The sequence below is a fragment of the Cavia porcellus genome, unplaced genomic scaffold, assembly GCF_034190915.1.
Source record: "Cavia porcellus strain 051 isolate PalLab524CR breed Dunkin Hartley unplaced genomic scaffold, mCavPor4.1 scaffold_3, whole genome shotgun sequence".
Classification (NCBI taxonomy): domain Eukaryota; kingdom Metazoa; phylum Chordata; class Mammalia; order Rodentia; family Caviidae; genus Cavia; species Cavia porcellus.
This window is the reverse complement of record NW_026947486.1, coordinates 90957222-91101400: the sequence shown is the minus strand read 5'-3', so window position 1 is coordinate 91101400 and position 144179 is coordinate 90957222.

Below are 144179 nucleotides of genomic sequence, written 5' to 3'. Positions count from 1 at the left end.
TAGCTTGGTGACTGAGTAAGACACTTCAGAGTACATTAAAACCTGGTAGGAAAAACCCTGGAAGGTTTGGCTTGTTGGTTTTAGGAAAGAAGGAGGTAAATGGGGAGGGGTTACTGAAAGATGAGGCCATGGTGATTTCCCTGTCCGGGTTGGTAGGTCCACAGTGTGGGACTAAGAGTCATCAATGGAGTAGTTGAGAAGCAGAAAGTTTGGCTATGTAAAGACAAGCAGTCTGTGTATGAAGTATACAGAGAAGCAATATTTGATGATGCTGTCCACAAGAGGTGGGGACTGCAAGTGTATTGGTGGGGACCAGCTGTGCATGGAAGTTTTATGTGATCCTGGACAGGAGGTGTCAGATGGGGAAGAAAAGAGTGCTGCCTGAGGGGAACGTCAAAGAAAGCAACCTTGAGGGGGAAATCTGCAAAACACTGAAGCCTGTGCAAGGCAAGGGTTATAAGTTTGGAGGTGTTTAGGGCATCTAAGTAATTGGAAATTGTGCAAGCATTCAATTATGATAGACCCCGCAGAATGTTTTTCACAGAAATGATTTGCATAGTGCTATGTGATTTCCTGAGAAAGGAGGAGATATACAGATTTGAGTGGATAGTTTAAACTCATGTGCAATTAACGAGTAACTCGGTGTGTGTGAGGACTTTAACAGAGGTAGAAGAATCCCTCCAGAGTATTGTGAGGTTGAACAGTGTGTATCAGATAAATGACATTTTGAGTCAAGCCATAGTGGAATCATTGGCGATGCTGCATTGTTTAAACACAAATGAGAAGGTCTCATCTTGATTCAAAAGTGTAAGATTAGGAAATGTTGAGAATTGCATGAGGAGCTATAGCTTCTCCAAGATGGTACAGACAGTGAGTATCATCCAGAGAGCCACAAATTTAGGTCAACACAGTGATACAGAGGAATGCATGGTTAGAGACCCAGATCATGTTCCAGGTTCAGATCTAGTTAGATCCCCTCTAATTGTGGATGTATCACTTGAGAAATACTTAGTGATAGGTACTGGATTTGTTATTCAGTGCTAGAGATGTTCTTTCCATTCACAAGGCCATGGGATTATTATCTGCCCTGAGGATCAGTCCATGGGTCTTGCCTGGAGAGAGAATGGGAATGGGGGGCAGGGCAAGAGGAAAGAGAGAGGAGACAAGATGAGATTCCAATCAAGTCTCATTTATTCAGGAAGTGTACATGGCTTATATAAAGTCCAAGGGAATGTGGCTTTATAGGATAGGTCAGTTTAGATCTCCTCATATGACGTGGACTTAATCAGATTAGTAGGAAACCATGAGTAGGCAACTAGGTTAAGCAGAAGCGAAAGTTTGTGAGCAGGAGAGAATTATGGCTAATGTAGGCAGACATGAGGATCATGGAAAATGTAGGCAGAAACGGCAGAGGCCTAAATGAGGGCGAGATAAGTTGGCAGCAATGAGATATGCCACTCCCTCCTGGATTAATGCACTCCAGAGGCAAAGCAAAAGCAAATTATTGAACACTTTGGGGCTCATTTCCTGTTTTCCATTCAATGATGATATTTTGCATTGGGAGGGTCAGCAGAACTGAACAAAGTTATAAGTGCTGAAGCAGAATATCAGTGCGAAACCTGGGATTTTGTTGCCTAAGCCCCTGCATGGTAGGAAATGAAAACCTTAAGTAAAATCCTGGTTTAAAAATCAGGCATTTGAACAGGAATCTGGATTGTGTCTGAAAGGTAAAAGCTACTTTAGTGACGTTTTGTATTCTGACCTGGGAATGACAGCGATGACATTACAGAGGGTACATCCGTATCTAGGTGATATCAGTTGCTAGCTGCCTATAACCCTAACAATGAAAGCAGGATTTCCTCTGTGTCAATTCAAAGAAGAGTCTGAGTCATGAGGAGGAAACGCCATTTTCTTTGACTATTAAAATTTTAGGACATCTTGGCAGAGCTGGCATGAGGATTAAGATTTTTCCTTGTGAATTTCATTACCACTGTGCCAAATTTTCCTAGTTGCTTTTGATGTGGAGCCTAGATGAAGTGTTTTATCTTGGACAAAGAATACATGCAGATGTTTCTTTTGCCCTGAGACCTTGATTTCCGAGCAGTACGAGCTTTGTGTTTTCTGTTGTTGAACCCAAGAAAGGACTCCTCACAAGCAACTTGGGTCTTTGCCTTTCAAGTCAGAGTTTTGGAAAATTTGTTGGGTGTCTTATGAAGCATGGGAATTGACATGGTGATCCAGACATCTGGGATCATCTGGTAGTTTCAGAAAAATTTGTGTAGATTTTATCATATTCTCGGAAGGAGAGATAATGAATAAAAATCCATGTGATGTCTGGAACGCACCCACACATATTCTCCATATTTTGGAAGAGGTAATGCTAGTTGAATTGCATATTTCTGTGTCCTCCCAACGTGATGGGAAGAAGGATAGCCTTCTCAATTTCCCCAAGATATATTTTCTGTTGAATTTTGTGGGTTGGACACTTGTGTTGGCTTTAATTCAACAGCTGTGCTCTCTGCCATGTTTTGAATTTTGGCTAAAAGGTGGAAATTGTAAAATTGTGAATTCGAAATCAGGATAAATTACTGTTCACGACTTCCATGAAGAATTGGAGTTATGATTCCTTTAAGCAACTATGTCATATCTCCTTTGAATCTGAACATGGAAACATCCCAAAGAGACAACTGAGAGTTGAATATTCTGTACCCCTTGAGAGAGAATTGGCCATAGGACTTCCCTATTATGTTGAGGTAAAAAGCTCAATTCGTTTGGAGGAACTGGAGTGCTGAGAGTCCTATCATTGAGCTATGTGCATAGAGCCTTAGGATGAAGGAACTAGACAAGATTATCTTACAGGATGAAGGGAGGTACCCACAAATCAAGTAGTGCTCTCTTTACTTTTCTGTTGTGCAGCCAGATAGAGAATGGGGAAGAAGTATAAAGGATTAGGGAGCATAGAGCTGAGGGCAGATTATATTTAGCTTGGTGACAGAGTAAGACACTGGAGAGTACATTAAAACCTGGTTGGAAAAAACCTGGAAGGTGTGGCTAGGCGGTTATAGGAAAGAAGGAGGTAAAAGGGGAGGGGTTATTGAAAGTTGAGGCCATGGTGATTTCCCTGTCAGGGTTGGTAATGTCCACAGTGTGGGACCAAGAGTCATCAATGGAGTATTTGAGAAGCAGAAAGTTAGGCTATGAAATGACAAGCAGTCTGTGAATGAAGTATACAGAGAAGCAATATTTGATGATGCTGTCCACAAGAGGTGGGGACTTCAAGTGTATTCCTGGGGAGGAACTGTGCATGGAAGTTTTATGTGATCCTGGAAAGGAGGTGTCCGATGGGGAATAAAAGAGGGCTGCCTGAGGGGAACGTCAAAGAAAGCAACCTTGAGGGGGAAATCTGCAAATCACTGAAGCCTGTGCAAGGCAAAGTTTATAAGTTTGGAGATGTTGAGGGCATCTAAGTAATTGGAAATTGTGCAAGCATTCAGATACCATAGAACCCGCAGAATGTTTTTCACAGAAATAATTTGCATAGTGCTATGTGATTACCTGAGAAAGGAGGAGATATACAGATTTGAGTGGATAGTTGAAACTCATGTGCAATTCACGAGTAACTCAGTGTTAAATATGTGTGTGAGGACTTTAGCAGAGGTAGAAGAATCATTCCAGAGCATTGTTAGGGTGAACATTTTGTATCAGATAAATAACATTGTGAGTCAAGCCATAGTGGAATCATTGCCGATGCTGCATTGTTTAAACACAAATGAGAAGGTCTCATCTTGATTCAAAAGTGTAAGATTAGGAAATGTTGAGAATTGCATGAGGTGCTATAGCTTCTCCAAGATGGATACAGACAGTGAGTATCATCCAGAGAGCCACAAATTTAGGTCAACACAGTGATACAGAGGAATGCATGGTTAGAGACCCAGATCATGTTCCAGGTTCATATCTAGTAAGATCCCCTCTAATTTTGGATGTATCACTTGAGAAATACTTAGTGATAGGTACTGGATTTGTTATTCAGTGCTAGAGATGTTCTTTCCATTCACAAGGACATGGGATTATTATCTGCCCTGGGGATCAGTCCATGGGTCTTGCCTGGAGAGAGAATGGGAATGGGGGGCAGGGCAAGAGGAAAGAGAGAGGAGACAAGATGAGATTCCAATCAAGTCTCATTTATTCAGGAAGTGTACATGGCTTATATAAAGTCCAAGGGAATGTGGCTTTATAGGATAGGTCAATTTAGATCTCCTCATACGACCTGGACTTAATCAGATTAGTAGGAAACCATGAGTAGGCAACTAGGTTAAGCAGAAGCAAAAGTTTGTGAGCAGGAGAGAATTATGGGTAATGTAGGCAGACATGAGGATCATGGAAAATGTAGGCAGACACGACAGAGGCCCACAGGAGGTCGAGATAAGGTGGCAGCAATGAGATATGCTACTCCCTCCAGGATTAATGCCCTCCAGAGGCAAAGGAAAAGCAAATTATTGAACCCTTTGGAGCTCATTTTCTGCTTTCCGTTCAATGATGATATTTTGCTTTGGGAGGGTCAGCAGAACTGAACAAAGTTATAAGTGCTGAAGCATAATATCAGTGCGAAACCTGGGATTTTGTTGCCTAAGCCCCTTCATGGTAGGAAATAAAAACCGTAAGTAAAATCCTGGTTTATAAATCAGGCGATTGAACAGGACTCTGGATTGTGTCTGAAAGGTAAAACCTACTTTTGTGATGCTTTGTATTCTGACCTAGGAATGACAGCGATGACATCACAGAGGGGACATGCATAACTAGGTGATATCAGTTGCTAGCTGTCTGTAACCCTAACAATGAAAGCAGGATTTCCTAAGTGTATCAAGATACTCTGTGTCAATTCAAAGAAGAGTCTGAGTCATGAGGAGGAAATGCAATTTTCTTTGACTATTAAACTTTTAGGACATCTTGGCAGAGCTGGCATGAAGATTAAGATTTTTCCTTGTGAACTTTATTACCACTGTGCCAAATTTTCCTAGTTGCTTTTGATGTGGAGCCTAGATGAAGTGTTTTATCTTGAACAAAGAATACATGCAGATGTTTCTTTTGCCCTGAGGCCTTGATTTCTGAGCAGTACGAGCTTTGTGTTTTCTGTTGTTGAACCCAAGAAAGGACTCCTCACAAGCAACTTGGGTCTTGGCCTTTCAAGTCAGAGTTTTGGAAAACTTGTTGGGTGTCTTATGAAGCATGGGAATTGACATGGTGATGCAGACATCTGGGATCATCTGGTAGTTTCAGAAAAATTTGTGTAGATTTTATCATATTCTCGGAAGGAGAGATAAAGAACAAAAATCCATGTGATGTCTGGAAAGCACCCACACATATTCTCCATATTTTGGAAGAGGTAATGCTAGTTGAATTGCATATTTCTGTGTCCTCCCAACGTGATGGGAGGAAGGATAGCCTTCCCAATTTCCCCAAGATATATTTTCTGTTGAATTTTGTGGGTTAGACACTTTTGTTTGCTTGAAGTCAACAGCTGCCCTCTCTGCCATGTTTTGAATTTTGGCTAAAAGGTGGAAATTGTAAAATTGTAAATCCGAAATCACGATAAATAACTGTTCACGACTTCCATGAAGAATTGGAGCTATGATTCTTTTAAGCAACAATGTAATATCTCCTTTGAATCTGAATATGGAGACATCCCAAAGAGACAACTGAGATTTGAATATTCTGTACCTCTTGAGAGAGAATTGGCCATAGGACTTCCCTATTATATTGAGGTAAAAAGCTCAATTCGTTTGGAGGAACTGGAGTGCTGAGAGTCCTATCACTGAGCTATGTGCATAGAGCCTTAGGATGAAGGAACTAGACAAGAGTATCTTACAGGATGAAGGGAGGTACACACCAATCAAGTAGTGCTTTCTTTAATTTTCTATTGTGCTGCCAGATAGAGAATGGGGAAGAAGTATAAGGGATTAGGGAGCATAGAGCTGAGGGCAGTTTACATTTAGCTTGGTGACTGAGTAAGACACTTCAGAGTACATTAAAACCTGGTAGGAAAAACCCTGGAAGGTTTGGCTTGTTGGTTTTAGGAAAGAAGGAGGTAAATGGGGAGGGGTTACTGAAGGTTGAGGCCATGGTGATTTCCCTGTCCGGGTTGGTAGGTCCACAGTGTGGGACTAAGAGTCATCAATGGAGTAGTTGAGAAGCAGAAAGTTTGGCTATGTAAAGACAAGCAGTCTGTGTATGAAGTATACAGAGAAGCAATATTTGATGATGCTGTCCACAAGAGGTGGGGACTGCAAGTGTATTTGTGGGGACCAGCTGTGCATGGAAGTTTTATGTGATCCTGGACAGGAGGTGTCAGATGGGGAAGAAAAGAGTGCTGCCTGAGGGGAACGTCAAAGAAAGCAACCTTGAGGGGGAAATCTGCAAAACACTGAAGCCTGTGCAACGCAAGGGTTATAAGTTTGGAGGTGTTGAGGGCATCTAAGTAATTGGAAATTGTGCAAGCATTCAATTATGATAGACCCCGCAGAATGTTTTTCACAGAAATGATTTGCATAGTGCTATGTGATTTCCTGAGAAAGGAGGAGATATACAGATTTGAGTGGATAGTTGAAACTCATGTGCAATTCACGAGTAACTCAGTGTGTGTGAGGACTTTAACAGAGGTAGAAGAATCCCTCCAGAGTATTGTGAGGTTGAACAGTGTGTATCAGATAAATGACATTTTGAGTCTAGCCATAGTGGAATCATTGGCGATGCTGCATTGTTTAAACACAAATGAGAAGGTCTCATCTTGATTCAAAAGTGTAAGATTAGGAAATGTTGAGAATTACATGAGGAGCTATAGCTTCTCCAAGATGGTACAGACAGTGAGTATCATCCAGAGAGCCACAAATTTAGGTCAACACAGTGATACAGAGGAATGCATGGTTAGAGACCCAGATCATGTTCCAGGTTCAGATCTAGTTAGATCCCCTCTAATTGTGGATGTATCACTTGAGAAATACTTAGTGATAGGTACCGGATTTGTTATTCAGTGCTAGAGATGTTCTTTCCATTCACAAGGCCATGGGATTATTATCTGCCCTGAGGATCAGTCCATGGGTCTTGCCTGGAGAGAGAATGGGAATGGGGGGCAGGGCAAGAGGAAAGAGAGAGGAGACAAGATGAGATTCCAATCAAGTCTCATTTATTCAGGAAGTGTACATGGCTTATATAAAGTCCAAGGGAATGTGGCTTTATAGGATAGGTCAGTTTAGATCTCCTCATATGACGTGGACTTAATCAGATTAGTAGGAAACCATGAGTAGGCAACTAGGTTAAGCAGAAGCGAAAGTTTGTGAGCAGGAGAGAATTATGGCTAATGTAGGCAGACATGAGGATCATGGAAAATGTAGGCAGAAACGGCAGAGGCCTAAATGAGGGCGAGATAAGTTGGCAGCAATGAGATATGCCACTCCCTCCTGGATTAATGCCCTCCAGAGGCAAAGCAAAAGCAAATTATTGAACACTTTGGGGCTCATTTCCTGTTTTCCATTCAATGATGATATTTTGCATTGGGAGGGTCAGCAGAACTGAACAAAGTTATAAGTGCTGAAGCAGAATATCAGTGCCAAACCTTGGATTTTGTTGCCTAAGCCCCTTCATGGTAGGAAATGAAAACCTTAAGTAAAATCCTGGTTTATAAATCAGGCAATTGAACAGGACTCTGGATTGTGTCTGAAAGGTAAAAGCTACTTTAGTGATGCTTTGTATTCTGACCTGGGAATGACAGCGATGACATTACAGAGGGGACATCCGTATCTAGGTGATATCAGTTGCTAGCTGCCTATAACCCTAACAATGAAAGCAGGATTTCCTCTGTGTCAATTCAAAGAAGAGTCTGAGTCATGAGGAGGAAACGCCATTTTCTTTGACTATTAAACTTTTAGGAAATCTTGGCAGAGCTGGCATGAGGATTAAGATTTTTCCTTGTGAATTTCATTACCACTGTGCCAAATTTTCCTAGTTGCTTTTGATGTGGAGCCTAGATGAAGTGTTTTATCTTGGACAAAGAATACATGCAGATGTTTCTTTTGCCCTGAGACCTTGATTTCCGAGCAGTACGAGCTTTGTGTTTTCTGTTGTTGAACCCAAGAAAGGACTCCTCACAAGCAACTTGGGTCTTTGCCTTTCAAGTCAGAGTTTTGGAAAATTTGTTGGGTGTCTTATGAAGCATGGGAATTGACATGGTGACGCAGACATCTGGGCTCATCTGGTGGTTTCAGAAAAATTTGTGCAGATTTTATCATATTCTCGGAAGGAGAGGTAAAGAACAAAAATCCATGTGATGTCTGGAACGCACCCACACATATTCTCCATATTTTGGAAGAGGTAATGATAGTTGAATTGCATATTTCTGTGTCCTCCCAACGTGATGGGAGAAAGGATAGCCTTCCCAATTTCCCCAAGATATATTTTTTGTTGAATTTTGTGGGTTAGACACTTGTGTTTGCTTGAAGTCAACAGCTGTCCTCTCTGCATTGTTTTGAATTTTGGCTAAAATGTGGAAATTGTAAAATTGTAAACCCGAAATTGTAGGGAGCCAAGTGACATTCATTGCTGCCTCGATGTCTCTCTCTCTCTCTCCTATGGGCACTGCGTCTGCCTATATTAACCATAATCCTCTTCTGCTTACGTCACTTATCTGGATGTGATGGTGACCCTGTTTTATGCATGTGTTTAACCTCTTCCTGTCTCAGCTCCCGCCCTTAGCCTATAAAAGGTGTGATTATTTTCTGAATAAACCGGAAGCTTGATCGGATTATTTCGACTTGCTTTCGTCTCTTTTTGTCTCCCCCATGTCCTTTATTTAATCCCTGTTTCCCCTCCAGGAGTTCTGAACTTGTTGATCTGCAGGCCGGATCAAGTGGCACCCAGAGTGGGTGCTCCTGGCACGGAGATGTTAACGAGGGAGCCATTCGAGAGACAGCCGACTTAAACTGAATGTGAAAGCGAATTGAACCAGAGACCTCGGCCGAGGAATGAGTAAACTGAATCAAGGATTAAAGCTTAAAGCAACAGGACATTAAATTAAGTGCCGAGACCTGCGCAGATGACTACCCGACGTCCTGCCCGAGTCATGGTGAGTGAACGGCAACCCCATTTCCCTTCCCCGACATGGGTCAAGTATTGAGCGAACACGAAGTGTTCATCGGAGGCCTTATAAAGGCATTAAAGACAAGAGAGATAAGGGTTGGAACAAAAGAATTATTACAGTATTTTCAGTTTATTCATAAGGTTTGCCCTTGGTTCCCCCTAGAGGGTTCTATGGATACCAAGAGGTGGAATACAGTAAGAGATGCTTTAAAAGATTATTATAGAGTTTTCGGTCCAAAAACGGTTCCTGTGACCACCTTTACATATTGGAATTTAATCTCTGAGCTCCTTGCCCAGAAGCATGCAGATCCTCAAGTTGAGGAGACAGTTACACTAGGTGAGGCTGCCTTTTGCGACTCCCTTAAATCTACCTCAAAACCATCCTCAGAAAAATCTGAAGCCTCCGATTTCTCAGATGCAGAGAATGATGGCCTGTTAGAGGTCCTTGTACATGGTGATCTGCCACCACTTCCACCTGTTGACATGATCAGCAGGTCCCAGGATGGCAGCCCGCCACTCCCTGTGCCTCCATGACAAATTGGGGATTCATATACGCCTTTAGAAACAACCTTAACTCTGAAAAGCTTGCAGCCGCACAGCAGCTGGTGCAGGACCAGTTAGATGCAGGCCACATTGTTCCTAGTAATTCCCCTTGGAACACACCTATCTTTGTTATCCGGAAAAGGTCAGGGGAGTGGAGGCTGCTACAAGACCTTAGGGTGATAAATAAGACAATGGTCTTAATGGGGCCCCTACAGCCTGGCCTCCCCTCACCCAGTGCCATTCCTTTGGGATTTTTTAAAATTGTCATAGATCTTAAAGATTGCTTTTTCTCTATTCCTTTACACTTCATGACTTCCAAAAACTATTGGGAGACATTAATTGGCTCATACCATTTTTAAAACTAACTAAACATGATTTACAGCCCCTTTATGCACTGCTTCGGGGAGACATAGATCCAACTTCCCCCCCGAGAGCTTGCACCTGATGCTAGGAGAGCGCTCAGTAAAGTAGAAGATGCTATTGCTCAACAAACCGTTTCCTTTATGGACTACAATGAGCCTTTACAGTTTCTCATTTTTAATACAAAGCTTTGCCCTACAGCAGTGTTCTGGCAACAAGCTCCCCTCATGTGGGTCCATTTACCAGTCTCTCCAAAAAGAACACTTTTGCCTTATTTCCAAGCTGTCTCGGACCTAATAATCCAGGGTAGAAAGCAGGGAAAATGTTACTTTGGCAAAGAACCAGACATTATCATTCAACCTTTTACAAAAGACCAAATAGATTGGCTACTTCAGAGTACGGAAGTATGGCCTATTGCCTTAGCTTCCTATTCAGGGACTATTGACAATCATTACCCTCCAAATAAGCTAGTTGACTTTGCTAATTGTCACTCATTTATATTCCCTAAAGTCACAGCTTCACAACCCCTTCCGGGTGCCCTGGTTTTATTCACTGATGGCTCATCCTCCGGAAGGGCTGCTTATGTATCTCAAGACAATGTTTCTACCCTCCAGGAAGATACTTCCTCTGCACAATTAGCAGAGTTAGAAGCTATTCTTGCAGCTTTTGCTGCTTACTCTGACCAACCATTTAATTTGTATACTGACAGTGCTTACCTTGCCCAGTCTGTTCCATTATTAGAGACTGTTGCTACTATATGTCATGCTTCCCCAGCTGCAAATCTGTTCAAACAATTACAATGCTTCATACGGCTTCGCCATCATAAGTTCTTTATCGGTCATCTGCGAGCTCATTCCAACCTCCCAGGGCCTCTTGCCCAAGGAAATCATTTGGCTGATGTTGCTGTACGAGCACAGGTTTTTATGGCTCCGGACTCCAAGGTGTCTGAGGCCCAACAAGCCCATCAGCTTCACCACCTCAATGCTCACACCCTCCGCCTTCTCTACAAAATTACCCATGAGCAAGCCAGACAAATTGTAAAAAAATGTCCATCTTGTGCTATCCACTTACCCGTTCAACACCTAGGAGTCAACCCTAGAGGTTTAATTCCTAATGCCTTATGGCAAATGGATGTTACCCATTTCAATGAGTTTGGCAATCTAAAATATGTACATGTCATTATTGACACTTATAGTGGCTTCATTTTTGCCACTCTCCAGACTGGAGAAGCTGCTAAACACATTATAGCCCATATGCTGTCAGCCTTCTCAGTTCTGGGATGTCCTCAACAGCTCAAGACGGATAATGGCCCTGGCTATACCAGTACCTCCTTTGCTCAATTTTGTAAAAGCCTTAATATCCTCCACACTACAGGTATACCTTATAATCCTCAGGGACAAGGCATTGTTGAACGTGCGCATCGTTCTCTTAAATTCACCATAGATAAAATAAAAAGGGAGACATGGTACCCCACCCAGGGGTCCCCTAGAAATGTCCTCTCACATGCTCTTTTTATTTTAAATTTTCTGACCCTGGATGCTTCAGGATGCACCGCAGCATTTCAGTTTTGGCAAACTCAGACTCAAACACGGTTTGCATCTGTTTTATGGAGAGACCCACTAACCAATGTGTGGAATGGCCCTGATCCAGTCCTTATCTGGGGACGAGGTTCAGTGTGTGTTTACTCTCAACAAGATAGAGAAGCTTGATGGCTACCTGAACGCCTCGTAAAGCAAGTAGACAGTTCTTCAAAAACCCCATGTAACGCCCAGGAATAATGTTATCTCCTGAGGCACAATCCCCTGTGTTCTCTTACAGGTGACACATCTCCCTGGAGCCTTATGCTGCTTACTCAGCCTTCTTGAGCCACACCACACCCATGGTGAATTTCGATCCCTGCCAAACAGACTACAACTGCTGACAGCCATGCACAGAACCCCATGACTGTGGAAGAGGCTCTTCTCGGTCTGGAGGAACATACACGAGTCAAATAGACTGCATCCAGTGTTATGCAAGGCATGCTCCAACACAGGAGAATGACTCCATACAGAGACACCAACAAATGGCTGTCAACCCCTTCTCCTTGATTTGGTGGGGGAGTTTTTCCCTTACCTAATGCCCCCTTTGGGTCCCCTAGCTGACCTATTGTTTATCATTTCTGTGAGTCTTGTATTTTTCAGAGGATTATGATGTTCATTAATAACCGGATAGATGCATTTATGGCAAAGCCCATTCAGATACACTATCATCAGCTGGAGATGGCAGATCAACAAACCTACCGGGAAGGAATTTCCACGAGTGGCCCATATGATGATGCGGCCTGACTGCCCTGGGGCAATGGACAGGCAGTCAGAGATGGGCAACTAGGACATGCATGTTAATTCCAACGGCAACCTAAGACAGGCACAGGACCAACTGCTGTTCTGCAAGCCCATGACGGGTAAGGCCTGGTTGGGTTCATGCAATGAGGTCCTTGACCTAAGACAGACGCTGTCCTCACAGGGCCTGCCATACTCTTAACTAAATAATATAAAAAGGGAGGAGATGTAGGGAGCCAAGTGACAGGCATTGCTGCCTCAATGTCTCTCTCTCTCTCTCTCCTATGGGCACTGCGTCTGCCTACATTAACCATAAGCCTCTTCTGCTCAAGTCACTTATCCGGATGTGATGGTGACCCTGTTGTATGCATCTGTTTAACCTCTTCCTGTCTCAGCTCCCGCCCTTAGCCTATAAAAGGTATGATTATTTTCTGAATAAACTGGAAACTTGATCGGATTATTTCAACTTGCTTTCCTCTCTTTTTGTCTCGCCCATGTCTTTTATTTAATCCCCGTTTCCCCTCCAGGAGTTCTGAACTTGTTGATCTGCAGGCCGGAGCACGAAATCAGGATAAATAACTTTTCACGACTTCCATGAAGAATTGGAGCTATGATTCTATTAAGCAAAAATGTAATATCTCCTTTGAATCTGAATATGGAAACATCCCAAAGAGACAACAGAGAGTTGAATATTCTGTACCTCTTGAGAGAGAATTGGCCATAGGACTTCCCTATTATGTTGAGGTAAAAAGCTCAATTTGTTTGGAGGAACTGGAGTGCTGAGAGTCCTATCATTGACCTATGTGCATAGAGCCTTAGGATGAAGGAACTAGACAAGACTATCTTACAGGATGAAAGGATGTACACACGAATCAAGTAGTGCTTTCTTTATTTTTCTGTTGTGCGGCCAGATAGAGAATGGGGAAGAAGTATAAAGGATTAGGGAGCATAGAGCTGAGGGCAGATTATATTTAGCTTGGTGACAGAGTAAGACACTGGAGAGTACATTAAAACCTGGTAGGAAAAACCCTGGAAGGTGTGGCTTGGTGGTTATAGGAAAGAAGGAGGTAAATGCGGAGGGGATATTGAAAGGTGAGGCCATGGTGTTTTCCCTGTCAGGGTTGGTAAGCTCCACAGTGTGGGACTAAGTGTCATCAATGGAGTAGTTGAGAAGCAGAAAGTTTGCCTATGAAAAGACAAGGAGTATGTGTATGAAGTATACAGAGAAGCAATATTTGATGATGCTGTCCAAAGAGGTGGGGACTAAAAGTGTATTCCTGGGTAGGAACTGTGCATGGAAGTTTTATGTGATCCTGGACAGGAGGTGTCAGATGGGGAAGAAAAGAGGGCTGCCTGAGGGGAACGTCAAAGAAAGCAAACTTGAGGGGGAAATCTGCAAATCACTGAAGCCTGTGCAAGGCAAGGGTTATAAGTTTGGAGGTGTTGAGGGCATCTAAGTAATTGGTAATTGTGCAAGCATTCAGATACGATAGAACCCGCAGAATGTTTTTCACAGAAATGATTTGCATAGTGCTATGTGATTTCCTGAGAAAGGAGGAGATATACAGATTTGAGTGGATAGTTGAAACTCATGTGCAATTCATGAGTAACCCGGTGTTAAATATGTGTGTGAGGACTTTAACAGAGGTAGAAGAATCCCTCCAGAGTATTGTGAGGGTGAACAGTGTGTATCAGATAAATGACATTGTGAGTCAAGCCATAGTGGAATCATTGCCGATGCTGCATTATTTAAAGACAAATGAGAAGGTCTCATCTTGATTCAAAAGTGTAAGATTAGGAAATGTTGAGAATTGCATGAGGAGCTATAGCTTCTCCAAGATGGATACAGACAGTGAGAATCATCCACAGAGCCACAAATTTAGGTCAACACAGTGATACAGAGGAATGAATGGTTAGAGACACAGATCATGTTCCAGGTTCAAATCTAGTTAGATCCCCTCTAATTGTGGATGTATCACTTGAGAAATACTTACTGATAGGTACTGGATTTGTTATTCAGTGCTAGAGATGTTCTTTCCATTCACAAGGCCATGGGATTATGATCTGGCCTGGGGATCAGTCCATGGGTCTTGCCTGGAGAGAGAATGGGAATGGGGTGCCGGGCAAGAGGAAAGAGAGAGGAGACAAGATGAGATTCCAATCAAGTCTCATTTATGCAGGAAGTGTGCATGGCTTATATAAAGTCCAAGGGAATGTGGCTTTGTAGGATAGGTCAGTTTAGATCTCCTCATATGGCGTGGACTTAATCAGATTAGTAGGAAACCATGAGTAGGCAACTAGGTTAAGCAGAAGCAAAAGTTTGTGAGCGGGAGAGAATTATGGGGAATGTAGGCAGACATGAGGATCATGGAAAATGTAGGCAGACACGGCAGAGGCCCACATGAGAGCGAGATAAGGTGGCAGCATTGAGATATGCCACTCCCTCCAGGATTAATGCCCTTAAGAGGCAAAGGAAATGCAAATTATTGAACCCTTTGGAGCTCTTTGCCTGCTTTCCATTCAATGATGATATTTGGCATTGGGAGGGTCAGCAGAACTGAACAAAGTTATAAGTGCTGAAGCAGAATATCAGTGCGAAACCTGGGATTTTGTTGCCTAAGCCCCTGCATGGTAGGAAATAAAAACCTTAAGTAAAATCCTGGTTTATAAATCAGGCGATTGAACAGGACTCTGGATTGTGTCTGAAAGGTAAAACCTACTTCTGTGATGCTTTGTATTCTGACCTAGAAATGACAGCGATGACATCACAGAGGGGATATCCGTATCTAGGTGATATCAGTTGCTGGCTGCCTGTAACCCTAACAATGAAAGCAGGATTTCCTAAGTGTATCAAGAAACCCTGTGTCAATTCAAAGAAGAGTCTGAGTCATGAGGAGGAAACGCCATTTTCTTTGACTATTAAACTTTTAGGACATCTTGGCAGAGCTGGGATGAAGATTAAGATTTTTCCTTATGAACTTCATTACCACTGTGCCAAATTTTCCTGGTTGCTTTTGATGTGGAGCCTAGATGAAGTGTTTTATCTTGGACAAAGAATACATGCGGATGTTTCTTTTGACCTGAGACCTTGATTTCCGAGCAGTACGAGCTTTGTGTTTTCTGTTGTTGAACCCAAGAAAGGACTCCTCACAAGCAACTAGGGTCTTTGGCTTTCAAGTCAGAGTTTTGGAAAAATTTTGGGTGTCTTTTAAGCATGGGAAATGACATGGTGATGCAGACATCTGGGATCATCTAGTAGTTTCAGAAAAATTTGTGTAGATTTTATCATATTCTCGGAAGGAGAGATAAAGAACAAAAATCCATGTGATGTCTGGAACGCACCCTCACATATTTCACCTATTTTGGAAGAGGTAATGCTAGTGGAATTGCATATTTCTGTGTCCTCTCAACGTGATGGGAGGAAGGATAGCCTTCCCGATTTCCCAAGATATATTTTCTGTTGAATTTTGTGGGTTAGACACTTGGGTTGCTTGAAGTCAACAGCTGTCTTCTCTGCCATGTTTTGAATTTTGGGTAAAAGTTGGAAATTGTAAAATTGTAAATCTGAAATCAGGATAAGTTACTGTTCACGACTTCCATGAAGAATTGGAGCTATGATTCTTTTAAGTAACAATGTAATATCTCCTTTGAATCTGTATATGGAAACATCCCAAAGAGACAAATGAGAGTTGAATATTCTGTACGTCTTGAGAGAGAATTGGCCATAGGACTTCCCTATTATGTTGCGGTAAAAAGCTAAATTCGTTTGGAGGAACTGGAGTGCTGAGAGACCTATCATTGAGCTATGTGCATAGAGCCTTAGGATGAAGGAAGTAGACAAGATTATCTTACAGGATGAAGGGAGGTACCCACAAATCAAGTAGTGCTTTCTTTACTTTTCTGTTGTGCGGCCAGATAGAGAATTGGGAAGAAGTATAAAGGATTAGGGAGCATAGAGCTGAGGGCAGATTATATTTAGTTTGGTGACAGAGTAAGACACTGGAGAGTACATTAAAACCTGGTAGGAAAAACCCTGGAAGGTGTGGCTTGGTGGTTATAGGAAAGAAGTAGGTAAATGGGGAGGGCTTATTGAAAGTTGAGGCCATGGTGATTTCCCTGTCAGGGTTGGTAAGGTCCACAGTGTGGGCCTAAGAATCATCAATGGAGTAGTTGAGAAGCAGAAAGTTTGGCTATGAAAAGACAAGCAGTCTGTGTATGAAGTATACAGAGAAGCAATATTTGATGATGCTGTCCACAAGAGGTGGGGAGTGCAAGTGTATTCCTGGTGAGTAACTGTGCATGGAAGTTTTATGTGATCCTGGACAGGAGCTGTCAAATGGGGAAGAAAAGAGGGCTGCCTGAGGGGAACGTCAAAGAAAGCAACCTTGAGGGGGAAATCTGCAAATCACTGAAGCCTGCGCAAGGTAAGGTTTATAAGGTTGGAGGTGTTGAGGGCATCTAAGTAATTGGAAATTGTGCAAGCATTCAGATATGATAGAACCCGCAGAATGTTTTTCACAGAAATGATTGGCATAGTGCTATGTGATTTCCTGAGAAAGGAGGAGATATACAGATTTGAGTGCATAGTTGAAACTCATGTGCAATTCATGAGTAACTCGGTGTTAAATATGTGTGTGAAGACTTTAACAGAGGTAGAAGAATCCCTCCAGAGTATTGTGAGTGTGAACAGTGTGTATCAGATAAATGACATTGTGAGTCAAGCCATAGTGGAATCATTGCCGATGCTGCATTGTTTAAACACAAATGAGAAGGTCTCATCTTGATTCAAAAGTGTAAGATTAGGAAATGTTGAGAATTGCATGAGGAGCTATAGCTTCTCCAAGATGGATACAGACAGTGAGAATCATCCACAGAGCCACAAATTTAGGTCAACCCAGTGATAGAGAGGAATGCATGGTTAGAGACACAGATCATGTTCCAGGTTCAGATCTAGTTAGATCCCCTCTAATTGTGGATGTATCACTTGAGAAATACTTAGTGATAGGTACTGGATTTGTTATTCATTGCTAGAGATGTTCTTTCCATTCACAAGGCCATGGGATTATGATCTGGCCTGGGGATCAGTTCATGGGTCTTGCCTGGAGAGAGAATGGGAATGGGGGGCAGGGCAAGAGGAAAGAGAGAGGAGACAAGATGAGATTCCAATCAAGTCTCATTTATGCAGGAAGTTTACATGGCTTATATAAAGTCCAAGGAAATGTGGCTTTGTAGGATAGGTCAGTTTAGATCTCCTCATATGACGTGGAGTTAATCAGATTAGTAGGAAACCATGAGTAGGCAACTAGGATAAGCAGAAGCGAAAGTTTGTGCGCAGGAGAGAATTATGGGTAATGTAGGCCGACATGAGGATCATGGAAAATGTAGATAGACATGGCAGAGGCCCACAGGAGGGCGAGCTAAGGTGGCAGCAATGAGATATGCCACTCCCTCCAGGATTAATGCCCTCCAGAGGCAAAGGAAAAGCAAATTATTGAACCCTTTGGAGCTCATTGCCTGCTTTCCATTCAATGATGATATTTAGCATTGGGAGGGTCAGCAGAACTGAACAAAGTTATAAGTGCTGAAGCAGAATATCAGTGCGAAACCTGGGATTTTGTTGCCTAAGCCCCTGCATGGTAGGAAATAAAAACCTTAAGTAAAATCCTGGTTTATAAATCAGGCGATTGAACAGGACTCTGGATTGTGTCTGAAAGGTAAAACCTACTTTTGTGATGCTTTGTATTCTGACCTAGGAATGACAGCGATGACATCACAGAGGGGACATCCGTATCTAGGTGATATCAGTTGCTAGCTGCCTGTAACCCTAACAATGAAAGCAGGATTTCCTCAGTGTATCAAGATACTCTGTGTCAATTCAAAGAAGAGTCTGAGTCATGAGGAGGAAACGCCATTTTCTTTGACTATTAAACTTTTAGGACATCTTGGCAGAGCTGGCATGAAGATTAAGATTTTTCCTTGTTAACTTCATTACCACTGTGCCAAATTATCCTAGTTGCTTTTGATGTGGAGCCTAGATGAAGTGTTTTATCTTGGATAAAGAATACATGCGGATGTTTCTTTTTCCCTGAGACCTTGATTTCCGAGCAGTACGAGCTTTGTGTTTTCTGTTAGAACCCACGAAAGGACTCCTCACAAGCAACTTGGGTCTTTGCCGTTCACGTCAGAGTTTTGGAAAATTTGTTGGGTGTCTTATGAAGCATAGGAATTGATATGGTGCTGCAGACATCTGGGATCATCTGGTAGTTTCAGAAAAATTTGTGTAGATTTTATCATATTCTCGGAAGGAGAGATAAAGCACAAAAATCCATGTGATGGCTGGAACGCACCCACACATATTCTACATATTTTGGAAGAGGTAATGCTAGTTGAATTGCATATTTCTGTGTCTTCCCAACGTGATGTGAGGACGGATAGCCTTCCCAATTTCCCCAAGGTATATTTTCTGTTGAATTTTGTGGGTTAGACACTTGTGTTTGCTTGAATTCAACAGCTGTCCTCTCTGCCATGTTTTGAATTTTGGCTAAAAGGTGGAAATTGTAAAACTGTAAATCCAAAATCAGGATAAATTACTGTTCACGACTTCCATGAAGAATTGGAGCTATGATTCTTTTAAGCAACAATGTAATATCTCCTTTGAATCTGAATATGGAAACATCCCAAAGAGACAACTGAGAGTTGAATATTCTGTACCTCTTGAGAGAGAATTTGCCATAGGACTTCCCTATTATGTTGAGGTAAAAAGCTCAATTCGTTTGGAGGAACTGGAGTGCTGAGAGTCCTATCATTGAGCTATGTGCATAGAGCCTTAGGATGAAGGAACTAGACAAGATTATCTTACAGGATGAAGGGAGGTACACACCAATCCAGTAGTGCTTTCTTTACTTTTCTGTTGTGCGGCCAGATAGAGAATGGGGAAGAAGTATAAAGGATTAGGGAGCATAGAGCTGAGGGCAGATTATATTTAGCTTGGTGACAGAGTAAGACACTGGAGAGTACATTAAAACCTGGTAGGAAAAACCCTGGAAGGTGTGGCTTGGTGGTTATAGGAAAGAAGTAGTTAAATGGGGAGGGGTTATTGAAAGTTGAGGCCATGGTGATTTCCCTGTCAGGGTTGGTAAGGTCCACAGTGTGGGACTAAGAATCATCAATGGAGTAGTTGAGAAGCAGAAAGTTTGCCTATGAAAAGACAAGCAGTCTGTGTATGAAGTAAACAGAGAAGCAATATTTGATGATGCTGTCCACAAGAGGTGGGGACTTCAAGTGTATTCCTGGGGAAGAACTGTGCATGGAAGTTTTATATGATCCTGGACAGGAGGTGTCAGATGGGGAAGAAAAGAGGGCTGCCTGAGGGGAACGTCAAAAAAAGCAATCTTGAGGGGGAAATCTGCAAATCACTGAAGCCTGTGCAAGGCAAGGGTTATAAGTTTGGAGGCGTTGAGGGCATCTAAGTAATTGGAAATTGTGCAAGCATTCAGATACGATAGAACCTGCAGAATGTTTTTCACAGAAATGATTGGCATAGTGCTATGTGATTTCCTGAGAAAGGAGGAGATATACAGATTTGAGTGGATAGTTGAAACTCATGTGCAATTCATGAGTAACTCGGTGTTAAATATGTGTGTGAAGACTTTAACAGAGGTAGAAGAATCCCTCCAGAGTATTGTGAGTGTGAACAGTGTGTATCAGATAAATGACATTGTGAGTCAAGCCATAGTGGAATCATTGCCGATGCTGCATTGTTTAAACACAAATGAGAAGGTCTCATCTTGATTCAAAAGTGTAAGATTAGGAAATGTTGAGAATTGCATGAGGAGCTATAGCTTCTCCAAGATGGATACAGACAGTGAGAATCATCCACAGAGCCACAAATTTAGGTCAACCCAGTGATAGAGAGGAATGCATGGTTAGAGACACAGATCATGTTCCAGGTTCAGATCTAGTTAGATCCCCTCTAATTGTGGATGTATCACTTGAGAAATACTTAGTGATAGGTACTGGATTTGTTATTCATTGCTAGAGATGTTCTTTCCATTCACAAGGCCATGGGATTATGATCTGGCCTGGGGATCAGTTCATGGGTCTTGCCTGGAGAGAGAATGGGAATGGGGGGCAGGGCAAGAGGAAAGAGAGAGGAGACAAGATGAGATTCCAATCAAGTCTCATTTATGCAGGAAGTTTACATGGCTTATATAAAGTCCAAGGAAATGTGGCTTTGTAGGATAGGTCAGTTTAGATCTCCTCATATGACGTGGAGTTAATCAGATTAGTAGGAAACCATGAGTAGGCAACTAGGATAAGCAGAAGCGAAAGTTTGTGCGCAGGAGAGAATTATGGGTAATGTAGGCCGACATGAGGATCATGGAAAATGTAGGTAGACACGGCAGAGGCCCACAGGAGGGCAAGCTAAGGTGGCAGCAATGAGATATGCCACTCCCTCCAGGATTAATGCCCTCCAGAGGCAAAGGAAAAGCAAATTATTGAACCCTTTGGAGTTCATTGCCTGCTTTCCATTCAATGATGATATTTAGCATTGGGAGGGTCAGCAGAACTGAACAAAGTTATAAGTGCTGAAGCAGAATATCAGTGCGAAACCTGGGATTTTGTTGCCTAAGCCCCTGCATGGTAGGAAATAAAAACCTTAAGTAAAATCCTGGTTTATAAATCAGGCGATTGAACAGGACTCTGGATTGTGTCTGAAAGGTAAAACCTACTTTTGTGATGCTTTGTATTCTGACCTAGGAATGACAGCGATGACATCACAGAGGGGACATCCGTATCTAGGTGATATCAGTTGCTAGCTGCCTGTAACCCTAACAATGAAAGCAGGATTTCCTCAGTGTATCAAGATACTCTGTGTCAATTCAAAGAAGAGTCTGAGTCATGAGGAGGAAACGCCATTTTCTTTGACTATTAAACTTTTAGGACATCTTGGCAGAGCTGGCATGAAGATTAAGATTTTTCCTTGTTAACTTCATTACCACTGTGCCAAATTATCCTAGTTGCTTTTGATGTGGAGCCTAGATGAAGTGTTTTATCTGGGACAAAGAATACATGCGGATGTTTCTTTTTCCCTGAGACCTTGATTTCCGAGCAGTACGAGCTTTGTGTTTTCTGTTAGAACCCACGAAAGGACTCCTCACAAGCAACTTGGGTCTTTGCCGTTCACGTCAGAGTTTTGGAAAATTTGTTGGGTGTCTTATGAAGCATAGGAATTGATATGGTGCTGCAGACATCTGGGATCATCTGGTAGTTTCAGAAAAATTTGTGTAGATTTTATCATATTCTCGGAAGGAGAGATAAAGCACAAAAATCCATGTGATGGCTGGAACGCACCCACACATATTCTACATATTTTGGAAGAGGTAATGCTAGTTGAATTGCATATTTCTGTGTCTTCCCAACGTGATGTGAGGACGGATAGCCTTCCCAATTTCCCCAAGGTATATTTTCTGTTGAATTTTGTGGGTTAGACACTTGTGTTTGCTTGAATTCAACAGCTGTCCTCTCTGCCATGTTTTGAATTTTGGCTAAAAGGTGGAAATTGTAAAACTGTAAATCCAAAATCAGGATAAATTACTGTTCACGACTTCCATGAAGAATTGGAGCTATGATTCTTTTAAGCAACAATGTAATATCTCCTTTGAATCTGAATATGGAAACATCCCAAAGAGACAACTGAGAGTTGAATATTCTGTACCTCTTGAGAGAGAATTTGCCATAGGACTTCCCTATTATGTTGAGGTAAAAAGCTCAATTCGTTTGGAGGAACTGGAGTGCTGAGAGTCCTATCATTGAGCTATGTGCATAGAGCCTTAGGATGAAGGAACTAGACAAGATTATCTTACAGGATGAAGGGAGGTACACACCAATCCAGTAGTGCTTTCTTTACTTTTCTGTTGTGCGGCCAGATAGAGAATGGGGAAGAAGTATAAAGGATTAGGGAGCATAGAGCTGAGGGCAGATTATATTTAGCTTGGTGACAGAGTAAGACACTGGAGAGTACATTAAAACCTGGTAGGAAAAACCCTGGAAGGTGTGGCTTGGTGGTTATAGGAAAGAAGTAGTTAAATGGGGAGGGGTTATTGAAAGTTGAGGCCATGGTGATTTCCCTGTCAGGGTTGGTAAGGTCCACAGTGTGGGACTAAGAATCATCAATGGAGTAGTTGAGAAGCAGAAAGTTTGCCTATGAAAAGACAAGCAGTCTGTGTATGAAGTAAACAGAGAAGCAATATTTGATGATGCTGTCCACAAGAGGTGGGGACTGCAAGTGTATTCCTGGGGAAGAACTGTGCATGGAAGTTTTATATGATCCTGGACAGGAGGTGTCAGATGGGGAAGAAAAGAGGGCTGCCTGAGGGGAACGTCAAAAAAAGCAATCTTGAGGGGGAAATCTGCAAATCACTGAAGCCTGTGCAAGGCAAGGGTTATAAGTTTGGAGGCGTTGAGGGCATCTAAGTAATTGGAAATTGTGCAAGCATTCAGATACGATAGAACCTGCAGAATGTTTTTCACAGAAATGATTGGCATAGTGCTATGTGATTTCCTGAGAAAGGAGGAGATATACAGATTTGAGTGGATAGTTGAAACTCATGTGCAATTCATGAGTAACTCGGTGTTAAATATGTGTGTGAAGACTTTAACAGAGGTAGAAGAATCCCTCCAGAGTATTGTGAGTGTGAACAGTGTGTATCAGATAAATGACATTGTGAGTCAAGCCATAGTGGAATCATTGCCGATGCTGCATTGTTTAAACACAAATGAGAAGGTCTCATCTTGATTCAAAAGTGTAAGATTAGGAAATGTTGAGAATTGCATGAGGAGCTATAGCTTCTCCAAGATGGATACAGACAGTGAGAATCATCCACAGAGCCACAAATTTAGGTCAACCCAGTGATAGAGAGGAATGCATGGTTAGAGACACAGATCATGTTCCAGGTTCAGATCTAGTTAGATCCCCTCTAATTGTGGATGTATCACTTGAGAAATACTTAGTGATAGGTACTGGATTTGTTATTCATTGCTAGAGATGTTCTTTCCATTCACAAGGCCATGGGATTATGATCTGGCCTGGGGATCAGTTCATGGGTCTTGCCTGGAGAGAGAATGGGAATGGGGGGCAGGGCAAGAGGAAAGAGAGAGGAGACAAGATGAGATTCCAATCAAGTCTCATTTATGCAGGAAGTTTACATGGCTTATATAAAGTCCAAGGAAATGTGGCTTTGTAGGATAGGTCAGTTTAGATCTCCTCATATGACGTGGAGTTAATCAGATTAGTAGGAAACCATGAGTAGGCAACTAGGATAAGCAGAAGCGAAAGTTTGTGCGCAGGAGAGAATTATGGGTAATGTAGGCCGACATGAGGATCATGGAAAATGTAGGTAGACACGGCAGAGGCCCACAGGAGGGCAAGCTAAGGTGGCAGCAATGAGATATGCCACTCCCTCCAGGATTAATGCCCTCCAGAGGCAAAGGAAAAGCAAATTATTGAACCCTTTGGAGTTCATTGCCTGCTTTCCATTCAATGATGATATTTAGCATTGGGAGGGTCAGCAGAACTGAACAAAGTTATAAGTGCTGAAGCAGAATATCAGTGCGAAACCTGGGATTTTGTTGCCTAAGCCCCTGCATGGTAGGAAATAAAAACCTTAAGTAAAATCCTGGTTTATAAATCAGGCGATTGAACAGGACTCTGGATTGTGTCTGAAAGGTAAAACCTACTTTTGTGATGCTTTGTATTCTGACCTAGGAATGACAGCGATGACATCACAGAGGGGACATCCGTATCTAGGTGATATCAGTTGCTAGCTGCCTGTAACCCTAACAATGAAAGCAGGATTTCCTCAGTGTATCAAGATACTCTGTGTCAATTCAAAGAAGAGTCTGAGTCATGAGGAGGAAACGCCATTTTCTTTGACTATTAAACTTTTAGGACATCTTGGCAGAGCTGGCATGAAGATTAAGATTTCTCCTTGTTAACTTCATTACCACTGTGCCAAATTATCCTAGTTGCTTTTGATGTGGAGCCTAGATGAAGTGTTTTATCTTGGATAAAGAATACATGCGGATGTTTCTTTTTCCCTGAGACCTTGATTTCCGAGCAGTACGAGCTTTGTGTTTTCTGTTAGAACCCACGAAAGGACTCCTCACAAGCAACTTGGGTCTTTGCCGTTCACGTCAGAGTTTTGGAAAATTTGTTGGGTGTCTTATGAAGCATAGGAATTGATATGGTGCTGCAGACATCTGGGATCATCTGGTAGTTTCAGAAAAATTTGTGTAGATTTTATCATATTCTCGGAAGGAGAGATAAAGCACAAAAATCCATGTGATGGCTGGAACGCACCCACACATATTCTACATATTTTGGAAGAGGTAATGCTAGTTGAATTGCATATTTCTGTGTCTTCCCAACGTGATGTGAGGACGGATAGCCTTCCCAATTTCCCCAAGGTATATTTTCTGTTGAATTTTGTGGGTTAGACACTTGTGTTTGCTTGAATTCAACAGCTGTCCTCTCTGCCATGTTTTGAATTTTGGCTAAAAGGTGGAAATTGTAAAACTGTAAATCCAAAATCAGGATAAATTACTGTTCACGACTTCCATGAAGAATTGGAGCTATGATTCTTTTAAGCAACAATGTAATATCTCCTTTGAATCTGAATATGGAAACATCCCAAAGAGACAACTGAGAGTTGAATATTCTGTACCTCTTGAGAGAGAATTTGCCATAGGACTTCCCTATTATGTTGAGGTAAAAAGCTCAATTCGTTTGGAGGAACTGGAGTGCTGAGAGTCCTATCATTGAGCTATGTGCATAGAGCCTTAGGATGAAGGAACTAGACAAGATTATCTTACAGGATGAAGGGAGGTACACACCAATCCAGTAGTGCTTTCTTTACTTTTCTGTTGTGCGGCCAGATAGAGAATGGGGAAGAAGTATAAAGGATTAGGGAGCATAGAGCTGAGGGCAGATTATATTTAGCTTGGTGACAGAGTAAGACACTGGAGAGTACATTAAAACCTGGTAGGAAAAACCCTGGAAGGTGTGGCTTGGTGGTTATAGGAAAGAAGTAGTTAAATGGGGAGTGGTTATTGAAAGTTGAGGCCATGGTGATTTCCCTGTCAGGGTTGGTAAGGTCCACAGTGTGGGACTAAGAATCATCAATGGAGTAGTTGAGAAGCAGAAAGTTTGCCTATGAAAAGACAAGCAGTCTGTGTATGAAGTAAACAGAGAAGCAATATTTGATGATGCTGTCCACAAGAGGTGGGGACTTCAAGTGTATTCCTGGGGAAGAACTGTGCATGGAAGTTTTATATGATCCTGGACAGGAGGTGTCAGATGGGGAAGAAAAGAGGGCTGCCTGAGGGGAACGTCAAAAAAAGCAATCTTGAGGGGGAAATCTGCAAATCACTGAAGCCTGTGCAAGGCAAGGGTTATAAGTTTGGAGGCGTTGAGGGCATCTAAGTAATTGGAAATTGTGCAAGCATTCAGATACGATAGAACCCGCAGAATGTTTTTCACAGAAATGATTGGCATAGTGCTATGTGATTTCCTGAGAAAGGAGGAGATATACAGATTTGAGTGGATAGTTGAAACTCATGTGCAATTCATGAGTAACTCGGTGTTAAATATGTGTGTGAAGACTTTAACAGAGGTAGAAGAATCCCTCCAGAGTATTGTGAGTGTGAACAGTGTGTATCAGATAAATGACATTGTGAGTCAAGCCATAGTGGAATCATTGCCGATGCTGCATTGTTTAAACACAAATGAGAAGGTCTCATCTTGATTCAAAAGTGTAAGATTAGGAAATGTTGAGAATTGCATGAGGAGCTATAGCTTCTCCAAGATGGATACAGACAGTGAGAATCATCCACAGAGCCACAAATTTAGGTCAACACAGTGATACAGAGGAATGCATGGTTAGAGACACAGATCATGTTCCAGGTTCAGATCTAGTTAGATCCCCTCTAATTGTGGATGTATCACTTGAGAAATACTTAGTGATAGGTACTGGATTTGTTATTCATTGCTAGAGATGTTCTTTCCATTCACAAGGCCATGGGATTATGATCTGGCCTGGGGATCAGTTCATGGGTCTTGCCTGGAGAGAGAATGGGAATGGGGGGCAGGGCAAGAGGAAAGAGAGAGGAGACAAGATGAGATTCCAATCAAGTCTCATTTATGCAGGAAGTTTACATGGCTTATATAAAGTCCAAGGAAATGTGGCTTTGTAGGATAGGTCAGTTTAGATCTCCTCATATGACGTGGAGTTAATCAGATTAGTAGGAAACCATGAGTAGGCAACTAGGATAAGCAGAAGCGAAAGTTTGTGCGCAGGAGAGAATTATGGGTAATGTAGGCCGACATGAGGATCATGGAAAATGTAGGTAGACACGGCAGAGGCCCACAGGAGGGCGAGCTAAGGTGGCAGCAATGAGATATGCCACTCCCTCCAGGATTAATGCCCTCCAGAGGCAAAGGAAAAGCAAATTATTGAACCCTTTGGAGCTCATTGCCTGCTTTCCATTCAATGATGATATTTAGCATTGGGAGGGTCAGCAGAACTGAACAAAGTTATAAGTGCTGAAGCAGAATATCATTGCAAAACCTGGGATTTTGTTGCCTAAGCCCCTGCATGGTAGGAAATAAAAACCTTAAGTAAAATCCTGGTTTATAAATCAGGCGATTGAACAGGACTCTGGATTGTGTCTGAAAGGTAAAACCTACTTTTGTGATGCTTTGTATTCTGACCTAGGAATGACAGCGATGACATCACAGAGGGGACATCCGTATCTAGGTGATATCAGTTGCTAGCTGCCTGTAACCCTAACAATGAAAGCAGGATTTCCTCAGTGTATCAAGATACTCTGTGTCAATTCAAAGAAGAGTCTGAGTCATGAGGAGGAAACGCCATTTTCTTTGACTATTAAACTTTTAGGACATCTTGGCAGAGCTGGCATGAAGATTAAGATTTTTCCTTGTTAACTTCATTACCACTGTGCCAAATTATCCTAGGTGCTTTTGATGTGGAGCCTAGATGAAGTGTTTTATCTGGGACAAAGAATACATGCCGATGTTTCTTTTTCCCTGAGACCTTGATTTCCGAGCAGTACGAGCTTTGTGTTTTCTGTTAGAACCCACGAAAGGACTCCTCACAAGCAACTTGGGTCTTTGCCGTTCACGTCAGAGTTTTGGAAAATTTGTTGGGTGTCTTATGAAGCATAGGAATTGATATGGTGCTGCAGACATCTGGGATCATCTGGTAGTTTCAGAAAAATTTGTGTAGATTTTATCATATTCTCGGAAGGAGAGATAAAGAACAAAAATCCATGTGATGGCTGGAACGCACCCACACATATTCTACATATTTTGAAAGAGGTAATGCTAGCTAATTGCATATTTCTGTGTCCTCCCAACGTGATGTGAGGACGGATAGCCTTCCCAATTTCCCCAAGGTATATTTTCTGTTGAATTTTGTGGGTTAGACACTTGTGTTTGCTTGAATTCAACAGCTGTCCTCTCTGCCATGTTTTGAATTTTGGCTAAAAGGTGGAAATTGTAAAACTGTAAATCCAAAATCAGGATAAATTACTGTTCACGACTTCCATGAAGAATTGGAGCTATGATTCTTTTAAGCAACAATGTAATATCTCCTTTGAATCTGAATATGGAAACATCCCAAAGAGACAACTGAGAGTTGAATATTCTGTACCTCTTGAGAGAGAATTTGCCATAGGACTTCCCTATTATGTTGAGGTAAAAAGCTCAATTCGTTTGGAGGAACTGGAGTGCTGAGAGTCCTATCATTGAGCTATGTGCATAGAGCCTTAGGATGAAGGAACTAGACAAGATTATCTTACAGGATGAAGGGAGGTACACACCAATCCAGTAGTGCTTTCTTTACTTTTCTGTTGTGCAGCCAGATAGAGAATGGGGAAGAAGTATAAAGGATTAGGGAGCATAGAGCTGAGGGCAGATTATATTTAGCTTGGTGACAGAATAAGACACTGGAGAGTACATTAAAACCTGGTAGGAAAAACCCTGGAAGGTGTGGCTTGGTGGTTATAGGAAAGAAGTAGTTAAATGGGGAGGGGTTATTGAAAGTTGAGGCCATGGTGATTTCCCTGTCAGGGTTGGTAAGGTCCACAGTGTGGGACTAAGAATCATCAATGGAGTAGTTGAGAAGCAGAAAGTTTGCCTATGAAAAGACAAGCAGTCTGTGTATGAAGTAAACAGAGAAGCAATATTTGATGATGCTGTCCACAAGAGGTGGGGACTGCAAGTGTATTCCTGGGGAAGAACTGTGCATGGAAGTTTTATATGATCCTGGACAGGAGGTGTCAGATGGGGAAGAAAAGAGGGCTGCCTGAGGGGAACGTCAAAAAAAGCAATCTTGAGGGGGAAATCTGCAAATCACTGAAGCCTGTGCAAGGCAAGGGTTATAAGTTTGGAGGTGTTGAGGGCATCTAAGTAATTGGAAATTGTGCAAGCATTCAGATACGATAGAACCCGCAGAATGTTTTTCACAGAAATGATTTGCATAGTGCTATGTGATTTCCTGAGAAAGGAGGAGATATACAGATTTGAGTGGATAGTTGAAACTCATGTGCAATTCATGAGTAACTCGGTGTTAAATATGTGTGTGAAGACTTTAACAGAGGTAGAAGAATCCCTCCAGAGTATTGTGAGTGTGAACAGTGTGTATCAGATAAATGACATTGTGAGTCAAGCCATAGTGGAATCAATGCCGATGCTGCATTGTTTAAACACAAATGAGAAGGTCTCATCTTGATTCAAAAGTGTAAGATTAGGAAATGTTGAGAATTGCATGAGGAGCTATAGCTTCTCCAAGATGGATACAGACAGTGAGAATCATCCACAGAGCCACAAATTTAGGTCAACACAGTGATAGAGAGGAATGCATGGTTAGAGACACAGATCATGTTCCAGTTTCAGATCTAGTTAGATCCCCTCTAATTGTGGATGTATCACTTGAGAAATACTTAGTGATAGGTACTGGATTTGTTATTCAGTGCTAGAGATGTTCTTTCCATTCACAAGGCCATGGGATTATGATCTGGCCTGGGGATCAGTTCATGGGTCTTGCCTGGAGAGAGAATGGGAATGGGGGGCAGGGCAAGAGGAAAGAGAGAGGAGACAAGATGAGATTCCAATCAAGTCTCATTTATGCAGGAAGTTTACATGGCTTATATAAAGTCCAAGGAAATGTGGCTTTGTAGGATAGGTCAGTTTAGATCTCCTCATATGACGTGGAGTTAATCAGAATAGTAGGAAACCATGAGTAGGCAACTAGGATAAGCAGAAGCGAAAGTTTCTGCGCAGGAGAGAATTATGGGTAATGTAGGCAGACATGAGGATCATGGAAAATGTAGGTAGACACGGCAGAGGCCCACAGGAGGGCGAGCTAAGGTGGCAGCAATGAGATATGCCACTCCCTCCAGGATTAATGCCCTCCAGAGGCAAAGGAAAAGCAAATTATTGAACCCTTTGGAGCTCATTGCCTGCTTTCCATTCAATGATGATATTTAGCATTGGGAGGGTCAGCAGAACTGAACAAAGTTATAAGTGCTGAAGCAGAATATCATTGCGAAACCTGGGATTTTGTTGCCTAAGCCCCTGCATGGTAGGAAATAAAAACCTTAAGTAAAATCCTGGTTTATAAATCAGGCGATTGAACAGGACTCTGGATTGTGTCTGAAAGGTAAAACCTACTTTTGTGATGCTTTGTATTCTGACCTAGGAATGACAGCGATGACATCACAGAGGGGACATCCGTATCTAGGTGATATCAGTTGCTAGCTGCCTGTAACCCTAACAATGAAAGCAGGATTTCCTCAGTGTATCAAGATACTCTGTGTCAATTCAAAGAAGAGGCTGAGTCATGAGGAGGAAACGCCATTTTCTTTGACTATTAAACTTTTAGGACATCTTGGCAGAGCTGGCATGAAGATTAAGATTTTTCCTTGTTAACTTCATTACCACTGTGCCAAATTATCCTAGTTGCTTTTGATGTGGAGCCTAGATGAAGTGTTTTATCTTGGACAAAGAATACATGCGGATGTTTCTTTTTCCCTGAGACCTTGATTTCCGAGCAGTACGAGCTTTGTGTTTTCTGTTAGAACCCACGAAAGGACTCCTCACAAGCAACTTGGGTCTTTGCCGTTCACGTCAGAGTTTTGGAAAATTTGTTGGGTGTCTTATGAAGCATAGGAATTGATATGGTGCTGCAGACATCTGGGATCATCTGGTAGTTTCAGAAAAATTTGTGTAGATTTTATCATATTCTCGGAAGGAGAGATAAAGCACAAAAATCCATGTGATGGCTGGTACACACCCACACATATTCTACATATTTTGGAAGAGGTAATGCTAGCTAATTGCATATTTCTGTGTCCTCCCAACGTGATGTGAGGACGGATAGCCTTCCCAATTTCCCCAAGGTATATTTTCTGTTGAATTTTGTGGGTTAGACACTTGTGTTTGCTTGAATTCAACAGCTGTCCTCTCTGCCATGTTTTGAATTTTGGCTAAAAGGTGGAAATTGTAAAACTGTAAATCCAAAATCAGGATAAATTACTGTTCACGACTTCCATGAAGAATTGGAGCTATGATTCTTTTAAGCAACAATGTAATATCTCCTTTGAATCTGAATATGGAAACATCCCAAAGCGACAACTGAGAGTTGAATATTCTGTACCTCTTGAGAGAGAATTTGCCATAGGACTTCCCTATTATGTTGAGGTAAAAAGCTCAATTCGTTTGGAGGAACTGGAGTGCTGAGAGTCCTATCATTGAGCTATGTGCATAGAGCCTTAGGATGAAGGAACTAGACAAGATTATCTTACAGGATGAAGGGAGGTACACACCAATCCAGTAGTGCTTTCTTTACTTTTCTGTTGTGCGGCCAGATAGAGAATGGGGAAGAAGTATAAAGGATTAGGGAGCATAGAGCTGAGGGCAGATTATATTTAGCTTGGTGACAGAATAAGACACTGGAGAGTACATTAAAACCTGGTAGGAAAAACCCTGGAAGGTGTGGCTTGGTGGTTATAGGAAAGAAGTAGTTAAATGGGGAGGGGTTATTGAAAGTTGAGGCCATGGTGATTTCCCTGTCAGGGTTGGTAAGGTCCACAGTGTGGGAGTAAGAATCATCAATGGAGTAGTTGAGAAGCAGAAAGTTTGCCTATGAAAAGACAAGCAGTCTGTGTATGAAGTAAACAGAGAAGCAATATTTGATGATGCTGTCCACAAGAGGTGGGGACTGCAAGTGTATTCCTGGGGAAGAACTGTGCATGGAAGTTTTATATGATCCTGGACAGGAGGTGTCAGATGGGGAAGAAAAGAGGGCTGCCTGAGGGGAACGTCAAAAAAAGCAATCTTGAGGGGGAAATCTGCAAATCACTGAAGCCTGTGCAAGGCAAGGATTATAAGTTTGGAGGTGTTGAGGGCATCTAAGTAATTGGAAATTGTGCAAGCATTCAGATACGATAGAACCCGCAGAATGTTTTTCACAGAAATGATTTGCATAGTGCTATGTGATTTCCTGAGAAAGGAGGAGATATACAGATTTGAGTGGATAGTTGAAACTCATGTGCAATTCATGAGTAACTCGGTGTTAAATATGTGTGTGAAGACTTTAACAGAGGTAGAAGAATCCCTCCAGAGTATTGTGAGTGTGAACAGTGTGTATCAGATAAATGACATTGTGAGTCAAGCCATAGTGGAATCAATGCCGATGCTGCATTGTTTAAACACAAATGAGAAGGTCTCATCTTGATTCAAAAGTGTAAGATTAGGAAATGTTGAGAATTGCATGAGGAGCTATAGCTTCTCCAAGATGGATACAGACAGTGAGAATCATCCACAGAGCCACAAATTTAGGTCAACAGAGTGATAGAGAGGAATGCATGGTTAGAGACACAGATCATGTTCCAGTTTCAGATCTAGTTAGATCCCCTCTAATTGTGGATGTATCACTTGAGAAATACTTAGTGATAGGTACTGGATTTGTTATTCAGTGCTAGAGATGTTCTTTCCATTCACAAGGCCATGGGATTATGATCTGGCCTGGGGATCAGTTCATGGGTCTTGCCTGGAGAGAGAATGTGAATGGGGGGCAGGGCAAGAGGAAAGAGAGAGGAGACAAGATGAGATTCCAATCAAGTCTCATTTATGCAGGAAGTTTACATGGCTTATATAAAGTCCAAGGAAATGTGGCTTTGTAGGATAGGTCAGTTTAGATCTCCTCATATGACGTGGAGTTAATCAGAATAGTAGGAAACCATGAGTAGGCAACTAGGATAAGCAGAAGCGAAAGTTTCTGCGCAGGAGAGAATTATGGGTAATGTAGGCAGACATGAGGATCATGGAAAATGTAGGCAGACACGGCAGAGGCCCACAGGAGGGCGAGCTAAGGTGGCAGCAATGAGATATGCCACTCCCTCCAGGATTAATGCCCTCCAGAAGCAAAGGAAAAGCAAATTATTGAACCCTTTGGAGCTCATTGCCTGCTTTCCATTCAATGATGATATTTAGCATTGGGAGGGTCAGCAGAACTGAACAAAGTTATAAGTGCTGAAGCAGAATATCAGTGCGAAACCTGGGATTTTGTTGCCTAAGCCCCTGCATGGTAGGAAATAAAAACCTTAAGTAAAATCCTGGTTTATAAATCAGGCGATTGAACAGGACTCTGGATTGTGTCTGAAAGGTAAAACCTACTTTTGTGATGCTTTGTATTCTGACCTAGGAATGACAGCGATGACATCACAGAGGGGACATCCGTATCTAGGTGATATCAGTTGCTAGCTGCCTGTAACCCTAACAATGAAAGCAGGATTTCCTCAGTGTATCAAGATACTCTGTGTCAATTCAAAGAAGAGGCTGAGTCATGAGGAGGAAACGCCATTTTCTTTGACTATTAAACTTTTAGGACATCTTGGCAGAGCTGGCATGAAGATTAAGATTTTTCCTTGTGAACTTCATTACCTGTGTGCCAAATTTTCCTAATTGCTTTTGATGTGGAGCCTAGATGAAGTGTTTTATCTTGGACAAAGAATACATGCGGATGTTTCTTTTGCCCTGAGACCTTGATTTCCAAGCAGTACGAGCTTTGTGTTTTCTGTTAGAACCCAAGAAAGTACTCCTCAAAAGCAACTTGGGTCTTTCCCGTTCACGTCAGCGTTTTGGAAAATTTGTTGGGTGTCTTATGAAGCATGGGAATTGATATGGTGATGCAGACATCTGGGATCATCTGGTAGTTTCAGAAAAATTTGTGTAGATTTTATCATATTCTCGGAAGGAGAGATAAAGAACAAAAACCCATGTGATGTCTGGAACGCACCCACACATATTCTACATATTTTGGAAGAGGTAATGCTAGTTGAATTGCATATTTCTGTGTCCTCCCAACGTGATGGGAGGAAGGATAGCCTTCCCAATTTCCCCAAGATATATTTTCTGTTGAATTTTGTGTGTTAGACACTTGTGTTTGCTCGAAGTCAACAGCTGTCCTCTCTGCCATGTTTTGAATTTTGGCTAAAAGGTGGAAATTGTAAAATTGTAAATCCGAAGTCAGGATAAATTACTGTTCACGACTTCCATGAAGAATTGGAGCTATGATTCTTTTAAGCAACAATGTAATATCTCCTTTGAATCTGAATATGGAAACATCCCAAAGAGACAACTGAGAGTTGAATATTCTGTACCTCTTGAGAGAGAATTTGCCATAGGACTTCCCTATAATGTTGAGGTAAAAAGCTCAATTCGTTTGTAGGAACTGGAGTGCTGAGAGTCCTATCATTGAGCTATGTGCATAGAGCCTTAGAATGAAGGAACTAGACAAGATTATCTTACAGGATGAAGGGAGGTACACACCAATCAAGTAGTGCTTTCTTTACTTTTCTGTTGTGCGGCCAGACAGAGAATGGGGAAGAAGTATAAAGGATTAGGGAGCATAGAGCTGAGGGCAGATTATATTTAGCTTGGTGACAGAGTAAGACACTGGAGAGTACATTAAAACCTGGTAGGAAAAACCCTGGAAGGTGTGGCTTGGTGGTTATAGGAAAGAAGTAGGTAAATGGGGAGGGCTCATTGAAAGTTGAGGCCATGGTGATTTCCCTGTCAGGGTTGGTAAGGTCCACAGTTTGGGACTAAGAATCATCAATGGAGTAGTTGAGAAGCAGAAAGTTTGCCTATGAAAAGACAAGCAGTCTGTGTATGAAGTAAACAGAGAAGCAATATTTGATGATGCTGTCCACAAGAGGTGGGGACTGCAAGTGTATTCCTGGGGAGGAACTGTGCATGGAAGTTTTATGTGATCCTGGACAGGAGGTGTCAGATGGGGAAGAAAAGAGGGCTGCCTGAGGGGAACGTCAAAGAAAGCAATCTTGAGGGGGAAATCTGCAAATCACTGAAGCCTGTGCAAGGCAAGTGTTATAAGTTTGGAGGCGTTGAGGGCATCTAAGTAATTGGAAATTGTGCAAGCATTCAGATACGATAGTACCCGCAGAATGTTTTTCACAGAAATGATTTGCATAGTGCTATGTGATTTCCTGAAAAAGGAGGGGATATACAGATTTGAGTGGATAGTTGAAACTCATGTGCAATTCATGAGTAACTCGGTGTTAAATATGTGTGTGAAGACTTTAACAGAGGTAGAAGAATCCCTCCAGAGTATTGTGAGGATGAACAGTGTGTATCAGATAAATGACATTGTGAGTCAAGCCATAGTGGAATCATTGCCGATACTGCATTGTTTAAACACAAATGAGAAGGACTCATCTTGATTCAAAAGTATAAGATTAGGAAATGTTGAGAATTGCATGAGGAGCTATAGCTTCTCCAAGATGGATACAGACAGTGAGAATCATCCACAGAGCCACAAATTTAGGTCAACACAGTGATACAGAGGAATGCATGGTTAGAGACACAGATCATGTTCCAGGTTCAGATCTAGTTAGATCCCCTCTAATTGTGGATGTATCACTTGAGAAATACTTAGTGATAGGTACTGGATTTGTTATTCATTGCTAGAGATGTTCTTTCCATTCACAAGGCCATGGGATTATGATCTGGCCTGGGGATCAGTTCATGGGTCTTGCCTGGAGAGAGAATGGGAATGGGGGGCAGGGCAAGAGGAAAGAGAGAGGAGACAAGATGAGATTCCAATCAAGTCTCATTTATGCAGAAAGTGTACATGGCTTATATAAAGTCCAAGGAAATGTGGCTTTGTAGGATAGGTCAGTTTAGATCTCCTCATATGACGTGGAGTTAATCAGATTAGTAGGAAACCATGAGTAGGCAACTAGGATAAGCAGAAGCGAAAGTTTGTGCGCAGGAGAGAATTATGGGTAATGTAGGCAGACATGAGAATCATGGAAAATGTAGGCAGACACGGCAGAGGCCCACAGGAGGGCGAGCTAAGGTTGCAGCAATGAGATATGCCACTCCCTCCAGGATTAATGCCCTCCAGAGGCAAAGGAAAAGCAAATTATTGAACCCTTTGGAGCTCATTGCCTGCTTTCCATTCAATGATGATATTTGGCATTGGGAGGGTCAGCAGAACTGAACAAAGTTATAAGTGCTGAAGCAGAATATCAGTGCGAAACCTGGGATTTTGTTGCCTAAGCCCCTGCATGGTAGGAAATAAAAACCTTAAGTAAAATCCTGGTTTATAAATCAGGCGATTGAACAGGACTCTGAATTGTGTCTGAAAGGTAAAACCTACTTTTGTGATGCTTTGTATTCTGACCTAGGAATGACAGCGATGACATCACAGAGGGGACATCCGTATCTAGGTGATATCAGTTGCTAGCTGCCTGTAACCCTAACAATGAAAGCAGGATTTCCTCAGTGTATCAAGATACTCTGTGTCAATTCAAAGAAGAGTCTGAGTCACGAGGAGGAAACACCATTTTCTTTGACTATTAAACTTTTAGGACATCTTGGCAGAGCTGGCATGAAGATTAAGATTTTTCCTCGTGAACTTCATTACCTGTGTGTCAAATTTTCCTAGTTGCTTTTGATGTGGAGCCTAGATGAAGTGTTTTATCTTGGACAAAGAATGCATGCGGATGTTTCTTTTGCCCTGAGACTTTGATTGCCGAGCAGTACGAGCTTTGTGTTTTCTGTTAGAACCCACGAAAGGAATCCTCACAAGCAACTTGGGTCTTTGCCGTTCACGTCAGAGTTTTGGAAAATTTGTTGGGTGTCTTATGAAGCATAGGAATTGATATGGTGCTGCAGACATCTGGGATCATCTGGTAGTTTCAGAAAAATGTGTGTAGATTTTATCATATTCTCGGAAGGAGAGATAAAGCACAAAAATCCATGTGATGGCTGGAACGCACCCACACATATTCTACATATTTTGGAAGAGGTAATGCTAGTTGAATTGCTTATATCTGTGTCCTCCCAACGTGATGTGAGGACGGATAGCCTTCCCAATTTCCCCAAGATATATTTTCTGTTGAATTTTGTGGGTTAGACACTTGTGTTTGCTTGAATTCAAGAGCTGTCCTCTCTGCCATGTTTTGAATTTTGGCTAAAAGGTGGAAATTGTAAAATTGTAAATCCAAAATCAGGATAAATTACTGTTCACGACTTCCATGAAGAATTGGAGCTATGATTCTTTTAAGCAACAATGTAATATCTCCTTTGAATCTGAATATGGAAACATCCCAAAGAGACAACTGAGAGTTGAATATTCTGTACCTCTTGTGAGAGAATTTGCCATAGGACTTCCGTATTATGTTGAGGTAAAAAGCTTAATTCGTTTGGAGAACTGGAGTGCTGAGAGTCCTATCATTGAGCTAAGTGCATAGAGCCTTAGGATGGAGGAACTAGACAAGATTATCTTACAGGATGAAGGGAGGTACACACCAATCAAGTAGTGCTTTCTTTACTTTTCTGTTGTGTGGCCAGATAGAGAATGGGGAAGAAGTATAAAGGATTAGGGAGCATAGAGCTGAGGGCAGATTATATTTAGCTTGGTGACAGAGTAAGACACTGGAGAGTACATTAAAACCTGGTAGGAAAAACCCTGGAAGGTGTGGCTTGGTGGTTATAGGAAAGAAGTAGGTAAATGGGGAGGGCTTATTGAAAGTTGAGGCCATGGTGATTTCCCTGTCAGGGTTGGTAAGGTCCACATTGTGGGACTAAGAATCATCAATGGAGTAGTTGAGAAGCAGAAAGTTTGGCTATGAAAGACAAGCAGTCTGTGTATGAAGTATAGAGAGAAGCAATATTTGATGATGCTGTCCACAAGAGGTGGGGACTGCAAGTGTATTCCTGGGGAAGAACTGTGCATGGAAGTTTTATATGATCCTGGACAGGAGGTGTCAGATGGGTAAGAAAAGAGGGCTGCCTGAGGGGAACCTCAAAAAAAGCAATCTTGAGGGGGAAATCTGCAAATCACTGAAGCCTGTGCAAGGCAAGGGTTATAAGTTTGGAGGTGTTGAGGGCATCTAAGTAATTGGAAATTGTGCAAGCATTCAGATACGATAGAACCCGCAGAATGTTTTTCACAGAAATGATTGGCATAGTGCTATGTGATTTCCTGAGAAAGGAGGAGATATACAGATTTGAGTGGATAGTTGAAACTCATGTGCAATTCATGAGTAACTCGGTGTTAAATATGTGTGTGAAGACTTTAAAAGAGGTAGAAGAATCCCTCCAGAGTATTGTGAGTGTGAACAGTGTGTATCAGATAAATGACATTGTGAGTCAAGCCATAGTGGAATCATTGCCGATGCTGCATTGTTTAAACACAAATGAGAAGGTCTCATCTTGATTCAAAAGTGTAAGATTAGGAAATGTTGAGAATTGCATGAGGAGCTATAGCTTCTCCAAGATGGATACAGACAGTGAGAATCATCCACAGAGCCACAAATTTAGGTCAACACAGTGATACAGAGGAATGCATGGTTAGAGACACAGATCATGTTCCAGGTTCAGATCTAGTTAGATCCCCTCTAATTGTGGATGTATCACTTGAGAAATACTTAGTGATAGGTACTGGATTTGTTATTCTGTGCTAGAGATGTTCTTTCCATTCACAAGGCCATGGGATTATGATCTGGCCTGGGGATCAGTTCATGGGTCTTGCCTGGAGAGAGAATGGGAATGGGGGGCAGGGCAAGAGGAAAGAGAGAGGAGACAAGATGAGATTCCAATCAAGTCTCATTTATGCAGGAAGTTTACATGGCTTATATAAAGTCCAAGGAAATGTGGCTTTGTAGGATAGGTCAGTTTAGATCTCCTCATATGACGTGGAGTTAATCAGATTCGTAGGAAACCATGAGTAGGCAACTAGGATAAGCAGAAGCGAAAGTTTGTGCGCAGGAGAGAATTATGGGTAATGTAGGCAGACATGAGGATCATGGAAAATGTAGGTAGACACGGCAGAGGCCCACAGGAGTGAGAGATAAGGTGGCAGCAATGAGATATGCCACTCCCTCCAGGATTAATGCCCTCCAGAGGCAAAGGAAAAGCAAATTATTGAACCCTTTGGAGCTCATTGCCTGCTTTCCATTCAATGATGATATTTAGCATTGGGAGGGTCAGCAGAACTGAACAAAGTTATAAGTGCTGAAGCAGAATATCAGTGCGAAACCTGGGATTTTGTTGCCTAAGCCCCTGCATGGTAGGAAATAAAAACCTTAAGTAAAATCCTGGTTTATAAATCAGGCAATTGAACAGGACTCTGGATTGTGTCTGAAAGGTAAAAACTACTTTTGTGATGCTTTGTATTCTGACCTAGGAATGACAGCGATGACATCACAGAGGGGACATCCGTATCTAGGTGATATCAGTTGCTAGCTGCCTGTAACCCTAACAATGAAAGCAGGATTTCCTCAGTGTATCAAGATACTCTGTGTCAATTCAAAGAAGAGTCTGAGTCACGAGGAGGAAACGCCATTTTCTTTGACTATTAAACTTTTAGGACATCTTGGCAGAGCTGGCATGAAGATTAAGATTTTTCCTTGTGAACTTCATTACCTGTGTGCCAAATTTTCCTAGTTGCTTTTGATGTGGAGCCTAGATGAAGTGTTTTATCTTGGACAAAGAATACATGCGGATGTTTCTTTTGCCTTGAGACCTTGATTTCCAAGCAGTACGAGCTTTGTGTTTTCTGTTGGAACCCAAGAAAGGACTCCTCACAAGCAACTTGGGTCTTTCCCGTTCACGTCAGAGTTTTGGAAAATTTGTTGGGTGTCTCATGAAGTATGGGAATTGATATGGTGATGCAGACATCTGGGATCATCTGGTAGTTTCAGAAAAATTTGTGTAGATTTTATCATATTCTCGGAAGGAGAGATAAAGAACAAAAACCCATGTGATGTCTGGAACGCACCCACACATATTCTACATATTTTGGAAGAGGTAATGCTAGTTGAATTGCATATTTCTGTGTCCTCCAAACGTGATGGGGGGAAGGATAGCCTTCCCAATTTCCCCAAGATATATTTTCTGTTGAATTTTGTGGGTTAGACACTTGTGTTTGCTTGAAGTCAACAGCTGTCCTCTCTGCCATGTTTTGAATTTTGGCTAAAAGGTGGAAATTGTAAAATTGTAAATCCGAAGTCAGGATAAATTACTGTTCACGACTTCCATGAAGAATTGGAGCTATGATTCTTTTAAGCAACAATGTAATATCTCCTTTGAATCTGAATATGGAAACATCCCAAAGAGACAACTGAGAGTTGAATATTCTGTACCTCTTGTGAGAGAATTTGCCATAGGACTTCCGTATTATGTTGAGGTAAAAGCTTAATTCGTTTGGAGGAACTGGAGTGCTGAGAGTCCTATCATTGAGCTAAGTGCATAGAGCCTTAGGATGGAGGAACTAGACAGGATTATCTTACAGGATGAAGGGAGGTACACACCAATCAAGTAGTGCTTTCTTTACTTTTCTGTTTTGTGGCCAGATAGAGAATGGGGAAGAAGTATAAAGGATTAAGGAGCATAGAGCTGAGGGCAGATTATATTTAGCTTGGTGACAGAGTAAGACACTGGAGAGTACATTAAAACCTGGTAGGAAAAACCCTGGAAGGTGTGGCTTGGTGGTTATAGGAAAGAAGTAGGTAAATGGGGAGGGCTTATTGAAAGTTGAGGCCATGGTGATTTCCTTGTCAGGGTTGGTAAGGTCCACATTGTGGGACTAAGAATCATCAATGGAGTAGTTGAGAAGCAGAAAGTTTGGCAATGAAAGACAAGCAGTCTGTGTATGAAGTATACAGAGAAGCAATATTTGATGATGCTGTCCACAAGAGGTGGGGACTGCAAGTGTATTCCTGGGGAAGAACTGTGCATGGAAGTTTTATATGATCCTGGACAGGAGGTGTCAGATGGGTAAGAAAAGAGGGCTGCCTGAGGGGAACCTCAAAAAAAGCAATCTTGAGGGGGAAATCTGCAAATCACTGAAGCCTGTGCAAGGCAAGGGTTATAAGTTTGGAGGTGTTGAGGGCATCTAAGTAATTGGAAATTGTGCAAGCATTCAGATACGATAGAACCCGCAGAATGTTTTTCACAGAAATGATTTGCATAGTGCTATGTGATTTCCTGAGAAAGGAGGAGATATACAGATTTGAGTGGATAGTTGAAACTCATGTGCAATTCATGAGTAACTCGGTGTTAAATATGTGTGTGAAGACTTTAACAGAGGTAGAAGAATCCCTCCAGAATATTGTGAGTGTGAACAGTGTGTATCAAATAAATGACATTGTGAGTCAAGCCATAGTGGAATCATTGCCGATGCTGCATTGTTTAAACACAAATGAGAAGGTCTCATCTTGATTCAAAAGTGTAAGATTAGGAAATGTTGAGAATTGCATGAGGAGCTATAGCTTCTCCAAGATGGATACAGACAGTGAGAATCATCCACAGAGCCACAAATTTAGGTCAACGCAGTGATAGAGAGGAATGCATGGTTAGAGACACAGATAATGTTCCAGGTTAAGATCTAGTTAGATCCCCTCTAATTGTGGATGTATCACTTGAGAAATACTTAGTGATAGGTACTGGATTTGTTATTCATTGCTAGAGATGTTCTTTCCATTCACAAGGCCATGGGATTATGATCTGGCCTGGGGATCAGTCCATGGGTCTTGCCTGGAGAGAGAATGGGAATGGGGGGCAGGGCAAGAGGAAAGAGAGAGGAGACAAGATGAGATTCCAATCAAGTCTCATTTATGCAGGAAGTGTACATGGCTTATATAAAGTCCAAGGGAATGTGGCTTTGTAGGATAGGTCAGTTTAGATCTCCTCATATGGCGTGGACTTAATCAGATTAGTAGGAAACCATGAGTAGGCAACTAGGTTAAGCAGAAACGAAAGTTTGTGAGCAGGAGAGAATTATGGGTAATGTAGGCAGACATGAGGATCATGGAAAATGTAGGCAGACACGGCAGAGGCCCACAGGATGGCGAGATAAGGTGGCAGCAATGAGATATGCCACTCCCTCCAGGATTAATGCCCTCCAGAGGCAAAGGAAAAGCAAATTATTGAACCCTTTGGAGCTCATTGCCTGCTTTCCATTCAATGATGATATTTGGCATTGGGAGGGTCAACAGAACTGAACAAAGTTATAAGTGCTGAAGCAGAATATCAGTGCGAAACCTGGGATTTTGTTGCCTAAGCCCCTGCATGGTAGGAAATAAAAACCTTCAGTAAAATCCTGGTTTATAAATCAGGCGATTGAACAGGACTCTGGCTTGTGTCTGAAAGGTAAAACCTACTTTTGTAATGCTTTGTATTCTGACCTAGGAATAACAGCGATGACATCACAGAGGGGACATCCGTATCTAGGTGATATCAGTTGCTAGCTGCCTGTAACCCTAACAATGAAAGCAGGATTTCCTCAGTGTATCAAGATACTCTGTGTCAATTCAAAGAAGAGTCTGAGTCACGAGGCAGAAACGCCATTTTCTTTGACTATTAAACTTTTAGGACATCTTGGCAGAGCTGGCATGAAGATTAAGATTTTTCCTTGTGAATTTCATTACCTGTGTGCCAAATTTTCCTAGTTGCTTTTGATGTGGAGCCTAGATGAAGTGTTTCATCTTGGACAAAGAATACATGCGGATGTTTCTTTTGCCCTGAGGCCTTGATTTCCAAGCAGTACGAGCTTTGTGTTTTCTGTTTTTGAACCCAAGGAAGGACTCCTCACAAGCAACTTGGGTCTTTGCCGTTCACGTCAGAGTTTTGGAAAATTTGTTGGGTGTCTTATGAAGCATGGGAATTGATATGGTGATGCAGACATCTGGGATCATCTGGTAGTTTCAGAAAAATTTGTGTAGATTTTATCATATTCTCGGAAGGAGAGATAAAGAACAAAAATCCATGTGATGTCTGGAACGCACCCACACATATTCTACATATTTTGGAAGAGGTAATGCTAGTTGAATTGCATATTTCTGTGTCCTCCCAACGTGATGGGAGGAAGGATAGCCTTCCCAATTTCCCCAAGATATATTTTCTGTTGAATTTTGTGGGTTAGACACTTGTGTTTGCTTGAAGTCAACAGCTGTCCTCTCTGCCATGTTTTGAATTTTGGCTAAAAGGTGGAAATTGTAAAATTGTAAATCCGAAATCAGGATAAATTACTGTTCACGACTTCCATGAAGATTTGGAGCTATGATTCTTTTAAGCAACAATGTAATATCTCCTTTGAATCTGAATATGGAAACATCCCCAAGAGACAACTGAGAGTTGAATATTCTGTACCTCTTGAGAGAGAATTTGCCATAGGACTTCCCTATTATGTTGAGGTTAAAAGCTCAATTCGTTTGGAGGAACTGGAGTGCTGAGAGTCCTATCATTGTGCTATGTGCATAGAGCCTTAGGATGAAGGAACTAGACAAGATTATCTTACAGCATGAAGGGAGGTACACACCAATCAAGAAGTGCTTTCTTTACTTTTCTGTTGTGCGGCCAGATAGAGAATGGGGAAGAAGTATAAAGGATTAGGGAGCATAGAGCTGAGGGCAGATTATATTTAGCTTGGTGACAGAGTAAGACACTGGAGAGTACATTAAAACCTGGTAGGAAAAACCCTGGAAGGTGTGGCTTGGTGGTTATAGGAAAGAAGTAGGTAAATGGGGAGGGATTATTGAAAGTTGAGGCCATGGTGATTTCCCTGTCAGGGTTGGTAAGGCCCACAGTGTGCGACTAAGAATCATCAATGGAGTAGTTGAGAAGCAGAAAGTTTGGCTATGAAAAGACAAGCAGTCTGTTTATGAAGTATACAGAGAAGCAATATTTGATGATGCTGTCCACAAGAGGTGGGGACTGTAATTGTATTCCTGGGGAGGAACTGTGCATGGAAGTTTTATTTGATCCTGGACAGGAGGTGTCAGATGAGGAAGAAAAGAGGGCTGCCTGAGGGGAACGTCAAAGAAAGCAACCTTGACAGGGAAATCTGCAAATCACTGAAGGCTGTGCAAGGCAAGGGTTATAAGTTTGGAAGCGTTGAGGGCATCTAAGTAATTGGAAATTGTGCAAGCATTCAGATACGATAGAACCCGCAGAATGTTTTTCACAGAAATGATTTGCATAGTGCTATGTGATTTCCTGAGAAAGGAGGGGATATACAGATTTGAGTGGATAGTTGAAACTCATGTGCAATTCATGAGTAACTCGGTGTTAAATATGTGTGTGAAGACTTTAACAGAGGTAGAAGAATCCCTCCAGAGTATTGTGAGGGTGAACAGTGTGTATCAGATAAATGACATTGTGAGTCAAGCCATAGTGGAATTAGCGCCGATGCTGCATTGTTTAAACACAAATGAGAAGGTCTCATCTTGATTCAAAAGTGTAAGATTAGGAAATGTTGAGAATTGCATGAGGAGCTATAGCTTCTCCAAGATGGATACAGACAGTGAGAATCATCCACAGAGCCACAAATTTAGGTCAACACAGTGATACAGAGGAATGCATGGTTAGAGACACAGATCATGTTCCAGGTTCAGATCTAGTTAGATCCCCTCTAATTGTGGATGTATCACTTGAGAAATACTTAGTGATAGGTACTGGATTTGTTATTCAGTGCTAGAGATGTTCTTTCCATTCACAAGGCCATGGGATCATGATCTGGCCTGGGGATCAGTCCATGGGTCTTGCCTGGAGAGAGAATGGGAATGGGGGGCAGGGCAAGAGGAAAGAGAGAGGAGACAAGATGAGATTCCAATCAAGTCTCATTTATGCAGGAAGTGTACATGGCTTATATAAAGTCCAAGGGAATGTGGCTTTGTAGGATAGGTCAGTTTAGATCTCCTCATATGGCGTGGACTTAATCAGATTAGTAGGAAACCATGAGTAGGCAACTAGGTTAAGCAGAAACGAAAGTTTGTGAGCAGGAGAGAATTATGGGTAATGTAGGCAGACATGAGGATCATGGAAAATGTAGGCAGACACGGCAGAGGCCAACAGGATGCCGAGATAAGGTGGCAGCAATGAGATATGCCACTCCCTCCAGGATTAATGCCCTCCAGAGGCAAAGGAAAAGCAAATTATTGAACCCTTTGGAGCTCATTGCCTGCTTTCCATTCAATGATGATATTTGGCATTGGGAGGGTCAGCAGAACTGAACAAAGTTATAAGTGCTGAAGCAGAATATCAGTGCGAAACCTGGGATTTTGTTGCCTAAGCCCCTGCATGGTAGGAAATAAAAACCTTAAGTAAAATCCTGGTTTATAAATCAGGCGATTGAACAGGACTCTGGATTGTGTCTGAAAGGTAAAACCTACTTTTGTGATGCTTTGTATTCTGACCTAGGAATGACAGCGATGACATCACAGAGGGGACTTCCATACCTAGGTGACATCAGTTGCTAGCTGCCTGTAACTCTAACAATGAAAGCAGGATTTCCTAAGTGTATCAAGATACTCTGTGTCAATTCAAAGAAGAGTCTGAGTCATGAGGAGAAAACGCCATTTTCTTTGACTATTAAACTTTTAGGACATCTTGGCAGAGCTGGCATGAAGATCAAGATTTTTCCTTGTGAACTTCATTACCACTGTGCCAAATTTTCCTAGTTGCTTTTGATGTGGAGCCTAGATGAAGTGTTTTATCTTGGACAAAGAATACATGCGGATGTTTCTTTTGCCCTGAGGCCTTGATTTCCGAGCAGTATGAGCTTTGTATTTTCTGTTAGAACCCACGAAAGGACTCCTCACAAGCAACTTGGGTCTTTGCCGTTCACGTCAGATTTTTGGAAAATTTGTTGGATGTCTTATGAAGCATAGGAATTGATATGGTGCTGCAGACATCTGGGATCATCTGGTAGTTTCAGAAAAATTTGTGTAGATTTTATCATATTCTCGGAAGGAGAGATAAAGAACAAAAATCCATGTGATGTCTGGAACGCACCCACACATATTCTACATATTTTGGAAGGGGTAATGCTAGTTGAATTGCATATTTCTGTGTCCTCCCAACGTGATGGGAGGAAGGATAGCCTTCCCAATTTCCCCAAGATATATTTTCTGTTGAATTTTGTGGGTTAGACACTTGTGTTTGCTTGAATTCAACAGCTGTCCTCTCTGCCATGTTTTGAATTTTGGCTAAAAGGTGGAAATTGTAAAATTGGAAATCCGAAATCAGGATAAATTACTGTTCACGACTTCCATGAAGAATTGGCGCTATGATTCTTTTAAGCAACAATGTAATATCTCCTTTGAATCTGAATATGGAAACATCCCAAAGAGACAACTGAGAGTTGAATATTCTGTACGTCTTGAGAGAGAATTGGCCATAGGACTTCCCTATTATGTTGAGGTAAAAAGCTCAATTCGTTTGGAGGAACTGGAGTGCTGAGAGACCTATCATTGAGCTATGTGCATAGAGCCTTAGGATGAAGGAACTAGACAAGATTATCTTACAGGATGAAGGGAGGTACACACCAATCAAGTAGTGCTTTCTTTACTTTTCTGTTGTGCGGCCAGATAGAGAATGGGGAAGAAGTATAAAGGATTAGGGAGCATAGAGCTGAGGGCAGATTATATTTAGCTTGGTGACAGAGTAAGACACTGGAGAGTACATTAAAACCTGGTAGGAAAAAACCTGGAAGGTGTGGCTTGGTGGTTATAGGAAAGAAGTAGGTAAATGGGGAGGGGTTATTGAAAGTTGAGGCCATGGTGATTTCCCTGTCAGGGTTGGTAAGGTCCACATTGTGGGACTAAGAATCATCAATGGAGTACTTGAGAAGCAGAAAGTTTGGCTATGAAAGACAAGCAGTCTGTGTATGAAGTATACAGAGAAGCAATATTTGATGATGCTGTCCACAAGAGGTGGGGACTGCAAGTGTATTCCTGGGGACGAACTGTGCATGGAAGTTTTATGTGATCCTGGACAGGAGGTGTCAGATGGAGAAGAAAAGAGGGCTGCCTGAGGGGAATGTCAAAGAACGCAAACTTGAGGGGAAAATCTGCAAATCACTGAAGCCTGTGCAAGGCAAGGGTTATAAGTTTGGAGGTATTGAGGGTATCTAAGTAATTGGAAATTGTGCAAGCATTCAGATACGATAGAACCCGAAGAATGTTTTTCACAGAAATGATTTGCATAGTGCAATGTGATTTCCTGAGAAAGGAGGAGATATACAGATTTGAGTGGATAGTTGAAACTCATGTGCAATTAATGAGTAACTCGGTGTCAAATATGTGTGTGAAGACTTTAACAGAGGTAGAAGAATCCCTCCAGAGTATTGTGAGGGTGAACAGTGTGTATCAGATAAATGACATTGTGAATCAAGACATAGTGGAATCATTGTCGATGCTGCATTGTTTAAACACAAATGAGAAGATCTCATCTTGATTCAAAAGTGTAAGATTAGGAAATGTTGAGAATTGCATGAGGAGCTATAGCTTCTCCAAGATGGATACAGACAGTGAGAATCATCCACAGAGCCACAAATTTAGGTCAACACAGTGATACAGAGGAATGCATGGTTAGAGACACAGATCATGTTCCAGGTTCAGATCTAGTTACATCCCGTCTAATTGTGGATGTATCACTTGAGAAATACTTAGTGATAGGTACTGGATTTGTTATTCAGTGCTAGAGATGTTCTTTCCATTCACAAGGGATTATGATCTGGCCTGGGGATCAGTCCATGGGTCTTGCCTGGAGAGAGAATGGGAATGGGGGGCAGGGCAAGAGGAAAGAGAGAGGAGACAAGATGATTTTCCAATCAAGTCTCATTTATGGAGGAAGTGTACATGGCTTATATAAAGTCCAAGGGAATGTGGCTTTGTAAGATAGGTCAGTTTAGATCTCCTCATATGGCGTGGACTTAATCAGATTAGTAGGAAACCATGAGTAGGCAACTAGGTTAAGCAGAAGCGAAAGTTTGTGAGCAGGAGAGAATTATGGGTAATGTAGGCAGACATGGGGATCATGGAAAATGTAGGCAGACACACGGCAGAGGCCCACAGGAGGGCGAGATAAGGTGGCAGCAATGAGATATGCCACTCCCTCCAGGATTAATGCCCTCCAGAGGCAAAGGAAAAGCAAATTATTGAACCCTTTGGAGCTCATTGCCTGCTTTCCATTCAATGATGATATTTGGCATTGGGAGGGTCAGCAGAACTGAACAAAGTTATAAGTGCTGAAGCATAATATCAGTGCGAAACCTGGGATTTTGTTGCCTAAGCCCCTGCATGGTAGGAAATAAAAACCTTAAGTAAAATCCTGGTTTATAAATCAGGCGATTGAACAGGACTCTGGGTTGTGTCTGAAAGGTAAAACCTACTTTTTTGATGCTTTGTATTCTAACCTAGGAATGACAGCGATGACATCACAGAGGGGACATGCGTATCTAGGTGATATCAGTTGCTAGCTGCCTGTAACCCTAACAATGAAAGCAGGATTTCCTAAGTGTATCAAGATACTCTGTGTCAATTCAAAAAAGAGTCTGAGTCATGAGGAGAAAATGCCATTTTCTTTGACTATTAAACTTTTAGGATATCTTGGCAGAGCTGTCATGAAGATGAAAATATTTCCTTGTGAACTTCATTTCCACTGTGCCAAATTTTCCTAGTTGCTTTTGATGTGGAGCCTAGATGAAGTGTTTTATCTTGGACAAAGAATACATGCGGATGTTTCTTTTTCCCTGAGGCCTTGATTTCCGAGCAGTACGAGCTTTGTGTTTTCTGTTGTTGAACCCAAGAAAGGACTCCTCACAAGCAACTTGGGTCTTTGCCTTTCAAGTCAGAGTTTTGGAAAATTTGTTGGGTGTCTTATGAAGCATGGGAATTGACATGGTGATGCAGACATCTGGGATCATCTGGTAGTTTCAGAAAAATTTGTGTAGATTTTATCATATTCTCGGAAGGAGAGATAAAGAACAAAAAGCCATGTGATGTCTGGAACGCACCCACACATATTCTCCATATTTTGGAAGAGGTAATGCTAGTTGAATTGCATATTTCTGTGTCCTCCCAACATGATGGGAGGAAGGATAGCCGTCCCAACTTCCCCAAATTATATTTTCTGTTGAATTTTGTGGGTTAGACACTTGTGTTTGCTTGAAGTCAACAGCTGTCCTCTCTGCCATGTTTTGAATTTTGGCTAAAAGGTGAAAATTGTAAAATTGTAAATCCGAAATCAGGATAAATTACTGTTCACGACTTCCATGAAGATTTGGAGCTATGATTCTTTTAAGCAACAATGTAATATCTCCTTTGAATCTGAATATGGAAACATCCCAAAGAGACAACTGAGAGTTGAATATTCTGTACGTCTTGAGAGAGAATTGGCCATAGGACTTCCCTATTATGTTGAGGTAAAAAGCTCAATTCGTTTGGAGGAACTGGAGTGCTGAGAGACCTATCATTGAGCTATGTGCATAGAGCCTTAGGATGAAGGAACTAGACAAGATTATCTTACAGGATGAAGGGAGGTACACACCAATCAAGTAGTGCTTTCTTTACTTTTCTGTTGTGCGGCCAGATAGAGAATGGGGAAGAAGTATAAAGGATTAGGGAGCATAGAGCTGAGGGCAGATTATATTTAGGTGATGACAGAGTAAGACACTGGAGAGTAGATTAAAACCTGGTAGGAAAAACCCTGGAAGGTGTGGCTTGGTGGTTATAGGAAAGAACTAGGTAAATGGGGAGGGGTTATTGAAAGTTGAGGCCATGGTGATTTCCCTGTCAGGGTTGGTAAGGTCCACAGTGTGGGACTAAGAATCATCAATGGAGTAGTTGAGAAACAGAAAGTTTGGCTATGAAAAGACAAGCAGTCTGTGTATGAAGTATACAGAGAATCAATATTTGATGATGCTGTCCACAAGAGGTGGGGACTGCAAGTGTATTCCTGGGGACGAATTGTGCATGGAAGTTTTATGTGATCCTGGACAGGAGGTGTCAGATGGAGAAGAAAAGAGGGCTGCCTGAGGGGAACGTCAAAGAACGCAAACTTGAGGGGAAAATCTGCAAATCACTGAAGCCTGTGCAAGGCAAGGGTTATAAGTTTGGAGGTGTTGAGGGTATCTAAGTAATTGGAAATTGTGCAAGCATTCAGATACGATAGAACCCGCAGAATGTTTTTCACAGAAATGATTTGCATAGTGCAATGTGATTTCCTGAGAAAGGAGGAGATATACAGATTTGAGTGGATAGTTGAAACTCATGTGCAATTAATGAGTAACTCGGTGTCAAATATGTGTGTGAAGACTTTAACAGAGGTAGAAGAATCCCTCCAGAGTATTGTGAGGGTGAACAGTGTGTATCAGATAAATGACATTGTGAATCAAGCCATAGTGGAATCATTGCCGATGCTGCATTGTTTAAACACAAATGAGAAGGTCTCATCTTGATTCAAAAGTGTAAGATTAGGAAATGTTGAGAATTGCATGAGGAGCTATAGCTTCTCCAAGATGGATACAGACAGTGAGAATCATCCACAGAGCCACAAATTTAGGTCAACACAGTGATACAGAGGAATGCATGGTTAGAAACACAGATCATGTTCCAGGTTCAGATCTAGTTAGATCCCGTCTAATTGTGGATGTATCACTTGAGAAATACTTAGTGATAGGTACTGGATTTGTTATTCAGTACTAGAGATGTTCTTTCCATTCACAAGGGATTATGATCTGGCCTGGGGATCAGTCCATGGGTCTTGCGTGGAGAGAGAATGGGAATGGGGGGCAGGGCAAGAGGAAAGAGAGAGGAGACAAGATGAGATTCCAATCAAGTCTCATTTATGGAGGAAGTGTACATGGCTTATATAAAGTCCAAGGGAATGTGGCTTTGTAAGATAGGTCAGTTTAGATCTCCTCATATGGCGTGGACTTAATCAGATTAGTAGGAAACCATGAGTAGGCAACTAGGTTAAGCAGAAGCGAAAGTTTGTGAGCAGGAGAGAATTATGGGTAATGTAGGCAGACATGGGGATCATGGAAAATGTAGGCAGACACACGGCAGAGGCCCACAGGAGGGCGAGATAAGGTGGCAGCAATGAGATATGCCACTCCCTCCAGGATTAATGCCCTCCAGAGGCAAAGGAAAAGCAAATTATTGAACCCTTTGGAGCTCATTGCCTGCTTTCCATTCAATGATGATATTTGGCATTGGGAGGGTCAGCAGAACTGAACAAAGTTATAAGTGCTGAAGCAGAATATCAGTGTGAAACCTGGGATTATGTTGCCTAAGCCCCTGCATGGTAGGAAATAAAAACCTTAAGTAAAATCCTGGTTTATAAATCAGGCGATTGAACAGGACTCTGGATTGTGTCTGAAAGGTAAAACCTACTTTTTTGATGCTTTGTATTCTGACCTAGGAATGACAGTGATGACATCACAGAGGGGACATGCGTATCTAGGTGATATCAGTTGCTAGCTGCCTGTAACCCTAACAATGAAAGCAGGATTTCCTAAGTGTATCAAGATACTCTGTGTCAATTCAAAGAAGAGTCTGAGTCATGAGGAGAAAACGCCATTTTCTTTGACTATTAAACTTTTAGGACATCTTGGCAGAGCTGGCATGAAGATGAAGATTTTTCGTTGTGAACTTCATTTCCACTGTGCCAAATTTTCCTAGTTGCTTTTGATGTGGAGCCTAGATGAAGTGTTTTATCTTGGACAAAGAATACATGTGGATGTTTCTTTTTCCCTGAGGCCTTGATTTCCGAGCAGTACGAGCTTTGTGTTTTCTGTTGTTGAACCCAAGAAAGGACTCCTCACAAGCAACTTGGGTCTTTGCCTTTCAAGTCAGAGTTTTGGAAAATTTGTTGGGTGTCTTATGAAGCATGGGAACTGACATGGTGATGCAGACATCTGGGATCATCTGGTAGTTTCAGAAAAATTTGTGTAGATTTTATCATATTCTCGGAAGGAGAGATAAAGAACAAAAAGCCATGTGATGTCTGGAACGCGCCCACACATATTCTCCATATTTTGGAAGAGGTAATGCTAGTTCAATTGCATATTTCTGTGTCCTCCCAACATGATGGGAGGAAGGATAGCCGTCCCAACTTCCCCAAATTATATTTTCTGTTGAATTTTGTGGGTTAGACACTTGTGTTTGCTTGAAGTCAACAGCTGTCCTCTCTGCCATGTTTTGAATTTTGGCTAAAAGGTGAAAATTGTAAAATTGTAAATCCGAAATCAGGATAAATTACTGTTCACGACTTCCATGAAGAATTGGAGCTATGATTCTTTTAAGCAACAATGTAATATCTCCTTTGAATCTGAATATGGAAACATCCCAAAGAGACAACTGAGAGTTGAATATTCTGTACGTCTTGAGAGAGAATTGGCCATAGGACTTCCCTATTATGTTGAGGTAAAAAGCTCAATTCGTTTGGAGGAACTGGAGTGCTGAGAGACCTATCATTGAGCTATGTGCATAGAGCCTTAGGATGAAGGAACTAGACAAGATTATCTTACAGGATGAAGGGAGGTACACACCAATCAAGTAGTGCTTTCTTTACTTTTCTGTTGTGCGGCCAGATAGAGAATGGGGAAGAAGTATAAAGGATTAGGGAGCATAGAGCTGAGGGCAGATTATATTTAGCTTGGTGACAGAGTAAGACACTGGAGAGTACATTAAAACCTGGTAGGAAAAAACCTGGAAGGTGTGGCTTGGTGGTTATAGGAAAGAAGTAGGTAAATGGGGAGGGGTTATTGAAAGTTGAGGCCATGGTGATTTCCCTGTCAGGGTTGGTAAGGTCCACATTGTGGGACTAAGAATCATCAATGGAGTACTTGAGAAGCAGAAAGTTTGGCTATGAAAGACAAGCAGTCTGTGTATGAAGTATACAGAGAAGCAATATTTGATGATGCTGTCCACAAGAGGTGGGGACTGCAAGTGTATTCCTGGGGACGAACTGTGCATGGAAGTTTTATGTGATCCTGGACAGGAGGTGTCAGATGGAGAAGAAAAGAGGGCTGCCTGAGGGGAATGTCAAAGAACGCAAACTTGAGGGGAAAATCTGCAAATCACTGAAGCCTGTGCAAGGCAAGGGTTATAAGTTTGGAGGTATTGAGGGTATCTAAGTAATTGGAAATTGTGCAAGCATTCAGATACGATAGAACCCGAAGAATGTTTTTCACAGAAATGATTTGCATAGTGCAATGTGATTTCCTGAGAAAGGAGGAGATATACAGATTTGAGTGGATAGTTGAAACTCATGTGCAATTAATGAGTAACTCGGTGTCAAATATGTGTGTGAAGACTTTAACAGAGGTAGAAGAATCCCTCCAGAGTATTGTGAGGGTGAACAGTGTGTATCAGATAAATGACATTGTGAATCAAGACATAGTGGAATCATTGTCGATGCTGCATTGTTTAAACACAAATGAGAAGATCTCATCTTGATTCAAAAGTGTAAGATTAGGAAATGTTGAGAATTGCATGAGGAGCTATAGCTTCTCCAAGATGGATACAGACAGTGAGAATCATCCACAGAGCCACAAATTTAGGTCAACACAGTGATACAGAGGAATGCATGGTTAGAGACACAGATCATGTTCCAGGTTCAGATCTAGTTACATCCCGTCTAATTGTGGATGTATCACTTGAGAAATACTTAGTGATAGGTACTGGATTTGTTATTCAGTGCTAGAGATGTTCTTTCCATTCACAAGGGATTATGATCTGGCCTGGGGATCAGTCCATGGGTCTTGCCTGGAGAGAGAATGGGAATGGGGGGCAGGGCAAGAGGAAAGAGAGAGGAGACAAGATGATTTTCCAATCAAGTCTCATTTATGGAGGAAGTGTACATGGCTTATATAAAGTCCAAGGGAATGTGGCTTTGTAAGATAGGTCAGTTTAGATCTCCTCATATGGCGTGGACTTAATCAGATTAGTAGGAAACCATGAGTAGGCAACTAGGTTAAGCAGAAGCGAAAGTTTGTGAGCAGGAGAGAATTATGGGTAATGTAGGCAGACATGGGGATCATGGAAAATGTAGGCAGACACACGGCAGAGGCCCACAGGAGGGCGAGATAAGGTGGCAGCAATGAGATATGCCACTCCCTCCAGGATTAATGCCCTCCAGAGGCAAAGGAAAAGCAAATTATTGAACCCTTTGGAGCTCATTGCCTGCTTTCCATTCAATGATGATATTTGGCATTGGGAGGGTCAGCAGAACTGAACAAAGTTATAAGTGCTGAAGCATAATATCAGTGCGAAACCTGGGATTTTGTTGCCTAAGCCCCTGCATGGTAGGAAATAAAAACCTTAAGTAAAATCCTGGTTTATAAATCAGGCGATTGAACAGGACTCTGGGTTGTGTCTGAAAGGTAAAACCTACTTTTTTGATGCTTTGTATTCTAACCTAGGAATGACAGCGATGACATCACAGAGGGGACATGCGTATCTAGGTGATATCAGTTGCTAGCTGCCTGTAACCCTAACAATGAAAGCAGGATTTCCTAAGTGTATCAAGATACTCTGTGTCAATTCAAAAAAGAGTCTGAGTCATGAGGAGAAAATGCCATTTTCTTTGACTATTAAACTTTTAGGATATCTTGGCAGAGCTGTCATGAAGATGAAAATATTTCCTTGTGAACTTCATTTCCACTGTGCCAAATTTTCCTAGTTGCTTTTGATGTGGAGCCTAGATGAAGTGTTTTATCTTGGACAAAGAATACATGCGGATGTTTCTTTTTCCCTGAGGCCTTGATTTCCGAGCAGTACGAGCTTTGTGTTTTCTGTTGTTGAACCCAAGAAAGGACTCCTCACAAGCAACTTGGGTCTTTGCCTTTCAAGTCAGAGTTTTGGAAAATTTGTTGGGTGTCTTATGAAGCATGGGAATTGACATGGTGATGCAGACATCTGGGATCATCTGGTAGTTTCAGAAAAATTTGTGTAGATTTTATCATATTCTCGGAAGGAGAGATAAAGAACAAAAAGCCATGTGATGTCTGGAACGCACCCACACATATTCTCCATATTTTGGAAGAGGTAATGCTAGTTGAATTGCATATTTCTGTGTCCTCCCAACATGATGGGAGGAAGGATAGCCGTCCCAACTTCCCCAAATTATATTTTCTGTTGAATTTTGTGGGTTAGACACTTGTGTTTGCTTGAAGTCAACAGCTGTCCTCTCTGCCATGTTTTGAATTTTGGCTAAAAGGTGAAAATTGTAAAATTGTAAATCCGAAATCAGGATAAATTACTGTTCACGACTTCCATGAAGATTTGGAGCTATGATTCTTTTAAGCAACAATGTAATATCTCCTTTGAATCTGAATATGGAAACATCCCAAAGAGACAACTGAGAGTTGAATATTCTGTACGTCTTGAGAGAGAATTGGCCATAGGACTTCCCTATTATGTTGAGGTAAAAAGCTCAATTCGTTTGGAGGAACTGGAGTGCTGAGAGACCTATCATTGAGCTATGTGCATAGAGCCTTAGGATGAAGGAACTAGACAAGATTATCTTACAGGATGAAGGGAGGTACCCACAAATCAAGTAGTGCTTTCTTTACTTTTCTGTTGTGCGGCCAGATAGAGAATGTGGAAGAAGTATAAAGGATTAGGGAGCATAGAGCTGAGGGCAGATTATATTTAGGTGATGACAGAGTAAGACACTGGAGAGTAGATTAAAACCTGGTAGGAAAAACCCTGGAAGGTGTGGCTTGGTGGTTATAGGAAAGAACTAGGTAAATGGGGAGGGGTTATTGAAAGTTGAGGCCATGGTGATTTCCCTGTCAGGGTTGGTAAGGTCCACAGTGTGGGACTAAGAATCATCAATGGAGTAGTTGAGAAACAGAAAGTTTGGCTATGAAAAGACAAGCAGTCTGTGTATGAAGTATACAGAGAATCAATATTTGATGATGCTGTCCACAAGAGGTGGGGACTGCAAGTGTATTCCTGGGGACGAATTGTGCATGGAAGTTTTATGTGATCCTGGACAGGAGGTGTCAGATGGAGAAGAAAAGAGGGCTGCCTGAGGGGAACGTCAAAGAACGCAAACTTGAGGGGAAAATCTGCAAATCACTGAAGCCTGTGCAAGGCAAGGGTTATAAGTTTGGAGGTGTTGAGGGTATCTAAGTAATTGGAAATTGTGCAAGCATTCAGATACGATAGAACCCGCAGAATGTTTTTCACAGAAATGATTTGCATAGTGCAATGTGATTTCCTGAGAAAGGAGGAGATATACAGATTTGAGTGGATAGTTGAAACTCATGTGCAATTAATGAGTAACTCGGTGTCAAATATGTGTGTGAAGACTTTAACAGAGGTAGAAGAATCCCTCCAGAGTATTGTGAGGGTGAACAGTGTGTATCAGATAAATGACATTGTGAATCAAGCCATAGTGGAATCATTGCCGATGCTGCATTGTTTAAACACAAATGAGAAGGTCTCATCTTGATTCAAAAGTGTAAGATTAGGAAATGTTGAGAATTGCATGAGGAGCTATAGCTTCTCCAAGATGGATACAGACAGTGAGAATCATCCACAGAGCCACAAATTTAGGTCAACACAGTGATACAGAGGAATGCATGGTTAGAAACACAGATCATGTTCCAGGTTCAGATCTAGTTAGATCCCGTCTAATTGTGGATGTATCACTTGAGAAATACTTAGTGATAGGTACTGGATTTGTTATTCAGTACTAGAGATGTTCTTTCCATTCACAAGGGATTATGATCTGGCCTGGGGATCAGTCCATGGGTCTTGCGTGGAGAGAGAATGGGAATGGGGGGCAGGGCAAGAGGAAAGAGAGAGGAGACAAGATGAGATTCCAATCAAGTCTCATTTATGGAGGAAGTGTACATGGCTTATATAAAGTCCAAGGGAATGTGGCTTTGTAAGATAGGTCAGTTTAGATCTCCTCATATGGCGTGGACTTAATCAGATTAGTAGGAAACCATGAGTAGGCAACTAGGTTAAGCAGAAGCGAAAGTTTGTGAGCAGGAGAGAATTATGGGTAATGTAGGCAGACATGGGGATCATGGAAAATGTAGGCAGACACACGGCAGAGGCCCACAGGAGGGCGAGATAAGGTGGCAGCAATGAGATATGCCACTCCCTCCAGGATTAATGCCCTCCAGAGGCAAAGGAAAAGCAAATTATTGAACCCTTTGGAGCTCATTGCCTGCTTTCCATTCAATGATGATATTTGGCATTGGGAGGGTCAGCAGAACTGAACAAAGTTATAAGTGCTGAAGCAGAATATCAGTGTGAAACCTGGGATTATGTTGCCTAAGCCCCTGCATGGTAGGAAATAAAAACCTTAAGTAAAATCCTGGTTTATAAATCAGGCGATTGAACAGGACTCTGGATTGTGTCTGAAAGGTAAAACCTACTTTTTTGATGCTTTGTATTCTGACCTAGGAATGACAGTGATGACATCACAGAGGGGACATGCGTATCTAGGTGATATCAGTTGCTAGCTGCCTGTAACCCTAACAATGAAAGCAGGATTTCCTAAGTGTATCAAGATACTCTGTGTCAATTCAAAGAAGAGTCTGAGTCATGAGGAGAAAACGCCATTTTCTTTGACTATTAAACTTTTAGGACATCTTGGCAGAGCTGGCATGAAGATGAAGATTTTTCGTTGTGAACTTCATTTCCACTGTGCCAAATTTTCCTAGTTGCTTTTGATGTGGAGCCTAGATGAAGTGTTTTATCTTGGACAAAGAATACATGTGGATGTTTCTTTTTCCCTGAGGCCTTGATTTCCGAGCAGTACGAGCTTTGTGTTTTCTGTTGTTGAACCCAAGAAAGGACTCCTCACAAGCAACTTGGGTCTTTGCCTTTCAAGTCAGAGTTTTGGAAAATTTGTTGGGTGTCTTATGAAGCATGGGAACTGACATGGTGATGCAGACATCTGGGATCATCTGGTAGTTTCAGAAAAATTTGTGTAGATTTTATCATATTCTCGGAAGGAGAGATAAAGAACAAAAAGCCATGTGATGTCTGGAACGCGCCCACACATATTCTCCATATTTTGGAAGAGGTAATGCTAGTTCAATTGCATATTTCTGTGTCCTCCCAACATGATGGGAGGAAGGATAGCCGTCCCAACTTCCCCAAATTATATTTTCTGTTGAATTTTGTGGGTTAGACACTTGTGTTTGCTTGAAGTCAACAGCTGTCCTCTCTGCCATGTTTTGAATTTTGGCTAAAAGGTGAAAATTGTAAAATTGTAAATCCGAAATCAGGATAAATTACTGTTCACGACTTCCATGAAGAATTGGAGCTATGATTCTTTTAAGCAACAATGTAATATCTCCTTTGAATCTGAATATGGAAACATCCCAAAGAGACAACTGAGAGTTGAATATTCTGTACGTCTTGAGAGAGAATTGGCCATAGGACTTCCCTATTATGTTGAGGTAAAAAGCTCAATTCGTTTGGAGGAACTGGAGTGCTGAGAGACCTATCATTGAGCTATGTGCATAGAGCCTTAGGATGAAGGAACTAGACAAGATTATCTTACAGGATGAAGGGAGGTACACACCAATCAAGTAGTGCTTTCTTTACTTTTCTGTTGTGCGGCCAGATAGAGAATGGGGAAGAAGTATAAAGGATTAGGGAGCATAGAGCTGAGGGCAGATTATATTTAGGTGATGACAGAGTAAGACACTGGAGAGTAGATTAAAACCTGGTAGGAAAAACCCTGGAAGGTGTGGCTTGGTGGTTATAGGAAAGAACTAGGTAAATGGGGAGGGGTTATTGAAAGTTGAGGCCATGGTGATTTCCCTGTCAGGGTTGGTAAGGTCCACAGTGTGGGACTAAGAATCATCAATGGAGTAGTTGAGAAACAGAAAGTTTGGCTATGAAAAGACAAGCAGTCTGTGTATGAAGTATACAGAGAATCAATATTTGATGATGCTGTCCACAAGAGGTGGGGACTGCAAGTGTATTCCTGGGGACGAATTGTGCATGGAAGTTTTATGTGATCCTGGACAGGAGGTGTCAGATGGAGAAGAAAAGAGGGCTGCCTGAGGGGAACGTCAAAGAACGCAAACTTGAGGGGAAAATCTGCAAATCACTGAAGCCTGTGCAAGGCAAGGGTTATAAGTTTGGAGGTGTTGAGGGTATCTAAGTAATTGGAAATTGTGCAAGCATTCAGATACGATAGAACCCGCAGAATGTTTTTCACAGAAATGATTTGCATAGTGCAATGTGATTTCCTGAGAAAGGAGGAGATATACAGATTTGAGTGGATAGTTGAAACTCATGTGCAATTAATGAGTAACTCGGTGTCAAATATGTGTGTGAAGACTTTAACAGAGGTAGAAGAATCCCTCCAGAGTATTGTGAGGGTGAACAGTGTGTATCAGATAAATGACATTGTGAATCAAGCCATAGTGGAATCATTGCCGATGCTGCATTGTTTAAACACAAATGAGAAGGTCTCATCTTGATTCAAAAGTGTAAGATTAGGAAATGTTGAGAATTGCATGAGGAGCTATAGCTTCTCCAAGATGGATACAGACAGTGAGAATCATCCACAGAGCCACAAATTTAGGTCAACACAGTGATACAGAGGAATGCATGGTTAGAAACACAGATCATGTTCCAGGTTCAGATCTAGTTAGATCCCGTCTAATTGTGGATGTATCACTTGAGAAATACTTAGTGATAGGTACTGGATTTGTTATTCAGTACTAGAGATGTTCTTTCCATTCACAAGGGATTATGATCTGGCCTGGGGATCAGTCCATGGGTCTTGCGTGGAGAGAGAATGGGAATGGGGGGCAGGGCAAGAGGAAAGAGAGAGGAGACAAGATGAGATTCCAATCAAGTCTCATTTATGGAGGAAGTGTACATGGCTTATATAAAGTCCAAGGGAATGTGGCTTTGTAAGATAGGTCAGTTTAGATCTCCTCATATGGCGTGGACTTAATCAGATTAGTAGGAAACCATGAGTAGGCAACTAGGTTAAGCAGAAGCGAAAGTTTGTGAGCAGGAGAGAATTATGGGTAATGTAGGCAGACATGGGGATCATGGAAAATGTAGGCAGACACACGGCAGAGGCCCACAGGAGGGCGAGATAAGGTGGCAGCAATGAGATATGCCACTCCCTCCAGGATTAATGCCCTCCAGAGGCAAAGGAAAAGCAAATTATTGAACCCTTTGGAGCTCATTGCCTGCTTTCCATTCAATGATGATATTTGGCATTGGGAGGGTCAGCAGAACTGAACAAAGTTATAAGTGCTGAAGCAGAATATCAGTGTGAAACCTGGGATTATGTTGCCTAAGCCCCTGCATGGTAGGAAATAAAAACCTTAAGTAAAATCCTGGTTTATAAATCAGGCGATTGAACAGGACTCTGGATTGTGTCTGAAAGGTAAAACCTACTTTTTTGATGCTTTGTATTCTGACCTAGGAATGACAGTGATGACATCACAGAGGGGACATGCGTATCTAGGTGATATCAGTTGCTAGCTGCCTGTAACCCTAACAATGAAAGCAGGATTTCCTAAGTGTATCAAGATACTCTGTGTCAATTCAAAGAAGAGTCTGAGTCATGAGGAGAAAACGCCATTTTCTTTGACTATTAAACTTTTAGGACATCTTGGCAGAGCTGGCATGAAGATGAAGATTTTTCGTTGTGAACTTCATTTCCACTGTGCCAAATTTTCCTAGTTGCTTTTGATGTGGAGCCTAGATGAAGTGTTTTATCTTGGACAAAGAATACATGTGGATGTTTCTTTTTCCCTGAGGCCTTGATTTCCGAGCAGTACGAGCTTTGTGTTTTCTGTTGTTGAACCCAAGAAAGGACTCCTCACAAGCAACTTGGGTCTTTGCCTTTCAAGTCAGAGTTTTGGAAAATTTGTTGGGTGTCTTATGAAGCATGGGAACTGACATGGTGATGCAGACATCTGGGATCATCTGGTAGTTTCAGAAAAATTTGTGTAGATTTTATCATATTCTCGGAAGGAGAGATAAAGAACAAAAAGCCATGTGATGTCTGGAACGCGCCCACACATATTCTCCATATTTTGGAAGAGGTAATGCTAGTTCAATTGCATATTTCTGTGTCCTCCCAACATGATGGGAGGAAGGATAGCCGTCCCAACTTCCCCAAATTATATTTTCTGTTGAATTTTGTGGGTTAGACACTTGTGTTTGCTTGAAGTCAACAGCTGTCCTCTCTGCCATGTTTTGAATTTTGGCTAAAAGGTGAAAATTGTAAAATTGTAAATCCGAAATCAGGATAAATTACTGTTCACGACTTCCATGAAGAATTGGAGCTATGATTCTTTTAAGCAACAATGTAATATCTCCTTTGAATCTGAATATGGAAACATCCCAAAGAGACAACTGAGAGTTGAATATTCTGTACGTCTTGAGAGAGAATTGGCCATAGGACTTCCCTATTATGTTGAGGTAAAAAGCTCAATTCGTTTGGAGGAACTGGAGTGCTGAGAGACCTATCATTGAGCTATGTGCATAGAGCCTTAGGATGAAGGAACTAGACAAGATTATCTTACAGGATGAAGGGAGGTACCCACAAATCAAGTAGTGCTTTCTTTACTTTTCTGTTGTGCGGCCAGATAGAGAATGTGGAAGAAGTATAAAGGATTAGGGAGCATAGAGCTGAGGGCAGATTATATTTAGGTGGTGACAGAGTAAGACACTGGAGAGTAGATTAAAACCTGGTAGGAAAAACCCTGGAAGGTGTGGCTTGGTGGTTATAGGAAAGAATTAGGTAAATGGGGAGGGGTTATTGAAAGTTGAGGCCATGGTGATTTCCCTGTCAGGGTTGGTAAGGTCCACAGTGTGGGACTAAGAATCATCAATGGAGTAGTTGAGAAACAGAAAGTTTGGCTATGAAAAGACAAGCAGTCTGTGTATGAAGTATACAGAGAAGCAATATTTGATGATGCTGTCCACAAGAGGTGGGGACTGCAAGTGTATTCCTGGGGACGAATTGTGCATGGAAGTTTTATGTGATCCTGGACAGGAGGTGTCAGATGGAGAAGAAAAGAGGGCTGCCTGAGGGGAACGTCAAAGAACGCAAACTTGAGGGGAAAATCTGCAAATCACTGAAGCCTGTGCAAGGCAAGGGTTATAAGTTTGGAGGTGTTGAGGGTATCTAAGTAATTGGAAATTGTGCAAGCATTCAGATACGATAGAACCCGCAGAATGTTTTTCACAGAAATGATTTGCATATTGCAATGTGATTTCCTGAGAAAGGAGGAGATATACAAATTTGAGTGGATAGTTGAAACTCATGTGCAATTAATGAGTAACTCGGTGTCAAATATGTGTGTGAAGACTTTAACAGAGGTAGAAGAATCCCTCCAGAGTATTGTGAGGGTGAACAGTGTGTATCAGATAAATGACATTGTGAATCAAGCCATAGTGGAATCATTGCCGATGCTGCATTGTTTAAACACAAATGAGAAGGTCTCATCTTGATTCAAAAGTGTAAGATTAGGAAATGTTGAGAATTGCATGAGGAGCTATAGCTTCTCCAAGATGGATACAGACAGTGAGAATCATCCACAGAGCCACAAATTTGGGTCAACACAGTGATAAAGAGGAATGCATGGTTAGAGACACAGATCATGTTCCAGGTTCAGATCTAGTTAGATCCCGTCTAATTGTGGATGTATCACTTGAGAAATACTTAGTGATAGGTACTGGATTTGTTATTCAGTACTAGAGATGTTCTTTCCATTCACAAGGGATTATGATCTGGCCTGGGGATCAGTCCATGGGTCTTGCGTGGAGAGAGAATGGGAATGGGGGGCAGGGCAAGAGGAAAGAGAGAGGAGACAAGATGAGATTCCAATCAAGTCTCATTTATGCAGGAAGTGTACATGGCTTATATAAAGTCCAAGGGAATGTGGCTTTGTAAGATAGGTCAGTTTAGATCTCCTCATATGACGTGTACTTAATCAGATTAGTAGGAAACCATGAGTAGGCAACTAGGTTAAGCAGAAGTGAAAGTTTGTGAGCAGGAGACAATTATGGGTAATGTAGGCAGACATGGGGATCATGGAAAATGTAGGCAGACACGGCAGAGGCCCACAGGAGGGCGAGATAAGGTGGCAGCAATGAGATATGCCACTCCCTCCAGGATTAATGCCCTCCAGAGGCAAAGGAAAAGCAAATTATTGAACCCTTTGGAGCTCATTGCCTGCTTTCCATTCAATGATGATATTTGGCATTGGGAGGGTCAGCAGAACTGAACAAAGTTATAAGTGCTGAAGCAGAATATCAGTGTGAAACCTGGGATTATGTTGCCTAAGCCCCTGCATGGTAGGAAATAAAAACCTTAAGTAAAATCCTGGTTTATAAATCAGGCGATTGAACAGGACTCTGGATTGTGTCTGAAAGGTAAAACCTACTTTTTTGATGCTTTGTATTCTGACCTACTAATGACAGTGATGATATCACAGAGGGGACATGCGTATCTAGGTGATATCAGTTGCTAGCTGCCTGTAACCCTAACAATGAAAGCAGGATTTCCTAAGTGTATCAAGATACTCTGTGTCAATTCAAAGAAGAGTCTGAGTCATGAGGAGAAAATGCAATTTTCTTTGACTATTAAACTTTTAGGACATCTTGGCAGAGCTGGCATGAAGATGAAGATTTTTCCTTGTGAACTTCATTTCCACTGTGCCAAATTTTCCTAGTTGCTTTTGATGTGGAGCCTAGATGAAGTGTTTTATCTTGGACAAAGAATACATGCGGAAGTTTCTTTTTCCCTGAGGCCTTGATTTCCGAGCAGTACGAGCTTTGTGTTTTCTGTTGTTGAACCCAAGAAAGGACTCCTCACAAGCAACTTGGGTCTTTGCCTTTCAAGTCAGACTTTTGGAAAATTTGTTGGGTGTCTTATGAAGCATGGGAATTGACATGGTGATGCAGACATCTGGGATCATCTGGTAGTTTCAGAAAAATTTGTGTAGATTTTATCATATTCTCGGAAGGAGAGATAAAGAACAAAAAGCCATGTGATGTCTGGAACGCACCCACACGTATTCTCCATATTTTGGAAGAGGTAATGCTAGTTGAATTGCATATTTCTGTGTCCTCCCAACATGAAGGGAGGAAGGATAGCCGTCCCAACTTCCCCAAATTATATTTTTTGTTGAATTTTGTGGGTTTGACACTTGTGTTTGCTTGAAGTCAACAGCTGTCCTCTCTGCCATGTTTTGAATTTTGGCTAAAAGGTGAAAATTGTAAAATTGTAAATCCGAAATCAGGATAAATTACTGTTCACGACTTCCATGAAGAATTGGAGCTATGATTCTTTTAAGCAACAATGTAATATCTCCTTTGAATCTGAATATGGAAACATCCCAAAGAGACAACTGAGAGTTGAATATTCTGTACGTCTTGAGAGAGAATTGGCCATAGGACTTCCCTATTATGTTGAGGTAAAAAGCTCAATTCGTTTGGAGGAACTGGAGTGCTGAGAGTCCTATCATTGAGCTATGTGCATAGAGCCTTAGGATGAAGGAACTAGATAAGATTATCTTACAGGATGAAGGGAGGTACCCACAAATCAAGTAGTGCTTTCTTTACTTTTCTGTTGTGAGGCCAGATAGAGAATGGGGAAGAAGTATAAAGGATTAGGGAGCATAGAGCTGAGGGCAGATTATATTTAGCTTGGTGACAGAGTAAGACAGTGGAGAGTACATTAAAACCTGGTAGGGGAAACACTGGAAGGTGTGGCTTGGTGGTTATAGGAAAGAATTAGGTAAATGGGGAGGGGTTATTGAAAGTTGAGGCCATGGTGATTTCCCTGTCAGGGTTGGTAAGGTCCACAGTGTGGGACTAAGAATCATCAATGGAGTAGTTGAGAAGCAGAAAGTTTGGCTATGAAAAGACAAGCAGTCTGTGTATGAAGTATACAGAGAAGCAATATTTGATGATGCTGTCCACAAGAGGTGGAGACTGCAAGTGTATTCCTGGGGAGGAACTGTGCATGGAAGTTTTATGTGATCCTGGACAAGAGGTGTCAGATGGGGAAGAAAAGAGGGCTGCCTGAGGGGAACGTCAAAGAACGCAAACTTGAGGGGAAAATCTGCAAATCACTGAAGCCTGTGCAAGGCAAGGGTTATAAGTTTGGAGGTGTTGAGGGCATCTAAGTAATTGGAAATTGTGCAAGCATTCAGATACGATAGAACCCGCAGAATGTTTTTCACAGAAATGATTTGCATAGTGCAAGGTGATTTCCTGAGAAAGGAGGAGATATACAGATTTGAGTGGATAGTTGAAACTCATGTGCAATTCATGAGTAACTCGGTGTCAAATATGTGTGTGAAGACTTTAACAGAGGTAGAAGAATCCCTCCAGAGTATTGTGAGGGTGAACAGTGTGTATCAGATAAATGACATTGTGAGTCAAGCCATAGTGGAATCATTGCCGATGCTGCATTGTTTAAATACAAATGAGAATGTCTCATCTTGATTCAAAAGTGTAAGATTAGAAAATGTTGAGAATTGCATGAGGAGCTATAGCTTCTCCAAGATGGATACAGACAGTGAGAATCATCCACAGAGCCACAAATATAGGTCAACACAGTGATACAGAGGAATGCATGGTTAGAGACACAGATCATGTTCCAGGTTCAGATCTAGTTAGATCCCCTCTAATTGTGGATGTATCACTTGAGAAATACTTAGTGATAGGTACTGGATTTGTTATTCAGTGCTAGAGATGTTCTTTCCATTCACAAGGGATTATGATCTGTCCTGGGGATCAGTCCATGGGTCTTGCGTGGAGAGAGAATGGGAATGGGGGGCAGGGCAAGAGGAAAGAGAGAGGAGACAAGATGAGATTCCAATCAAGTCTCATTTATGCAGGAAGTGTACATGGCTTATATAAAGTCCAAGGGAATGTAGCTTTGTAGGAAAGGTCAGTTTAGATCTCCTCATATGACGTGGAGTTAATCAGATTAGTAGGAAACCATGAGTAGGCAACTAGGTTAAGCAGAAGCGAAAGTTTGTGAGCAGGAGAGAATTATGGGTAATGTAGGCAGACATGAGGATCATGGAAAATGTAGGCAGACACGGCAGAGGCCCACAGGAGGGCGAGATAAGGTGGCAGCAATGAGATATGACACTCCCTCCAGGATTAATGCCCTCCAGAGGCAAAGGAAAAGCAAATTATTGAACCCTTTGGAGCTCATTGCCTGCTTTCCATTCAATGATGATATTTGGCATTGGGAGGGTCAGCAGAACTGAACAAAGTTATAAGTGCTGAAGCAGAATATCAGTGCGAAACCTGGGATTTTGTTGCCTAAGCCCCTGCATGGTAGGAAATAAAAACCTTAAGTAAAATCCTGGTTTATAAATCAGGCGATTGAACAGGACTCTGGATTGTGTCTGAAAGGTAAAACCTACTTTTGTGATGCTTTGTATTCTGACCTAGGAATGACAGCGATGACATCACAGAGGGGACATGCGTTTCTAGGTGATATCAGTTGCTAGCTGCCTGTAACCCTAACAATGAAAGCAGGATTTCCTAAGTGTATCAAGATACTCTGTGTCAATTCAAAAAAGAGTCTGAGTCATGAGGAGAAAACGCAATTTTCTTTGACTATTAAACTTTTAGGACATCTTGGCAGAGCTGGCATGAAGATTAAGATTTTTCCTTGTGAACTTCATTACCACTGTGCCAAATTTTCCTAGTTGCTTTTGATGTGGAGCCTAGATGAAGTGTTTTATCTTGGACAAAGAATACATGCGGATGTTTCTTTTTCCCTGAGGCCTTGATTTCCGAGCAGTACGAGCTTTGTGTTTTCTGTTGTTGAACCCAAGAAAGGACTCCTCACAAGCAACTTGGGTCTTTGCCTTTCAAGTCAGAGTTTTGGAAAATTTGTTGGGTGTCTTATGAAGCATGGGAATTGACATGGTGATGCAGACATCTGGGATCATCTGGTAGTTTCAGAAAAATTTGTGTAGATTTTATCATATTCTCGGAAGGAGAGATAAAGAACAAAAATCCATGTGATGTCAAATGGGGAAGAAAAGAGGGCTGCCTGAGTGGAACGTCAAAGAAAGCAACCTTGAGGGGGAAATCTCCAAATCACTGAAGCATGTGCAAGGCAAGTGTTATAAGTTTGGAGGTGTTGAGGGCATCTAAGTAATTGGAAATTTTGCAAGCATTCAGATACGATAGAACCCGCAGAATGTTTTTTACAGAAATGATTTGCATAGTGCTATGTTATTTCCTGAGAAAGGAGGAGATATACAGATTTGAGTGGATAGTTGAAACTCGTGTGCAATTCATGAGTAACTCGGTGTTAAATATGTGTGTGAGGACTTTAAAAGAGGTAGAAGAATCCCTCCAGAGTATTGTGAGGGTGAACAGTGTGTATCAGATAAATGACATTGTGAGTCAAGCCATAGTGGAATTATCGCCGATGCTGCATTGTTTAAACACAAATGAGAAGGTCTCATCTTGATTCAAAAGTGTAAGATTAGGAAATGTTGAGAATTGCACGAGGAGCTATAGCTTCTCCAAGATGGATACAGACAGTGAGAATCATCCACAGAGCCACAAATTTAGGTCAACACAGTGATAGAGAGGAATGCATGGTTAGAGACACAGATCATGTTCCAGGTTCAGATCTAGTTAGATCCCCTCTAATTGTGGATGTATCACTTGAGAAATACTTAGTGATAGGTACTGGATTTGTTATTCAGTGCTAGAGATGTTCTTTCCATTCACAAGGGATTATGATCTGGCCTGGGGATCAGTCCATGGGTCTTGCGTGGAGAGAGAATGGGAATGGGGGGCAGGGCAAGAGGAAAGAGAGAGGAGACAAGATGAGATTCCAATCAAGTCTCATTTATGCAGGAAGTGTACATGGCTTATATAAAGTCCAAGGGAATGTGACTTTGTAAGATAGGTCAGTTTAGATCTCCTCATATGACGTGTACTTAATCAGATTAGTAGGAAACCATGAGTAGGCAACTAGGTTAAGCAGAAGCGAAAGTTTGTGAGCAGGAGACAATTATGGGTAATGTAGGCAGACATGGGGATCATGGAAAATGTAGGCAGACACGGCAGAGGCCCACAGGAGGGCGAGATAAGGTGGCAGCAATGAGATATGCCACTCCCTCCAGGATTAATGCCCTCCAGAGGCAAAGGAAAAGCAAATTATTGAACCCTTTGGAGCTCATTGCCTGCTTTCCATTCAATGATGATATTTGGCATTGGGAGGGTCAGCAAAACTGAACAAAGTTATAAGTGCTGAAGCAGAATATCAGTGTGAAACCTGGGATTATGTTGCCTAAGCCCCTGCATGGTAGGAAATAAAAACCTTAAGTAAAATCCTGGTTTATAAATCAGGCGATTGAACAGGACTCTAGGTTGTGTCTGAAAGGTAAAACCTACTTTTTTGATGCTTTGTATTCTGACCTAGGAATGACAGCGATGACATCACAGAGGGGACATGCGTATCTAGGTGATATCAGTTGCTAGCTGCCTGTAACCCTAACAATGAAAGCAGGATTTCCTATGTGTATCAAGATACTCTGTGTCAATTCAAAGAAGAGTCTGAGTCATGAGGAGAAAATGCCATTTTCTTTGACTATTAAACTTTTAGGACATCTTGGCAGAGCTGGCATGAAGATGAATATTTTTCCTTGTGAACTTCATTTTCACTGTGCCAAATTTTCCTAGTTGCTTTTGATGTGGAGCCTAGATGAAGTGTTTTATCTTGGACAAAGAATACATGCGGATGTTTCTTTTTCCCTGAGGCCTTGATTTCCGAGCAGTACGAGCTTTGTGTTTTCTGTTGTTGAACCCAAGAAAGGACTCCTCACAAGCAACTTGGGTCTTTGCCTTTCAAGTCAGAGTTTTGGAAAATTTGTTGGGTGTCTTATGAAGCATGGGAATTGACATGGTGATGCAGACATCTGGGATCATCTGGTAGTTTCAGAAAAATTTGTGTAGATTTTATCATATTCTCGGAAGGAGAGATAAAGAACAAAAAGCCATGTGATGTCTGGAACGCACCCACACATATTCTCCATATTTTGCAAGACGTAATGCTAGTTGAATTGCATATTTCTGTGTCTTCCCAACATGATGGGAGGAAGGATGGCCTTCCCAACTTTCCCAAATTATATTTTCTGTTGAATTTTGTGGGTTAGACACTTGTGTTTGCTTGAAGTCAACAGCTGTCCTGTCTGCCATGTTTTGAATTTTGGCTAAAAGGTGGAAATTGTAAAATTGTAAATCTGAAATCAGTATAAATTACTGTTCATGACTTCCATGAAGAATTGGAGCTATGGTTCTTTTAAGCAACAATGTAATATCTCCTTTGAATCTGAATATGGAAACATCCCAAAGAGACAACTGAGAGTTGAATATTCTGTACGTCTTGAGAGAGAATTGGCCATAGGACTTCCCTATTATGTTGAGGTAAAAAGCTCAATTCGTTTGGAGGAACTGGAGTGCTGAGAGTCCTATCATTGAGCTATGTGCATAGAGCCTTAGGATGAAGGAACTAGATAAGATTATCTTACAGGATGAAGGGAGGTACCCACAAATCAAGTAGTGCTTTCTTTACTTTTCTGTTGTGCGCCCAGATAGAGAATGGGGAAGAAGTATAAAGGATTAGGGAGCATAGAGCTGAGGGCAGATTATATTTAGCTTGGTGACAGAGTAAGACACTGGAAAGTACATTAAAACCTGGTAGCAAAAACCCTGGAAGGTGTGGCTTGGTGGTTATAGAAAGAAGTAGGTAAATGGGGAGGGGTTATTGAAAGTTGAGGCCATGGTGATTTCCCTGTCAGGGTTGGTAAGGTCCACAGTGTGGGACTAAGAATCATCAATGGAGTAGTTGAGAAGCAGAAAGTTTGGCTATGAAAAGACAAGCAGTCTGTGTATGAAGTATACAGAGAAGCAATATTTGATGATGCTGTCCACAAGAGGTGGAGACTGCAAGTGTATTCCTGGGGAGAAACTGTGCATGGAAGTTTTATGTGATCCTGGACAAGAGGTGTCAGATGGGGAAGAAAAGAGGGCTGCCTGAGGGGAACGTCAAAGAACGCAAACTTGAGGGGAAAATCTGCAAATCACTGAAGCCTGTGCAAGGCAAGGGTTATAAGTTTGGAGGTGTTGAGGGCATCTAAGTAATTGGAAATTGTGCAAGCATTCAGATACGATAGAACCCGCAGAATGTTTTTCACAGAAATGATTTGCATAGTGCTATGTGATTTCCTGAGAAAGGAGGAGATATACAGATTTGAGTGGATAGTTGAAACTCATGTGCAATTCATGAGTAACTCGGTGTCAAATATGTGTGTGAAGACTTTAACAGAGGTAGAAGAATCCCTCCAGAGTATTGTGAGGGTGAACAGTGTGTATCAGATAAATGACATTGTGAGTCAAGCCATAGTGGAATCATTGCCGATGCTGCATTGTTTAAACACAAATGAGAATGTCTCATCTTGATTCAAAAGTGTAAGATTAGGAAATGTTGAGAATTGCATGAGGAGCTATAGCTTCTCCAAGATGGATACAGACAGTGAGAATCATCCACAGAGCCACAAATATAGGTCAACACAGTGATACAGAGGAATGCATGGTTAGAGACACAGATCATGTTCCAGGTTCAGATCTAGTTAGATCCCCTCTAATTGTGGATGTATCACTTGAGAAATACTTAGTGATAGGTACTGGATTTGTTATTCAGTGCTAGAGATGTTCTTTCCATTCATAAGGCATTATGATCTGGCCTGGGGATCAGTCCATGGGTCTTGCGTGGAGAGAGAATGGGAATGGGGGGCAGGGCAAGAGGAAAGAGAGAGGAGACAAGATGAGATTCCAATCAAGTCTCATTTATGCAGGAAGTGTACATGGCTTATATAAAGTCCAAGGGAATTTAGCTTTGTAGGATAGGTCAGTTTAGATCTCCTCATATGACGTGGAGTTAATCAGATTAGTAGGAAACCATGAGTAGGCAACTAGGTTAAGCAGAAGCGAAAGTTTGTGAGCAGGAGAGAATTATGGGTAAAGTAGGCAGACATGAGGATCATGGAAAATGTAGGCAGACACGGCAGAGGCCCACAGGAGGGCGAGATAAGGTGGCAGCAATGAGATATGCCACTCCATCCAGGATTAATGCCCTCCAGAGGCAAAGGAAAAGCAAATTATTGAACCCTTTGGAGCTCATTGCCTGCTTTCCATTCAATGATGATATTTGGCATTGGGAGGGTCAGCAGAACTGAACAAAGTTGTAAGTGCTGATGCGGAATATCAGTGCGAAACCTGGGATTTTGTTGCCTAAGCCCTTGCATGGTAGGAAATAAAAACCTTAAGTAAAATCCTGGTTTATAAATCAGGCGATTGAGCAGGACTCTGGACTGTGTCTGAAACGTAAAACCTACTTTTGTGATGCTTTGTATTCTGACCTAGGAATGACAGCGATGACATCACAGAGGGGCATCCGTATCTATGTGATATCAGTTGCTAGCTGCCTATAACCCTAACAATGAAAGCAGGATTTCCTAAGTGTATCAAGATACTCTGTGTCAATTCAAAGAAGAGTCTGAGTCCATGACGAGGAAATGCCATTTTCTTTGACTATTAAACTTTTAGGACATCTTGGCAGAGCTGGCATGAAGATTAACATTTTTCCTTGTGAACTTCATTACCACTGTGCCAAATTTTCCTAGTTGCTTTGATGTGGAGCCTAGATGAAGTGTTTTATCTTGGACAAGGAATACATGCAGATTTTTCTTTTGCCCTGAGACCTTGATTTCCGAGCAGTACGAGCTTTGTATTTTCTGTTGTTGAACCCAAGAAAGGACTCCTCACAAGCAACTTGGGTCTTGGCCTTTCAAGTCAGAGTTTTGGAAATTTTGTTGGGTGTCTTATGAAGCATGGGAATTGACATGGTAATGCAGACATCTGGGATCATCTGGTAGATTCTGAAAAATTTGTGTAGATTTTATCATATTCTCGGAAGGAGAGATAAAGAACAAAAATCCATGTGATGTCTGGAATGCACCCACAGATATTCTACATATTTTGCAAGAGGTAATGCTAGTTGAATTGCATATTTCTGTGTCCTCCCAACGTGATGTGAGGAAGGATAGCCTTCCCAATTTCCCCAAGATATATTTTCTGTTGAATTTTGTGGGTTAGACACTTGTGTTTGCTTGAAGTCAACAGCTGTCCTCTCTGCCATGTTTTGAATTTTGGCTAAAAGGTGGAAATTGTAAAATTGTAAATCTGAAATCAGTATAAATTACTGTTCATGACTTCCATGAAGAATTGGAGCTATGGTTCTTTTAAGCAACAATGTAATATCTCCTTTGAATCTGAATATGGAAACATCCCAAAGAGACAACTGAGAGTTGAATATTCTGTACGTCTTGAGAGAGAATTGGCCATAGGACTTCCCTATTATGTTGAGGTAAAAAGCTCAATTCGTTTGGAGGAACTGGAGTGCTGAGAGTCCTATCATTGAGCTATGTGCATAGAGCCTTAGGATGAAGGAACTAGATAAGATTATCTTACAGGATTTAGGGAGGTACCCACAAATCAAGTAGTGCTTTCTTTACTTTTCTGTTGTGCGGCCAGATAGAAAATGGGGAAGAAGTATAAAGGATTAGGGAGCATAGAGCTGAGGGCAGATTATATTTAGCTTGGTGACAGAGTAAGACACTGGAGAGTACATTAAAACCTGGTAGCAAAAACCCTGGAAGGTGTGGCTTGGTGGTTATAGGAAAGAAGTAGGTAAATGGGGAGGGGTTATTGAAAGTTGAGGCCATGGTGATTTCCCTGTCAGGGTTGGTAAGGTCCACAGTGTGGGACTAAGAATCATCAATGGAGTAGTTGAGAAGCAGAAAGTTTGGCTATGAAAAGACAAGCAGTCTGTGTATGAAGTATACAGAGAAGCAATATTTGATGATGCTGTCCACAAGAGGTGGAGACTGCAAGTGTATTCCTGGGGAGAAACTGTGCATGGAAGTTTTATGTGATCCTGGACAAGAGGTGTCAGATGGGGAAGAAAAGAGGGCTACCTGAGGGGAACGTCAAAGAACGCAAAATTGAGGGGAAAATCTGCAAATCACTGAAGCCTGTGCAAGGCAAGGGTTATAAGTTTGGAGGTGTTGAGGGCATCTAAGTAATTGGAAATTGTGCAAGCATTCAGATACGATAGAACCCGCAGAATGTTTTTCACAGAAATGATTTGCATAGTGCTATGTGATTTCCTGAGAAAGGAGGAGATATACAGATTTGAGTGGATAGTTGAAACTCATGTGCAATTCATGAGTAACTCGGTGTCAAATATGTGTGTGAAGACTTTAACAGAGGTAGAAGAATCCCTCCAGAGTATTGTGAGGGTGAACAGTGTGTATCAGATAAATGACATTGTGAGTCAAGCCATAGTGGAATCATTGCCGATGCTGCATTGTTTAAACACAAATGAGAATGTCTCATCTTGATTCAAAAGTGTAAGATTAGGAAATGTTGAGAATTGCATGAGGAGCTATAGCTTCTCCAAGATGGATACAGACAGTGAGAATCATCCACAGAGCCACAAATATAGGTCAACACAGTGATACAGAGGAATGCATGGTTAGAGACACAGATCATGTTCCAGGTTCAGATCTAGTTAGATCCCCTCTAATTGTGGATGTATCACTTGAGAAACACTTAGTGATAGGTACTGGATTTGTTATTCAGTGCTAGAGATGTTCTTTCCATTCACAAGGCATTATGATCTGGCCTGGGGATCAGTCCATGGGTCTTGCGTGGAGAGAGAATGGGAATGGGGGGCAGGGCAAGAGGAAAGAGAGAGGAGACAAGATGAGATTCCAATCAAGTCTCATTTATGCAGGAAGTGTACATGGCTTATATAAAGTCCAAGGGAATTTAGCTTTGTAGGATAGGTCAGTTTAGATCTCCTCATATGACGTGGAGTTAATCAGATTAGTAGGAAACCATGAGTAGGCAACTAGGTTAAGCAGAAGCGAAAGTTTGTGAGCAGGAGAGAATTATGGGTAAAGTAGGCAGACATGAGGATCATGGAAAATGTAGGCAGACACGCCAGAGGCCCACAGGAGGGCGAGATAAGGTGGCAGCAATGAGATATGCCACTCCATCCAGGATTAATGCCCTCCAGAGGCAAAGGAAAAGCAAATTATTGAACCCTTTGGAGCTCATTGCCTGCTTTCCATTCAATGATGATATTTGGCATTGGGAGGGTCAGCAGAACTGAACAAAGTTATAAGTGCTGAAGCAGAATATCAGTGCGAAACCTGGGATTTTGTTGCCTAAGCCCCTGCATGGTAGGAAATAAAAACCTTAAGTAAAATCCTGGTTTATAAATCAGGCGATTGAACAGGACTCTGGATTGTGTCTGAAAGGTAAAACCTACTTTTGTGATGCTTTGTATTCTGACCTAGGAATGACAGCGATGACATCACAGAGGGGACATGCGTTTCTAGGTGATATCAGTTGCTAGCTGCCTGTAACCCTAACAATGAAAGCAGGATTTCCTAAGTGTATCAAGATACTCTGTGTCAATTCAAAAAAGAGTCTGAGTCATGAGGAGAAAACGCAATTTTCTTTGACTATTAAACTTTTAGGACATCTTGGCAGAGCTGGCATGAAGATTAAGATTTTTCCTTGTGAACTTCATTACCACTGTGCCAAATTTTCCTAGTTGCTTTTGATGTGGAGCCTAGATGAAGTGTTTTATCTTGGACAAAGAATACATGCGGATGTTTCTTTTTCCCTGAGGCCTTGATTTCCGAGCAGTACGAGCTTTGTGTTTTCTGTTGTTGAACCCAAGAAAGGACTCCTCACAAGCAACTTGGGTCTTTGCCTTTCAAGTCAGAGTTTTGGAAAATTTGTTGGGTGTCTTATGAAGCATGGGAATTGACATGGTGATGCAGACATCTGGGATCATCTGGTAGTTTCAGAAAAATTTGTGTAGATTTTATCATATTCTCGGAAGGAGAGATAAAGAACAAAAATCCATGTGATGTCAAATGGGGAAGAAAAGAGGGCTGCCTGAGTGGAACGTCAAAGAAAGCAACCTTGAGGGGGAAATCTCCAAATCACTGAAGCATGTGCAAGGCAAGTGTTATAAGTTTGGAGGTGTTGAGGGCATCTAAGTAATTGGAAATTGTGCAAGCATTCAGATACGATAGAACCCGCAGAATGTTTTTCACAGAAATGATTTGCATAGTGCTATGTTATTTCCTGAGAAAGGAGGAGATATACAGATTTGAGTGGATAGTTGAAACTCATGTGCAATTCATGAGTAACTCGGTGTTAAATATGTGTGTGAGGACTTTAAAAGAGGTAGAAGAATCCCTCCAGAGTATTGTGAGGGTGAACAGTGTGTATCAGATAAATGACATTGTGAGTCAAGCCATAGTGGAATTATCGCCGATGCTGCATTGTTTAAACACAAATGAGAAGGTCTCATCTTGATTCAAAAGTGTAAGATTAGGAAATGTTGAGAATTGCACGAGGAGCTGTAGCTTCTCCAAGATGGATACAGACAGTGAGAATCATCCACAGAGCCACAAATTTAGGTCAACACAGTGATACAGAGGAATGCATGGTTAGAGACACAGATCATGTTCCAGGTTCAGATCTAGTTAGATCCCCTCTAATTGTGGATGTATCACTTGAGAAATACTTAGTGATAGGTACTGGATTTGTTATTCAGTGCTAGAGATGTTCTTTCCGTTCACAAGGACATGGGATTATGATCTGTCCTGGGGATCAGTCCATGGGTCTTGCGTGGAGAGAGAATGGGAATAGGGGGCAGGGCAAGAGGAAAGAGAGAGGAGACAAGATGAGATTCCAATCAAGTCTCATTTATGCAGGAAGTGTACATGGCTTATATAAAGTCCAAGGGAATATGGCTTTGTAGGATAGGTCAGTTTAGATCTCCTCATATGACGTGTACTTAATCAGATTAGTAGGAAACCATGAGTAGGCAACTAGGTTAAGCAGAAGCGAAAGTTTGTGAGCAGGAGAGAATTATGGGTAATGTAGGCATACATGAGGATCATGGAAAATGTAGGCAGACACGGCAGAGGCCCACATGAGGGCGAGATAAGCTGGCAGGAATTAGATATGCCACTCCCTCCAGGATTAATGCCCTCCAGAGGCAAAGGAAAAGCAAATTATTGAACCCTTTGGAGCTCATTGCCTGCTTTCCATTCAATGATGATATTTGGCATTGGGAGGGTCAGCAGAACTGAACAAAGTTGTAAGTGCTGATGCGGAATATCAGTGCGAAACCTGGGATTTTGTTGCCTAAGCCCTTGCATGGTAGGAAATAAAAACCTTAAGTAAAATCCTGGTTTATAAATCAGGCGATTGAGCAGGACTCTGGACTGTGTCTGAAACGTAAAACCTACTTTTGTGATGCTTTGTATTCTGACCTAGGAATGACAGCGATGACATCACAGAGGGGCATCCGTATCTATGTGATATCAGTTGCTAGCTGCCTGTAACCCTAACAATGAAAGCAGGATTTCCTAAGTGTATCAAGATACTCTGTGTCAATTCAAAGAAGAGTCTGAGTCCATGACGAGGAAATGCCATTTTCTTTGACTATTAAACTTTTAGGACATCTTGGCAGAGCTGGCATGAAGATTAACATTTTTCCTTGTGAACTTCATTACCACTGTGACAAATTTTCCTAGTTGCTTTGATGTGGAGCCTAGATGAAGTGTTTTATCTTGGACAAGGAATACATGCAGATTTTTCTTTTGCCCTGAGACCTTGATTTCCGAGCAGTACGAGCTTTGTATTTTCTGTTGTTGAACCCAAGAAAGGACTCCTCACAAGCAACTTGGGTCTTGGCCTTTCAAGTCAGAGTTTTGGAAATTTTGTTGGGTGTCTTATGAAGCATGGGAATTGACATGGTAATGCAGACATCTGGGATCATCTGGTAGATTCTGAAAAATTTGTGTAGATTTTATCATATTCTCGGAAGGAGAGATAAAGAACAAAAATCCATGTGATGTCTGGAACGCACCCACAGATATTCTACATATTTTGCAAGAGGTAATGCTAGTTGAATTGCATATTTCTGTGTCCTCCCAACGTGATGTGAGGAAGGATAGCCTTCCCAATTTCCCCAAGATATATTTTCTGTTGAATTTTGTGGGTTAGACACTTGTGTTTGCTTGAAGTCAACAGCTGTCCTCTCTGCCATGTTTTGAATTTTGGCTAAAAGGTGGAAATTGTAAAATTGTAAATCTGAAATCAGTATAAATTACTGTTCATGACTTCCATGAAGAATTGGAGCTATGGTTCTTTTAAGCAACAATGTAATATCTCCTTTGAATCTGAATATGGAAACATCCCAAAGAGACAACTGAGAGTTGAATATTCTGTACGTCTTGAGAGAGAATTGGCCATAGGACTTCCCTATTATGTTGAGGTAAAAAGCTCAATTCGTTTGGAGGAACTGGAGTGCTGAGAGTCCTATCATTGAGCTATGTGCATAGAGCCTTAGGATGAAGGAACTAGATAAGATTATCTTACAGGATGAAGGGAGGTACCCACAAATCAAGTAGTGCTTTCTTTACTTTTCTGTTGTGCGGCCAGATAGAGAATGGGGAAGAAGTATAAAGGATTAGGGAGCATAGAGCTGAGGACAGATTATATTTAGCTTGGTGACAGAGTAAGACACTGGAGAGTACATTAAAACCTGGTAGCAAAAACCCTGGAAGGTGTGGCTTGGTGGTTATAGGAAAGAAGTAGGTAAATGGGGAGGGGTTATTGAAAGTTGAGGCCATGGTGATTTCCCTGTCAGGGTTGGTAAGGTCCACAGTGTGGGACTAAGAATCATCAATGGAGTAGTTGAGAAGCAGAAAGTTTGGCTATGAAAAGACAAGCAGTCTGTGTATGAAGTATACAGAGAAGCAATATTTGATGATGCTGTCCACAAGAGGTGGAGACTGCAAGTGTATTCCTGGGGAGAAACTGTGCATGGAAGTTTTATGTGATCCTGGACAAGAGGTGTCAGATGGGGAAGAAAAGAGGGCTGCCTGAGGGGAACGTCAAAGAACGCAAAATTGAGGGGAAAATCTGCAAATCACTGAAGCCTGTGCAAGGCAAGGGTTATAAGTTTGGAGGTGTTGAGGGCATCTAAGTAATTGGAAATTGTGCAAGCATTCAGATACGATAGAACCCGCAGAATGTTTTTCACAGAAATGATTTGCATAGTGCTATGTGATTTCCTGAGAAAGGAGGAGATATACAGATTTGAGTGGATAGTTGAAACTCATGTGCAATTCATGAGTAACTCGGTGTCAAATATGTGTGTGAAGACTTTAACAGAGGTAGAAGAATCCCTCCAGAGTATTGTGAGGGTGAACAGTGTGTATCAGATAAATGACATTGTGAGTCAAGCCATAGTGGAATCATTGCCGATGCTGCATTGTTTAAACACAAATGAGAATGTCTCATCTTGATTCAAAAGTGTAAGATTAGGAAATGTTGAGAATTGCATGAGGAGCTATAGCTTCTCCAAGATGGATACAGACAGTGAGAATCATCCACAGAGCCACAAATATAGGTCAACACAGTGATACAGAGGAATGCATGGTTAGAGACACAGATCATGTTCCAGGTTCAGATCTAGTTAGATCCCCTCTAATTGTGGATGTATCACTTGAGAAATACTTAGTGATAGGCACTGGATTTGTTATTCAGTGCTAGAGATGTTCTTTCCATTCACAAGGGATTATGATCTGGCCTGGGGATCAGTCCATGGGTCTTGCGTGGAGAGAGAATGGGAATGGGGGGCAGGGCAAGAGGAAAGAGAGAGGAGACAAGATGAGATTCCAATCAAGTCTCATTTATGCAGGAAGTGTACATGGCTTATATAAAGTCCAAGGGAATTTAGCTTTGTAGGATAGGTCAGTTTAGATCTCCTCATATGACGTGGAGTTAATCAGATTAGTAGGAAACCATGAGTAGGCAACTAGGTTAAGCAGAAGCGAAAGTTTGTGAGCAGGAGAGAATTATGGGTAAAGTAGGCAGACATGAGGATCATGGAAAATGTAGGCAGACACGGCAGAGGCCCACAGGAGGGCGAGATAAGGTGGCAGCAATGAGATATGCCACTCCATCCAGGATTAATGCCCTCCAGAGGCAAAGGAAAAGCAAATTATTGAACCCTTTGGAGCTCATTGCCTGCTTTCCATTCAATGATGATATTTGGCATTGGGAGGGTCAGCAGAACTGAACAAAGTTGTAAGTGCTGATGCGGAATATCAGTGCGAAACCTGGGATTTTGTTGCCTAAGCCCTTGCATGGTAGGAAATAAAAACCTTAAGTAAAATCCTGGTTTATAAATCAGGCGATTGAGCAGGACTCTGGACTGTGTCTGAAACGTAAAACCTACTTTTGTGATGCTTTGTATTCTGACCTAGGAATGACAGCGATGACATCACAGAGGGGCATCCGTATCTATGTGATATCAGTTGCTAGCTGCCTGTAACCCTAACAATGAAAGCAGGATTTCCTAAGTGTATCAAGATACTCTGTGTCAATTCAAAGAAGAGTCTGAGTCCATGACGAGGAAATGCCATTTTCTTTGACTATTAAACTTTTAGGACATCTTGGCAGAGCTGGCATGAAGATTAACATTTTTCCTTGTGAACTTCATTACCACTGTGCCAAATTTTCCTAGTTGCTTTGATGTGGAGCCTAGATGAAGTGTTTTATCTTGGACAAGGAATACATGCAGATTTTTCTTTTGCCCTGAGACCTTGATTTCCGAGCAGTACGAGCTTTGTATTTTCTGTTGTTGAACCCAAGAAAGGACTCCTCACAAGCAACTTGGGTCTTGGCCTTTCAAGTCAGAGTTTTGGAAATTTTGTTGGGTGTCTTATGAAGCATGGGAATTGACATGGTAATGCAGACATCTGGGATCATCTGGTAGATTCTGAAAAATTTGTGTAGATTTTATCATATTCTCGGAAGGAGAGATAAAGAACAAAAATCCATGTGATGTCTGGAATGCACCCACAGATATTCTACATATTTTGCAAGAGGTAATGCTAGTTGAATTGCATATTTCTGTGTCCTCCCAAGGTGATGTGAGGAAGGATAGCCTTCCCAATTTCCCCAAGATATATTTTCTGTTGAATTTTGTGGGTTAGACACTTGTGTTTGCTTGAAGTCAACAGCTGTCCTCTCTGCCATGTTTTGAATTTTGGCTAAAAGGTGGAAATTGTAAAATTGTAAATCTGAAATCAGTATAAATTACTGTTCATGACTTCCATGAAGAATTGGAGCTATGGTTCTTTTAAGCAACAATGTAATATCTCCTTTGAATCTGAATATGGAAACATCCCAAAGAGACAACTGAGAGTTGAATATTCTGTACGTCTTGAGAGAGAATTGGCCATAGGACTTCCCTATTATGTTGAGGTAAAAAGCTCAATTCGTTTGGAGGAACTGGAGTGCTGAGAGTCCTATCATTGAGCTATGTGCATAGAGCCTTAGGATGAAGGAACTAGATAAGATTATCTTACAGGATGAAGGGAGGTACCCACAAATCAAGTAGTGCTTTCTTTACTTTTCTGTTGTGCGGCCAGATAGAGAATGGGGAAGAAGTATAAAGGATTAGGGAGCATAGAGCTGAGGGCAGATTATATTTAGCTTGGTGACAGAGTAAGACACTGGAGAGTACATTAAAACCTGGTAGCAAAAACCCTGGAAGGTGTGGCTTGCTGGTTATAGGAAAGAAGTAGGTAAATGGGGAGGGGTTATTGAAAGTTGAGGCCATGGTGATTTCCCTGTCAGGGTTGGTAAGGTCCACAGTGTGGGACTAAGAATCATCAATGGAGTAGTTGAGAAGCAGAAAGTTTGGCTATGAAAAGACAAGCAGTCTGTGTATGAAGTATACAGAGAAGCAATATTTGATGATGCTGTCCACAAGAGGTGGAGACTGCAAGTGTATTCCTGGGGAGAAACTGTGCATGGAAGTTTTATGTGATCCTGGACAAGAGGTGTCAGATGGGGAAGAAAAGAGGGCTGCCTGAGGGGAACGTCAAAGAACGCAAAATTGAGGGGAAAATCTGCAAATCACTGAAGCCTGTGCAAGGCAAGGGTTATAAGTTTGGAGGTGTTGAGGGCATCTAAGTAATTGGAAATTGTGCAAGCATTCAGATACGATAGAACCCGCAGAATGTTTTTCACAGAAATGATTTGCATAGTGCTATGTGATTTCCTGAGAAAGGAGGAGATATACAGATTTGAGTGGATAGTTGAAACTCATGTGCAATTCATGAGTAACTCGGTGTCAAATATGTGTGTGAAGACTTTAACAGAGGTAGAAGAATCCCTCCAGAGTATTGTGAGGGTGAACAGTGTGTATCAGATAAATGACATTGTGAGTCAAGCCATAGTGGAATCATTGCCGATGCTGCATTGTTTAAACACAAATGAGAATGTCTCATCTTGATTCAAAAGTGTAAGATTAGGAAATGTTGAGAATTGCATGAGGAGCTATAGCTTCTCCAAGATGGATACAGACAGTGAGAATCATCCACAGAGCCACAAATATAGGTCAACACAGTGATACAGAGGAATGCATGGTTAGAGACACAGATCATGTTCCAGGTTCAGATCTAGTTAGATCCCCTCTAATTGTGGATGTATCACTTGAGAAATACTTAGTGATAGGCACTGGATTTGTTATTCAGTGCTAGAGATGTTCTTTCCATTCACAAGGGATTATGATCTGGCCTGGGGATCAGTCCATGGGTCTTGCGTGGAGAGAGAATGGGAATGGGGGGCAGGGCAAGAGGAAAGAGAGAGGAGACAAGATGAGATTCCAATCAAGTCTCATTTATGCAGGAAGTGTACATGGCTTATATAAAGTCCAAGGGAATTTAGCTTTGTAGGATAGGTCAGTTTAGATCTCCTCATATGACGTGGAGTTAATCAGATTAGTAGGAAACCATGAGTAGGCAACTAGGTTAAGCAGAAGCGAAAGTTTGTGAGCAGGAGAGAATTATGGGTAAAGTAGGCAGACATGAGGATCATGGAAAATGTAGGCAGACACGGCAGAGGCCCACAGGAGGGCGAGATAAGGTGGCAGCAATGAGATATGCCACTCCATCCAGGATTAATGCCCTCCAGAGGCAAAGGAAAAGCAAATTATTGAACCCTTTGGAGCTCATTGCCTGCTTTCCATTCAATGATGATATTTGGCATTGGGAGGGTCAGCAGAACTGAACAAAGTTGTAAGTGCTGATGCGGAATATCAGTGCGAAACCTGGGATTTTGTTGCCTAAGCCCTTGCATGGTAGGAAATAAAAACCTTAAGTAAAATCCTGGTTTATAAATCAGGCGATTGAGCAGGACTCTGGACTGTGTCTGAAACGTAAAACCTACTTTTGTGATGCTTTGTATTCTGACCTAGGAATGACAGCGATGACATCACAGAGGGGCATCCGTATCTATGTGATATCAGTTGCTAGCTGCCTGTAACCCTAACAATGAAAGCAGGATTTCCTAAGTGTATCAAGATACTCTGTGTCAATTCAAAGAAGAGTCTGAGTCCATGACGAGGAAATGCCATTTTCTTTGACTATTAAACTTTTAGGACATCTTGGCAGAGCTGGCATGAAGATTAACATTTTTCCTTGTGAACTTCATTACCACTGTGACAAATTTTCCTAGTTGCTTTGATGTGGAGCCTAGATGAAGTGTTTTATCTTGGACAAGGAATACATGCAGATTTTTCTTTTGCCCTGAGACCTTGATTTCCGAGCAGTACAAGCTTTGTATTTTCTGTTGTTGAACCCAAGAAAGGACTCCTCACAAGCAACTTGGGTCTTGGCCTTTCAAGTCAGAGTTTTGGAAATTTTGTTGGGTGTCTTATGAAGCATGGGAATTGACATGGTAATGCAGACATCTGGGATCATCTGGTAGATTCTGAAAAATTTGTGTAGATTTTATCATATTCTCGGAAGGAGAGATAAAGAACAAAAATCCATGTGATGTCTGGAACGCACCCACAGATATTCTACATATTTTGCAAGAGGTAATGCTAGTTGAATTGCATATTTCTGTGTCCTCCCAACGTGATGTGAGGAAGGATAGCCTTCCCAATTTCCCCAAGATATATTTTCTGTTGAATTTTGTGGGTTAGACACTTGTGTTTGCTTGAAGTCAACAGCTGTCCTCTCTGCCATGTTTTGAATTTTGGCTAAAAGGTGGAAATTGTAAAATTGTAAATCTGAAATCAGTATAAATTACTGTTCATGACTTCCATGAAGAATTGGAGCTATGGTTCTTTTAAGCAACAATGTAATATCTCCTTTGAATCTGAATATGGAAACATCCCAAAGAGACAACTGAGAGTTGAATATTCTGTACGTCTTGAGAGAGAATTGGCCATAGGACTTCCCTATTATGTTGAGGGAAAAAGCTCAATTCGTTTGGAGGAACTGGAGTGCTGAGAGTCCTATCATTGAGCTATGTGCATAGAGCCTTAGGATGAAGGAACTAGATAAGATTATCTTACAGGATGAAGGGAGGTACCCACAAATCAAGTAGTGCTTTCTTTACTTTTCTGTTGTGCGGCCAGATAGAGAATGGGGAAGAAGTATAAAGGATTAGGGAGCATAGAGCTGAGGGCAGATTATATTTAGCTTGGTGACAGAGTAAGACACTGGAGAGTACATTAAATCCTGGTAGCAAAAACCCTGGAAGGTGTGGCTTGCTGGTTATAGGAAAGAAGTAGGTAAATGGGGAGGGGTTATTGAAAGTTGAGGCCATGGTGATTTCCCTGTCAGGGTTGGTAAGGTCCACAGTGTGGGACTAAGAATCATCAATGGAGTAGTTGAGAAGCAGAAAGTTTGGCTATGAAAAGACAAGCAGTCTGTGTATGAAGTATACAGAGAAGCAATATTTGATGATGCTGTCCACAAGAGGTGGAGACTGCAAGTGTATTCCTGGGGAGAAACTGTGCATGGAAGTTTTATGTGATCCTGGACAAGAGGTGTCAGATGGGGAAGAAAAGAGGGCTGCCTGAGGGGAACGTCAAAGAACGCAAAATTGAGGGGAAAATCTGCAAATCACTGAAGCCTGTGCAAGGCAAGGGTTATAAGTTTGGAGGTGTTGAGGGCATCTAAGTAATTGGAAATTGTGCAAGCATTCAGATACGATAGAACCCGCAGAATGTTTTTCACAGAAATGATTTGCATAGTGCTATGTGATTTCCTGAGAAAGGAGGAGATATACAGATTTGAGTGGATAGTTGAAACTCATGTGCAATTCATGAGTAACTCGGTGTCAAATATGTGTGTGAAGACTTTAACAGAGGTAGAAGAATCCCTCCAGAGTATTGTGAGGGTGAACAGTGTGTATCAGATAAATGACATTGTGAGTCAAGCCATAGTGGAATCATTGCCGATGCTGCATTGTTTAAACACAAATGAGAATGTCTCATCTTGATTCAAAAGTGTAAGATTAGGAAATGTTGAGAATTGCATGAGGAGCTATAGCTTCTCCAAGATGGATACAGACAGTGAGAATCATCCACAGAGCCACAAATATAGGTCAACACAGTGATACAGAGGAATGCATGGTTAGAGACACAGATCATGTTCCAGGTTCAGATCTAGTTAGATCCCCTCTAATTGTGGATGTATCACTTGAGAAATACTTAGTGATAGGCACTGGATTTGTTATTCAGTGCTAGAGATGTTCTTTCCATTCACAAGGGATTATGATCTGGCCTGGGGATCAGTCCATGGGTCTTGCGTGGAGAGAGAATGGGAATGGGGGGCAGGGCAAGAGGAAAGAGAGAGGAGACAAGATGAGATTCCAATCAAGTCTCATTTATGCAGGAAGTGTACATGGCTTATATAAAGTCCAAGGGAATTTAGCTTTGTAGGATAGGTCAGTTTAGATCTCCTCATATGACGTGGAGTTAATCAGATTAGTAGGAAACCATGAGTAGGCAACTAGGTTAAGCAGAAGCGAAAGTTTGTGAGCAGGAGAGAATTATGGGTAAAGTAGGCAGACATGAGGATCATGGAAAATGTAGGCAGACACGGCAGAGGCCCACAGGAGGGCGAGATAAGGTGGCAGCAATGAGATATGCCACTCCATCCAGGATTAATGCCCTCCAGAGGCAAAGGAAAAGCAAATTATTGAACCCTTTGGAGCTCATTGCCTGCTTTCCATTCAATGATGATATTTGGCATTGGGAGGGTCAGCAGAACTGAACAAAGTTGTAAGTGCTGATGCGGAATATCAGTGCGAAACCTGGGATTTTGTTGCCTAAGCCCTTGCATGGTAGGAAATAAAAACCTTAAGTAAAATCCTGGTTTATAAATCAGGCGATTGAGCAGGACTCTGGACTGTGTCTGAAACGTAAAACCTACTTTTGTGATGCTTTGTATTCTGACCTAGGAATGACAGCGATGACATCACAGAGGGGCATCCGTATCTATGTGATATCAGTTGCTAGCTGCCTGTAACCCTAACAATGAAAGCAGGATTTCCTAAGTGTATCAAGATACTCTGTGTCAATTCAAAGAAGAGTCTGAGTCCATGACGAGGAAATGCCATTTTCTTTGACTATTAAACTTTTAGGACATCTTGGCAGAGCTGGCATGAAGATTAACATTTTTCCTTGTGAACTTCATTACCACTGTGCCAAATTTTCCTAGTTGCTTTGATGTGGAGCCTAGATGAAGTGTTTTATCTTGGACAAGGAATACATGCAGATTTTTCTTTTGCCCTGAGACCTTGATTTCCGAGCAGTACGAGCTTTGTATTTTCTGTTGTTGAACCCAAGAAAGGACTCCTCACAAGCAACTTGGGTCTTGGCCTTTCAAGTCAGAGTTTTGGAAATTTTGTTGGGTGTCTTATGAAGCATGGGAATTGACATGGTAATGCAGACATCTGGGATCATCTGGTAGATTCTGAAAAATTTGTGTAGATTTTATCATATTCTCGGAAGGAGAGATAAAGAACAAAAATCCATGTGATGTCTGGAATGCACCCACAGATATTCTACATATTTTGCAAGAGGTAATGCTAGTTGAATTGCATATTTCTGTGTCCTCCCAAGGTGATGTGAGGAAGGATAGCCTTCCCAATTTCCCCAAGATATATTTTCTGTTGAATTTTGTGGGTTAGACACTTGTGTTTGCTTGAAGTCAACAGCTGTCCTCTCTGCCATGTTTTGAATTTTGGCTAAAAGGTGGAAATTGTAAAATTGTAAATCTGAAATCAGTATAAATTACTGTTCATGACTTCCATGAAGAATTGGAGCTATGGTTCTTTTAAGCAACAATGTAATATCTCCTTTGAATCTGAATATGGAAACATCCCAAAGAGACAACTGAGAGTTGAATATTCTGTACGTCTTGAGAGAGAATTGGCCATAGGACTTCCCTATTATGTTGAGGTAAAAAGCTCAATTCGTTTGGAGGAACTGGAGTGCTGAGAGTCCTATCATTGAGCTATGTGCATAGAGCCTTAGGATGAAGGAACTAGATAAGATTATCTTACAGGATGAAGGGAGGTACCCACAAATCAAGTAGTGCTTTCTTTACTTTTCTGTTGTGCGGCCAGATAGAGAATGGGGAAGAAGTATAAAGGATTAGGGAGCATAGAGCTGAGGGCAGATTATATTTAGCTTGGTGACAGAGTAAGACACTGGAGAGTACATTAAAACCTGGTAGCAAAAACCCTGGAAGGTGTGGCTTGCTGGTTATAGGAAAGAAGTAGGTAAATGGGGAGGGGTTATTGAAAGTTGAGGCCATGGTGATTTCCCTGTCAGGGTTGGTAAGGTCCACAGTGTGGGACTAAGAATCATCAATGGAGTAGTTGAGAAGCAGAAAGTTTGGCTATGAAAAGACAAGCAGTCTGTGTATGAAGTATACAGAGAAGCAATATTTGATGATGCTGTCCACAAGAGGTGGAGACTGCAAGTGTATTCCTGGGGAGAAACTGTGCATGGAAGTTTTATGTGATCCTGGACAAGAGGTGTCAGATGGGGAAGAAAAGAGGGCTGCCTGAGGGGAACGTCAAAGAACGCAAAATTGAGGGGAAAATCTGCAAATCACTGAAGCCTGTGCAAGGCAAGGGTTATAAGTTTGGAGGTGTTGAGGGCATCTAAGTAATTGGAAATTGTGCAAGCATTCAGATACGATAGAACCCGCAGAATGTTTTTCACAGAAATGATTTGCATAGTGCTATGTGATTTCCTGAGAAAGGAGGAGATATACAGATTTGAGTGGATAGTTGAAACTCATGTGCAATTCATGAGTAACTCGGTGTCAAATATGTGTGTGAAGACTTTAACAGAGGTAGAAGAATCCCTCCAGAGTATTGTGAGGGTGAACAGTGTGTATCAGATAAATGACATTGTGAGTCAAGCCATAGTGGAATCATTGCCGATGCTGCATTGTTTAAACACAAATGAGAATGTCTCATCTTGATTCAAAAGTGTAAGATTAGGAAATGTTGAGAATTGCATGAGGAGCTATAGCTTCTCCAAGATGGATACAGACAGTGAGAATCATCCACAGAGCCACAAATATAGGTCAACACAGTGATACAGAGGAATGCATGGTTAGAGACACAGATCATGTTCCAGGTTCAGATCTAGTTAGATCCCCTCTAATTGTGGATGTATCACTTGAGAAATACTTAGTGATAGGCACTGGATTTGTTATTCAGTGCTAGAGATGTTCTTTCCATTCACAAGGGATTATGATCTGGCCTGGGGATCAGTCCATGGGTCTTGCGTGGAGAGAGAATGGGAATGGGGGGCAGGGCAAGAGGAAAGAGAGAGGAGACAAGATGAGATTCCAATCAAGTCTCATTTATGCAGGAAGTGTACATGGCTTATATAAAGTCCAAGGGAATTTAGCTTTGTAGGATAGGTCAGTTTAGATCTCCTCATATGACGTGGAGTTAATCAGATTAGTAGGAAACCATGAGTAGGCAACTAGGTTAAGCAGAAGCGAAAGTTTGTGAGCAGGAGAGAATTATGGGTAAAGTAGGCAGACATGAGGATCATGGAAAATGTAGGCAGACACGGCAGAGGCCCACAGGAGGGCGAGATAAGGTGGCAGCAATGAGATATGCCACTCCATCCAGGATTAATGCCCTCCAGAGGCAAAGGAAAAGCAAATTATTGAACCCTTTGGAGCTCATTGCCTGCTTTCCATTCAATGATGATATTTGGCATTGGGAGGGTCAGCAGAACTGAACAAAGTTGTAAGTGCTGATGCGGAATATCAGTGCGAAACCTGGGATTTTGTTGCCTAAGCCCTTGCATGGTAGGAAATAAAAACCTTAAGTAAAATCCTGGTTTATAAATCAGGCGATTGAGCAGGACTCTGGACTGTGTCTGAAACGTAAAACCTACTTTTGTGATGCTTTGTATTCTGACCTAGGAATGACAGCGATGACATCACAGAGGGGCATCCGTATCTATGTGATATCAGTTGCTAGCTGCCTGTAACCCTAACAATGAAAGCAGGATTTCCTAAGTGTATCAAGATACTCTGTGTCAATTCAAAGAAGAGTCTGAGTCCATGACGAGGAAATGCCATTTTCTTTGACTATTAAACTTTTAGGACATCTTGGCAGAGCTGGCATGAAGATTAACATTTTTCCTTGTGAACTTCATTACCACTGTGACAAATTTTCCTAGTTGCTTTGATGTGGAGCCTAGATGAAGTGTTTTATCTTGGACAAGGAATACATGCAGATTTTTCTTTTGCCCTGAGACCTTGATTTCCGAGCAGTACAAGCTTTGTATTTTCTGTTGTTGAACCCAAGAAAGGACTCCTCACAAGCAACTTGGGTCTTGGCCTTTCAAGTCAGAGTTTTGGAAATTTTGTTGGGTGTCTTATGAAGCATGGGAATTGACATGGTAATGCAGACATCTGGGATCATCTGGTAGATTCTGAAAAATTTGTGTAGATTTTATCATATTCTCGGAAGGAGAGATAAAGAACAAAAATCCATGTGATGTCTGGAACGCACCCACAGATATTCTACATATTTTGCAAGAGGTAATGCTAGTTGAATTGCATATTTCTGTGTCCTCCCAACGTGATGTGAGGAAGGATAGCCTTCCCAATTTCCCCAAGATATATTTTCTGTTGAATTTTGTGGGTTAGACACTTGTGTTTGCTTGAAGTCAACAGCTGTCCTCTCTGCCATGTTTTGAATTTTGGCTAAAAGGTGGAAATTGTAAAATTGTAAATCTGAAATCAGTATAAATTACTGTTCATGACTTCCATGAAGAATTGGAGCTATGGTTCTTTTAAGCAACAATGTAATATCTCCTTTGAATCTGAATATGGAAACATCCCAAAGAGACAACTGAGAGTTGAATATTCTGTACGTCTTGAGAGAGAATTGGCCATAGGACTTCCCTATTATGTTGAGGGAAAAAGCTCAATTCGTTTGGAGGAACTGGAGTGCTGAGAGTCCTATCATTGAGCTATGTGCATAGAGCCTTAGGATGAAGGAACTAGATAAGATTATCTTACAGGATGAAGGGAGGTACCCACAAATCAAGTAGTGCTTTCTTTACTTTTCTGTTGTGCGGCCAGATAGAGAATGGGGAAGAAGTATAAAGGATTAGGGAGCATAGAGCTGAGGGCAGATTATATTTAGCTTGGTGACAGAGTAAGACACTGGAGAGTACATTAAATCCTGGTAGCAAAAACCCTGGAAGGTGTGGCTTGCTGGTTATAGGAAAGAAGTAGGTAAATGGGGAGGGGTTATTGAAAGTTGAGGCCATGGTGATTTCCCTGTCAGGGTTGGTAAGGTCCACAGTGTGGGACTAAGAATCATCAATGGAGTAGTTGAGAAGCAGAAAGTTTGGCTATGAAAAGACAAGCAGTCTGTGTATGAAGTATACAGAGAAGCAATATTTGATGATGCTGTCCACAAGAGGTGGAGACTGCAAGTGTATTCCTGGGGAGAAACTGTGCATGGAAGTTTTATGTGATCCTGGACAAGAGGTGTCAGATGGGGAAGAAAAGAGGGCTGCCTGAGGGGAACGTCAAAGAACGCAAAATTGAGGGGAAAATCTGCAAATCACTGAAGCCTGTGCAAGGCAAGGGTTATAAGTTTGGAGGTGTTGAGGGCATCTAAGTAATTGGAAATTGTGCAAGCATTCAGATACGATAGAACCCGCAGAATGTTTTTCACAGAAATGATTTGCATAGTGCTATGTGATTTCCTGAGAAAGGAGGAGATATACAGATTTGAGTGGATAGTTGAAACTCATGTGCAATTCATGAGTAACTCGGTGTCAAATATGTGTGTGAAGACTTTAACAGAGGTAGAAGAATCCCTCCAGAGTATTGTGAGGGTGAACAGTGTGTATCAGATAAATGACATTGTGAGTCAAGCCATAGTGGAATCATTGCCGATGCTGCATTGTTTAAACACAAATGAGAATGTCTCATCTTGATTCAAAAGTGTAAGATTAGGAAATGTTGAGAATTGCATGAGGAGCTATAGCTTCTCCAAGATGGATACAGACAGTGAGAATCATCCACAGAGCCACAAATATAGGTCAACACAGTGATACAGAGGAATGCATGGTTAGAGACACAGATCATGTTCCAGGTTCAGATCTAGTTAGATCCCCTCTAATTGTGGATGTATCACTTGAGAAATACTTAGTGATAGGCACTGGATTTGTTATTCAGTGCTAGAGATGTTCTTTCCATTCACAAGGGATTATGATCTGGCCTGGGGATCAGTCCATGGGTCTTGCGTGGAGAGAGAATGGGAATGGGGGGCAGGGCAAGAGGAAAGAGAGAGGAGACAAGATGAGATTCCAATCAAGTCTCATTTATGCAGGAAGTGTACATGGCTTATATAAAGTCCAAGGGAATTTAGCTTTGTAGGATAGGTCAGTTTAGATCTCCTCATATGACGTGGAGTTAATCAGATTAGTAGGAAACCATGAGTAGGCAACTAGGTTAAGCAGAAGCGAAAGTTTGTGAGCAGGAGAGAATTATGGGTAAAGTAGGCAGACATGAGGATCATGGAAAATGTAGGCAGACACGGCAGAGGCCCACAGGAGGGCGAGATAAGGTGGCAGCAATGAGATATGCCACTCCATCCAGGATTAATGCCCTCCAGAGGCAAAGGAAAAGCAAATTATTGAACCCTTTGGAGCTCATTGCCTGCTTTCCATTCAATGATGATATTTGGCATTGGGAGGGTCAGCAGAACTGAACAAAGTTGTAAGTGCTGATGCGGAATATCAGTGCGAAACCTGGGATTTTGTTGCCTAAGCCCTTGCATGGTAGGAAATAAAAACCTTAAGTAAAATCCTGGTTTATAAATCAGGCGATTGAGCAGGACTCTGGACTGTGTCTGAAACGTAAAACCTACTTTTGTGATGCTTTGTATTCTGACCTAGGAATGACAGCGATGACATCACAGAGGGGCATCCGTATCTATGTGATATCAGTTGCTAGCTGCCTGTAACCCTAACAATGAAAGCAGGATTTCCTAAGTGTATCAAGATACTCTGTGTCAATTCAAAGAAGAGTCTGAGTCCATGACGAGGAAATGCCATTTTCTTTGACTATTAAACTTTTAGGACATCTTGGCAGAGCTGGCATGAAGATTAACATTTTTCCTTGTGAACTTCATTACCACTGTGCCAAATTTTCCTAGTTGCTTTGATGTGGAGCCTAGATGAAGTGTTTTATCTTGGACAAGGAATACATGCAGATTTTTCTTTTGCCCTGAGACCTTGATTTCCGAGCAGTACGAGCTTTGTATTTTCTGTTGTTGAACCCAAGAAAGGACTCCTCACAAGCAACTTGGGTCTTGGCCTTTCAAGTCAGAGTTTTGGAAATTTTGTTGGGTGTCTTATGAAGCATGGGAATTGACATGGTAATGCAGACATCTGGGATCATCTGGTAGATTCTGAAAAATTTGTGTAGATTTTATCATATTCTCGGAAGGAGAGATAAAGAACAAAAATCCATGTGATGTCTGGAATGCACCCACAGATATTCTACATATTTTGCAAGAGGTAATGCTAGTTGAATTGCATATTTCTGTGTCCTCCCAAGGTGATGTGAGGAAGGATAGCCTTCCCAATTTCCCCAAGATATATTTTCTGTTGAATTTTGTGGGTTAGACACTTGTGTTTGCTTGAAGTCAACAGCTGTCCTCTCTGCCATGTTTTGAATTTTGGCTAAAAGGTGGAAATTGTAAAATTGTAAATCTGAAATCAGTATAAATTACTGTTCATGACTTCCATGAAGAATTGGAGCTATGGTTCTTTTAAGCAACAATGTAATATCTCCTTTGAATCTGAATATGGAAACATCCCAAAGAGACAACTGAGAGTTGAATATTCTGTACGTCTTGAGAGAGAATTGGCCATAGGACTTCCCTATTATGTTGAGGTAAAAAGCTCAATTCGTTTGGAGGAACTGGAGTGCTGAGAGTCCTATCATTGAGCTATGTGCATAGAGCCTTAGGATGAAGGAACTAGATAAGATTATCTTACAGGATGAAGGGAGGTACCCACAAATCAAGTAGTGCTTTCTTTACTTTTCTGTTGTGCGGCCAGATAGAGAATGGGGAAGAAGTATAAAGGATTAGGGAGCATAGAGCTGAGGGCAGATTATATTTAGCTTGGTGACAGAGTAAGACACTGGAGAGTACATTAAAACCTGGTAGCAAAAACCCTGGAAGGTGTGGCTTGCTGGTTATAGGAAAGAAGTAGGTAAATGGGGAGGGGTTATTGAAAGTTGAGGCCATGGTGATTTCCCTGTCAGGGTTGGTAAGGTCCACAGTGTGGGACTAAGAATCATCAATGGAGTAGTTGAGAAGCAGAAAGTTTGGCTATGAAAAGACAAGCAGTCTGTGTATGAAGTATACAGAGAAGCAATATTTGATGATGCTGTCCACAAGAGGTGGAGACTGCAAGTGTATTCCTGGGGAGAAACTGTGCATGGAAGTTTTATGTGATCCTGGACAAGAGGTGTCAGATGGGGAAGAAAAGAGGGCTGCCTGAGGGGAACGTCAAAGAACGCAAAATTGAGGGGAAAATCTGCAAATCACTGAAGCCTGTGCAAGGCAAGGGTTATAAGTTTGGAGGTGTTGAGGGCATCTAAGTAATTGGAAATTGTGCAAGCATTCAGATACGATAGAACCCGCAGAATGTTTTTCACAGAAATGATTTGCATAGTGCTATGTGATTTCCTGAGAAAGGAGGAGATATACAGATTTGAGTGGATAGTTGAAACTCATGTGCAATTCATGAGTAACTCGGTGTCAAATATGTGTGTGAAGACTTTAACAGAGGTAGAAGAATCCCTCCAGAGTATTGTGAGGGTGAACAGTGTGTATCAGATAAATGACATTGTGAGTCAAGCCATAGTGGAATCATTGCCGATGCTGCATTGTTTAAACACAAATGAGAATGTCTCATCTTGATTCAAAAGTGTAAGATTAGGAAATGTTGAGAATTGCATGAGGAGCTATAGCTTCTCCAAGATGGATACAGACAGTGAGAATCATCCACAGAGCCACAAATATAGGTCAACACAGTGATACAGAGGAATGCATGGTTAGAGACACAGATCATGTTCCAGGTTCAGATCTAGTTAGATCCCCTCTAATTGTGGATGTATCACTTGAGAAATACTTAGTGATAGGTACTGGATTTGTTATTCAGTGCTAGAGATGTTCTTTCCATTCACAAGGGATTATGATCTGGCCTGGGGATCAGTCCATGGGTCTTGCGTGGAGAGAGAATGGGAATGGGGGGCAGGGCAAGAGGAAAGAGAGAGGAGACAAGATGAGATTCCAATCAAGTCTCATTTATGCAGGAAGTGTACATGGCTTATATAAAGTCCAAGGGAATTTAGCTTTGTAGGATAGGTCAGTTTAGATCTCCTCATATGACGTGGAGTTAATCAGATTAGTAGGAAACCATGAGTAGGCAACTAGGTTAAGCAGAAGCGAAAGTTTGTGAGCAGGAGAGAATTATGGGTAAAGTAGGCAGACATGAGGATCATGGAAAATGTAGGCAGACACGGCAGAGGCCCACAGGAGGGCGAGATAAGGTGGCAGCAATGAGATATGCCACTCCATCCAGGATTAATGCCCTCCAGAGGCAAAGGAAAAGCAAATTATTGAACCCTTTGGAGCTCATTGCCTGCTTTCCATTCAATGATGATATTTGGCATTGGGAGGGTCAGCAGAACTGAACAAAGTTATAAGTGCTGAAGCAGAATATCAGTGCGAAACCTGGGATTTTGTTGCCTAAGCCCCTGCATGGTAGGAAATAAAAACCTTAAGTAAAATCCTGGTTTATAAATCAGGCGATTGAACAGGACTCTGGATTGTGTCTGAAAGGTAAAACCTACTTTTGTGATGCTTTGTATTCTGACCTAGGAATGACAGCGATGACATCACAGAGGGGACATGCATTTCTAGGTGATATCAGTTGCTAGCTGCCTGTAACCCTAACAATGAAAGCAGGATTTCCTAAGTGTATCAAGATACTCTGTGTCAATTCAAAAAAGAGTCTGAGTCATGAGGAGAAAACGCAATTTTCTTTGACTATTAAACTTTTAGGACATCTTGGCAGAGCTGGCATGAAGATTAAGATTTTTCCTTGTGAACTTCATTACCACTGTGCCAAATTTTCCTAGTTGCTTTTGATGTGGAGCCTAGATGAAGTGTTTTATCTTGGACAAAGAATACATGCGGATGTTTCTTTTTCCCTGAGGCCTTGATTTCCGAGCAGTACGAGCTTTGTGTTTTCTGTTGTTGAACCCAAGAAAGGACTCCTCACAAGCAACTTGGGTCTTTGCCTTTCAAGTCAGAGTTTTGGAAAATTTGTTGGTTGTCTTATGAAGCATGGGAATTGACATGGTGATGCAGACATCTGGGATCATCTGGTAGTTTCAGAAAAATTTGTGTAGATTTTATCATATTCTCGGAAGGAGAGATAAAGAACAAAAATCCATGTGATGTCAAATGGGGAAGAAAAGAGGGCTGCCTGAGTGGAACGTCAAAGAAAGCAACCTTGAGGGGGAAATCTCCAAATCACTGAAGCATGTGCAAGGCAAGTGTTATAAGTTTGGAGGTGTTGAGGGCATCTAAGTAATTGGAAATTGTGCAAGCATTCAGATACGATAGAACCCGCAGAATGTTTTTCACAGAAATGATTTGCATAGTGCTATGTTATTTCCTGAGAAAGGAGGAGATATACAGATTTGAGTGGATAGTTGAAACTCATGTGCAATTCATGAGTAACTCGGTGTTAAATATGTGTGTGAGGACTTTAAAAGAGGTAGAAGAATCCCTCCAGAGTATTGTGAGGGTGAACAGTGTGTATCAGATAAATGACATTGTGAGTCAAGCCATAGTGGAATTATCGCCGATGCTGCATTGTTTAAACACAAATGAGAAGGTCTCATCTTGATTCAAAAGTGTAAGATTAGGAAATGTTGAGAATTGCACGAGGAGCTGTAGCTTCTCCAAGATGGATACAGACAGTGAGAATCATCCACAGAGCCACAAATTTAGGTCAACACAGTGATACAGAGGAATGCATGGTTAGAGACACAGATCATGTTCCAGGTTCAGATCTAGTTAGATCCCCTCTAATTGTGGATGTATCACTTGAGAAATACTTAGTGATAGGTACTGGATTTGTTATTCAGTGCTAGAGATGTTCTTTCCGTTCACAAGGACATGGGATTATGATCTGTCCTGGGGATCAGTCCATGGGTCTTGCCTGGAGAGAGAATGGGAATAGGGGGCAGGGCAAGAGGAAAAAGAGAGGAGAAAAGATGAGATTCCAATCAAGTCTCATTTATTCAGGAAGTGTACATGGCTTATATAAAGTCCAAGGGAATATGGCTTTGTAGGATAGGTCAGTTTAGATCTCCTCATATGACGTGTACTTAATCAGATTAGTAGGAAACCATGAGTAGGCAACTAGGTTAAGCAGAAGCGAAAGTTTGTGAGCAGGAGAGAATTATGGGTAATGTAGGCATACATGAGGATCATGGAAAATGTAGGCAGACACGGCAGAGGCCCACAGGAGGGCGAGATAAGCTGGCAGGAATGAGATATGCCACTCCCTCCAGGATTAATGCCCTCCAGAGGCAAAGGAAAGCAAATTATTGAACCCTTTGGAGCTCATTGCCTGCTTTCCATTCAATGATGATATTTGGCATTGGGAGGGTCAGCAGAACTGAACAAAGTTGTAAGTGCTGATGCGGAATATCAGTGCGAAACCTGGGATTTTGTTGCCTAAGCCCTTGCATGGTAGGAAATAAAAACCTTAAGTAAAATCCTGGTTTATAAATCAGGCGATTGAGCAGGACTCTGGACTGTGTCTGAAAGGTAAAACCTACTTTTGTGATGCTTTGTATTCTGACCTAGGAATGACAGCGATGACATCACAGAGGGGCATCCGTATCTATGTGATATCAGTTGCTAGCTGCCTGTAACCCTAACAATGAAAGCAGGATTTCCTAAGTGTATCAAGATACTCTGTGTCAATTCAAAGAAGAGTCTGAGTCCATGACGAGGAAATGCCATTTTCTTTGACTATTAAACTTTTAGGACATCTTGGCAGAGCTGGCATGAAGATTAACATTTTTCCTTGTGAACTTCATTACCACTGTGCCAAATTTTCCTAGTTGCTTTGATGTGGAGCCTAGATGAAGTGTTTTATCTTGGACAAGGAATACATGCAGATTTTTCTTTTGCCCTGAGACCTTGATTTCCGAGCAGTACGAGCTTTGTATTTTCTGTTGTTGAACCCAAGAAAGGACTCCTCACAAGCAACTTGGGTCTTGGCCTTTCAAGTCAGAGTTTTGGAAATTTTGTTGGGTGTCTTATGAAGCATGGGAATTGACATGGTAATGCAGACATCTGGGATCATCTGGTAGATTCTGAAAAATTTGTGTAGATTTTATCATATTCTCGGAAGGAGAGATAAAGAACAAAAATCCATGTGATGTCTGGAACGCACCCACAGATATTCTACATATTTTGCAAGAGGTAATGCTAGTTGAATTGCATATTTCTGTGTCCTCCCAACGTGATGTGAGGAAGGATAGCCTTCCCAATTTCCCCAAGATATATTTTCTGTTGAATTTTGTGGGTTAGACACTTGTGTTTGCTTGAAGTCAACAGCTGTCCTCTCTGCCATGTTTTGAATTTTGGCTAAAAGTTGGAAATTGTAAAATTGTAAATCTGAAATCAGGATAAATTATCGTTCACTACTTCCATGAAGAATTGGAGCTATGATTCTTTTAAGCAACAATGTAATATCTCCTTTGAATCTGAATATGGAAACATCCCAAAGAGACAACTGAGAGTTGAATATTCTGTACGTCTTGAGAGAGAATTGGCCATAGGACTTCCCTATTATTTTGAGGTAAAAAGCTGAATTCGTTTGGAGGAACTGGAGTGCTGAGAGTCCTATTATTGACCTATGTGCATAGAGCCTTAGGATGAAGGAACTAGACAAGATTATCTTACAGGATGAAGGGAGGTACCCACAAATCAAGTAGTGCTTTCTTTACTTTTGTATTGTGCTGCCAGATAGAGAATGGGGAAGAAGTATAAAGGATTAGGGAGCATAGAGCTGAGGGCATATTACATTTAGCTTGGTGACAGAGTAAGACACTGGAGAGTACATTAAAACCTGGTAGGAAAAACCCTGGAATGTGTGGCTTGGTGGTTATAAAAAAGAAGTAGGTAAATGGGGAGGGGTTATTGAAAGTTGAGGCCATGGTGATTTCCCTGTCAGAGTTTGTAAGGTCCACAGTGTGGGACTAAGAGTCATCATGGAGTAGTTGAGAAGCAGAAAATTTTGCTATGTAAAGACAAGCAGTCTGTGTATGAGGTGCAGCGAGAAGGAATATTTGGTATTACTGACCTCAGAAGTGAGGACTGCACCTATATTCCTGTGAAGGAACTGTGCATTCAAGGCTTACAGGAACTTTGATAGGAGGTGTAAGATGGGGAAGGCAAAAGACTGTTGCCTGAGGGGAATGTCGAAGATAGCAACTTTGAGGTGGAATTCTGAAAATCATTAAAGCCTGTGCAAGGCATGGGTTTTAAGTCTGGAAGTCTTAAGGAACACGGAGAAATTGGAAATCAGAGTTTTTCCATGTGTTTGGATGTGATAGAACCCTGGTAATGAGTTTTTCACAGAAATGTTTTGCATACTGGTATTTGTTTGGCTCGAAAGTGTTTGGATATACAGATTTTAAGGGGGCAGGTGAAATGGAGGAGATCAGGAGGAACCTGGTGTTAAGGATTTGACCATGGTCTTTGACAGATGTAGAAGAATCCCTCTGGAGTTTTCTGAGGGTGTATAGAGCATATGAGATAAATGACATTTTGTGTCAAGCTGTAGTCAAACCATTGCCGATGCTGAGTTGGTGAAACTCAAATAAGAGGGTCTCATCTTGATTTAAAAGTGGAAGGTTGGGAAATGCTCAGAATTGCATGAGTAGATATAGTTCTGCCTAGATGGATATAGACAGTGTGAGTTATCCATAGAGACACAAATTTAGGTAGATACCGTGATGCAATTGCATGGATGGTTGGAAACACAGGTCATGTTCCAGGATGAAATCTAGTTAAGTCCCTTCAAATTGCGGGGGTATCACTTGAGAAATAGGTTTTAATTGGTTTTACACTTGTGGTTCTGTTTTAGAGAGGTTATTCCCATTCAAAATACAATGGGCTTGGTGCCCTCCAGAGGCAGAGGAAAAACAGGTGATGGAGCCGCTTGGAGCTCATTTGCTGGCTTCTGCCCAATGATGTTGTTGACAAGAGGTACAGTAAGCAGATTTCAACAATGATGTAAATGTTGAGGTAGACTATTTGTGTGAAACCTGGGATTTTGTTGCCCCAAGCAGTTGCATGGTGGGAAAAAAAAGACAGTAAAGTAAAATCCTAGTTAAGAAATCAAGAAATTGAAGAGAACTATGGGTTGGATCTGAAAAATAAAACATATTTTGTGATACTCTGCTTCCTGAGCTATGGATGACAGCAGTGACGTCACAGAGGGGTCCCAGGGATGTAGGTGTCAAGAGTTGGGATCTTCCTGTAAGCCTAGCAATGAGAGCAGGATTTCTGAGATTTTGAAAATACCAGGAGTGAGTTAAATCCACGAAGAGTCTGAGTCATCACGAGGAAACTCCATTTTCTTTGACAATTTAACTTCTTTTTAAAAATTATTTATTTAAGGAGAAAAAAAAAAAACAAAACAAAGCAGTAAAAGGGTACCGGTAATAGAGAATTTCAAATAAATAAACAGTAAAAATCACTATTTAACAGATTACATATTGTCATCTTAGAAATAGCTGTTCAAGTTAAAAAATTCTATTTTTTTTTATCGGTACTGGTTATTGAACTCAGGACAACGGCAGGTGCTTATGCCGCTGAGCTAAATCCCCAGCCCCTCAAGTTACAGAATTAAAACATACAAAGTGGACATTCAAAGAGTGAGACTGCAAACAGTTGTGTTCAATGGTCAAACAAAAATTTAGTAATCTGGTTTTCTATCTTACACACTTAAATATACATGCAGTTATATACTTTAGAGTAATTTCTTTTCCACTCTTTTTTGCAAAAACAATTACACATTTTGGGTTTCACTACTCACACAGTTCTTATTAATTGTTTTGAAGAGAACAAAACCAAATGTGACAAAACAAAATAGAGTCAGTCAAAACAAAAGGATGTCCATATTACATGAGGTGAAAACAGAATACCAGGTGATCAACAATGGTTATCATAATGCTTCTTGCTAACTTAAAAAGAGTCGCCTATATCATCAGGTATAATACAATTGAACAAAACAGTACAAAACAAAAGTAATAAAACCTGAACATTGAGAACTTATAGCATTTCAAAGAAGATAATAGTCAAACCAAAATGGGCATCGTAGTGAATCTTATTGCCTTCAAAATTAGTTGCCTATACACTCAAACTTGATACTGTCAAACAAAACAGGATAGAGTAAAATCAGTCAAAACAAGATATTGAGAGCAATACAGGGGATCAAATTAGTTTAATAGGAAAACAAAAAAGTTGCTATCGTATATCCTGCTATTTTTTAATTTAATTTTCCCCTTAAAAGTAATTTTTAAAAAGGGAAGTTTGAGATAAAAGAGGACATAACAACATAACAACAGGTCAGAACAGAACAATTTAAGCAACATAGTGTTTCACCCCTGGATAACCTGACATAATGGTAGTTACCATAGTGTCTTTTTCCTTGAAATATTTGAATATAGCTTCATATAGTATAGCATCAAACCTATCAAGAAAGTGTGAAACCTTTCAAGAGAATGAAAGTATTACTGGGTATTTAGAACCAGCTAAATAAAATAAACAATGGTTTCTATATTATTTCTTTGCCTATAAAAATTTTTGTATATACTATCACATATAATAAATTCCAATAAGAGACAACATGATAAAACCAATGGAGACGGAAGAACAGCTGTTTGGTGGGACTTCAATACAAGATGATATTAAATCAGCACTAGCACTTATGATATCTTGTTTTTTTCAAAGTAGCTATTCAGAGCCCTTCCAGGGGGAGAACCAGAAGTGTCTCCTGAGATTCATGCCATGTTGGAACTTAGGACTCTGGGAAGCCAAGCAAGCACCTCCCGTCCCTGGTAAGTGGCAGCAGTGTGGCAGATTGCAGCCCTTCCAGGGGGAGAACCAGCAGTGTCTCCTGAGATCCACACCATGTTGGAACTGAGGACGCTGTTAAAATATATGACCATCCTGCCTCCCTGCTTAGCAATAGTGAACTTACTGCTACATGGCCTAGAGTCAAATATCCCACTTCCCCTATCCGCCTTCTCCTCCCCCTTCCCCGCCCATTAACACATGGGAGCCAGAAATCTGAGCATCTCCTGGGAGGTTGGCCATAGCAAATAATGGGGACATCCTTCTACCATTTCTATGAAGGCAAATATTTTTATTACTGTTTTGCTCTTTTCTGAATAATGCTACTGCTCTATTCAATATTCTGTTTTGTTTAGTTCTATTGTATTCTATATTTCATCTCATTTAGATATACATGACTGAAAGAACAACTATTCTAAAGATACCAAATATACTGTGATACCTATTACTGTTAAAAACAACAAAGTAGCTATTCATACTATCACAGACAATAAAACCAAACAATGCAGAATAAAACTATTCCAATTAATGACTGAAAACATTATAAACCTTCAAAGCAATATAATGGAGAATCATGATTGCCATATACTTTTATGTATTCTTACCATTTCTTACACTAGGGAATCTATTCGGTATTTATACATGTGAGTTTGATTTATTTCACTTATGAGTATGGTCTCAAGCTATGCCCATTTATTTATAAATATCTCAATGTGATCCTTCTTTATAGCTGAGTAGTACTCCATTGCATACAAATACCAGAACTTTTTTTATCCATTCCTCAGGTGATGGACATTTAGGTTGTTTCCAAGTTCTGGCTATTATAAATTGTGCTGCTATAAACATGGGTGCACATATATCACTGTGGTATGATGCTTTCAGTTCTTCTGGGAATATGCCTAGAAGTGGAAGAGCTTCAACAATTGGGACTTCCAATCCCAGTTTTTTGAGAAATCTCCAGACTGACCTCCACAATGGTTGTACCAGTCTGCACTCCCACCAACAGTGCAGGATAGTTCCTTTTTCCCCACATCCTCTCCAGCATTTGTTGTTGGTGGTTTTCTTGATCCTGGCCATTCTTTCAGTAGTGAGATAAAATCTCAGTATGGTTTTAATTTGCATTTCTGTAATGACTAATGATGAAGAACAGTTTTTCATGTATTTATTTGCCATTTGTATTTCATCATCTGAGAATTGTATATTTATCTCAGATGCCCATTTTTGGATTGGATACTTGAATTTTGGGGGTCTGATGTATTTTACTTCTTGATATGTTTTAGACAGAAGTCCTTTGTCTTAGGAAGAGTTCACTAAGGTTTTTTCCCATTTTATGTGTTTTCTTTTCACTATGCTGGAGATTTTCTTTTGACGTGCAGGAACTTTTTAATAAGAGGTGATCCCAGGTATTGAGTCTGGGAAGTATTTCTCATGCAGTTTGATTCCTGTTCAGGAATTCTTTATCTACTCCTATGTCTTCAAGGTTTTCACCCAATTTGTCTTCCAATAGATTTAGTGTTTCAGTTTTAGTATTCATATCTTTGATTCATTTAGATTTTAATTGAGTACATGGTGATAGGCATGGGTCTAGCTTTAGTTTCTGGAAAATGGAGAGCCAGGTTTTCCAACACCATTTATTAAAGAGGCTGTCCTTTTTCCAATGAACCTTCTTGGCTCCTTTATCAAAGATAAGGTGGTTGAGTGTGTTCGTAGTTGTGGTTTTATCTTCTAATCTATTCCATTGATCTTCGGTTTGTTTTGGTTCCAATACCATGTTGATTTTACTATAGCTGCTTTGTAGTATAACTTCAAGTCAGAGATTGTGATGTCTCCTCCCTTGCCTTTGTTGCTTAGAAATGTCTTTGCTATTTTGGGTCTGTTCTCACTCCAGATGAATTCTAGGATTGATTTCATGAGATCTATGAGGTATTTTGATGGTATTTTTATTGGGATTGCATTGAATCTGAATAGCAGTTTTGGTAGAATGGCCATTTTCTCAATATTTATTATTCCTATCCATGAACAAGCGATGTCTTTCCATTTTCTGAGATCACCTTCAATTTCTTTTTTCAGAGTATTATAATTTTCCCTGTATAAATCTTTCATTTCTTTCATGAAAGAATTCCTAAATATTTAAGTTTTTAGTTGCTAGTGTGAAGGATTTATCTTCTCTTATTTCTCTCTGTGTGATTTTCTTGTTAGTGTATAGGAATGTTATTGATTTTTGAGTATTGATTATGCATCTAGCTACATTGCAGAATATATTTATTATATCTAAAAGTCTTGCAATGGAGTTTTGGGGTCTTCTATGTAGAGTATCATATCATTTGCAAATAATGATAATTTAACTGCTTCTTTTCGTATCTTTTCCCATTTTATTTTTCCCTCTTGTCTAATTGCTCTCGCTAGTATTTCCAGTACTATATTAAATAGGAGTAGTGATAAGGGACATCCTTGTCTTATGCCTGATTTTAATGTAAGAGCCTTCAATTTTGGGCCATTTATTATGACATTGGCTGTTGGTTTGTCATATATGGCCTTTATTACATTGAGATAAAGACCATGTATTCCAATTTTCAGCAAGGTTCTAATCATAAATGAATGTTGGACCTTATCAAAGGTTTTTCTGCATCTAGAGAAATGATCATGTGTTTCTTACTTTCGGCTTTATTGATGTGGGGGATTACATTTATTGATTTACATATGTCGAACCTTCCCTGTATGCCTGGGATGAATCCCACTTGATCCTGGTGTATAATCTTCTTGATGATTTGCTGTATTCTATTTGTCAATATTTTATTGGGGACATTTGCATCTGTGTTCATTAGGGAGATTGGCCTGTAGTTTTCTTTTTTGGTTAGGTCTTTCTCAGGTTTTGGCACTAGAGTAATATTTGCTTCCAGGAATGACTTAGGAAGGATTGCTTCCCTTTCAATTTCATTGAAGAGTTTAAGGAGTGTCAGCATTAGGTCTTCTTTGTATTTCTTCTATAATTCTTGCAGTGAATCCGTCTGGGCCTGCAATCTTTTTTAAGGTAAGGATTTAATTACATTTTCAATTTCATTAATAGAAATTGGGTTGTCCAGCAGTTTTACATCATCTTGACTTTTCTTTGGTACTTCATATGCTTCTAGGAATCTATTTCTTCGATGTTATCAAACCTTTGAGAGTAGAGGTTTTTGAAATAGGTGTTGATGATCTTCTGTATTTCTATAGACTCTGTAGTAATTTTGCCTTTTTCATTTCTTATTGCATGATTTTGAGATTTTTCGTTCCTTTTTTAAAAATGAAGTTGGCTAGGGGCTTATCGATTTTATTTATTCTTTCAAAGAACCAACTCTTTGATTCATTGATTCTTTGAATTGTTTTCTTAGTCTCTATTGCTTTTATTTCTGCTCTGATTTTATAATTTCCTCTCTTCTTTTGGCTTTGGGCTTGACATGCTCTTCTTTTTCTTGATGTTTGAGGTGTAACATTATTTTATATATTTGTACTCCTTCTGTTTTCCTGATGTGAGAACTCAGTGCATTAAATTTTCCTCTGCGGACAGCTTTCATTGCATTCCACAGATTCCAGTAAGTTGTATTTATGTTTTCGTTTGCTTGTAGGTATTGTTTAATTTCTTCTTTAACTTCCCCTGTGACCCACAGATTACTCAAGAGTGTGTTATTCAGTTTCCATGTATTTGTGGAATTTTTGCAGTATCTTTTATCGTTAGTTTCTAATTTCATAGCGCTATAATCCAATAACGTGCAAGGGATAATTTCAACTCTTTTGGATTTATTTAAATATGTTCTGAGTTAATATGCGGTCTATTTTAGAGAATGACTCATGTACTGCTGAGAAGAATGTGTATTCTGTTGCTGTTGGGCAGAATACTTTGTATATGTCTATCAATTCCATTTGTTCACAAGTGTGATTCAATTCTGTTATTTCTTTGCTGATTTTCTGTCTGCTTGATCTGTCACTTGGTGTCAATGGTGTTTTAAGTTCTCCTATTACAATTGTGTTACTGGTAATTTGGCTTTTCATCTCTGTTAATAACTGTTTTATATAACTCCGTGCTGTGGAACTTGGTGCATATATATTTAAGATAGTTATCTCTTCCTCTTGAAGTTTTCCCCTAATCAGTATTTAGTGACTTTCTTTATCTCTTCTGTTCACTATTGTTTTGAAGCTCACATTGTCTGCAAACAAAATAGCTGCCCACATTTGGGGGGGGGGTTCCTGTTGCATGAAGCATTGTTTTCCATCTTTTCACTTTTAGTCTGTGAGTATCCTTTTGGGTTGGATGGGTTTCTTGTAGACAACATGTGGTTGGATTTTGTTTCTTGATCCATTCTGCCGGTCTGATTCTTTTAATTTGTGCATTGAGACCATTTACAATAATGGTTATAACTGTTATATGTTGGCTTATTATTGACATGTTATCTTTTTGCTGTTGCATCTTTAGCTTTGTGTTCTGTTTAATTGTCTACTTTGTTTAGTGGTTTTTTCCTAAGTGTTTCTAAACTGCCTTGCAGTATTCTTTGCAGGGTTGGCTTGGTGATCATGAAGTTCTTAGCTGTTCTTTTTCGTGGAAGTATCTTATTTCTCTATTAGTTTTGGTGGACAGTTTTGCAGTTTACATCTGCCTAGGTTGGAAATCATTTTACTTTAGGATCTGGAATACTTCACTCCACACTCTTTTTGACTTAATTGTTTGTGCTGAGAAGTCTCCTGTGACTCTGATAGGTTTTCCTTTATAGGTAATCTGTCTTTTCTCTCTGAAAGCTTTTAATATTCTATTATTTAGTTTGATTTCTGGGATGGTTATTATTACATGTGTGGGTGTAGTTTCACTTCGATTATGACTATTTGTAGTTCTGTATGCTTCACTGTTCCTGGTATTGGTTTCTGATCTCATGGTTTGGGAAATTTTCAGCTATTATTTCTCTAAATATCCTCTTGAAATCCTTTATGTTATCCCCTTCTTTTTCATTTATTCCTATCAGTTTTATGTTGTTTTTCTTTGTGTTATCTTGCAGTTGTTGAATTGTTATTTCCTGATTTCTTGTTATTTTTAAAAGATCTTTCCTTTCCTGTTCACTGGCTGCAATCTTGTCTTCAAGCTCTGAAATTTTATCTTCACTTTCATTGAAGTGGTTTTTACAACTTTCAATGGAATTTTTGATTTCCTGTGTATGTCTTTGCATCTGCTTTATGTATTCTGCTTGTTTCTTATATTGTTCATCCAGAGGTTCTATATTTTTGTTTAGTTCCTCCAATTTTTAACTATGTCTTCTTTAGATATGTTTAGCATCACCTTTATTTCTTTTATAATTTCTTCTTTTGCTTGGGAGATTATTTTTAATTTGAATTCCTTTAAGGCTTCACAAAATTGCTTCTTTATTTCAGTTACTATTACTTCAGGTATTTCAGGCATGTAGCATGTATTTTCTTCTATGTACATGGCTCCTAGGTTTTCTTGTGATGCACTCAAGGTTTCAGATCACATTTTGGTCTTTTGTTTTGTCATTTTCCTATATTTCTGATTTTCAGGTGTTGTTTCAAAGCTTCCCCTTGGGCACGTTGGAAATTGTCTCCTATGTCCTGGGCTTCTTGGACCTTCCTGAATTTTAAGGTATGTTTGTGTTAGAGTTCATCCTTTTCTCTGAAAGGCAGATATACAAAACTCCAGAAATATCACTGCAGATATACAAAACTCCAGGTGATGTCTGAGAGACGCTACACACAAGGAGTTTTGGAAGAGGCAATGCTAGTTGAATTTCATATTTCTGGTAATCTCCCCCAGTGACTGAGTGAAGGTACCCTTCCAACTTTTAAAAAGTGATATGTCCTGTGGAGTTTGTGGGGTAGTGCTTTGTGTCTGCTTGAAGGCAACCGCTGAGCAGTTACTTGTCCCTCTCTGCCATGTTTTAAAGTTCTGTTAAAATGTGGAAACTGGCAGAATTGTAAACTGGAATTCAGGATAAATGATTGCCTATTGCTGCAATTAGAAATTAGAGCTAAGATTCTTTTGACAACAATATGATAGCTCCTTTGTCTGAGTTTAGAAAGCTCCAATAGGAGACAGCAAACAGTGGAATCTTCTGTGGACATTAAGAGACTAGTGCACTCTTTGTGTTCTGTGTGGGTGAAACCCTGAAAGGAATACCCACAGACACCTTTGTGGAACTTGGCATGTAATGTCAGCATTTGCACAACTTTATTGGGTATCTAGTGAAGCATGGGATTTGACATGGTGACACAGATAACTTGGACCTTCAGGAGGCCTCAGGTAAGTGTATGTAGATTTTATCCTATCCTCTCAAAGACAGATAAACAAGAAAGTTCTGGGTGGTGTTTCTCAGACCCCCCCCAAGGTGTTTTCAAAGGGGCAATGCTAGTTGAAGTTCATATTGCCATTAGTGACTGAAGGAAGGATATCCTTTCTGTCTTCCCTGAGGTATATTTCTGATCAGAAGTTGTGGGTTGGGGCATTAAGTCTGATTGAACCCACTGAGGTGATTGTGTGATGCTGGACAGTGTGAACCACTGAGGAGTTTCCTGTCTCCTCCAGCATATTTTGAAGTTCTTCTAGGATGTGGAAATTGAAAGAATTACCAACTGGAAAGAAGGGTAAATGGTTATATGTCTACTGCTGCCATGAAGAGTAGAAATGCTACTCTTTAATAACAATGTGGTACCTCCTTTGAGTGTGAGTTTGGAAAGCTCCCACCGGGGACAGTAGTTAGTTGCCTCTGCTGTAGCTCTTGTGAGAGTATTGCACATAGGGTTTTCCTATTGTGTTTGGAAGAATAGTGTAATTGTTTTGGAGGAAACTGTAGGGTATGGAGCCCTATCCTTGTGCTGTGTCTATAGACCTTAGGTTCAAGGAACTGGGAAAGATAGTCTTACAAAATAGAATGACACATATGCCAATCAAGGTGTAGGTTGTTTGCTTCTATGTGTGTGTCAGACAGAGAATAGGAAGGATGGGTAAAGAATTCTGGACAACAGTGGAGAGGGCAACTTACCTTTCCCATGGTGACAGAGTGTGTCACTTGAGACAATATTAACACCTGGTGGAGAATATCACCTTGCAGATGAGGCTGGATTGTCAATGGAATGAAGAGGGACAAATGGGAGGTTTATTGGACTGTGAAGCCCAATTCAATTCCCTGAGTGTTTGGAAGGCCAACAGTGTGGGCCTGAGAGTCATCAAAGGAGTGGCTGGGAACCTGAAAGTCTTCCATGTGTGAATAGAAGCAGTCTGTCTATGGGATTTAGGGAGAATGGACCTTTGGTAATGCTACCCCAAAATGGGGACCCTCCCAACACAGTCATGGAAGAACTGTGAATGGAAGTTGTGTGTGAACTGTGATAAGTGCTGTGAGCTAGAGAAGGCAAAAGAGTTTTGCCAGCTTAGGAGCAATGTCAAAGAAAGAAAGGTTGAGGTCAAAACCTGAAAAACACTGAAGCTTGAGCAAGGCATAGGTTAGCAATTTTGAAGACTTGAAGGCCCCTGAGTGATTAGAAATCAAAGATTGTGCACACAGTGCTATATGCTGGTTCTTGGCCTTTAAAATCAGTGTTTCAGGAACTTTGCGTGTCTAATGAAGCATGGGAATTGACATGATGATGCAGACATCTGGGCCCATCCAAAAGTTTCAGGTAAATATGTGTAGATTTCCTCCTATTCTCTGAAAGGCAGATGAACTAGAATACTCCAGGTGTTGTCTGGTGAACCCCCACCCAAATGGTGTTTTGAAAGAGGCAATGACAGTTGAATTGCATATTTCTGTTTTCTCCCCAGGTGATTAGAGGAAGGATATCCTTCCAACATTCCCCAAGATATATGTCTTGTCGAAATTTGTGGGTTGGAGACTTGTGTCTTCTTGAAACCAACTGCTGAGGAGTTACATGTCCTAGGTGCTATATTTCCAAGTTTGGCTAGAATGTGAAAATGGAAAAATTGTGAAGTGGAAATCAGGATAAATGATGGCTTGTCTACTGCTGCCATGAGGAAGTGGAACTAAGATTCTTTTTACCATGCATGTGAATCTGAATTTGCAAAGCTCCCCAGGAGACAGCTGAGAGTGGAATATTCTGTGAGGTTTGAGAGCCAATTGGCCATAGAATTTTTGTATTGTGTTGAGATATAAAGGCCAGTTGGTTAAAACCAACGGAGAGTTTCTGGAACCCTAACCTTGAAATTTGTCCATACAGCTTAGAATGAAGGAGCTAGACAAAGTTGTCTTACATGATGAAAGGAGTTATACAGGATTCAAGGTGTGCTTTGTTTGCTTTTCTGTTGTGCTGTTAGATACAGAATGGGGAAGAAATATAAAGTATTAGAGAGAATAGAGGAGAGGGCAGATCACATTTCACATGGTGACAGAGTAAGAAAATTTAGGCAATAGTAACACTTGGTAGGAATATTTTATTACAGGTGTGGGTGGATGGTCAGAGGAATGAAGAAGGGCAATGGGAGATTTACTGGAAGGTGAGACCATGGTGATTTTCCTGTCAGCATTTGGATGTTAGACAGTGTGGGACTGAGAGTCCTCAACGGAGTGTCTGAGAAGCAGTAACTTTTGCTATGTAAAGAGAAGCAGTCTTTTATGAGGTGTAGGGAGCAGGGAAATTGGGTAAGCCTCACCCAAGTGATGGGGACTGAACCTATATTTCTCAGGAGAAACTGTTCATGGAAGGTTTGCATGATCTGGGACAGAGGCTGTGAGATGGAGAAGCCAAGAGAGGGTTGCCTGAGCAGAATGCCAATGAAAGCATTTTTAAGGTAGAAACCTGCAAAGCATTAAAGCCCGTGCAAGGCATAGGTTAGAAGTTTGAATGTCTTTAGAACCGCTTAGTAATTGGAAATCTGAGACTGTGTAAGTATGGGATACGCTTGAAACCTCAGAGTTTTTCAAGGAAATAATTTGCAAAGGGTTTTATGTTTTGCTGGGGAGCGATGTGAATGGGCAGTTGAAACCGAAATGGAGATCATGAGGCACTGGTGTTAAAGATATGTCCATTGAATTTTACAGAGGTAGAAATATCACTCAGGAATATTCTGAGCGTTGTTGGTAGTTTATGTCAGATTAATGAAGCTTTGTTTCAAGCTGTAGTGGAATTTTTGCCTATGCTGAGTTGCTTAAACCCAAATGAGAGGGTCTCATCTGGATTTTAAATTGGAAGGTAAGGAAAAGCTCAGAATCCCATGAAGAGCTATAACGCTGCCTAGATGGATATTGAACCAGAGAGATATTCATAGAGACACAGATTTAGATAAACACAGTGATACAGATGTGTGGATGGTTAGAGATAGATCATGTTCCAGGTTCAGATCTAGTTAAATGCCTTCTAATTGTGGCGTATCACATTAGAAATAGGTTGGGATGGGTAATGGACTTGTGGTTCTGTGATCAGGTTTTTATTTCCATTCACCTGGCCATGAGCTTGATGCTCTCCAGAGGAAGAGGAAAATCAAATCATAGAGCCCCTTGGGGCTCATTGCATAGCTTCTTTCCAATGATGACATTTGGAAGTGAGAGAGTAAGCAGAAGTCAACAGTGTAGTTGATGACCTCTGACAAATTGGAAATCAGAGATTTCACAATGATTGGGATACGCTGGAACTCTCAGAAATAATTCTTTAAAGAAGTACTTTCCATACGTACTTTCCCATCTGGGAAAGGATAGGATATGCAGGTTTGAGATGCCAGTTGAAAGCGAGGTGGAATTCAAGAGGAAGCCAGTGTTAAGGGGCTGTCCCTTGGCTTTGACACAGGTAGAAGAATCCTTCAGAAGTATCCTGAATGTTAGTTGAATAATATTTTGTGCCAAGCAATAGGGGAATCTTTGCATATGCTGAGCTGTTGAAACCCAAATGAAACGTTTTCATCTGGTTTAAAAATGGAGGTTATGGAAAGGCTTAGATTTCCTTCAGGACCTATACTTCTACCTGGATGAATAATGACTGAGATAATGATCCATAGAGACACATATTGATAGACCCAGTAATACTGATACATACATGATTAGACACCCAGATCACATTTCAGTTTTAGATGTAGTTAGAAACCTACTGATTAGGGTGTATCATTTGACAAATACTTTCTCATGGGCCCTGGGATAGTGGTTCTGTGGTGGGAGTTGTTCTTTCCATGGACAAAGCCATGGGTCTGATGCCCTTCAGAGGCAGAAGAAATAAAAAATGATTGAGACCCTTTGAGTTCATTTCCTGGTTTCTTTTCAATGATGAAGTTTGAAAGTGGGAAACTACAATTGAACAATGTTATAAATGCTGAGGTAAAGTATCAATGTGAACCCTGGGATTCTGTTGCCCTTAGCCCCTTCATGATAAGAAACAAGACAGTAGAAGAAAGCAAAATGCTGGTTAATAAATCAGGAGATTGAACAGGAACCTGAATTGCACCTGAAACGTAAAATTTACATGTTTGACACTGTGTATCTTGACCTCTGGATGACAGGCCCAACATCATGGGGGGGTCTTTGTACCTAGATATCATCTGCATGAAAGCCTAGGAATGAAAGTGGGATTTCTTTGGTGTTTCAATATACCTTGAACGAGACACATCCAAGGAAGAGTCTGAGTCATGATGAGAAAACTCCATTTCCTTTAAGTATTTATTTTCTTTTAGGACATTTTGCAGGGCTTGCAGGAAGGCACGATTTTTCCCAGTAACATCATTGCCATAGTGTCAAAAGATTCTATTTCACTTTGAAAGGTAGCCTTGAAGAAGTGTCCCATCTTGGTGAGACAAAGAATACTTTCGTATATTTTGTTTGTCTCTAGACCTTGATTTCTGAGGAATACATTCTTTGTGATCTGTGTGGTTGAATCCAAGAAAGAACTACTCACAAGCACCTTTTGCAGGTCTTTGCCTTTAAAGTCAGTGTTTTGGAAACCTGGTTGGGTGTCTTGTGAAGCGTGGGATCTGACATGTCTGGAAAACTACAAGTTTTTGTAGTTTTCATCCTTTTCTCTGAAAGGCAGAAGAACAAAAAATCCAGGTGATTTCTGAGAACCCACATCCACAAGGAGTTTTGGAAGGGGCAATGCTAGTTGAATTGCATATTTCTGCCTCCTCTCCAGGTGACCAGAGCAAGGATATGCTTCCAACATTTACCAAGGGATCTGTCCTGCCAAGATTTGTGTTAGGGCTTTGTGTCTGCTTGAAGGCAAGTGCTGAGCAGGTACCTTTCCTCTCTGAATGTGGAATTTGAAAGAATTGTAAACTGTATTTCAGGATAAATAACTGTCTATTGCTGGAATTAGAAATTAGAGCTAAGATTCTTTTTTTCCAACAATGTGATATCTCCTTTGAGTCTGACTTTAGAAAGCTCCCTCAGGAGACCACAGAGTCTCGAATCTTCTTGAGAGAGTATTACCCATAGGACTTTCCTACTGGATTGAGGTGTAAAAGTACAATCTTTTGGATGAATTGGTGTCTCTGGTGCCCTATTATTGAGCTATGTCCATAGGAACTAACGATGCAGGAGTGGGAGGAGATTGTCTTACATGATGATTGGAGGTATACACTAGTAAAGGTCTGCTTTGTTTGCTTTTCGATGTTATCTCGGACTGAGAATAGAGAGGAAGTTTAAAGGATTGGGGGAATAAAGGAGAGGACAGATTAACTTTCCCCATGTTGCCAGAGTAAGACAAATGAGCCAATATTAACATCTGGTGATGAGGGTCTCCTCTCAAATGTGCCTGCATGGTCATAGTAGTGAGGATGGAGAAATGGAGGTTTATTGGAAGGGGAGGCCTTGTTGATTTCCCTTTTCAGGGTTTGCAAGGCAGAAGGCATGCGACTTAGTGTCATCATTATCGTGGCTGAGATGCCGAAAGTCTTTGATAGCTAAAGAAAAGCCCTTTGTGTATGAGATGTAGGAAGCAGGGACATTTGGTAATGTTGTCACAAGAGTTGGTGACTGTACTCATACAACTGCACAGGACCTGTGAATGAAAGTTTTCTTTGAAATATGTTAGCAGGTGTGAGCTTGGGAAGGCAAAGAAGGGTTGCCTGAGAGGAATATCAAAGAAACTAAGGTTAAGGGGGAAACCCGCAAAACACAGAAGCCTATGTGATTCAAGGATTAGTAGTTTGCAGATCTTTATGACCTCTTAGTAATTGGAAATCAGCGATTGCAGAAACATAGGGATATCCTGGAACTCTCAGATAGAGTTCTTCAAAAAAGTACATTCCATACGTGTTTGTGTTTTGCTGGCTAAGGATGTGATATGCAGCTTTGAGTGGGCAGTTGAAAGTGAGACAGAGTTCAAGAGGATGCTGGTGTTAACAGGTTGTCCAACTGGCTTTGAGAGAGGTAAAAGAATCCCTCAGGAGTATCCTGAGGGTTGATAATTTAAGTCAGATGGATGATGTTCTGTGTTAAGTTGTAGTGGAACCTTTGCCTATGATGAGTTTTTTAAACCCAAATGAGAAAGTATGATCTGGCTTAAACGGGGAAGGTAAGCAAAGGCTCAGAACTGCCTTTCCTTACAGCACACAGGAAATATATCTCCTCATACGTGGATCTAGACAGGGAGATATACCTATACAGACACAGATTTAGATAGCCATAGAGATACAGATCCATGGGTGGTTAGAGGTCCAGATCAAGTTCAAGATTCAGACGTAGTTTGATCCCTATTGATTGTGGAGTATCACTTGACAAATTGGTTTTTCTGGGGAATGGAATTGTGGTTTTATGGTAGAATTGTTTGTTTCCATGCACAAGGCCATGGCTTGGATGCCTTCCACTGACAAAGGGGATTAAAGATATTGTACCAGGTGGAATTCTTTTCTTGCTTGTTTGCAATTATCATATTTGGAATTGGGAATGTAAGCATAGTAGAAAAATGTTGCAAGTGCTGAAGTTGAGTATCAGTATGGATATTGGGGTTGTGTTTTACTTGGTGCTTTCATGGAAAGAAAAAAACAGTAATGGAAAATAAATACTTCGTGAATAATCAGGAGAGAGAGCCTGATTCCAGATGGGTCCTCAATGTTAAATCCCCTTCCTGGCACATGTATCCTGACCTGTGGATAACATGGATGACCTCATAGAGGGGATTTGATGTCTGGGTATAGTCAGTTGCTAAGTGTGTGTAAGACTAAGAATAAAACTAGGATTTCCTCAATGTGTCAATATACCCAGAGGGAGACAAATACAAATAGACTCTGAGCCATGATTAAAGAACTCAAATTTATTTGAAAACAATTTTTTAAGATATTTTGTCAAGGGTAGCATGAGAGCAAGATTTTTTCCAATCAACTGCATCACTACTATGCCAGCAATTCCTAGTTTGCTGTAAAGTGTACTCTGGATTGAGTGTTTCAACTTGGTGATACCAATTATAGCTGGGGATGTTTCACTTGTAAGAACATTTGAGTATTTTCTGGATGGTGGAATCATTTGTGTTCTGAGTGATTAAATCCCTGAAAGGAATAACCACAAGCACTTTTGGCAGATTTTGGCCTTTAAATTCAGTGTTTTGGAAACTTTGTTGTGAGTCTGGTGAGGCGTGGGAGTTGACATGTTGCTGCAGACATCTGGGACCTTCAGGAATTTTCAGGTAAGTGTGTGTAGATTTCATGCTATTCTCAGAAAGGTGAATAAACAAGAGAAATCCAGAAGGTGTCTGCAAACCCCCACCCACAAGGTGTTCTGAAAGAGGCAATGATAGTTGAACTGCACATTTCTTCCTTCTACCCAAGTCACCGGAGTAAGGATATCCTTTGAAAATTCCCCAAGGGATATGTCCTGTTGAATTTTGAGGTTTAGGACCTTGTATCTGCTTGACGTCAACTGCTGAGCAGTTACCTGTCCTCTCTGCAATGTTTTGAAGTTCTGCTAGAATGTGGAAATTGAAAAAAAATTTAAAGTGGAAATCAGAATTAATGATAGTTTGTCTACTGATGCCATGAGGAATTGGAGCTAAGATTCTTTTTATCAACAGTGTGATATCTCCTTTGAATCTGAGTTTGGAAAGTTCCCCGGAAGATAGCAAAGAGTGGAATCTTCTATGACTCTTGAAAGAGAATTCGCCATAGGACTTTTCTATTGTGTTGAGGTATAAAGGTCAATTGGTTTGGACAAAACTAGAGTGCTGGAGCGCAATCTTTGAGCTATGTCCATAGAGACATGTAGCAATGAGCTGGGCAAGATTGTCTAAGAGAATGAATGGAAGTATACACCAGTCAAGGTATAGGATGTTTGCTTCTATGTTGCATTGTCTGATAGAGATGAGAGAGGAAGGGCAAAGGATTTCAGAGAAGAGAGTTAGGGCAGATGACATTTTCTGTGGATACAGAGTAAGACAGTTTAGCCAATATTAACACCTGATGGGGAATGTCCCATTGCAGGTGAGACTGAATTTTGCAAGGAATGAAAAAGGACAAATTGGAGGCTTATTGCAATATAAGGCCCAGCTAATTTTCCTGTGACTGTTTGGAAGGCAAAATGTGTGGGTCTGAGTGTCATCAATGGTGGGTCTGGGAAGCTGAAATTCTTTGATATGTAAAGAGAAGCAGTCTGTCTATGCTGTGTATTGAGACTGGTTATTTGGTAGTGCTAGCCCTAAAATGGAGACCCACACGACATGTTGCTCAAATCACAGTATCAAAGATTACAAAGTGGACATTCAAACAGAGAGACTACAAACAGTTGTGTTCAATGATCCAAAAATATTAATATAGTCAGCTATTTAACACCCCTAAACACACTTGCTGTTGTATCTGTTAGAGCTCTTTTTTTCCTCTCTCTTTTTCACAACAAAACTTACACATTTTGGATTTTATTACTCCTTAGTTCTTATTACTTTTTTGGGGGGAGAGAATAAAGTCAAATATGGCAAAACAAAGCTGTCAGTCAAAACCAAGGATAGACATAGCTCATGATGTAAAACAGTGTACAAGGTTATCAACAATGGTTATCAGTGATGTCTCTTGTTTCCTTAAAAAGAATAGTCTATCTCATTAGATATTATAAAGTTGGACAAAACAGTAAAGAACTAGACCAATGAAACATAGGCATTGTAAACATTACCAGACTTTCAAAGGAGACAATAGGCAAACCAGAATGGGCATCTTAGTGAATCTTATTGCCTTCAAAGTAGTTGCCTATACCCTCAAACTTGATACTATCATACAGAATGGAACAGAGTCTAATCAGTCAAAACAAGATCATGGGTGTATTATAGGACTTCAAAACAAGTTAATAGGAAATAAAAAAGTTACTATTATATATCCTGCCATTTTTTTATTTTCCCCTTAATTAAAAAAACATAAGAAATAACAATAATTTTTTAATGAATAAGGGAGAGATTGAGATAAAAGAGGACATAACAATATAACAATACAGGTCAAAGCATGACTGTTTCAGCAATCTAGTGCTTCACCACCAAATAACCCAGCTTAATAGTAGTTACCATAGTGTCTGTCTTTTTCCTTGAAATATTTGAATAAAACTTCATATACTATAGCTTCAAATATTTCCATATCAAGAAGCCCAGAATAAAGCCTTTCCAATTAATAAGTGAAAAATTTATAAGGCTTTAAGGCCACATAATCAGGAATCATGATTACCACATATTTTTATATATTTGGATCATTACTTACATTAGGGAAACTATTCGGTATTCACACATGCGAGATTGATTTATTTCACTTATGAGTATGGTCTCAAGATGCGCCCATTTATTGATAAATATCTCAATATGATACTTCTTTATAGCTGAATAATACTCCATTGTTTAGAAATACCACTGTTTTTTTTATCCATTCCTCAGTTGATGGACACTTGGGTTGTTTCCAAGATCTGGCGATTACAAATTGTGCTGCTATAAACATAGGTGCACATACATCACTGTGGTATGATGCTTTCAATTCATCTGGGAATATGCCTAGAAGTGGAATAGCTGGAATAAATGGGACTTCCAATCACAGGTTTTTGAGAAATCTCCAGACTGACCTCCACAAAGGCTGCACCAGTCTACATTCCCAATAACAGTATAGGAAAGTTCCTTTTCCCCCACAGCCTCTCCAGCATTTGTTGTTGTTGGTTTTCTTGATCCTGGACATTCTTTCAGGAGTGAGATGGTATCTCAGTGTGGTTTTAATGTGCATTTCTCTAATGACCAATGATGATGAACATTTTTTCATGTATTTATTTGCCATTTGCATTTTTTCATCTGAGAATTGCATATTCATCTCAGATGCCCATTTTTGGATTGGATCTTTGAATTTTGGGGGTCTGAGTTTTTTTAATTCTTTATATGTTTTAGACAAGAGTCCCTTGTCTGAGAGAGAGTTCACTAAAATCTTTTCCCAGTTTGTGGGTTTTCTTTTCACTATGCTGGAGATTTCTTTTGACATGCAGAACATTTTAATAAGAAGTGGTCCCATTTATTGGTTCTGGTAAGTATTTCCTATGCACTTTGAGTCCTGTTCATGAATTCTCTACCTACTCGTATGTCTTCAAGGCTTCTACCCAATTTTTCTTCCAATAGATTTAGTGTTTCTTTTTTAATATTCAGATCTTTGACCCATCTAGATTTTAATTTAGTACATGGTGATAGACGTGGGTCAAGCTTTAGTTTTCAGCAAATGGAGAGCCAGTTTTTCCAGCACCATTTATTAAAGAGACTGTCGTTCTTCCAGTGAACCTGCTTGGCTCCTTTATCAAAGATAAGTTGGTTGAGTGTGTTTGTAGTTTTGGTTGTATCTTCTAATCTATTCCATTGATCTTTGGCTCTGTTTTGATTCCAATACCATGTTGATTTTACTACTGTTGCTTTGTAGTATAACTTCAAGTCAGGGATTGTGATGCCTCCTGCTTTGTCTTTGCTGCTTAGAATTGCCTTTGCTATTCTAGTTCTCTTCTCATTCCAGATGAATTTTAGGAGTGATTTCTCTAGATCTATGAAGTATGTTGATGGTATTTTTATTGGGATAGCATTGAGTCTGTATAAGAGTTTTGGGAGAATGGCAATTTTCACAATGTTTGTTCCTCCTATCCATGAGCAAGGAATGTCTTTCCATTTTCTGAGATCATCTTCAATTTCTTTTTTCAGTGTATTATAATTTCCACTCTGTAAGTCTTTCACTTCTTTCATAAGAGTAATTCCTAAACATTTCATTTTTTTGCTTGATAATGTGAAGAGTGTAGTTTCTCTTATTTCCCTCTCTGTGACTTTGTTGTTTGTGTATAGGAATGCTATTGATTTCTGAGTATTGATTTTCTATCCAGCCACATTACTGTATTTATTTATTGTATCTAAGAGTCTTTCAATGGAGTTTAGGGGGTCTTCTATGTAAAGTATCATGTCATCTGCAAACAATGATAATTTAACTTCTTCTTTTCCTATCTTTACCCCTTTTATTTCTCTCTCTTGCCTAATTTTTCTGGTTGTACTTCCGGTACTATATTAAATAGGAGTGGTGATAAAGGACATCCTTGTCTTGTGCCTGATTTTAAAGTAAAGGCTTTCAATTTTTGGCCACTTACTATGATGCTGGCTGTTGGTTTGTCATAAATGGCCTTCATTATATTGAGGTAAAGACGATCTATTCCAATTTTCTGTAAAGTTCTTATCATGAATCAGTGTTGGAGCTTATCAAAGGCTGTTTCTGCATCTATAGAAATGATCATGTGATTCTTATTTTTGGCTTTATTGATATGGTGGATTACATTTATTGATTTACGTATGTTGAACCATCCTTGCATTCCTGGGATGAATCCCACTTGGTCATGGTGCATAATCTTCTTGATGATTTGCTGCATCCTATTTGCCTATATTTTATTGAGGATTTTTGCATCTGTGTTCATTAGGAAGATCGGTCTATAGTTCTCTTTTTTAGTTGGGTCTTTCTCAGGTTTTGGTACTAGAGTAATATTTGCTTCCAGGAACGACTTAGGAAGAATTGCTTCCCTTTCAATTTCATTGAATAGTTTGAGGAGTGTCGACATTAGGTCTTATTCGTATTTCTTGTAGAATTCTGCAGTGAATCCATCTGGGCCTGGGCTCTTCTTTGTAGGTAAGGTCTTAATTACATTTTCAATTTCATTAACAGAGTTGGGGTTATTCAACAGTTTTACATCCTCTTATCTATCTTTGGTACTTCATATGTTTCTAAGAATCTGTCTATTTCTTCTGTGTTATCAAACTTTTGAGAGTAGAGTTTTTCGAAATAGGTGTTGATGACCTTATGTATTTCTACTGGGTCTGTAGTGATTTCACCTTTTTCATTTCTTATTGCATGAATTTGAGCTTTTTCTTCTCTGTTTTAAAATAAGGTTGGCTAGGGGCTTATCAATTTTATTTATTCTTTCAAAGAACCAACTCTTTGATTCGTTGATTCTTTGGATGGTTTTCTTAGTCTCTATTGCATTGATTTCTGCTCTGATTTTTATAATTTCCTCTCTTCTTTTGGGTTTGGGCTTGACTTGCTCTTCTTTTTCTAGCTGTTTGAGGTGTAGCATCAAGTTATTTATTTGTGTTCGTTCTGTTTTCCTGATGTGGGAACTCAGTGCAATAAATTTTCCTCTGAGGATGGCTTTCATTGCATCCCACAAATTCCGGTAAGTTGTATCTGCATTTTCATTTTCTTTTAGGTATTGTTTAATTTCTTCTGTGACCCACTGATTACTCATTAGTGTGTTATTCAGTTTCCATGTGTGTGCGGGATTTTTGCAGTACCTTTTATCATTAATTTCTAATTTCAGAGCACTATGATCCGATAACATGAAAGGGATGATTTCCACTCTTTTGCATTTCTTCAAATATGTTCTGTGAGCTAATATATGGTCTATTTTAGAGAATGATCCATGTACTGCTGAGAAGAATGTGTATTCTGATGTTGTTGTGTGGAACATTCTGTACATGTCTATCAAATCCATTTGTTCGCAGGTATGATCCAGTTCTGTTATTTCTTTGCTCATTTTCTGTCTGGTTGATCTGTCCCTTGGTGTCAATATCATCTTAAGGTCTCCTGTTTCAATTGTGTTACCGGTAATTTGAGTTTTCATTTCTGTTAATAGTTGTTTTATATAACTGGGTGCTCTGGAGTTTGGTGCATATATATTTAAGATAGTTATCTCTTCCTCTTGGAATTTTCCCCTTACTAGTATGTAGTGACCTTCTTTGTCCTTTATGGTCATTGTTGATTTAAAGTTCACGTTATCTGCAAACAGAATGGCTACTCCTGCCTTTTTCTTTGGATTCCTGCTGCATGGAGTACTGTTTTCCATCCTTTGACTTTCAGTCTGTGGAGTATCCTTCTGGGTTAGATGGGTTTCCTGTAAACAGCATATGGTTGGATTTTTTTTTCTTGATCCATTCTGCTAGTCTGTTTCTTTTGATTGGTGCATTGAGACCATTTGCATTAATGGTTATTACTGTTATATGCTGGTTATATTGTTCACATGTTATCTCTCTGCTGTTGCATCTTTACCTTTCTGTTCTGTTTAATTAGTTGCTTTGCTTAGTGGTTTTTTCCTTTGTGTATCTAAACTGTCTTTCAATATTTTTTTGCAGGGTTGGTTTGGTGTTCATGAGGTTCTTCAGCTGTTCTTTGTCATGGAAGTATTGTATTTCAACATCAATTTTGAATGATAGTTTTGCAGGATATATCCGTCTAGTTTGGAAATAATTCTGCTTAAGATCTGAAATACTTCACTCCATGCTCTTCTTGACTTTATTGTTTGTGCTGAAAAGTCTGCCGTGATTCTGATAGGTTTTCCTTTATAAGTGATCTGTCTTTTCTCTCTGACAGATTTTAATAATCTATTCTTGTGTTGGATTACTGGCATGGTGATTATTATATGTCTGGGTGTAGTTTTATTTTGGTTATGACTATTTGGAGTTCTATATGCTTCACTGATCCTGATGTCGGTTTCTGATCTCTTGCTTGGGAAATTTTCAGCTATTACTTCTCTAAATATCCTCTTGACATCCTTTATGTTGTATCCTTCTTTTTCATTAATCCCTATCATTCTTATGTTATTTTTCTTTGCATCATCTTGCAGTTGTTGAATTGTTGTTTCCTGATTCCTTGTTATTTTTAAAAGATCTTTCCTTTCCTGTTCACTAGCTGCAATCCTGTCTTCAAGCTCTGAAATCCTATCTTTCCTTTCATTAAGGCAGTTTTTACAACTTTCAGTGGAGTTTTTTTTTTATTTCCTGTATATCTCTGTGCATCTGCATTATGTATTCTGTTTGTTTCTTGTACTGCTCATCTAAGGATTCTATCTTTTTGTTTAGTTCCTCGAATTTTTAACTTTGTTTTCTTTAGATATATTCAGAATCTCTTTCATTTGTTTTATCATTTCTTCTTTTACCTGGGAGATTATTTCGAGTTTGAATTTCTTTAAAGCTTCCTGGAGTTGCTTCTTAATTTCAATAGTTATTGTGTCCAATATTTGAGGTGAATGGCATATATTTTCTTCTATATACATTGCTCCTAGGGTTTCTTGAGATGGGCTGGAGGTTTGAGGTTTTCATTTGGTCTTTCGTTTTGTCATTTTCCTATATTTCTGTGTTTCAAGTGTTATTTGAAAGCTTCCTCAGGATCTGTTGGAAATCCCCTTCTATGTTTGCAGCTACTGAGTCTCTGGCACCAAGCTACCCCAAGCCACTGGGCCTGCAGAACCAATGGCCCTCCTCTGCCTGCTCAGAACTCCGCAGTTCCAGACAAGCTGGGCCTCAGGGACACTGTGCAACTACCTGCTTGTTGGAAGCTCCACAGCTCTCCAATCACAGCCAGGATGTGGAGGCAGATGTAGACACCTCAAACCCGCCTCTCCACTTCACTGCACCTGGAAGCCTGGAGGGACCCAAACATTCTGGACTCTGGGCAGAGTGTGCTGAGCACTCACTACAGGCTACAGGGCCTTCTGGAACCTGCGATGCTCCACCACCCGCCAAGACATCCACAGTCCTCCAGACACACAGGGAGGCGGATGCAGGTGCCCCAGATCCGCCCATCCCCTCCTGTGCACACTGATGGCTAGGTGTGGGAGGCCCAAACAGGCTGGGCTCCGGGGCATAGCATGGGCCTGCCCACCCGTTGGAAGCTCAGCAGTTCTCCAAATGCAGCCAAGATGGTGAGGCAGATGTAGAGGCCTCAAACCCTCTTCTCCACTTCACTGTACCTGGAAGCCTGGAGGGTCCCCAACAGTCTGGGATTTGGGCAGAGTGCACTGAGCCCTCACCTCAGGCTGCGGTGCCTCTGGATCCTGCGATCCCTCCCTGCTTGCTGATATATCCACAGTCCTCCAGACACAAGGGGAGGCTGATGCAGGTGCTTTAGATCCACCCAGTCCCTCTTCTCGCTCAATTGGTTGTGAAGTATTGTAGTGCCTGAAGCCCTGTTAGAGCTATGTCCATAGAGCCTTAGGATGAAGGAGCTAGACAAGATTTTCTTGCAGGATGAAGAGAGCTATACAACAGTGAAGGGGTGCTTTCTTTGCTTTTCAGTTGTGCTGCCAGATAGAGAAAGGAGAAGGAGTATAAAAGATTAGGGAGTATAGAGGAAAGGACATTTATATTTCCCTTGGTGACAGATTAAGACACTTGAGCTTATATGAACACCTGGAAGGAAAATACCCTTGCAGGAGTGGCTTGGTGGTCATAGGAATGGAGGAGAAATGGGACTTTTATTGGAAGGTGAGGTTATGGTGATTTCCCTGTCAGAGTTTGTAAGGTACAAATTGTGGGACTGAGAGTCATCAGTGGAGTGGCTGAGAAGCAGAAAGTTTTCCTATGTAAGTACAAGACGAATGTGTATAATGTGTAGGGAGCAGGGACATTTGGTAATGTTGGCCCAAGAAGTGAGCACTGCCCCTATATTCCTGGGGAGCAACAGTGCATGGAAGGTTTGCACGAACTTTGATAGGAGGTATGAGATCTGGAAGGCAAAAGAGGATTGCCAGAGGGTAATGTGAAATAAAGCAACATTGAGGTGGAAATCTGCAAATAACTGAACCCTGTGCCACGCATGGAATATAAATTTACAGGTCTTGAGTAATTGGAAATTGGAGATTGTGCAAGCATTTGGATATGATAGAACCCTAAGAATGAATTTTTCACAGAAATGATTTGCATTGTGGTATGTGTTTTTCCGGAATGGGTTAGGATATACAGATTTTAAGTCACAGTTGAAACCAAGCAGAGGATCATGAGGAACCTAGTGTTAAATATATGACCCTGCATGTTCATAGAGTTAGAAGAATCCCTCAGGAGTATTCTGAGTGTGGGTAGCTAATGTCACATAAATGACATTTCCTGTTTACCTATAGTGCAATCATGCCGATACTAAATGGTCTAAAACCAAATGAGAGAGTCTCATCTTGATTTAAAGGTGGAAGGTAAGGAACTGGTCAGAATTGTGTGAAAAGCTATAGCTCTGCCTAGATGTTTGTAGACAGAGAGAGTTACCCATATAGACAAAGATTTAGGGGCTGTACAATAGCAAAAAAAGGTTCGTTATATTTGTATTATACCAAAATACCTATAAAGTGGTTGTACTGTTCTGTATGTGTTTTTCCCTCCTCTGGGTGATTTAATTGATATATTAATCAGTGCTCTCCTCTGTAAAGAATTGTGAATCCCTGGGAACCTAACCTAATTGATATGTTAACTATTGTTGCCCTCTTCAAATAACAGATGTGGTGCTAAAATAAGTTGACAAAGAATTGGTAATTACTGTTAGACTACTCTATCCTCTGCTAAGGAAAACAAAGCTTTCCTCATTCCCTTAACAGATTTCCTGATGCAAGCCCATAACCCCTTACATTGTAAATGGTGATATGTACTTAAAGGCTGCAAGCTTTGAAGAGGACACACAGCTTTTGCAACTTCAACTGCACTTTGTCGCTGGGCCCAAGATAAAATAAATCAGCGCTGCTTTTTAAAACATGTTTTTGCCTCATTTTTTTAACTCGAGTTTGGGGGCTCGTTTGTCGATTACAAGATTAGGTGGTCACAGTGATATAGATGCATAAATAGATAGAGACACAGATCATGCTCCATGTTCAAATTTAGTTAGATCCCTTTTAATTGCATAGGTATCCCTTGAGAGTAGGTTGGAAAGGATACTGGACTTGCGGTTCTCTGATAGAGTTGTTTGTTCCATTCACAAGGCCATGGGATTGATGTCCTCCAGAGGCAGAGGAAAAGCAAATGATTGAGATCCTTGGAGCTCATTTCTTGACTTCTGTCCAATGATGAAGTTTTGAAGTGGAAGAGTAAGCAGAATAGAACAATTTTATAAGTGTTGAAGTAGAGTATCAGTGTGAAACCATGTATTGTATTGCCCTAAGGCCCTGCATGTTAGGAGAAAAGACTGTAAAGTGAAATCTTGGTTAATAAATCAGGCAATTGAACTGGACTCTGGATTTTGTCTGAAAGGTAAAACATGCTTTTGTGATATACTATATCTGGACCTATTGATGACAGGTAGAACATCATAGTGGGGACCTCAGTATCTAGGTGCCAGCAATTGCTAGCTGCCTGTTACACTAGCAATGATACCAGGATTTCCTAGGTATTTTGAGATACCTGGATTGAGACAAATCCAAGAAGAGTCTGTGTCATGATGAGGAAACTCTATTTTTGTGACTATTAATTTTCTTTTAGGACATTTTAGCAGGGCTGGAAAGAGGGTAAGATTTTTCCCAGTGAACCACATTACCACTGGGCCAAAAATTCTAACTGGCTTTGAAGTGTACTTTGGATGAAATGTTTCATCTTGGTTAAACAAAGATTACATGTGGAGTTTTTTTTTTTTTTTTTTGACCTGAGACCTTGATTTCTCAGGAGAACAAGCTTTGTGTTCTGCATGGCTGAATCCAAGAAAGGACTACCTTCTGCAACTTTGGTAGGTCTTGGACTTTTAAAGTCAGCATTTTGGAAAATGTATTTGGTGTGTTGTGTAACATGGGAGTTGACACTGTGATGCAGACGTCTGGGATCATGTGGTTGTTTCAGGTAACTGTGTGGATTTCATCCTAATCTATGAAAGACAGATAAACCACAAGAAGCCAAGTGATGCCTGGAAACCCCAATACCTTCCCCCACATAAGGTGTTTGGAAGAGGCAATTCTAGTTCAATTGCATATTTCTGTCTTCTTTCCATGTCATCAGAGGGTCTAGCCTTCCAACATTCCCCAAGATATATGTCCTGTCGAATTTTGTGGGTTAGGAACTTTTGTCTGCTTGAAATCAATGGTGGAGAAGTTACCTGTCCTCTCTGCCTTTTTTTAAGGTTAGTTAAAATGTGGAAATTATAAAATTGTAAATTGGAAATGAGGATAAATGATTTTTTGCCTACTCCTGCCATGAGAAAGTGGATCTATGATTCTTTTTTAGCAGCAGTGTGATATCTCATTTGAATCTAAAATTGGAAAGATCCCAAAGAGACAGCTGAGAGTGGACTCTTCTGTGGTTCTTGAGAGAGAATAGGCCATAGGAGTTTCCTATTGTGTTGAGGTGAATAGCTCAAATGGCTTGGATGAATGTGAGTGCCTGGATCTCTATCATTGAGCTATGTCAATAGAACCTTAGGATGAAGGAGCTAAACAAGATTATCTTACAGGTTGAAAGGAGGTATGCACAAGTCAAGTAGTGCTTTGTTTGCTTTCCTATTGTGTTTCCAGATAGAGAGTGGGGGAAAAAGTATAAAGGATTAGGGAGAATAGAGGAGAGGACAGATTACATTTTCTTTGGTAACAGAGTGAGACACTTGAGCCTATATAACACCTGGTAGGAAAAATCGCTTGCGGTTTTGGCTTGACAGTCATAGCAAAGAGTAGGAGAAATGGGAGGTTTATTGGAAGGCGAGGCCATGGTGATATCCCAGTCAAGGTTTGTAAAGTAGACAGTGCAGGACTGAGAGTTATCAATGGAGTGGCTGAGAATCAGAAAGTTTTTCTATGTAAGGACAAGCAGTCTGTATATGAGGTGTAGGGATCAGGGACATTTGGTAATGCTGGTCCAAAAAGTGGGGACGGCACCTATATTCCTGGGTAGGAACTGTGTACTGAAGGTTTACGTGAACTTTCATAGGAGATGTGGGATGGGTAAGGCAAAAAATGTTGCCTCAGGGGAAGGTGAAAGAAAGCAACCTTGATGTGGAAATCTGCAAAGCATTGAAGCCAGTCAAAGACATGAGTTATAAGCTTGGAGGTCTTTACGACCCCTCTGTAATTAGAAATCATAGATTGTGAAGCACCTCAGGGGTATTCTAATGGTGGGTAGTAAATGTCAGACAAATGATATTTTGTGTGAAACTATAGTGGAATCATTGCCAATGCTGAATTGTTTAAACCCAAATGAGAATGTCTCATCTTGATTTAAAAGTGGAAGGTATGGAAATGCTCACAGTTGCGTGAGGAGCTATAGATCTGCTTCGATGGATATAGACAGGGAGAGTTAAACATATTGACCCATATTTAGCTAGACACAGTGAAACAGATGCATGGATGGTTAGAGACACATATCGTGTTCCAGGTTCAGAGCCAGTTAGATCACTTTTAATTGTGGGGATATCACTTTAGAAATAGATTTTGATGGGTTCTGGACTCATGGTTCTTTGTTAGAGTTGTTCATTCCATTCACAAGGCCATGGGAATGATGCCCTCCAGAGACAAAGGAAAAACAAATAATTGAGTGCTTTGGAGCTCATTTCCCGGCTTCTGTACAATGGTAATGTTTGAAAGTGGGACAGTAATCAAAATAGAGCAATGTTATCAGTGTTGAAGTAGAGTATCAGTGTGAAACTTGGGATTTTGTTGCCCTGAGACCATGCATGGTAGCAAAAAAGACAGGAAAGTAAAATCCTGGTTAATAAATCAGCAGACTGAACAGGACTCCAGATTGCATCCGAGAGGTAAAAGATACTTTTGTAATGCTAGGTATATTGATCTGTGGCTGACAGGAATGATATCACAGAGGGGGCCTAGGTATCTAGGTGCCATCAGTTGTGAGCTGCCTGTAAGCCTAGCAATGAAAGGAGGATTTCCTATGTGTTTCAAGATACCCGGAATGAGAAGTCCAAGGATAGTCTGAGTCATAATGAGGAAAATCTATTTTTTTGGATATTAATTTTCTTTCAGGACATTTTGGCAGGGCTGGCATGAGGCTAAGATTTTTACCTCTGAATCGCATTACTGCTGTGCCAAAAGTTCCTCGTTGGCTTCAGAGGAGTACAAGCTTTGGGTTCCCCATGGTTTAATTGAAGAAACGACTACACAGAAGTACCTTTGGTAGGACATTGCCTTAAAATTCAACACGTCAACACTTTGGAAAGTTTGTTGGGTGTATTGGGATGAGTGGTTGTTTACATGTCGATGCAGGCATCTGGGATCATCCAGAAGTTTCAGGTGTGTGTAGATTTCATCCTATTCTCTGAAAGACAGATAAGCAACAAAAATACAGATGATCTCTGAAACCCCCGCCACACACTTATTCACGATGTTTTGGAAGAGTTAGTGCTAGTTGAATTGCATATTTCTGTCTCTTCTCTAGGTGATCACAGGAAGGCTATCCTTCCAACATTCCCCAAGATATTATGTGCTGCCCAGTTTTGTGGGTTAGGGACTTGTGTCTGCTTGAAGCCAATGACTGAGCAGTTACCTGTCCTCTCTGCCATGTTTTTAAGTTTGGCTGAAATGTGGAAATTGTAAATTAGAAATCAGGAAAAATGATTGTTTTTCTATTGCTGCCATGAAGAAGTAGAGCTATGTTTCTTTTAGCAGAAATGTGATATCTCCATTGAATCTGAATTTGAAAGATCCCTGAAAGATAGCTGAGAGTGGAATGTTCTGTGGCTCTTGAGAATCGGCCATAGGACTTTCCTATTGTGTTGAGGAGAAAACCTCAATTGGTTTTGAAGAATTTCAGGACCTAGAGCCCTATCCCTGAGCTATGCCCATAGAGCCTTCGGAAGTAGGAGCTAGACAAGATTATCTTACAGGATGAATGAGGGTATACATGAGTCAAATAGTGCTTTCTTTGATTTTCTATTGTGTTGCCAGGTAGAGAACTTAAAAGAAGTATAAAGGACTAGCAAGATTAGAAGAGAAGGCAGATTATGTTTCTCTAGGTGACACAGTAAGACACTTGCCTATATTAACACCTGGAAGGAAAATCCCCTTTCATCTGTAGCTTGGTGATCATAGGAAAGAAGGAGGAGAAAACAGTGGTTTATTGGAAGGTGAGGCCATCATGATTTCCCTGTAAGGGTTTGTATGTGAGACAGTGTGGGACTGAGGGTCATTAACGGAGTGGCTGAGAAGGACAATATTTGGCCTATGGTAAGGCAAGCAGTCTGTTTATGAGGTGTGGGGAGCAAGGATATTTGATAATGGTGGCCCAAGAAGTGGGGACTGAACCTATATTCCTGGGGAGGAACTGTGAATGGAACTTTTACATGAATGTTGATAGGAGTGTGGGATGGGGAAGGCAAAAGCGAGTTTCCAGAGGAGAATGTCAAAGCAAGCAACATTGAGGTGGAAATCTGCAAATAATTGAAGTGAGTGCAAAGCATGGGTTATAAGTTTGGAGGTTTGAGGACCCCTTAGTAATTGGCAATCAAATTTTGCAAGCATTTCGATATGATAGAACCCTCAGAATGAGTTTTTCACAAAAATGATTTGTATAGTGTCACTGTTGTGCTGCAAAGGTTGGGATATATGGTTTTCAGTTGTTAGTTGAAACCAAGCAGAGGATCATGAGGAATCTAGTGTAAAAAATGTGACTGTGGACTTTCACAGAGGTAGAAGAATCCCTCAGGAGTAAATGACATTTCATGTCAAGCTATAGTGGAATCGTTGCAGATGCTGGATTGTCAAAACTCAAATGTGAAGGCCTCATCTTAATTTAAAAGTGGAAGGTAAAGAATTGAACAGAATTACATGAGGAGCTATATAGCTCTGCCTAGATAGATAAAGAGAGTGGTATCCATAGAGACACAAACTTAGGTAGACACAGTGATTTAGATGCATGAATGGTTAGAGACACAGTCATGTTACTGGTTTAGATTTAATTAGATACCTACTAGTTTCACGGGTATCCCTTGAGAAGTAGGTTGTGATGGGTATTTAACTTGTGGTTCTGTGGTTAAGTTGTTCTTTCCATTCACAAGGTCATAGGGTTGATTCCCTCCAGAGGGAGAGGAAAAGCAAATGTTTGAGCCCCTTAGAGCACATTTCCTGCCTTCTGTCCAATGAGGGTGTTTGGAAGTGGGAAAATAAACAGAATTCAACAATGTTGTAAGTGTTGAAGTCGAATATCAATGTGAAACTTGGCACTTTGTTTCCATAAGCCCCTGCATAGCAGGAAAAATGACAGTAAAGTAAAATCCTGGTTAATAAACCAGGAGATTGAACAAACTTCTGGTTTGTGTCCCAAAGGCAAAACATACTTTTTTGATGGTCTGTATTCTGACTTATGCATGACAGGTAGGACATCGCAAAGGAGACCTTGTTATCTAAGTGCCATCTGTTGTGAGATTCCTGTAAGCCTAGCAATGATAGAAGAATTTACTAGGTTTTACAAGACACCTGGAGTGAGCCCATTCCAAGAACAGTCTGAGCCATGATGAGGAAACTCCATTTTCTTTGTCTACTAACATTTCTTTTAAGACCTTTTGACCGGGCTGGCAAGAGGGCCAGATTTTTCCTCCATGAATCGCATTGCCAAAGTGCCACCAGTTTCTAGCTGGCTGTGAAGTTTAGCTTTGATCAAAAGTTTCCTCTTGGTGGGGCAAAGGTTAGGTGTGGATGTTTCCATTATCCATCATCCTTGATTCCTGAGAAGTGTACTCTTTGTATTCTACATGGTTGAAACCATGAAAGGAATATCCAGCATCACCTTTGGCAGGACTTTCCATCTGAAATCAGAACTTTGGAAATATTGTTGAGTGTCCAGTGAAGCTTGGGAGTTGACATAAGTATGCAGATATCTGGGAATCTCATGAAGTTTCAGGGAAGTGTGTGTAGATTTTATCTCAGTCATCCATATCAATGCAATGCCAACAGTTCCTAGTTTGCTGTAAAGTGTAATCTGTATCCAGTGTTTCATCTTGGTGGGCCCTAGGGTAGCTGTGGATGATTCCTTTGTGCAATCCTTGACTCATTTCTGTTTTGCTTGGTGGAATCCTTGGTGTTCTTCATTTCATCCTTGGTTCAGTACCTCAATAGAATGATCACAAGCATCTTTGGCAAGTCTTGGCCTTCAAAATCAGTGTTTTGGAAACATAGTTGGGTGTCTTGTTAAGCGCTGGAGTGGCCAGAGTGATGCAGACATCTGGAACTTTCAGGTACTTGTGTGTATTTCATCCTACTCTCTGAAAGGCAAATAAAAACCAAAAATCCAGGTGATGTCTGATGATGAACCTGAACCCAGAAGGAGCTTTGAAAGAGGCAGTGCTAGTTGAAGTGTATATATCGGCCGTCTTTCCAAGCTACCAGAGGAAGGATATCCTTCCATCATTCCCCAAGTGTTATGTTCTGTAGAATTGTAATTGTGAGTAAGGGCCTTGTGTCTCCTCGAAGGAAAGAGCAATCACTTACCATTCCTCTCTAGCATGTTTTCAAGTTTGGCTAAGACGTTTAAATTGAAAAATTGTGAAGTGGAAATCAGGGTGAATAATTGTTTGTGTACTGCTGCCATGAGCAAGTGGACCTAAGATACTTTTCAGCAACACTGATGTTTCCTTTGAATCTGAGTTTGAAAGGTCCTCAGGAGACATATGAGAGTTTAATCTTCTGGGTCTTTTGAAAGAAAATTGGCCATGTGATTTCCCTGTTGTGTTGAGATGAATATGTCAATTGTTTTGGACAAAACTGGCATTTCTGGAGCCCTATCATTTATTTTGTCCATAGAGTGTAAGACGAAGCTTAATGAATGAAAGGAGCGTACAAACCATTCAAGGTGTGCTTGGTTTACTTTTCTGTTGTGTTGTCAGATAGAGAATGGGTGAGAACTATAAATAGTGGAGAGAATAGAGGAGAGAGCGCATTACCTTTGACTTGATGACAGAGTGAGAAACTTGAGGCAAAATTAACACGTGTTAGCAATATCCCATAAGAGGTTTGGCTTGATGGTCAAATGAATGAAGAAGCAGAAATGGAAGGTTTATTATAGGTGAGGCCAGGGTGATTTCCTTGTTAGGGTTTGGAAGGTAGACAATGTGGGATAGCAAGATAACAATGGATTGGCTGAGAAGCAAAATGTTTTGCTATGTAAAGAAAAACAGTCTGTGTATGATGTGTAGGTACCAGAGACATTTGGTAGTGTTGGCATAAGAAGTGGGGACGATGCCTATATTTCTGGGAAGGAACTGTACATCAAATATTTACCTGAACTTTGATAGGAGGTGAGAGAAGGGAAAGGCTAAAGAAGTTTGCCTGAGTGAAATGTCAAAGAAAGCAACGTTGAGGAGGAAACCTGCAAATCATTGAAGCCAGGGTTATAAGATTAGAGGTCTTCAGGACCCCTGAGTAATTGGAAATCAGAGTGTTCCAGCTCTGGGATATTCTAGAACCCTCAGGTAGACTTTTCACAGAAATTATTTACATAGGGTTTTGTGTTTTGCTGGGAAGTGATGGGTTATACAGTTTGGAGTGGGAAGTTTAAATATAGGAGGAGATCATGAAGAGCCTGTGTTAAACATGTGTCCAGGGACTATCACCAACTTAGAAGAATCCCTCAAGAGTATTCTGAGGGTTGTTAGTTTATTGCAGATAAATGATATTTTGTGCCAAGGCATAGTGGAATTTTTACCTATGCTGAATTGTTTAAGCCCAAATGAGAGGGTGTCATTTGGTTTTAAAACTGGAAGGTAATGATAGGCTCAGAATTGCATAAGGAGCTATAGCTCTGCCTGGATGGATATAGACAGAGAGAATTATCCATAGAGACACAGATTTATATAGACACAGTGATAGGAATGCATGGGTGGTTAGAGACACAGGTCATGTTCCAGGTTCAGATCTAGCTAGATCCATTCTACTTGTGGGGGGATCACTTGATAAATAGGTTTTGATGGTTACTGGATTCGTGGTTCTATGGTACAGTTGTTCTTTCCATTCACAAGGCCATGGGAATGATGCCCTACACAGCCACAAGAAAAGCAAAACATTGAACCTATTGAAGCTTATTTATTTTCTTCTTCCCAATGATAATATTTGGGTGTGGGAGACTAAGCAAAATTGAAGAATGTAATAAGTACTGAAATAGAGTATCAGTGTGGACACTGGGATTGTGTTTCCCTTAGCCCCTGCATGGTAGGAAAAAAGACAGTAGAGGAAATCAAAATCCTGGATAATAAGTCAGGAGATTGAACAGGACTCCAGATTGCTTCCAAAAGGTAAAACATACTTTTGTGATGCTCTGTATCCTGACCTATTGATGACAGGGAGGACATCACAGAGTGGATTTCATTATTTAGGTGCTATCATTTTTGAGTTACCTGTAAGCCTAGCAATGAATGTAGGATGTGCTAGTTTTGTCAATAGACCCAAGTGAGACAAGTCCAAGAAGAGTCTGACTCAAGATGAAGAAACTCCATTTTCTTTAACAAGATTAAATTTCTATTAGGATATTTCAGCAGGGCACACATTTGAGCGAGACTTTTCCCAGGGAACTTCATTACTGTGGGGCCAACAGTTGATAGTAGGCTTTGAAAGTGTAGCCTGGATGAAGTGTTCCATCTTGTTGGGACAAACAGTATTTGCAGATGTTTCTTTTTCTCTAGACCTTGATTTATGAGGAGTACATGGTTTGTGTTCTTCATGGTTGAATCTAAGAAAGTACTATGCACAAGTACCTTTGACAGTTCTTTGCCTTTAAAGTCAGCATTTTGGAAAATTATTGGGTGTCTCATGAAGCATGGGAGTGGACATGTTGATGCAGACTTCTGACAACTTCTGGAATTTTCAGGTGTTTGTGGATTTCATCCTTTTCTCTGAAAGACAGATAAACGAGAAAATGCAGGTGGTGTGTGATAACCCCCAGCCACAAGGAGTTTTGGAAGAGGAAACGCTAGTTGAAGTGCATATTTCTGTCTTCTCCCCAGGTGACCAGATGAAGGATATCCTTCCAAAATTTACCAAAGTATATGTCCTGTCGAGGTTTCTGTGTTAAGGCCTTGTGTCTGCTAGAAGGCAACCACTGAAAGGTTATGTGCCCTCTCTGCCATGTTTTCAAGTTCTTCTAGAATGTGAAAATTGAAAGAATTGTAAACTGGAATTCAGGAGAAATGATTGTCTATTGCTGCAATTAGAAATTAGAGCTAAGATTCTTTTTGATAGCAATATGCTATCTCCTTTCTCTGGGTTTAGAAAGCTGCTGCAAGGAGACAGCAGAGCGTGGAATCTTTGGTGGTCATTGTGAGATTATTGCCCAAAGGACTTTCTCACTGGATTGGGGTGTAAAGCCAATTGGTTTGGATGAATTGGTGTGTCTACATACCTATTACTGAGCTATGTCCACAGTGCCTTAGGATCTATGCGCTGGACAAGATTTTCTTACAGGACAAAAGGAGGTATAAACTAGTTAAGGTGCACTTTGTTTGCTTTTCCATTGTGATATCAGATAGAGAATGGGGTGGAAGTATAAAGGATTCACAAGAATAGAGGAGAGGGTAGATTATCTTTCCTACCGTGACAAAGTAAGACAATATTATCACGTGGTGAGGAATGTCTCCTGTCAAATGTGCCTGCATGGTCATAGTAATGAGGAGGCAGAAATGGAATGTTTATTGAAAAATGAGACCTGGTTGATTTCCCTTTTCAGGCTTTGAAAAGCAGACCATGTGGGACTGAGATTCATCAAAGTAGTGGCTGTGAAGTAGAAAATCTTTGATATGTAAAGAGAAGCCCTTTGCCTATGAGGTATAATAAGCAGGAACATTTGGTAATGGTGGCACAAGAGTTGGTGACTAAACCCATATGCCTGCACAAGAGCTGTGGATGAAAATTGTCTTTGAAATATAACATGGGGTGTGAGTTTCAGAAGTTCAAGGAGGTTTCCCTGAGGGTAATCTCAAAGAAAGCAAGTAGAAACCTGAAAACCATGAAGCCTGTGTGATGCATGGGTTAGGAGTTTGGAATTCTTGATGACCTCTGAGTAACTGGAAATCAGGGATTATAGAAACATTAGGATATGCTGGAACTCTCAGAAAGATTTCTACAAAGAAGTACTTTCCATATATGTTGGTATTTTGCTGGGAATGGATGGGATATGCAGCTTTCAGTGGGCAGTTGAAAGCAAGATGGAGTTCTAGAGGACGCTGGTCTTAATGGGCTGTCCATTGGCTTTGACAGCAGTAGAAGGATCTGTCAGTAGTATCCTAAAGTTTGGTTGTGTATGTCAGATGAATAATATTTTGTGCCAAGCTCTAGTTGAGTGTTTGACTATGTTGAGTTTTTTTAAACCCAATTAACGTGACTCATCTGGTTTGAATCCTGGAAGGTATGGAAAGGTTTAGAATTGCATGAAGACCTAGGTTTCTGCCTGGATCAATACAGACAGAGATAGTTATCCATAGAGACACAGATTTTAATAGACCCAGTGATATAGATGTATGCCTGGTTAGAGACCAAAATCACATTTCATTTTCAGATTTAGTTAGACCCTTAACTGATTAGTGGGTATCACTTGACAAATAGGTTCTGATGGTTACTGGACTTGTGATTCTGAGGTGGGAGTTGTTCTTTGCATGAACAAGGCCATGGCTTTCATGCCTTTCAGAGGTAGAAGAAACTCAAATGATTGAGCCCCTTGGAGCTCATTTCCTGGCTTCTTTCCAATGACAATGTTTGGAAGTGGGAGTATAGGCAGAGTACAAATATGTCATGAGTGCTGAAGTAGAGTATCAGTGTGGGTACTGGGATTGTGTTGCCCTTGGTCTCTGCATGGTAAGAAAAAAACCAAAACAGTAGAGGAATGTAAATCCTGCTTAAATCAGGAGTGAGTGCCTGACTCTGCATTGGGCATGAAAGGTAAACACACATTTCTGGCACTGTGTATCCTGATGTATGGAATTCAAGGATGATGTCATAAAGGGGGCTGTGGTATCCAAGTGCCAGCAGTTGCCACCTGTATCTAAGCCTATGAATGCAACTAGGGTTTCCTACGTGTGTGACAATACCAAGAGAGAGACGATAGCAAGAAGAATTTGAGCCAGGATGAGCTAAATCAATTTTGTTTCAGTATTAATTTTGGGGGGATCTTTTGGCAGGGCCGGTATGAGTTCCACATTTTTCCCAGTGAACAGCCTTGCCACAGTGCCAACAGTTGCTAATTGGCTATGAAGTTTACCCAGGACTAGGTGTTTCATCTTGGTGAGACCAAGTGTTCTTGCTGATGTTCCTGGGTTCTTGGACCTTGATGCCTGAGGAGTGCAGTGTTTGTGTTCTGTATGGATGAAAACCTGAAAGGAATACACACAAGTACCTTTGGTGGGACTTGACATGTAATGTCAACATTTGTTTAACTTTATTGGGTATCTAGTGAAGCATGGGATTTAACATGGAGATGCAGATTTCTGGTTCCTTCATGAGGTTTCAGGTAAGTGTTTGTAGATTTTTTCCTCTCCTCTGAAAGGTGGAAAAACAACACAATTCTTGTAGTGTCTCTCAGAACCCCACCCACAAGGTGTTTTTGAGGCAGCAATGCTACTTGAAGTTCATATTGCTATCTTCTACCCAAGTGACTGGAAGGATATCCTTCCTACCTTCCCCAAGGTGTATGTACTATCTGGAGTTTTGAATTGGGGCTTCAGTCTGCCTGAATCCACTGAGGTGATAGTGTGGTGCAGTACAGTGCGACCCACAGAGCAGCTTTCTGTCTTCTCTGCCATATTTTGAACTTTGTTAGAATGTGGAAATTGAAAGAAGTGCCACTGCAAAGAAGGATAAATGACTGTATGTCTATTGCTTCCATGAAGAAGAGTCGATAAAATACATTTCAGTAGGAATGTGATACCACCTTTGAGTGTGAGTTTTGAAATCTCAAGCAGGGGACAGTAAAAGATGTAATCTACTGTGTCTCTTCCGAGTGTATTGCCCATAGGGCTTTCCTATTGTGTTGTTGAAAAAATTTAATTGCATTGAAGGAAACTCAAATGTATGGAGCTCTATCCTTGAGCTGTGTCCACAGACACTTAGGACCAAGGATCTGGGCAAGATTGTCTTACAGAATGAAAGATCACATACTCAAGTCAAGGTATAGGATGTTAGCTTCTATGTCAGATAGAGAATGGGTAGGAAAGGTAAAGAATTCCAGAGAATAGTGGAAAGGTCAGATTTCCTTTTCCATGGTGACACAGTGTTTCACTTGAACCAATATGAACACCTGATGTGGAGTGTCTCCTTGCATGTGAGGCTGGATTGCCAGAGGAAATAAGAGGGACAAATGGGAGGCTTATTGGACTATGAGGCCCAATTGATTTCCCTGTGAGTGCCTGGAAGATCAAGCGTGTGGGACTGAGAGTCATCAGTGGAGTGGCTGAGACGCTGAAAGTCTTTGATATATAAAGAGAAGCAGTCTGTGTATGAGGTGTAGGGAGAATGGGCCTTTGGCAGTGTTAGCCCAAAAATAGGGACCCTCCCGACATGCCCAGGGAAGAACTGTGCATGAAAATTTTGTGTGAACTGTGATAAGTGGTGTGAGATGAAGAAGGGAAAAGAGCTTTTCCTGCGTGGGTGCAGTGTCAAAGAAAGCAAGATTGTGTTCAAATCCTGGAAAACACTGAAGCTTGAGCGAAGCATGGCTGAGCATTCTGAAGTCTTGAGGACCCATGAATGATTAGAAATCAGAGATTGTGCTAACATTGGGATATGCTGGAAATCTCAGAAAGATGTCTTCAAAGAAAACTTTGCATACATGTTTGTCTTTTGCTGGGAAAGGCCGGGACATACAGCTTTAAGTGGGCAGTTGAAAGCGAGGTGGAATTCAAGAAGAAGCTGACGTTAACAGGCTGTGCACTGGCTTTGCCGGAGAAGAATCCCTCAGGAGTATTCTGAGGAATGGTAGTGTATGTTAGATGAATGATACTGTGTGCCAAGCTATAGTGCAATCTTTGTGTATGCTGAGTTGTTTAAAACCAAGTGAGGTGTTCTGATCGGGTTTTAAATGTGGAACATAAAGAAAGGCTCAGAAATGCCTTTCCTTAAATCATGTAGGATACAAAGCTCTCCTTAGGTGGATACAGACAGAAAGATATATACATAGAGACACAGATTTAGATAAACACAGAGATACAGATACATGGATAGTTAGAGGTCCACATCAAGTTTCAGATTCACACATATTTAAATCCCTATAGATCTCAGATGACAAATAGCTTGTTGTTTGGACTGGGCTTGTGGTTCTATGGTAGAGTTCTTCTCTCCATTCACAAGTCCATGGGTTGGAAGCCCTCCACTGAAAGGCAAGAATGTGACTGAGCCTGGTGGAGCTCATTACCTTTCTTATTACAATGATGATATTTGTAAGTGGGAGAGTAAGTATTACACAAAAATGTTATAAATGCTGAGGTATATCAGTATGGATATTGAGAATCTGTTTCCCTTGATGCCTGCATAGTAAGAAATAAAACAGTATAGGAAAATATAATCATGTTTATGAAATCAGGAGAGAGAGCCTGGTTCTAGATTGGGCCTGAAAGTTAAACCTACTTTTCTGATGCATGTATCCTGACCAGTGGATGACGCCCATGACCTCATAGAAGGGACCTTGATTCCTGGGTGCTGTCAGTTGCCAGCTGTGTGTAAACCTAGAAATGAAAGTAGGATTTCCTTGGTGTGTCAATTTACCTAGAGTGAGACAAGTCCAAGAAGATTCTGAGGTATAATCTCGGGTTATTTGACAACTAATTTTTTAGGAGATTTGTCAAGAGTGGCATGAGGGCAAGATATTTTCCAGTCAACTGCATCACCACAATGCCCACCATGCCTAGTTTGCTGTGAAGTGTTACCTGGAATGTTTCATCTTGGTGGAACCAAGGGTAGCTGTGGATGTTTCATTTGTCCCTAGATTTTAGTTATTCCTCTTCTGCCTGGTGGAATCCTTCACGTACTGAGTGGTGAAATCTCTGAATAGTATAATGACTAGCACATTTCACAGGACTTGGCATTTAAGTCAGCCTTTTTGAAACTGTATTGGGGGTTGTGTAGTTTTCATGGTGATGCAGATATCTGGGTCATTCAGCAAGTTTCAGGTAAGTGTATGTAGATTTCACCCTATTATCTGAAATGCCTTTCAGACAAACAACAAAAATCCAGGTGGTCTCCAGAGAACCCCCACCCAGAAAGTGATTTGAAAGACACAGTGCTAGTTGAAGTGCATATTTCTGATTCTCCTCAAGTGACCAGAGGAAGGAAATTTTTCCTGCCTTCCCCAAGGGATATGTCCTGTCCAGTTTTGTGTATTGTGGCCTTATGTCTGCTTCAAGTGAAACCGCTGAGCAGTTACCTGTCCACTCTGTCATGTTTTGAAGTTTGGCTAAAATGTGGAAATTGAAACATTGTAAAGTGGATTTCAGGGTAAATGATAGTTTGTCTACTGCTGCCATGGTTATGTGGAGCTAAGATTCTTTGTAACAACAATGTGATATCTCTTTGAACCTGAGTTTGGAAAGCTCCCCTTAATACAGCAGAGAGTAATATCTTCTGTGGCTCTAAAGAGAGAATTGACCATAGGAATTTCTTATTGTGTTGAGGTGTAAAGGTCAATTGGTTTGGACAAACCTGGAGTGTCTGGAGCCCTACATTGAGCTATGTACTTGGAGCCTTAGGACCAAGGAGGTGGGCAAGATTGTCTTAAGGAATGAAAGGACACATACCCCAGTCAAATTGTAGGATAGTTGTTTCTAGGTGGTGCTGTGACATAAAGAATGGAGTGGAAGGGAAAAGGATTCTGGAGAAAAGAGCGAGGACCTTTCCTATGGATACAGAGTAAGTCACTTAAGCCAATATTAACTCCTGGTGGGGAATGTCCCCTAGCAGGTGAGACTTTATTGTCAATGGAATGAAGAGGGACAAAAGGGAGGTTTATTGCAATGTGAGGCCCACTTGATTTCCCAGTGAGTGTTTGGAACAGAAACAGTGTTGGAATGATGATAGTTATCAATCGAGTGGCTGAGAGGGTGAAAATCATTGACATGTAAACAGAAGCAGTCTGTCTATGGGGTGTAGGGAGCCTGGATCTTTGATAATGCTAGCTCCAAAATGGGGACCCCCCTGACATGCCTAGGGAAAAACTGCATGGAAGCTTTGTGTGAATTATGATAAGTGGTGTGAGCTCAAGAAGGCAAAAGAAGGTTGCCAGAGTGGTGGCAATGCCAAAGAAAACAAGGTTCAGTTTGAAATGTGGAAAACACTGGAGCTTGAGTGAGGAATGTGTTAGGAGTTTTGAAGTCTTGAAGACCCCAGAGTGATTGGATATCTGAGATTGTACAAACAATAGGATATGCTGGAATCCTCAGAAAGAGTTCTGCAAAGAAATACTTTGCATAAATGTTGGTGTTTTGTTAGTGTATGTCAGATGAATGTTATTTTGTGCCAAGATATAGATGTATCATTGTTATACTGAGTTGTTTAAATGCAGATGAGTGGGTGTGATCTGCTTTTAAACATGGAAGGTAAGGGCCAGAACTGCCTTTCCTTATAGCACATAGGACATACAGCACTGCTTAGGTGGATAGAGACAGAGAGATATAGCTGTTCAGGCTCAGATTTAGATAGACATAGAGATATAAATTCATGGATGGTTAGAGGCCCATGTGGAGTTCCAGATTCAGACATAGTGATCATAGATCCCTAATGAGTATGGAGTGTCACTTTACAAATATGTTGCTCTGGGGACTGGGTTTGTAGTTCTATGGTAGAGTTATTCTTTCCATGCAAAAGAGCATGAGTTGGATTCCCTCCACTCAGAGAGTAACAGAAAGTGAATGAACCTGATGAAGCTGATTTCCTTGCTTGTTGAAAATGATGATATGTGTAAGTGGGAGAGTATCCAGTAGAGAAAAATGTTATAATTGCTGAAGTAGAGTATCAATGTGGAACCTGGGATTGTTTAGCCTTTAGACATTCTATAGGAAGAAACAAGATTGTAAAGGAAAGTAAAATCGTGGTTAGTAACTCAGGAGAGGTAGCATGGTTCCAGATGAGGCCTGAAAGTTAAACCCCCTTTTCTGGACAATGTATCCTGATTCGTGAATGATGAAGATGACCTCATAGAAGAGGCTTTGGTGTCTGGGTACATGAAGCTGCCAGCTGTGTGCAAGCCTAGGAATGAAAGTAGGTTTTGCTAAGTGTGTCAAGATACTGGGCGTGATACAACTTCAAGAACAGTCTGAGATATGATGTACGATCTCAAATTTGTCAACTATTTTTTTAACATCTTATCAAGGCTGACATGAGGTCAAGATTTTTCCCAGTCATCCATAACACCACAATGGCAACAGTACCTAATTAGTTGGGAAGTGTAGCCTGAATTGAGTGTTTCATCTTGGCAGGATCAAGGGTAGCTGCAGTTGATTCCTTTGTGCAATGCTTTGAGTCATTTCTGCTTTGTGTGGTGAAATCCTTTAAGTTCTTCATTTTTTTACATGGTTCAGTCCCCATAAGCAATAGCCACATGTATTGTTGACAGGACTTGGCCTTTAAAGTCAGTGTTTGGAAACATTGTTGAGTGTCTAATGAATCATGGGAATTGATATGGTGATGCAGACATCTTGGACTTTTAGGAAGTTTCAGGTGTGTGTGTGTAGATTTCATCCTAATCTGTGAAATTTGGATATAGAACAAAAATTCAGGGAGTGCCTGGCAAACCCCCACCAAACTTGTGTTTTGAAAGAGACAATGCAAGTTGAACTGCATATCTGTATCTTCTCCTCATGTGACCATAGGAAGGGTAACCTTCCAACATTGCCCAAGGGATATATCCTGTCAAGTTGTGTGGGTTAGGGTCTTGACTCTGCTTGAAGCAAACAACTGAACAGTTGCCTGTCCTCTATAACATGTTTTTCAGTTTAGCTAAAATGTTGAAATTGAAAAATTGCAAAGTGGAAGTCACGATAAATTAGGGTTGATCTGCTGCTGCCATGAGGAAGTCGAACTAAGACTCTTTATAGCAACACTGTGATATGTCCTTTGAATTTAATTTGAGAAGCTCTCCAAGAGACTACAAAGTTTGGAATCTTCTGTAGCTATGGAGAGAGAATTGGTCATAGGACATTGCTACAGTTTGAGGTGAATATGTCAAGTGTTTTGGACAAAACTGGAGTGTCTGCATCCCAATCCTTGACTTTTGTACATAAAGCATAGGATGAACGAGCTGGACAAGATTATCTTACAGGATGAAAGAAGTTATACCCCATTCCAGGAGTGCTTTATTTGCTTTTCTGATGTGCTGTCAGAAAGAAAATGGGGAAGAAATATAAAGGATTAGGGAGAATAGAGGAGAGGGCAGATTACCTTTCCCTTGTTGACAGAGTAAGAAACTTGAGCCTATATTAACACCTGGTAGGAATATCCCCTTGCAGGTGTTCCTTTGTGGGCACAGGATGAAAGGAGGAGAAATGGAAAGCTTATTGTGAGGTGAGGCCATGGTGACTTCCCTATCAGGATTTGGAAGGCAGACAGTGTGGGGCTCAGAGTCATCAATGGAGTGGCAGAGAAGCAGAAAGTTTTGCTATGTAAAGGCAAGCAGTCTGTGTATGAAGTATAGGGAGAAAGGGATACATTATAATGCTGTCCAAATATGTGGGGACTGCAAGTGTATTCCTTGGGAGGAACTGTGCATGGAAGTTTTAGGCGACCCTTGACAGGAGGTGTGAGATGGGGAAGCAAAAGAGGGTTGCCTGAGGGGAATGTCAATGAAAGTATTCCACCTCTGAAGCCTCTGCAAGGCAAGCACGATGAGTTTGGATGTGTTGAGGACATCTGAGTATTTGGAAATTGGAGATTGTGAAGCACTCGGATATGGTAGAGTCCTCATAATGCATTTTTTGCAGAATGATTTGCATAGTGTTATGTGTTTTGCTGAAAAGGGAAAGGATATACATATTTGATTGGATAGTTGAAACCGATGTGCAGTTCATGAGTAACTCGGTGTTAAAGATGTCTCCAAGGACATTAACAGAGGTAGAAGAATCCCTGCAGAGTATTGTTAGCGTGAATAATCTATATCAGATAAATGACATTTTGAGTCAAGCTATAGTGGAATCATTGCCGATGCTGAACTGTTTAAACCCAAATGAGAGTGTCTCATCTTGATTTAAAAGTGTACAACCAGGAAATGCTCAGAATTGTGTGAGATGCTATAGCTCCGCCAAAATGGATACAGAGAGAGTTATTCACAGAAACACAAATTTAGGTCAGCACAGTGATACAGATTCATGGATGGTTAGAGAGTCACATCATGTTGCAGTTTCAGATCTAGTTATATACCTTCTAATTGCTGGTGTCTCACTTGAGAAATAGGTTGTGATGGGTCCTGGACTTGTGGGTCTGTGGTAAAAATGTTCTTTCCATTTCAAGGCAATGGGATTTATGCCCTCCAAAGGCAAAGGAAAAGCAAGTGTTTGAGCCCTTTGGAGCTCATTTCCTGGCTTCTGTCTCATGATAATGTTTGAAAGAGGGAGAGTAAGCAGAATAGAATAATGTTATCATTGTTGAAGTACAGTATCAGTGTGAAACTTGGGATTTTGTGGCCCTGAGAACTTGCATGGTAGGTAAAACCACAGTTAAGTAAAATTCTGGTTAATAAATCAGGCGATTGAGCAGGACTCCAGACTGTGTCCAAAAGGTAAAACCTACTTTTGTGATGCTCTGTATTCTGACCTATGAATGACAGGGATGACATCACAAAGGGGACCTCAGTATCTAGGTGCCTTCAGTTGCTAGCACCCTGTAATCCTAGCAATGAAAGGAGGATTTCCTAGGTGTATCAAGATACTCGGAGTGAGACAATTTCAAGAAGTGTCTTAGACTTATTCAGGAAATTCTATTTTCTTTGACTATTAATTTTATTTTAGAACATATCGGCAGGAATGGCATGAGGGTAATAATTTTCCCTGTGAACTGTATTACTTCTGTGCCAAATGTTCCTAGTTGGATTTGAAGTGTAGCCTACATGAAGATGTTTCTTTTACCCTGAGCCCTTGATTTCTGAGGAGTACAAGCTTTGTGTTCTGCATGGTTGAGTCCATGAAAGGACTATTCATTAGAAACTATGGTAGGTTTGACCATTAAAGGCAGCGTTTAGGAAACATTGTTGGTTGTCTCCTGAAACATGGTAGTTGACATGCTGATACAGAGAACTGGAATCATCTGGTAGTTTCAGGTAAATGTAGATTTCACACTATTCTCTGAAAGACAGATAAATAACAAAAATCCAGGTAATGTCTGGAAACCTCCCCACATGCACAAAAGATGTTTTGAAGAGGTAATGCTTATTGAATTGCATATTGTTGTCTTCTCCCAAGATGATCAGAGGGTGGATATCCTTCCAACATTCCCCAAGATATATGTTCTGTGGAATTTTTTGGGTTAGGCAATTGTAGACCGTTGAAGCCAATGGCTGAGTGGTTACTTGTCCTCTCTGCCATATTTAGGACTTTATCTAAAATGTGGAAACTGTAAAATTGTAAAGTGGAAATTAGGATAAATGATTCTGTGTCTAATGCTGCAATGAGGAAGTGGATCTATGATTATTTTTAGCAACAAAGTCATATCTCCTTTGAATCTGAATTTGGAAAGATTCAGAAGAGAGAGCTCAGAGTAGAATCTTTTGTGGCTTTTGAGAGAAAATTTGTCAGAGGACTTTCCTGCTGTGTTGAGGTGAATAGCTCAATTGTCTTGATCGAGTTGGCCTGCCTGGAGCCCTATGCTTGAGCTATGTCCATAGGGTCTTAAGATGAAGGAGCTAGACAGGATTATCTTATGGTATAAACTGAGTTATACACCTGTAAAAGAGTCCTTTGTTTGCTTTTGTATTGTGATCCAAGATAGAGAATGCAGAAGAAGTATAAAGAATTAGGGAGAATAGAGTAGAGGCTAGATTATCTTTCCCTTGGTGACAGAGTAAGACACTTGAGCCTATATTACCACCTGGTAGTAAAATCTCCTAGCAGATGTGGCATCGTGGATATAGGAAATGAGGACGAGAAATGGGGAGCTTATTTTAAGGTGAGGCCATGGTGACTTCCCTGTCAGGGTTTGGAATGTAGATGGTTTGAGACTGAATCATAAATGGATTGGGTGAGAAGCACAATGGTTTGCTATGTAAACACAAGCAGTCTGTGTATGAGTTGGAGAGAGCAGGGACATTTGGTAATGCGGGCCCAAGAAATGGTGACTGTAACTATATTCCTGAGGAAGAACAGTGCATGGAAGTTTACTTGAGCTTTGATAGGAGGTCTGAGATGAGTAAGGCACAAAAGGTACTCTTAGGGTATGTCAAAGGAAGCAATTTTGAGGTGGAAATCTGTAAATTATTGAAGCCAGTGCAAGACATGGGGTATAAGTTTGGAGATGTTGAGCACCCCTGTTTAATTGGAAATCAGAGATTGTGCACATATTCAGATATGATAGAACCCACAGAATGAGATTTTCACTTCAGTGATTTGCATAGTGGTATGTGTTTCGCTGC